General features: G+C 41.9%; 5 protein-coding genes and 1 long non-coding RNA gene across 15 annotated transcripts in view; 4 read left to right on the top strand and 2 right to left on the bottom strand.

Moving 5' to 3' along the window:
- The window catches only part of bbc3 (BCL2 binding component 3), an 11,580-nt gene extending 3,366 nt beyond the window's left edge, over positions 1–8,214 (bottom strand). Inside the window, exons 1-3 of the mRNA XM_026193326.2 lie at positions 7,867–8,214; positions 6,299–6,692; positions 937–1,142 (exon numbers count right to left, since the gene is read on the bottom strand). Coding sequence (XP_026049111.1) covers positions 937–1,142; positions 6,299–6,692; positions 7,867–7,938 — 672 coding nt within the window. The 5' untranslated portion in view covers positions 7,939–8,214. The remainder of the gene's footprint in view (positions 1–936; positions 1,143–6,298; positions 6,693–7,866) is intronic.
- A 19,716-nt stretch (positions 8,215–27,930) lies between these two features.
- Positions 27,931–62,598, top strand: ccdc9 (coiled-coil domain containing 9). 5 transcript variants are annotated; one of them, XM_080288572.1, is made up of 16 exons: positions 27,931–28,088; positions 28,698–28,750; positions 29,455–29,559; positions 30,656–30,790; positions 33,532–33,963; positions 34,716–34,799; positions 35,251–35,412; positions 35,520–35,701; positions 36,519–36,577; positions 37,100–37,144; positions 39,474–39,594; positions 39,851–40,013; positions 40,257–40,779; positions 41,920–42,084; positions 43,612–43,767; positions 58,748–62,598. In XM_080288572.1, the coding sequence occupies exons 2-16, from the start codon at positions 28,748–28,750 to the stop codon at positions 58,750–58,752; spliced, it is 2,340 nt and encodes a 779-aa protein (XP_080144698.1). In that variant the 5' UTR covers positions 27,931–28,088; positions 28,698–28,747; the 3' UTR covers positions 58,753–62,598. The 5 variants fall into 5 exon arrangements, with proteins under 5 accessions (XP_080144698.1, XP_080144697.1, XP_026048080.2 ...); XM_080288571.1 differs by having other exon boundaries at positions 27,932–28,088; positions 35,248–35,412; positions 43,615–43,767; XM_026192295.2 differs by having other exon boundaries at positions 27,932–28,088; positions 35,248–35,412.
- A 1,371-nt stretch (positions 62,599–63,969) lies between these two features.
- LOC113036288 (putative transmembrane protein INAFM1) lies at positions 63,970–66,658 on the top strand. Its single transcript, XM_026192520.2, has one exon. The coding sequence runs from the start codon at positions 64,223–64,225 to the stop codon at positions 64,505–64,507; it is 285 nt and encodes a 94-aa protein (XP_026048305.1). The 5' UTR covers positions 63,970–64,222; the 3' UTR covers positions 64,508–66,658.
- Positions 66,659–73,866: 7,208 nt separating this feature from the next.
- Positions 73,867–85,531, bottom strand: LOC113035897 (uncharacterized). Of its 2 annotated transcripts, none has more exons than XR_013901247.1 (3): positions 84,593–85,531; positions 81,664–81,769; positions 73,867–80,875 (listed from the first exon to the last, which is right to left on the bottom strand). It is a non-coding gene; the product is annotated as an uncharacterized LOC113035897 (long non-coding RNA). The 2 variants fall into 2 exon arrangements; XR_013901248.1 differs by having other exon boundaries at positions 81,664–81,711.
- pak4 (p21 protein (Cdc42/Rac)-activated kinase 4) lies at positions 77,341–125,688 on the top strand. Of its 5 annotated transcripts, XM_026191757.2 has the most exons (12): positions 77,371–77,525; positions 95,257–95,311; positions 104,197–104,424; positions 104,605–104,810; positions 106,064–106,268; positions 106,829–107,062; positions 107,288–107,746; positions 108,642–108,775; positions 110,279–110,405; positions 116,433–116,558; positions 116,645–116,779; positions 117,950–125,688. In XM_026191757.2, the coding sequence occupies exons 3-12, from the start codon at positions 104,224–104,226 to the stop codon at positions 118,103–118,105; spliced, it is 1,983 nt and encodes a 660-aa protein (XP_026047542.1). In that variant the 5' UTR covers positions 77,371–77,525; positions 95,257–95,311; positions 104,197–104,223; the 3' UTR covers positions 118,106–125,688. The 5 variants fall into 5 exon arrangements, with proteins under 5 accessions (XP_026047538.1, XP_026047542.1, XP_080144700.1 ...); XM_026191753.2 differs by lacking the exon at positions 95,257–95,311 and having other exon boundaries at positions 77,341–77,525; XM_080288574.1 differs by lacking the exons at positions 77,371–77,525; positions 95,257–95,311 and adding an exon at positions 87,151–87,316.
- Positions 125,689–129,101: 3,413 nt separating this feature from the next.
- LOC113036764 (sushi domain-containing protein 6) lies at positions 129,102–142,172 on the top strand. The gene is made up of 5 exons (XM_026193231.2): positions 129,102–129,259; positions 133,852–133,958; positions 137,200–137,394; positions 140,069–140,201; positions 140,655–142,172. Exons 2-5 carry the CDS (start codon positions 133,865–133,867, stop codon positions 140,992–140,994), a joined length of 762 nt encoding a protein of 253 aa, XP_026049016.1. The 5' UTR covers positions 129,102–129,259; positions 133,852–133,864; the 3' UTR covers positions 140,995–142,172.
- Positions 142,173–143,844: the final 1,672 nt, after the last annotated feature.

Raw genomic sequence — 143,844 nt, 5'->3', positions numbered from 1 at the left:
GTAATGTGTAATGTGTATGTGTTAGTCCCCGTAGGGAAATTACTCCTCTGCATTAAACCCATTCACCCAGTGAAGCAGTGGGCAGCGCCCGGCGTACCTCAGGGTAGCCATTCAGTGGAGTTGAACCCCCAACCTTCCGATCATGGTGCAACCACTCTACCTACTGAGCTATCCCTGCCCCCCTAACTTCAACTAACAGTGGCATTTAGTGCACACATAAAGCAACTTCTTATGGAGCAGCTGTTGCCTAGGCTACCATCTAACGTACCTGCCACACCCTCATGTATCAACAGTATCCTTTGCTACAACTGCTTCCCTCGCCTCACTCGCTTCAAAAGGTGAGAAAAGTTTAACTATGGCCTCGCAGCATTCATTATTTTACACCTGCTCCCTTGTAGTTGCTGAAACTCCGTCACTACAGAGTCTTTGGGCACCAGGTTGCTCTAAGTCACTTCCTGTGTGGATGCTCCTTCATGGCAAAAATGTATTGAAACAACTAAGGGCTTTTACTTTTAAAATCTGACATGATCTGCTAACAGCGACTAACTTTGGGTCCTTCCCTGCTGCCCAGATAGAAAACAGATAACTAATGAACAGGAGCAAACAATGAATAAAAGATGGAGATAGGAGCGCACACAGTTGTAATTGATCCACTCGTTCGCACTCACAAATATCGATCTCTCTTCGCTCTCATGCACACGTGCAATTACTCATTGAACTCACATCCACTTATAAACCTGATAACAATGAAAGAGCAGGGCGGGGGAAAGAATCGATGTAACTGCGCTGCTTTCAAGGACTAGAAAGCACTTCGCACTTACGTCACCATCAACTCCACACTGAAAAAAAAACCCCATTGCAGTCGCCAAAACAGCTCAGCGACTTTAGGGTTAAAGGTTAAAACTGAGCCCAGTTATTTCCCGTCACCCTCCTTACCGCTCTGCGGAGGAGCGTGACGTTCAGCTCATCTCCAATTGTCCTCAGCTGGTTCGCCACCCTCCTGATCTCCTGCTCCTGCACTGCTTCTCCCCCAGGAGCTCTGCGGCGAGGCGAAGCCCAGGATGGCCGCTCATTTCGGGGCAACATGTTAGACTGAGGTCGCAGCCGGCTGGAGGGCTGCTGGAGCTCCTGTCTGCTCGAGTCTGCAGAAGAAAAGAAAACTGCATATAAGAATTTATTTTTACCTTCCCCATGAACTCCATCTGCCTCTCAAGTGAGAAGAAATGTTCACGTGTGAACGGCCAGAAGCTCCTGCAGAGTTTCTGATTATCATCAATTGATTGTCAACAAGCAGCATACATTAATGGCCTCCTTGTGCAGACAGGTTAAGTCAGAGGGGATGTGTGCCCACACAGACACTGAACTCCTCCACAGAGGAAAACCGGATTAAAAATTACATACAGGGGAATCATAATAATTTAAATTTTATGCATTTCAGTGGGAAAAGAGGCCGAGGAGGTGGATTTTCTTGACCTCCGAGAGTAAATCAGGCTAAAAAGAAATGTTTCGTTTTCTCACACAGACCGACAAACATACAAATTTCTTAAGGAGGAGGCTGATGGAGTGACTTATCTTCCTCTTCATGGAACTTGGGAGAGTAATCTCTTAATCTGCTTAATAAGTCTGGCATAGAGAGCTTTTGTGTGTTTGTTGTGTTTACAGAATGATTTTTGTTTTGTTTTCTTGGACAAGCAGATACCTGAGCCTCCAGTCTGATTCCTCCGTCGTGACAATCCAAACTAAAATCAGACCTGAATCTGTTTGAGATATTATGACTTTAAGAAAACTCGATATATATCATCTTATTCTTTTCATTTACATATCTGTACTTACTTTGTGCATTTTGGTTTAAGTGTTTCTTAAATCCTTTTTCATAGTGTGGAAAGCATCGTAACCGGATAAATACTTTAACTACCTCAGTCTTTTAATTTTGATGCAGATGAACTAATTAAAAGTTAATCATCTGCTGGCTTCGATTTTAGATTTCAGCCTCTTTAATTTGAATAACTCGTCTCTAAAAGCTGAACAGATGCCCTCTGTGATCTCCCTACGGCACACCTTTGGTTCCCCGGCTTGTTTTCTACTTTGTCCAATCACACAGCTTCTTTGAAACAACCCTGTCACCGGCACAACGCCGAGCGCCAGTGGCGCCCCCGGCAACCGCAGCATCCACTTTGCTAGGAGGATTATAACTTATCCTTTAAAGATGCAGGTGACTAGACAGAGAGAGACGGAGTGAGACGGCGAGAGAGAGAGAGAGAGGAAGAGAGAAAAGAGAGAGCGGCGAGGAGAAAAAAAAAAAAAAAAAAAAAAAAAAAAAAAAAACACAAACAGGAAAACCCTGGCTTGTTGCCAAGGTAACTCTGAGGCAGCACTCCTGGAGACATCTGCGTGTGATTGGAAGACAGCACAGGGGGCTGAGCTGTGATAGGATGACCTAGAGGAAAGGGGGCGGGTTTCTAGATGAACCTGTCCGTCTGATAGGCTGACGGGGTGACAAGGTGACAGAGAGACCCCCTTGACCAGTTAAGTGTGGGAGCCACTAGAGACAGAAGGGGTGGGTGAGGAGAAGAGGGGGTGGCATTAAAAACCTCAGACTAAACCTAAAGACACACCGACGGGGGAGGCAGAAGGCTTAATGGTGAGCTGGATAACTCTACCTACTTTAGTTCTGTTATTAATATTTCACTAATATCTATAAACTTGGGATGCAACAAGCCTCCAAAACCACCATTTCTAATGATCTTTAAGCAGTACAGCACTCATCAGGCTAATATGGCCATAACGTTATGGGAGGATGTCCCGTGACATGATACCGTGGACGTCTGTAATGCAGTGTCTTTACTTTCATAACACCCGTATAAGAAACAGATACCTGCAGATGAACCGAAACAGAGAAGAGCAAAACAGGGAACTGGGAACTATCTAGTTTACTGAATTTCCGCTGACTGCGCTGGAAGCTCTGAAACATTGTTTCCTTAACAAATACACAACCTAAGCAAATGCGCTGCACACGAGCCCGCGAATGACGTGACCGCAAAGGAGCGCATTGTACGGCAAAGCAAACTATCTCACCTTGATGACTCGCTGCGAGCTTTGGAGCAATTAACTAATGAGTAAACCATTTTAAGACTCGCGGCCACAAACTTTCCTAGACATCACCTGAAAGCATAAAAATCTGGCACATTGTCCGGTCTTTAACCTGTCAGCTTCCTGGTAAAAGATAAAGAAAAAAAATCTGTGTAATGTTTGATTGCGGTGATGTGTGAATAGCAGCTATTCAGGTGTCTCTCTCACCTAAAGTACTTCCTGCAGCGACAGAACATTTGAAGCGGACTACTTCCTGCTGTAAAGCATCCTGACCAGGAATCATCCAACGTTCATGTGTGAAAACAGTCTGACCCTCTGGTTTATTAAATAATTGGCTGACTGATGGTGGCTCAATAATTATTACAGCTTTACGACTAATTGATTAACTCGGTTTCTGTGCAGATAGCTGAATAATCAACTTACCCACTCACTGAATAACAAATCCACTTGCCCATTAACTGGCTTAGTGATTGACTCATAAGCCTGCTTAGCAAACTTTTAATCTGATAAACCGACTTTTGTAAAGCTGTTTTTTTAAAATAATAATAAAAAAAAACCTAACTGAATAAATCCCTGCAGCTTTGACTCTTTGGCCTCATTTCCTGCTGGTGACACACTGACAGGCTGACCTGACTCTGTGCTGCCGGGCTGAGCCTCTCATGAGGAGGAAACTGCAGATTGTTTCTTTATTGCAGGCGGGGACATGTCTCAACATGCCTGCATGCACAGCTGAACTACAGCTGAGAGAGGAGGAGGATGGTAAGATATTTGTTTACATTGCTACAGCCCTGTCACAACAGCATGGGTTAAAGTCAAACCTGCTGAGCCACTTCTGCAACCTCACCTGAATTCACCTTTCTGATAAATTTTCCTCCAGGATACAGACTCTTGGGCTTACTTCACCTGATTCCTGAATCGCCCGGAGAGGTAATTTTCTTTCTGAAGCGGAGGGCTGAATGTCTTAAACAGCCTCAGGCACAAATCAACATCTTATCACAGACACCTTATTCAGAGCGACAGCAGCACAATGAGCTTTCAGAGCCCTTTTTACTAATATTACAAAGTGGCAGTGACTCTAATGTCCCCTGGAATGAATCCGGCCTTGCGCCATAAACTCTGAGCAGTTTGAGGCGTCTGTGGCGCCTTGGGCAGCTTCTTGAAAGATCAGCATAAAGGCCAGCTGGCCTCAAGGTCACTCTGCCAAAGAGGGACCACATGTTGATCCCTGCGACAGCTGGAGCACATCTCATCTCTACCCTCCACCTGTCCCCACTCATCAGCGCTGCCCAAACAAACTCATGTCAAGTAAATAAAGCCACGGCTCCAGTAAACACATAACCAACCGATACTCTCCTGCTAACTGATAACGCTGGTGTTTACTTAAGGGTGGGGGTCTGGAAGGCAAACACTTGCGTGTGGTTGTGGCTGAGTCACATCTGATCACAACCGCTACTGCTCGTTGTGTATACATGCAGCTTGCTTCCTGCTGCAGCGGCTTTTAAAATCAGATTTGCTAAGGCTCACCTGACCAGCCGAGACAAACTGAGACAGATTCTGACATTTTGATCTGTTACACTGTAAGACAGAGACTTTTTCTTTTCTGGAATATGTTAAAAACTACCACAAATTAAAAGAAATAAAGCTTCAATTAAAGCTGCAAGTGTACTGCACAAGACAAAGTTTAGCTTCCCTGAGTTGTTGAACAAGAGTTGTTGTATTTGTGCTATATCCCTGACCAGTGGCGGCTCCTGAAAAAAATCTCAGGGGGGGCAATTTTTATGATAGACTAAAATGACCCATTTAATGAGTACATCAAACAACACAATTTTAATTTAAATTTAAAATGAACAACCATATTCTGGCCATTTGTATAGATTTGTAAAAATGAACAACCATATTCTGGCCATTTGTATAGATTTGTAAAAATGAACATTTTTTTTGAATGAATGAAAAATAACTATTGAAAACAACAACTGTAAACTGATTGGGGGGGTGGGCTAAATGCGTCCCCGCATTGCTAGCTCAAAAGCACCACAAAACTTAATACAATCGATGATTTTAGATAAAATATGACGGTTTTTATCTACCTCTTCGTTGTGCCTTCTTAAAGCAATCCGATGTCCATCATCTAGCTGCGCCGCTATGCTAGTTTTCCCTAGCACAGCTAGCTTTACACTGTTGTCCATATGAACTCGTGAGCTTTCATGTTTCTTGATTCGTTCGGAGAGGTGCTTTAAGTCGGTTTGTCCAGATTGTGTCCACGTCAAATCACACTTGTCACTTTTGAACAGTATGCACGGGAAACAAAAAAGTGCATTAGCTGTTCCACAGCCTGTCAGCCACGACTTGCGCTGGAACCAACTCCGACAAAAAGTCCTGTTGTATGCTTTTGACTTCTCCTTCGTTGCCTGGGTTAGTTGAATTTCGGGCTTGTCAGGTCCCAACTCTTTAACTTGCAGTTTTTCTGCCATTGTCCTTCTGGCAAAAGGGTAGGTTAGAAGCGATCTAACCGAATTTGGGGGAGGCTGTGCCTCAACCGTTAACAATACCGCTGCCATCGTCTCTCTCTGACCTTATAGCTCACTTAGGCTACTGACTGAGGTAAAATTCTAGAACAGCAAATCTTCGCGCGTTTTCTGCAGGGGCGCAATTTTAAGCGCCCCCAAACCATTTAATTCAGCGACGCTGATAGGTCAAATATTTATTATTTTCCCCTGGCAACCATTTAATGATAGGCTATTTCGCTGCATATCAAGGGCGCTTTGACGAGCGCCCCAGAAGAAGAAAAACACCGTTTGTTGGTTGAACTTTAATGAGTCAGCTGGTGAAAATGTTAAAATACGCCTGGCTGTATATGGGCACACACATAGTAAAACTATCATTGATGAATTTTTTAAAAATATATATTTTTACTCCTCCACATTTGGGGGGGCGGAGCCCGAGCGCCCCCTATGGGCCAGCCGCCACTGTCCCTGACAGAATGTGCCCCACATGGCTTCACACAAACATACTATGTTCCACATTTACTCTGTTGGAATCACTCTGGCTGTGGCTGAAAGGGTAATGATTAACACCGCACTCGGGCTTGGTGTTACATTAACCTTCTTTTCTGCCAGCCTGTCAAAACAAGTAGAACTACCCCACGTAGTTTTAATATTACACCATGCTACAACTCACTGTGTGCAAAACTGTAAATATTCAATATTACCTGAACGCTCTCCTGAGACGTCACCGGGTGCAGGTGCACCTCTGCACCTCAAATCCCTCCGGTTGGGAGGCGATGCTGCGGGTAACTGCTGGTGAACTCGGGGGTCGTCGTTGTCGTCTGGGTGGGAGTACGACAGCGGGTACGACACATAGAGAGCCTGCATGGGCTGCAGGTGATGGTGGTGATGGTGATAGTGGTGGATGTGTATGGCACCAGTGCTGGTCCCGGAGGAGGAGGGGGTGGTGGTCGTACTATTGAGCATCCCAGGCCAGGTGTGGAGGGGGCAAGGCAGCTCCACTCGGCAGGTGTTGTGACACGGAAGAGAGGAGTTTCCTCCAGCAGGGGTTTCTCCAGCGCTCTGTATGGTCTGTGCTCTGGCCATATCAGTTGTAGCCTAATTAAGGAAGACAGAAGTTTTAAAATTTTGTGTTAATTTTCAATTCAGTTGTGTTTTTACAGTTTAAAGTTTTAGTTCTGTTTTTATTGGTTTCAGCGTTGGTTTTGGTTTTTGTTATGGCTGCCATTCATCAGAAAGTATAACACACACCCCAGTCTCCATAAACACAGGCACTAAAGCTTAACTCAAAATTAAGACCTCTCCTATATATAGATTTTTTATTATTTTGCCCATTTTTATAAATATCCAAAGTTATTTTAGTTTTCATTGTTTTAAAAGGTTTTTACTGGTTTTTAGAGGTTACGTTGTTTTTAAAGGTGCAAATATACAAGACTGTGTAAATTAATTTATTATAACAACTAAAAATACGTCAGACAATAATCATTTTAGTTTGTTGAGCGCACAGAGGCAGCTGGACGGTGTAAAAACAAGTAAACTGAAGATTTAAAAAAAATAAAATAAAAAACCACAGATCTATTTTTAGCGCCTCTGATTTTTCCTCCGGTATATTCTGCTGTAGGCCGCTAGGAGGCACCAGCGGCTCCATTTTCGGAGCACGAGACCTGTGTTTGTAAACAAATCCGTGCCGCCCGTGCACGAGGAAGCGCGCTCGCGAACTCACACAGCGAAGAACAGGGACGCGCGCGCTGATTTAACGGCGGAACACTTCGATGTTCGCTGTCACCGAGCAGAAAGCGGGGCACGAACAAAACTCAACAAAACCGTTTATTTAATATTTTGTCGCCACAAATGCACCCAATGTTGTTCATTTCCGGACACAGAGTCAACACTGACAATTTAAAAATAAAATCCACGAGAGGAAAAAAACACAGAAACAAAAAAAACAGCGTTGACTTTACGAACCTGTCCGCACTACCGCGAAACAAAATTAGCTTATATTTATGTTTTTACCGCCACGTTGTTAGCTTTTCGTGCTCTGACATGTCGGGGCTTGTCTCTGTCAGAGCAACGCGAACATCAGCTCACTGCACAAGAAAATAAAACTCTGTGTAAAAATGCACTGTTTGAGTATAAAATCTGAAAGGAGCATGAAGTAAACGGGCTCGTTCAGGTGAAGTCTAAAGCGCACTCCTGATCCCCACAGCTGGGCAGATGATGCAACTTTGCGCTGCCAACTTCTGCAGAGAGAAATCCGGCGGAAAGCGCTTACTTGGTGGAGGTTTTCTGAAGATCCGCGGCGAGGCTGTCTGCAGGTCTGAACCTGACGGTAACAGGTGGCCATAAGACGGAATAAAAGCTGCCGAAAGAAACCGTGGATGCGCCGGTGAGAAGGCTCCGGAGATGTTTAAAGTCCGCCCGGAGGAAGCCGTGTCACTCCATCCCAGGTGTCCCGCTGTGAATGGAGTCGGTGAATTTTTTTAAATCTCTTTTTGTCTCGGGTTACGTCGTCAAAACAATAATATTGATGAAGATGAGGTGTAGCGGGACTACGTTCTGCCTGGCTTGCTGTCTGTCAGGGTTTTCCGTCTGAGCTGGTCCGTCTCGGCGTTTAAAACGCGATCGGTCAAACATCCGGTCTAGCCTTTCACAATAAACTCCACACAATACAACCAAAATAAACACATCTTTCTCTTTCGGCTTCTCCTGTCAGGGAGCTTACTTCCATCTCTGCATGTCTTTCTTCACTTCATCTTCAACATCTTTTGTCCAATATATCCACCATCCCTCCTCTGCAATTGTCTAAACCATCTCAGACACACAATATATCTGCTTTCCTTTTCCCAATCATAGTCCCTACATTTAATATCCCCCCTCTCACCTGTATAGTCCCAATCACCGCCTCCAAACACACACCTTCCCTCTTGGACACTGGTGTACAATCACCACTCAAATCTAATAGAAAGCCCCCTTATCTGTTTGCCAAATATGATATTTTAAAAAGATTTCCCATCTTTTCTGTGACAGAATTTTCCTATTTCAATCCAAGGATCTGTGAGTGTCATGCCTCTTTCGCATTCAGTAACTAAGTTAAGCAAAATTGGACTCTAAAACTTTCTAGTTGACTTGCATAAAAATAAAATCACTAAGATGTATTTTAACACTTATTTTAACAAATATCATTAATGATTCAAAAAAATTAATGTCTGTGTAAAAAAAACACATTAAAGCAAAAGTTAGTGCATATAATAGAAATCACCACATGTGGGCTCACTTTATGTGCAGACTGAGTCACCTATCCAATGATTTGTGCTTAATTTACTTTTGCGTTTGCATTGTTCTTGCTTTAGCTTTTATTTTGATGGGTTTGTCTAACTTCCGGTCCCTCCCTCCCTCTCCTCCTCCACAACAAGTGCAGACATGCTCCTTGACAGGATGCTGCTGTCTTTAACTCCACCGCTGTCCCCTCTGCCTGCCTTCTCTCTTTCTTTTACATTTTCTTTATATTTGACATTTTATCAAAAACTTTTAAATCCTCTTCAGCACGTCTCCATGGTTTTTTTTAACTCGCACATCAAACACTCCTTCATATTTAACAGTTAATGCCCTTCTTGTGCTCTGTTTTTCTTCCCTTCCCCCTTATCTTTAACTTTTTTCATGCCACAGCCCCACACAGCGATCAACAAAACACCCCCCACCTACACACACCTCCTTTCACTCACAACCCCCCCCCAGCTGGTTTCCCTCTAATTTCCTTCTCTTTTTCAGACACATCCTCAGCAGCTGTAAACAAACAGGCTGTCTTCCTGTTTGGAGTGGAGCTGAGTCAGCCTTTAGCATACAGTAGTGCTGCTAACAACACATTTATTGCATAATCAGTGTGTGTGTGACCAAGGCATTAGTGCTTCTGACTGTGGTGAGTTCAGGGTGCATGTGATTCATGCAAAAAAGGAACATATCTTCCGCACTGAGGTCACAACCCTGGGAATTCTGTTTGTTGCATGGGTTATCTGGCAGGCTAATCCGAGTTTAGATCCAGGAGCGTCACTGGTGCACCCATGGCTTTGTTCTGACTCAGCTCAACACCGTCAGCAATAAATTCCACCTTATCCATATCTGGATATGTCTTTGAAATGCAAAGCGAGTGTGTTGAAAGCTTCATTAAAAGTAATTTAATGGCATTCATCAGGAATTTCCTGCAGCTAAACACTAGAAATTATAATCCTGTATACTCGTGTTTCTCATACCTACAGTGCTTCCTTTATCTTGACAGATGTCTCAAATGTTTTAATGTTGTTAATTATAGTTTTCTACAAAATCAGCAAAAAAACCAACTGACATCACTTTTCATCGAAATCTTTATGCCATACTTGGCTGGTTTAGAAGGGATGTGTTGCCTGAAGCTGCACCTGCTTCTGAAAGCTACCAACTGTTCATCCACAGAGAGATCAGTAGGAGGGAGAGAGAGGGGGAGTATTTTGGTAAACGGGCTCCAAACATGGTCTAAAAATCCCTGGAAACAGCAAGTTTGTCCATGGCCTGCCTGTGTGCTCCGGTTACTTGTGTGTTAAACCTGCATGTACTTCAGGATATCTCTAAATCTGCTCTGTCAGCCATGGCTCGCTGCAGAACATTGACAGCATACAGAGATTAGAAGTGGAAACTTACAATGTCCCCTATCCTCGTGGCACAAATAGGCTAATTCCTATAAAAAATTATGAAAAGCTGAAGAAGAATTAGACTGAAACATTCTTCTGAATATTAACACGACTGAAGGTTCGCAGTTAAAGGTTATTATTCTTTTACTACCACATAGTTACCCGAGCTGAACCCTTCACCTCACAGCAATGCTCATATTTAACATATTGACATAAACCTGCAGTAAAGTTTAAAGTCACAACAACAACTCAGCTGTGCAAGCTTTTGTTCCCCCAAGTCTGAGAGCTCTGCATAACATTAGCATCCTAAATGACACCAGAAACTCCGTCATCTCGACCCCTGACCCTCAGATCATTGTTTTTTGGATGCACCCCTCAGCTGCAGGGCATGTGACAAGGGGGCTGCTCAGCTGAGCAGCGGGGTTGGAGGTTGGTTAATCGGCTGGAAATGGCAGCTCGAGTGAGGAACGCTTTCCAACTCTTCCAGCAGCAGATTGCTGCACATGCCTTTGTTTTGGTGCAGGGGGTGGGTCTCCTGTCAGGTACATGCCCGGGCGAACACCCTCTGCCAGCTTTGACACGGGCAGACTTTGCATGACATGTGGTCAACAGTTAGCTTGTAGGGGCGAGATAATGAATGGTAATCTGAGTCAAGACCATCAGGCTGCGTCTGTTACTGGTTTGATTATGAATACGATGAATTATTTTAAATATAATCAACTTTCTAATATTTGTCAGAAGAGTCTGAAATAACTGGATTATCACTGAAGGAGAATTTCCTTCAGCTTTGTCTCCCTCTTTGTTCTTCTTCTGTCGTCTTCGACCTTTCTTCTCAGGAGCAGCACATTCGGATGCACTTCTGCTTTCACCCATGCAAATTTTGTAGGAGTTTTACTGTCACACTCATAGCTTGATCACAAACAGGGTTATGAGTGGGGCTGAGGCCTGGATCACATTCAGGAAAACAGATGCTGTTTACAGACTTTCCATGTAGAAATTTATCCCGGTCATTGTTTTGGATTTTTATATTTAAACACTATGTTTGTTGTACACCTGTAGTGCATCTGAAAGCTGTGAACACACCTGTGTGGTTACTTTTCAAGGCAGTGTGATAAGCTGATTAGACTGAGTAAATCTAATCGAAATAAATGTATTTAAACATCCAGACGTTTGCACTTGTGTTTGTTCATGAATGCAAGTCCAATGTTTCCTCTTTTGTGGTCTCTACCAACTCTTGCGGATGATATCAGGCTCTGGCTGTTAAATGTTGTTGGTCTTTCTGTATAAGCAGGTCAACTATCAGAAAATAGTGCACTACTGTAGTTTTAATGGAATAACAGCCTCTCACTGCATAATATCCTCTGAGGTACTGCTGTTGTGTCCTTGACAGGGGGCTTGTGTCTTACATAAACTAGACTTGAGCCTCTGGTAAAGATTTTGTACCTTAACGCAGCATTTTATTTTTTATCCATTTATATATATGTGAAACCCATCTGCACATGTGCAGGAAGAAAAACAGCAGGTTTAAACTTAAATTCGTACTTGCCGTGAGGTGATATTGCTAACCTGTGCAGTTAAAAATCTTTCTGTTTTTTTTCCTCCTGATATCAAACCTTAAATTATAGAAGAAACGGTGCAAGCATGTTCCTTTAACAGCTCGAAAACAAAGACATACCTTTATGTTCCTTGGAAGGTTCACATAGTCACACTGAGGCCGAATAATTAGTCCCAGAAGGTTTGTGGAGATTATACCAGCTGGAAAATAGACTTTTACGACATTCCTGTTTCTAAAAGTACACAGCTGCATTTTAGACCCCTTTCTGCTTGAAGCTGCCTACTTTCTCCAAACATGAGGATGTTAGAGCAGTTAGAATAAAGGAAGTTGGAGGCAAATTGAAGGATAATGCTCTTCTGAGTCTTTATTGCCAGACCTTTGACTGATACATAACCTTTCTGATTCATAAAAAACGACTGGTTATAATATTGAGATTCCTGCAGCAGGAGAACAAGTGCAAACTGCACGGTTCAGACCCAATGCAGGGCTCCCCAAACACCTGCTGATGCCACCTGTGATCGAGTCACCTGCCAGGTTTTTGGTTCCAAACTGCATCACCAACCTTGTTTTCTGTCCTGCAAAGCATGACTCTGTGTTGGAGGTGTTATTCGCTGTAACCCGAGGGCACTGGTGCAACAGAGAGACGGTATGACGGCACCAGATCAGGTGTACGCACACACACTCTCTTCGCTCTCTCTGACAGGTAATCGATACCTCTGTAGCTGTGATAAGAATGTAAATGAGATCTATCACCTCGAGTCTCATCTCGTTCTTCAGTCCAACTGAAAACCTCAACCTCAACCTTCATAACGTTGCTGAATTTGATAAGGTTTCATCTAAGGGTTATGCAGCTGATGGATCTGACCTGAAAGTTAAGAGTTTAGCTTAAATGTGTTTATTTTGTTATGCAAGTGCCAAATTTAAATGTGCTTTGTGTTTTAGATTTTAATCAAGAAAACCTTTTTGTTTACCTTTCACCTGGATGCTTTTCAAATTTCATGTAAAACGCTTTGTTTTGTTGAAGTGAGCTGAACAAACAAATCTGCTTCTTTTTCATTGGTTGTACGTTTGTTAGGAGACGTGATGAGAGCCTTTAGACAGGTCAGAGGAATCCCCATTGTGTGTGTGTGTGTGTGAGTGTGTGCATGTGCGTGTGTGCGTGTGTGTGTGGCTGCTGTTTGTCCTGCAGTAACCAAAGCAGAAAGCCTCAGCTTTTGTCCCCACAGCTGAAAGCTGAGCCACTGTTTGGGTTGTTACAATGACATCATCGTTTTAACCCTCACCCACTCCGCCCTTCATCCCACACCTCCTCCTCTTTCCTGCATCCAGGGCTGAGTTTGCACTCGGACACAACATTGAAAGAAAGGACGTGTTTGTAAAATGTAAAAAGACTCGATAGTGATCTTATAGTGAATTATCGGTGAATTATAAGTAAAAGGACTATTTAGATTTAACAGAGAAAGTCATGTGACTGACACTTATTATGACAGCTTACTGTTAATAAATTTCATCCTGTAGGCAGCAGGAGGTCTGACTTAAATGTTTTGGCAATAATAATTGTTATGGTATGTTTCTAAAAAATATGTCACCCTGTTATTGACATCATCCACAGAAAAGGTCAGGAAATCACCGCCAGCATCAGAAAAGCCAGTCTGGGTATACTCATATACACATTCATCACAAACATGCACAAAATTTGATGGAAATTCATCCAAAGAGTCAGAAACACATCCATATATACTCAGCCATACCAACACATGAAGCAGGGATTAAACTCTCTGAGGTCATCCTTTCTTTCCTGATCTGCACTTCTTTCAGCCTATTTACTTTACTTTTCCTTAGTCATCCTTCAGCCCTTCCTATGTTTTCATTACCTCTGAGTCTGGGTGGCCAGTTGGCAACAAACTAATGTACTTGAACTTCAAGTGTTTCTTACACAGCATGAATGGAGAAACCCAAATGTAGGAGAAAAGCAGACAAGAAGAGTAAAAAGGTATTGAGTTTTTAATTTGAGACAGACATCCGTTAACACTCACATTCACACCTATGGGTAATTTAGAATCCCTGGTTAGCCAAAAAAAATAAAAATAAAATAAAAACATCCATCTACTTTCTGGCTTTACTTACGTAAGTTTTATTTACGTTTTTCAAAATAAAAAAATAAAAAATAAAAATCACAATAATGATGCAAAGGGCTCCAAAACCCACAAAAACTCCTGTACCAAATTTGATACTCTTGGAATTTCAAGGTGAACGTCTTAGTTATGCATCGTTATTTTAACTTTTAATTAATCCCCAGCTCCAAAATTAAAGTGATGAACAGATTAAATGTGCATATATGATTCTGCACAGTGACTACTTAAGTAGGCTCATTTCAACTTGTGCCAGCATGTTCTGTCAAGTCTGTGTGCAGCAGGGGTTAATGGTGGACCCAAAGTGCAGACTCACGGAGATGAAAATACACACTCAACACAGCTTTATTGCTAAACACGACAAAACAACTAAGCAGGATGGCGGCCAGCCCACACAGTGTTGCATGAGGGTGATCATGACACAGACCAAGGAAAACACACGGCTTAAATACACAGAGGAGCAATCAGGGAACGCGAGACAGAAGGGAAACACAGCTGGGAAAAATCAGACCTAACGAGACAAGGAAAGCAAAATTAGAAACACTGAAGTGAGACACGGACTTTCAAAGTAAAACTGGAAACATAACACAGAGACACGGACTAGACAAGGGGATACAGCTCTAACATATAAACCAAAAGACTAGAAATTATAAATAATGACAAAATCAAAGTTTAATAAAAATGCAAAACTCAAAACACTGGGTTAACGACCCAGGCACCCTAACAGGTTTAAATAATGCTTGAAATCATGGTATATTGTACATGTTTACTTCCGTTTTAATACCACAATCACTGTTAAAACTGTTAACCCTCATTCCTGATGTTCACCTGTCTGGCAATCACCCTTTCAAATGTTTATTTTGAGGCTCCCATTGCTAACTTTTGTAAATTTGATCAGTCAAATAATCTCAAAACAATCTCAAAATGTGGAATGATGCTGTGGTCCTGCTCACAGTACTTACAGAAGGTGCAGGTTTTGAATTTTCTGTTATTCAAAACCAGGTTCTTATCTCAGTCCCCCTTATACTGTCCTTTATTATCTTCTACTCCCTTCATCTCTTGTCTTCATTTAACAAATTAGCCCTCATTGCTGTGGTGACTATCAGCTAAAGAGCCAGCAGCAGCGGGAGAAGCAGGGACCTCATCAGGTGAGCTGCAGAAAGCTACCTGTTAACAGGTAAATGTAAAGCTATCTGAACGCACTGTGGCAGACCAGAGCTCGCTGTTATCAGATGTGAGTTGTAATGTTAGCAGAGTGTGGATGGCATGATAACGATGCTTTGTGCTGGGTGTTAGCAACTGTAGATAAAATGAAAAGAAGCTCTGCTGGACCTCACATTTAAAATCTATGCTGCCCTGTGAACAACTAATGATCCAGTGGGTTGTAGAACTCCTTTTGCATGATCCCACTTCAGGCGAGCTTTAGCTGAGGGACATCTAACGATACTTTGGTTTACAGAGGAGTCCACGATCGACTCAGTGACTGCAAAGTGCCCAGGTCCTGTGGCTGCAAAACAACCCAAATCATCACCCCTCCACCACTGTGCTGACAATTGGTATGAGATCTTTGTGCTGATGTGCTGTGTTTGTTTTTTCCAAACGGTGCATTATCTTCAAACATCTCCACTTTGGTCTCATCTGTTGCTGCCAGGCTGTCTCCTGGCAACCCTTCCAAACAAGCATTGCATGAGCATTGCATAGTCCGACCTTGGGGTGGATTTACTGGAACGTCTCCCCTGAGAAGATCGTGACATTAACACGCATCTGAATGCTCCAGAATGCAAACTGTCAAAACATCTGCTTTTACAGAGATGTTCACAGTTACTGATCACCAGTTAATCTTGATTATCAGCAGCCTAACTCCTATATATGGACCACATAAAGTTAATTCAATTTCACATGACTGTAAAACCTTAGAGAGGGATACGGTAAATGTCCTCTTCTGTCCCTGCAGCTACATTCTGCATAAATTGACCCATTATTGCAGATGACATGACATGATGACTGCTTAATGGTTCTGCCTCATGATGGAGCAAAACATTACCTGTTTGTCCAACGACTACCTTAACTCAGTCGACTCAGGTGCGACATCACTCGTGGCTCCACCATCAGACTGCTCGACAGCAGTCAGTAAAATTAGGAAGACAACATTACATCATTACAAGTATAATTAAAACAGACTCAAACTGAAAAGATTAGTTCTTAGTTTAGATTTGAAAACTGTGAGGCACATGAACCAGAGGGTGAGGCTGCCTCAGAGCTGCGACAGACCAATCAGCAGGAAGAGCCTGTCTGGTGTCTTAAAGTACTAACAGCTGCCAGTCAACCGCCCCAAGCATTCAGCGTGGGGTATAAAACTATAACCCGTCTAATAGAGCCTTAGTGGCAAGCCAATACAAGAACTTATAAGTGAATAAACAAATCATGAACTGTACAGGTAGCCAGTGTAACGATGCCAGCATGGGTGAAATGTTTCCATCCACTCGTCAGGAGTCTGTTTACAAGCAGCATTTTGGAGCGAGTGCATAAAAGGGATAAAAGTGCCTCGCCCAGTCTGATGTATAAAGAACTGCAGTAATCTAATCTGGAGGTGATAAAAGCATGAATCACCTTCTCAAGGTTATTTAAAAAAGCTAAAAGTGAAAAGCTTTTCTTTTTCCAAGCTAAACTCTGCAAATCCAATTTCAGAGAGTAAACCTGAGGTTCTTCACAATATGAAACCAGAGATCTGACAAATATCTCCCTCGGGATGAGTACTGCACCTGATACACCTGCGTACACATATATGTTTCATATTTCATACATATTTTGTCATTTTTGTACATTTTAGGATTAATATCAGGACCGAGTATAATATAAGTAAAATGGAAAAATGCATTTTGTAAAATTTAAATCTTACATTTTTAGGTTTATTGATTATAAAAGCCAAATAAACAGCATCTGATACATTTTGACAAGTTTCAGTCTGTATCTGTCTTTAGCGTGGTGGTGCACAGCATCTGACTTCAAACCTTCCTTTGTTCTCGAGGTCCACCTGTAGGTACAGATTTAAACCACATCTGTGAAAACAAGGATCCCTATTAAAGGTCCTACAGCAGTGTGTTAGAACTGCCACCGTGACAAGCTGTGGTACCATAAAGGTAGAATAAAGCACCTTATTTTCTCAAAGTGTGCACAATCAAATACCTCAAACTAAATCTGTGGCCACAATGAAATTTGTAACCTCTCTTAACATATTATTGTCTTCTTCTTCAGTTTGGTTTTGTTTGTTCAGATTAACAAAAAGCTCCATTAAGAACTTTTCCAGATTGCATCCATGCACAGTAAATCAGAAATATGTGTTTATGTGTCGAAACAACAGACACCCAGTGTTGTGCTTTAGGTTGTTTTTGTCCAGGGGCTGGTTTCACAAAGATACTTTAAACGGGTCTGCAGGCTTAAACCAGGCTTTGCTCATACATTCATCTAATGGAAGTTAGATTGTTTGCTACCAATGTTATGGAGAGAGTACTGAGGAGGGAAAGAGCTGTTAGAGACTGCAGTAACAGCAGGGAGGACATCGTCAGCCACTATCCAGAGGAATTCACAGAATTCATACAGGCTGAACAGGAAGTTTCCTGCACATTTTATTACCATCTTTGTCTCTTGACTGACCTTTCCAAGTAAAATCTCTTTATAACTGATGAATTTCTCCAAAAGAGAACCATTTTTATTCTTTTGGATCTAAATGGTGGGCTATTTTTTTTCTTTGAAAAATTTGTCTTCTGCGTTTAAGTAGATAATTGATGCAGGAGGACAGGCGGCTGCTCAGATCAGCTTTTGTCACGTCTATAAGTTTTTTCTGACGTCTGAATAACTGTGAAGTTGTAACTGGGCAAGAAGGAAACTGCTCCCGTGCACTGACATGTCAAACCACTGTTTGATTTTGACAAAGACACGCGTCGTTAGCAGTAGCGGTTTCTGCATTAACAGGTAGTGACACCTACCTGTTAATGTCGTTAGTTGCATTAACAGGTAGGTGTCACTGTGTCTGAAATGCTTGTTTAAAACAGGTGTTTTAAACATGGACATTTTTTACTTTGCATGTGTTGATAAGGGAGAGGATTCCTTGTAGATTGAGAGAAATACAACCCCTTTCAGCTGAGCAGCACGGTCTGATGCCAACATGGTGTAAGTTTACAGAGATTACAGAAGGAAACAAAGAAAACAATACAGAGAGAAAAAAAAGTGCTGCTGCGTATCAGGAAGAAATCTGAGAAATCTGACAGGTTTATGAAACAAGAGAGCAGGAGGGGGGTGTCAGGCTTCTGAAGAGCAACAGCATTACATCATCCGTTTCACCTCAAACAGAGTCGGACAGATGGACCTGGTGTGTGTGCATAAGCACGTAAATGTGTGCCTGCGAGTGTCAGCCAACCAAATCCTTGTTATAATAAGTCGAACCAACACAGTGTGGAGGAATGTGCATCTGCAGCACATCATGTCTGTTCACTCATGGATTTATTTCTCCCGAAGCAACGAGGCAGAATATGAGGTTGGGGGAGATTTGAAATCATTTAAATAATGACAGACTTAAATTCAGCAAGGTCCAAAAAAGGCATCAAAAATCCGTCGTATTTTCACGTAAACCTGGAAATAATCAAAACATTTAGAAGCTGAGAATTAAAAAAACAAAACAGGGACAGTATGAATGACAAAGAAATGCTCCTGCATTGTTTTCAGGTCAGAAATCAAATGTAGGTTGATTATTGCCACTCGCTGAGTTAATGTGTTTATACAGAAGGTCAGATTTCCTTCATTTGTATCCCGTCCACTGAAGCAGGTGTTGATTGTCTGGCTCATGGCAGGTCGTGTCAAGTCGAGCTTATTAATAGAGCGCAAAACAACAAATGTCAGTTAATGTGCTGTACAACTGTTAGGGAAACACCGCGAGGTTAAAAGCAGAAAATAGACACACATATGTACACACGGCAGACACATGTTAAATGTAATAATAAGAAACCCATTGTGGCATAGTTTTGAATCTTATTAATTTTGTTTCTTGTTTTGTTTCGCTTTATTTAGACTCAGACTTTGTTTTTGGTTTCAGATTATATTGTATATCCTCAGTTTCTTTGTAGTCCCGCTTCTCTTTCTGTCCCCATGGTTGTCTGGTTTTCCTATTTGGTTGCGTCAAGTTAGTCTTGTTTTCCCAGTCAGTCATGTCCCATTGTTTAACTTTTTGTCTGTGTCAGCTTCATGTGTCTAATTCCTGGTCTTGGTGTTTGTTACTCCCAGTCTTATTTTGATAGTATCTTGTCTCGTGTACATATGTTTGCATTTGGTTCCCCTCTCTCATTAGATTCTGTTTCACCAGGTGTGTCTGCTAGTGTCCTTTGTCAAGTCCTCTCTCTCGGTTGTGTGTTTTCCTGTTCTGTGGTTTTGCCTCTAGAGTGATAGTTTCCCCCACTTATTTTTTATTTTTACTTTCACTTCCACCCACTGGTTAGAGTTACACACCTAAGACTACTATGGCTAAAAGAAGCACAGCTCTTTCACAAACTGAGTGACCAATCATCCTCAGTTAGACCCTAACCCGGTGCATCAGGGCACGCACGCCAATGGACACCTTGCTTGTAAATTAGCCACACCCAGCGACTTTGGCAAAGCGGTACTAACTCATGCACTGGGGTGAAAACAGGTTGACGAACTACATGCAGCACTTCGCCCTAAAAAGCATTTCAAAAGACATTTATTATGCACGTATGAAAATTCTGCAATGCGTGTGCACAATTTCACAACATTAGAGCGTCATTAACAGAATAATCCAAAGTGCTGACGTTACCTCACACATCTGACACGGTGGTTAACTTCTACTGTATGCGTGCATCAGAGCAACCTGGTTGGCTAATGTATGACATGTATTTTGTTGGACTTTACCACAGTCTTTAGGGAGTCTGTTAAGGACTCTTTAAGTGCTCATTACATAATGTCCATGCTGAAAGTGAACACACTATCAGACTGCAATCTGTCACAAGACGGGCTGAGGTGTCTGTTGAACCAGGACTGACTTCCAAACTCACAGCTACAAGAGTTAATACTGACACACACACACACACACACACACACACACACACACACACACACACACACACACACCTGGTCATCGACATCAGCAAGTTTCAAGGATACACCAGAGTTCATCAGATTAGCACGCGAGCTGCTTGTGAAGCCCTCACGTCTCATAAAACCATGTTATCCCATCTGATCTGATAATGTTCCACAGAGCTCCATCTGATATCAGGCTGTTTGTGTTTCTCTGCGTTTTGGTGCACTTCTAAACAATGGAGAAGTACACTTCATTGGCAAGATGGAGCCGTGGCGGTGCAGGTGTCCAACTCCATCACTGTGGGTTTGATACACCACAGTCTCTCTGTCTCTTTCCAGTTCTTCTCCTTACGTTCACCCATCTGTTACTGCCAGAAATCTCAGATCAGCTGATAAACGCTGGCCTTTTTTTTTCCACCCTGAGAAGTCGTTTGGAGACACTGTTCTCGTTCTCTGACACCACATCCAGTAAGTAATCCATTCTTTCTCACACAAAGCTTTAACAGTTTTCTACATGAGGAACATTACGAAATAGATTTTTATTAAAAACTTGTCAAAAATTTTAACTTTAAACAAGATGTTCAAACTCTCAGTTCTTCTGACTTTAAAATCTGATGTTGAAATATAAATGAAACTATTATAAAATGGGTATATTAATGAGTATTTCGAGCCATCACCCCAGCTCACACCCAGCATAGAGTCCAGCATAGTAGTTGATAAACTGTTTGAGTCTAAGATCATTTTCATTTTCATCCCATCTCAGGATGTAATGCAGTATCAGTAACTTCCTTCCAAGCACTTTTAAACACACATCCTTATCAGTTTGTTTTTTTTATGTTGTAGCATGTTTTATTGTCATTTTTTTATTGTTTTTTTAATAGTTTGTGCATCATTTTCAGTGTTCTTGTAATTTGTATTTTGCATTTTTGGGAAAAACACAACTTTAACTTTGTCTTGTTTTGTTTTCAGTGCCTGGCCTACTGTTTGCATTTAGGTCCCTGTTTTTGTTTCTTTGTCAAAACCTTTTCAAAACAGCTATATCAATTACATTTGTACTATTATCATCATTATGGTGAACCAGTGTCAGGCTAATTTGAGATAGTAAAGACCTCTTGTGTCATTTTGAGGTCTTTTTGACAGGGTGAGGTTTCAGTGCAAAGAGAACGAGACAAATATTATGTTTAGTGTTGCATTGCTCTGAGGACAACTGCAGGCATTTTCTAAATTTCCCAGAGGAAAGTTAACGACGTCTCCCCGAACAAACTTCAGCAGTAACCTCTGCTTGAGTCACTGACATTGCCGTGTAAACCCCCGAGTGCCGGGTGTTTATATCAACACTAGAAACCGTCGTCACTTTCCTCTGTCCGTGATCAGAGCCTCGAGGGAGCTCGTGTTATCCCCGGGGAGGCTGTTGTTTGGCTCTCACAACAATGAGCTCATCGCTGACATCCCCCCTCCCCTCACTTGATCCATGCTCAAAGTGAAAGGGGATCCACGTCTCTGCACCGGGCCACCAGTTCAAAGATGGAGCACTTTTTAAGCTTAGATGGGTTGACACTGACCTATATGACAGGGAAATATAGCATAATGATTCCAGTTAATCAGCCAGGAACAATCAAGACTGTGTAGCATGTGTGAGCATGTGAGGTCTGATCTCCCCGGGTTATTTGGTAACACTATGGTAACACTTTAAAATACAAACAGCTGATACATGTAGATCTGAGCTATTAAAGTTTAAACTCATATTAGTTGCAATAATAAAATAATTGTCCTGACATCAGCAGACATAACACTTTCTATACTGAGTTATAGCTTAGCTATTCTTGTTTTGTAATAACACCAGCAAGCCTGTCCTCGGTCTCGGGGCCTCAGTGTTGTGAAGCATACACTTGTGTCAGGTGGGCAGGACCAGTAAAACAATTGCACAATAACCTATAATTCATAATTGCATAACAACCTGGAAAAAACACCTCCACCTTTTCCACTTCTGTTTAATGTAAAGAAGAAGTCTATTTTGAAAATGTTCACATCTAATGAGCAATATATTCATTAAACAGATGCTAAACAACAAGTTGAAATGGCTTTAAAATTTAAATTTCTGCAATATTTCCCCTTTTTTTTAACATTTAGTCAGTTTGCTGAAGGTACGAGGAAGCATTAGTGCCATGAAGCAAAGACAAGTGTCAGTATGATGTTATAGCAGGCCATAGAAAAATTGCTGTCAGTCACCTGGACCAGACAAAATTAGAGATTTGGATTTAACTCCTCTGATGATCTGATGACTTGCAGCACAATGTTTCATGGAGCAAAACACAGCACAAACACCAGAAATGGTGCCCTCCTTCTCTGCATGCGTTCAGCCTTTAAATAGCCATCCAGTGTGCCAGCTTTGGACCTTTTAACAGCTTTGGCATGAAACAGTGCAGCACAATTTCCTTTACTGCTCAAGCTGTGACATATGCTTTGGAACACTTCTAACTTAAACTTCCAACTTTAACCACAGTCTTTTCCCAAACCTCAACCAAGTATTTCTGGTGACTAAAGCGAGCCAAAGAGCTGGTAAAATACAGTAAAAATCCAGAGCAAACAAAACTAAAGAGTTCCCAGTCTTATGATTCACGCCGCCACCACTCGACCTGCCTGTTTATACCTTTTTAAAACAATCAGATACAATTTTACAGAAGCGATCCAAAACGTTTCCAGATCATCAGCTGTTTTCTGTTTCTGTCGCAACTTTCAGATAATCACAACGCTCATAAATGTTTTACCAAACAATTATTAACCAATTTGTAAACAGGTTTAATGATTTTATTGTAAAGTAGCCTCCAGATTAGATTATGTCACCTGTCAAACGACATATTTCCATACTGTATGTGCTGTCATGTGACATCATGTTACATAAAAATTGATTACACCACATCACATTGAGCTCTATCACAGGTTTGTCACAGCACATTATGTTCCATCATAACCATGATTATATAACCTGATGTTGTGTTACAGTCTCTGCTCCTCTGGGCACTTATTTATGTACCTAATGTGAAGTACTATCTAAATTAACTCCGTGGGCACTGGGTCATAAAAACTGTGCAGCGTCAGAAATTAGATATAATAAAAGCAGCTTAAAATCTTTTGTGACTTTAGTTTTGTTGGAAGGTTTTGTTGAGGCAGACTTCTTTGACTGCTCTCATAATATCTCATCTTACAGTCCACTAAGACCACTGATTCTTCTGGGGCTCTTATTGTGTAACTGATGCTGCTTGTCTGGTGTTTCCCTCCACCTGTCTCTTAGTTTGGCAGCAGGTCTCATCTGTATGTGTTCCAGGGATGGCTAGATACACTTGGTCTGGTTGCAAGATCTTATCAGGTGATTAACAAATCCTGTGTGGTCATTACTCACTCAGCCTTCTGCCTAACAACAGAGGAGCTGTTTGTTTTGACTTCATGCGCTGAAACTGGGCCACGGCAGGATACTCTGTCATATTTGTGCTCGCTAGACAGAGCGTGTGAGACGGCACATGCTTTAAACGTGTACTGCTCATATTAAATGATCTCTTTTCAAAATCCTTGAAAAATAAAGCACATAAACATGCCTGTGGTCTCCTGGGGAAACATTAAACGTAACCAACTCAGCCTTATCTCACCTGCGTTATTCTGCCCAGACTAACGAGACACAAAACAGTACGTCATCCGGGCTGGAGATCTCTGAATGTGCTTAGTCACTGTAAAGCTGGTTGATCCCATTACCTTGTGTATTATATCCAGTTGCATGCTACAGCAACTACATTGAAAATCCTGCTTTAAAAGCTCAACAAAATTTACAACATTAGAAAGGACAGTTAACCCCAAATTCAGATCCTCTGGATTTTTGCATCAGAAAATCCTAACCTTTGATAAACTGCAGGAGTGTCTCTTTAAGAAATTATGTAACTACAAAAAGTAAATAGATAAATAAATCCACAAAGCTTGTTTTGGGAAGCTTTATGGAGGAACTATTTTCTGTCTACTTTCTCCATCCACCAACCAAAACAAGGGTGCAGGTAGCCAACATCAGGGTCCTGACATCAGCTCATCAAAGGGTTAACTCTTTCATTCTCCTTCATATTCCCCACGGGTGAGAGGAAGAGCTTCTGTAGGGGTTGTCTACAGAAAAGAGTGTATTCCTGTTTAAACATTATTAATAGTTTTGGTAAATAGGTTCTTGTAGTTGGTGTCAACACATAAAATCATTAATGGGCAAAGTCAAAAAGTACTGTCCGGGTACATTCTGTAGAATTACAGGAAGTGAAAAAAACATTTCCCCGAGACTCCACATACACTTGCAGCTCCGCTGAGGGTGGATGGTATTAATGTTTACACCCTCATCACAGGTCCATGTGATGTTCTTTTGGTGGGTGTTGTTCATTATAAAGAAAACTGTTTTTACAAAAAGCTGTTTTTAAAGTAGCCTTGCAGTCACGGCTTCATGAATAAGAAGTGGCTGTTGAGTTATTTTTTCTTCAAGATATTTTTTTGGCACTTTGAGGACCACGAGATGATTTCATTCTATTATATTCAAGAGAAAAGCTGGCCCTTTTCTACAGCTGATATTTCCAAATGTGGGCAAAGCAGACCAAAATAAAACTATATGTTTAAATAGAGCTGTGGGAGAGAGGAAGAGGAGGTCAACTTGATTTTGGGGTGTACTGTCCCTTTAAGAGCTACACCTTTATCAGGACCTGTAAAGCAAATTTAAAAGGCAGATAAAGGGTGTCATTAATTTAATGTGCTTGCTGTCTGACATATTCTTGCTGATAACTGTTGTGAATGTGTGACACTGGGCTGAAACAAATACCAGATGTTTAAAAAATAAATAAATAAAAATAAAAGTGTAAAATATAAATCTTGTATCCTTTTTGTTTCACGTGATGTAATTCTATTCTCTAAGTGGTATTTGGAGATGATTAGAGTGACCATAAACTTGTGTTTTTATATTTAAAACTGCGTCTAAAATGTGTTTATTGTAGTTCTTTTAGCTCACTTCTTTTACTTTATTTTTCATATTCAGTTAAGCTTTTAGTTTTCTATTTTTTTACAACAGTAGTTTTGTTTGATATATCTGATTTTTCTGTGACGCAGAAAAATAAAGGAGATCTTATCTATTTCATCTAATTATATTTAAGAGAAATCTGAATCTGTGAAAAATAATTAGTAAGTAGAAAAAGAGTAAATGTGTAATCTTTTCTGTACAGCTGTGAGGAAAGAGCAGTGTTCAGGTCAGCTTATGCTTGAAGTAGGCAGTGCACTTTGTTCTCGGTTATTTTCCATGGATAGATCTCCTCAGGTTCAAGGTTTAATGACAAATTTTTGTGTGTTCAGGTCAGCTTACCGCTGGTTTATCAGGTCATGTTAGCTGGCTGGCTGCTGGTGCCATCTCATGGCCGGTTTATGAATTACATTTGCCAAAATTTAAGAAGGAATTACATATATATATTGTACTTTGGAGTATGGATCAACAACAGAGAATATATTTTAAGATTATTATTGGAAAAACTAAACTGATGGTCGAGTCAGGTTTGATATAACAGAAGATTAATTCATTATTGCCCACAGTAGTCATATGTGATGAGTAATTATAATGAGTAATTATTTACACATATTAGTAAGATTGATAGTTATGCTTAACAGACTATTCACTTTAATATATGGCTCAAAAATCTTTGATTGGTCCATTTATTTATTTATTTATTGTCTATAATATAATAGATACCAGAGATGGGCAGTAACGCATTACTGTAATCTGATTACTTTTTCAAGTAACGAGTAAAGGGATTACTATTGCAAAAACGGTAATTAGATTACCGTTACTTTCCCATAGGAACGCTGCGTTACTAAAACCGTGATTTTTTGCGAGAATGTCTCACGACAGTGACGTAAGCGAGTGCACCGTTAGTGACAACAGCTGTGTGCAGATCAACAATGGATCACATATCGATTGTGGGAGAGAGTATGAGCGTGCAGCGTTTAAAGCGTGGAAGTACTGACCTTACTTTGAGTTTGATTCCATAAAAAGTGACAAAAACATTAGCGTCCATCGTGCGTGGGAAGAAAACTTCTTTTTACAGCGAAAAAAACCCCTAAACTTCCGAGCAAGCACCGAGTGCCCAACGATGTAATGGGAAACTCACAGAGAAACTCACGGATTCTTCAACTGACCGCGGCACACCTGCACCAGAGTAAACCTCCGCCTACCCTTGTCCTGCTTTACAGGTGAAAATAGAGCAACAGGACCGCTGAGTCTTTGACTTTATTTATTTTCTGCTGTGTTTTACTTGCATCTATTTGAAAGAGTGAGTGTAAACACAAAAAATATTTTATTTTATGTGCTGGAATGTGTAGAAAAAAGGTTTAAATGGTAAACTCATTTATTCAATAATTCAATTTTTGCTTGATGCATAAAGTTAAAAGATTAAAACTGATAAAGCAAGTTAAAAAAAGAGACTTTTCCATTTGATTACATTTTGTATGATGGATTATGTAGAAAATGTAGAATTGGGCTGAAAGATCTATCGCTTTCTCACCTCTTCAGGTTGTAAATCGTGTTTTTAAAAAGTAACTAAGTAATTAATTACTTTTGAAAATAAGTAATCAGTAAAGTAACGGGATTACTTTTTTGGGGAAGTAATCAGTAATTAGTTACTGATTACTTTTTTCAAGTAACTTGGCCAACACTGATAGATACTAAAGGTTGCAGATTCCTGATATGCCTGGTTCAGAACGAACAATTAGATTATGGATCTAATTGTTTGTTCTGAACCAATACAACATAAGTATTGCACTTTTGGTTCTGAAGACCACCACCACAGTGGATTATGTGGGACTTACAGTCATTTTTAAATATAATTCTTCATTTTCGGAAGCTCAATAATAATAACTGGACTGTGACATAATTTTATTTTATGAAAAGCCTTTGCAGTGACCGCCTGATTGAAGTCTGGAATCTATGGACAAAATACCGTTTCCTCCATTTAGATGCTCTGCCAGGTGTTTTGTATCTAATAGCTGAAAAGCTGTTCTGTTGCGGTGACATCAGTGCCATGGAATCTATTTGCCTTAAAAAAGCCCTCTTGTGTTGCTTTTTGTCCACTTCAGAAATCATCACACAACCATTAAACACTGGTGACCTGCTTCACCTGGCAGCCATGTGTGCCCATGCTGTTTGATTGGCTCCATGTTTGACATATAATGTGGCCTGCTTCGGACCATGTTTCTCTCCTTCTCCATACTTTTGTCTTCTGCCTCCCTGGGAGTGTTCTCATCTTGGTTAGATGTTGTCAAATTGTTTTCCTTAGCCATGAAAATAAATCTGTGATCATGCACTTTTTCAGTCTTCTGTAGTCTTTTAGACCTTTTATTCATTTTTTAAATGTCTGATTGCTGATTTGGCCACTCCTACAGTTTTTGCTCCCTCTCTCTCTATGCTGAGAGTTTTTATTTATGTTATTGTTTTGTTGTTGTTGGTTTTTTTGTTTGTTTGTTTTTTTAGCTTAATGGCAGCCTTCCTCACTTACACTGCCATCTCTTCTTCTCTCACATTTAAAAATGCAGCGAAAAGCCATAAAATACAAGTTGAACTTCAGAATATTAGGTGTGCTTGAAATAATAATAAATGGACAGGTGTCACAAATTAATTTTCAGTCAATTGTCCAATTATCTTTAAGCCTCTAAAGTTGGGGGCTCTGTATAAAAAAATGTCTTGTTCCCAGACATTTTTTTTGTAAAGCCCGCTAAGCTAAAGCTGGAAGTCTGTACTTCAGTCACATCCTGATGGTTTGGTTTAAAATCCACTGTGGTGGTGCGCAGAGGCAGACTTTTCCAGCGAAAATCTGCTGGGATCGTTTTGAGCCGTCAGAAAGTGTACTGTCTCTTTAAGAACCGGGAGGCGGGATTTATTTGGCAGGAAGTTAGCCGCTGCTAACAGGAAGTGGAATAATGAGGACGGATTGAGGCGCAGGAATTGGCGAACAGCAGCGAGTTCAAACATTGGCCCTTATTGCCGTTGCAACAGTTCCCTCTGAAACAGGTAACGTGAACGGACTGTAACTTTAGTGCGTGTGAACGTTCATCCAGGTGTTCTTCTGCACGTCGTCTCTGTTTGCGGTGGTCTGTTTCCACGTCTCGTGGGCTCCTCGCGGCTTTGTATCGGCTCAGACAGCTCAGACATGGCTCAGTGTGCTTACATTACTGAACAGCATACCAGGGACAGACAAAAACACCAAACCAGTACTTTATTGCAGCTCAGGTGAGGCTGGATGTGCTAAAATAGCCTCAGGTATGTGTGCTGTGGTACTGTTCCTCGGGTGTCATATATACGTCTTGTCTGCAGCTCTGAGACTTTTACAGAAGCTTTTGAAATGGGTTTCATCACACACCTGGCTGTAAACTCACCTGCGATTACCTTCAATAGTGTAATCAATAGTGAGGAAGGGTGAAACAGCAGAAGGGAAAAGAGGGCGGTACCCAGTCACCGCTCAATTTCTGTTACTGTGTAATCTAGGGTTTCTATTCATCCTTCTTGTTCCTGTGCTCACGGGTTAACGCAAAGAAACTCACCTTACTGAAGGTGTAGTATCTGTATAGTGGAGGTAAAGAAACGGTAGGATGCTCCTCATCCTCCTAATCTTCTTTACAGGTGGAACAAGCAGCCAGCCACCAGTGTGTGAAGAAGAGCCGAAGGCAGCTATGGTGAGTAAAAACACTGCAGACAGTGTCTTGATCTTCTGTGTAGGTTACCCAAAACTTTCAGGAGGACCAAAGTCTGTCTAGAAGGAAGTCTAATCATCTCACAGCCACCCTGGTAACGGTTTCAGGCTCGTATTTTGGAGAGTCATTTCAATTGCTGTTATTTTTAAGGCTGTTCTTGGTTCCTAACACCCTATATTTAAATTAAATTAATCCGAAAAGTATGCAAAGTTGTTGCCTTCTGTCTGTTGTTAAACTTGGACACAGGGCGTTCATATTTGCATCTCCCGCCTCCCGGAGAAGTCACTAAATGTTTCCCTTACCTTTAAACTATCGTTTATCGTTACGACAGAAACAATTCATGAGCATTTAAAAACATAAAGTTGAATAATAAAGTGGTAACATGAGACAGAAGTACAACGACGAGACAAGTGTATAAAAGTATGTTCTGCTACTACTACTGCCATCTTTATTCTCGTTGATTTCAGTTTTGCGTTCTTTGAGCGCAATCTCTCGCTCTTTCTCTCTCATAGAATATTTGTATATGGGTGTCTTATTTCTTTCTCCTCTTTAATAAAAGCAAAACAATTATTTAATTAAGCTGGGACAGCTGATGTATCTTCATTGTGCTTAGTTTAGCGCTGCACATTAAAGTATTACAGGCCAAACCGGTCTTGTCACTTCTGCTTTCCTCCTCTTTGCTTCAGTCTTCAACGGTGGATCTCAAGACAAAGGAGGAGAAGGATGCAGAGCTGGACAAGCGAATTGAAGCTCTGAGGAAGAAGAATGAAGCTCTGATGAAGAGGTACCAGGTACGGAAAGATTTTACACGCTAAATGTATCTTTAATACTACCATCTTGATGTTGATAACTGTCCTCACCGAAGAATGATGACATCCCCAGAATGTCTCAAAACACAACGATTCACTTCTACATAAAAGCAGCTTGTTTTACCACATTAGTCAAAGATTATACTGCATACTTGAGACAAAAGCCAAGACAAATTAGGACTGTGGTTAAAAGATATTTCAACAACTTCTTTTTTTTCTTTTTTTTTACAAGTTTGCTTTAATGAACTCAAGCTTGAAATACCTTAAAATCTTAAGTGGCCTTTATAAACATTCAGTGGAGCCACTCATGCTGTGTGCGCCCCCAAAAGCCCTGTTTTGAATCAGGAAACCCTGAATAACTGTTTTTGTTTGTTTGTTTCAAACCATTTCTCTTCTGAATTTATTTATTCACGGCAAGCAGCCAACACTTTCAAGTTGAATTTGAACTCGCTGCGTTTTGATCTTATTTGCTGGGATGTTGAGGCGAGCTGATGTTTCAGGATTTACTGCTACTCGTTTCTATTTTTTAAGGAATTCTTCACTTCATGAAGCTGAATGAGCAACATGGTCTCATCAATAGATTTGGGAGCTGTTTAATAAGTTAAATAGTTGTCATATGTCTTATTTCATTAGACTTGTAGCCACTGAAATATGATGAGAAACGTTTAGAAAACCAAATTTTTCTTTTCAGGTCTCAGATAAGATACAACCACAGCTTCTCTTGAGCTTCACATGTACAGACTGAGAAATTTAAAAAAAAAAAGTGTCTGAAGGATGAAACACAATATCATCAGTTCAGAGCGATTAAAATAATTTTCTTTTTAATTGGAAAATAGACACTCTTTTCCCATAAACAAACAGTTTTTGGTTTTCCCGATATTAGTGGCTGTCCTATTCCCTTTGCGCATTGCATTGTGGGAGAAAAGTGTCCATCAGCTGCACACGGATGACTACTTGACTTAATCTTCTTACTTTTGTCGTATGAACACAGAACACACCCCAGACCTGTTTGTCTTTGGTGCGTTTCTTATTAAGCATTAGTCTCACTGGGCTCCTGCATTTATTTATTTTTTAACAGGAAATAGAGGAAGATAAGAAGAAAGCAGAGCAAGAGGGCATTGCGGTGACTACACCTCGTAAGCCCCGCCCCCACGAGCCAAAGACGGAGAAAGAAAACTTCACTGTCACAGTCGACCTTTCTAAAGCAACAGGGGTGAGAAATCAAGTCGAACTGAACATCCTTTGTGTGGTGGTGCCGGTTCAGATTATGTTGTACTTCCATCACTATCATTTATTCACTTAATTTATGAAGCATTTTTAACCTACAACAACAGGGCCGACCCAAGTGCTGTGCAGTCAAACCGAGTAAGAGATAAAAGCATCTGAAACAGGATATGTGCGTGAAGCATTTCAGACAGATAAAATGGAAAATAAAGGATTTTAAAATTAATCCGTAAACTGGAAGCCAGCAAAGAGAAGCGAGCTGCTTTCGCCCGCTCGCACTAGATAAAAATCAAAACAAAGTGTACTGGTGCAGATCTGGCGTCAGAACAGAAGTGTTGTGGGCAGGTGCCAGACTCTAACTGGGCCACATATGTGGGAACTTCAGTCACCATTGCACACAGCTATTTTTCTTTTTTATTGGATTTTCTGGGATTAAAAATGATTAAATATATATTTCACTTCTTTGACACAAAGTAGTGATGGGAGACGTTTATCTGTTTTTACAAATCGTGGCAGGGATTCCTACTGATTACAAATCTGTAAAGGTAATTGTCCTCTAACACTCTTCTGCTGGCACTTTGCTTTGAAAGACCTGAAGTACTAAGCCTAGGATGGCTGGAGGGAACAGTGAAGCAGCGGGCATAAAATTAGAGCACAGCACACACTAAAAATACCCAAAGTTACCCTGTGAGAGTTCATGAGATGAGTTTTCTCTTTAACGTGTTTATCCATTCATGCAGCTCTGCTGGGCAAAAATGGGATTTTAAAAAGGCATGTTGGGTAATTGTCTTGAAACAGAGCTGAGATGATTGTACCTGCTGTACTAACATAATGTTGTTAACTGCAGATGTTTGTGCAGAATGAACTTTAGCCAGCTCATTAAAGTACCCGACCATGCTGGAGAACTATCTGTGTAATCGGTTTATCCAGCTCTTTCTGCTCGGTATGCAGATCATCTGTTTGTTAGATCTATCCTTTTCTCCTGCAGACAAACAGGATTTAAGCGTGCCTTGTGAACACAAATTGGACAAATGCCGTGGACACATTTGTCTGAAAAGGAGAAAAAACATGGATTGCATATAATGGATGGATGTAGCCATAGCGACATTGACTCTGATTTTTCTGAAGCCTGCATTTTGGCTGCCAGGATGTTGGGGGGTTTGTTGTCTGTTTGTTTTTTGCTTGTTTTTACCCCAAAGGAGGACACCTTTGGGGTAAAAACAGTGCAGTTCTAAATGATCGGCTAAGCCTGCCAAGCTGATCATGCACCAGAAAAATGCCCAATAATTAGTAACAGAGTAATAATACTTGAATTGGCCTCATGGACACATGGACAGTGAACTATCCAGAGACTAGATTTCATACCGTTCTGCAAACATGTTTGCTTTTCCTGTAAAGGCTCATTTTAACACAGGGACTCACTTTAGGGTGCAGCCTCAAGTGGTCAGTAGAGGAACTGCAGGGAACTGGGAGCAATATGGCAAACCACAACAACATCATGATTCTTTTAGAGCTGCATTCATGGCCCATTGGTTAAAATCAGGGTTTTTAACGCTCTGTTTTTTGGCACAACCAGTCTCCCCCCCCCCCCCCCCCCCTCCATTAGTCGTTTAGTTTGCCACGTTTATAATTAGTCTCCTGTGGGCTAAAGAAGCTGGTAAGCAGATCCAGGGGGGATACAGGTGTAAGAGTGGAGTGAGCGCCTGCTGAGATCCAGATTGCCTCAGAAAAGACTACCGATCACTGCCGGCACCTAGATTTCAAACTGAAAAGGTCATAAGACAAAAGAAAGGCCTGGAGAACAGCAGGGGGCTGCCTGCTCCACACGAGCGCCTGTCTGACTGGTTAAAGGGTTGATCTGGGCCCATTAGTCTGTTGGACCTTTTCTGAAGAGGCCTTTGAAAACCTGATGAACGACGATGGCCTCTTTCTGTCTCATAACTCAGCCTCTCAGAGTTCATCATGTTGTAGCTCTTTGCATAATCCATAGCGCAGATTAGTCTTTAGTTCATGTGACATTCATTAGATTGACGAGTTTGTAACTGTAAGAGTTGAGCTGTTCCATTTCCTGGGTTGAAGATGATGTGTTGTTATAATCTTCACCCTGTTAGTCCCTTTATATCCTAAAAGTAATTGCATAATAATAATATAATGTATTATATTATGAATTACCATTATTACATAATATTAATAATGTAATAATGGTGTTTGAAGGCAATGAAGGTCATTCTCCTTCTTTTCCAATGAGCTGCTGTCAAGCTATCTAATTTAAAGTGTGAATAAAATACGGCTTTATCTGACTTCTTATGAGCTCTACTGCTGATAAGTACCTTTTTAACTCAGATTTTTTTGACAAAAATCTAAATGAAAAACTTCAATTTTACACCATAAATCAACCAAACCTTTATTTTCTTTTGCCATGCGCTGTAACTCTTCTAGCACCACAAAAAATCCAAAATGTATCCAAAACAGATTTTTCCCTCACTTATAATTTATTGGTAGCCAAATATAACTAATATGATCTATAAGTTGTTATTGATCCACATTATAACAGGCTAAAATGGACACTTAGGTGTTTTGATTAGTCAAAGAATCAGGAATAAGGATGGTGTTTTTAAACTACCACATATGTCATGTTGAGCCTCCTCCAGCAGCTGACTGAAATTGTAACTAAGGTGCTGTTAAAATCACTCCGTTCACAGTGAAAGTCTGTGTGTGTGCTGCTTACAGGAGAAGAGAGTTGTGAACGAATGGAGACCGGGAACTCCTCGCGGCCGGAAGACATCAGAGGAGAGCGACAGCCACAGAGGGCAGAGTGATGGCCGCAGCCCCCCCAGGAGGACCGGGTCTGGGCGAATGAGTCGGGGAGGTCAGAGAGGAGGAGGAGGTGGTGGAGGAGGTGGTGGTGGAGGAGGAGGAGGAGGAGGAGGTGGTGGTGGTGGTGGAGGACAAGTAGGACAAGGAGTAGGAGGTGGGGGCGGAGGTCGCCAAGACAGGAGAGACTGGGAACCGAGAACACCCAGAGATGGAGAGCCTGGTGAGGCAGGAGGCCATGGACGCAGAGGAGGAAGGAGAGGAGGAGGAAGAGGAGGAGGAGGAAGAGGAGGAGGGGGAGGAGGAGGAGGAGAAGGGACACCAGGAGGAATAGACAGGAAATCCAAGGTGGGTGAGGATGAACTGTTTGAGGGAGGTTTTCACACAGGATGCAGCTGCATGATGCACGATGCAAGACACTGAAGATAATACATTTAGAGTGTGACTGTGTGGTATACATGGTAGTGCGATTACTTGAAGTCATGTATCAATGAAGTCTCATGGGGCTTAGCTTAATTTATTAACTGTTAAAGTCCATTCAGAGGTATGAGAATATGTCACATTTGTTGTCATATATTAAAAAATTCATATTAAAGTGAAATAATAAACGAAAGATGACTATCTATAATCTATAAATGATCTATAAACCGAGCTAATCCATATCCAGTTGTGTGTCTTGTTTAAATTCGAGTGCACGACCTGTGAATGTTCAAAGCTGCTTCTGTTCTTGTGCTTTTAAGCACCGAATGTTGACTTTCAGTTTAAAACAGGAGCTGGGATGATTTCAGTGTGTAGAAAAAACATGATACAAAGAATTTACATGTGTATGTAACATCTACAAAAGTATTGCTGTAGCCACGGCACGTGCTCTAACTTTGGTCCCAGCCATTTTAATCTTTTAACACAGAAGTACTAAAACTGGGATTTTTGGGAAAATACTGCAGAAAATTTTTTATTTTGGCTCAAAAATCTGCTGCAGTTACCTCCTGGTGGAGGACTTTGTAACATGGACGATGCAGTCATTTTCCAGTATTGTTAAAACGGTTGTAACACTAACATCCTGTTCAATAATAACTCGAATGTCACAAACTTCCTGACAGGAATGGGAGGAGAAGAGACGACAGAACATTGAGAAGATGAATGAAGAAATGGAGAGGATAGCAGAGTATGAGAGAGGACAGCGGGTATGGAAGTCACTGGGGGTTTTTTTGGGTTTTTTTCAGCTGCCATGTGTCGTAGCGGGTTTGATTTCCAGAAATGGATTTTACAGACAAGGCTCTGAAAGACCAACATTATAATAAAACTTTTCTAACCACTTATTTTTATTGGAGTTTAATTTGCTTAATATAGCAGAGATGTGTGTAAATGCATAAATTGTTGTCCGGTGAGACAGCACAGATGGATTGTTATGACTGTACACACACCAGATGTGTTTTTTTTAATCCTCTTAAATTACTATAACATAAATTTCCCGTAAGATCAAGTGTTATGAAGCTAACCGTCTCTGCTTTGGTCTCACATTTAAATCGTGTGGTTCTTCTGTGCAGTATTTTTGTTTGTTTTGCTTTTTTAAAATCATTTAAAATCAGCGAGGAACTAGCCTGAGCTGAACAGAGTCGTTCCGTTTCACAGCAGGATGGAGACAAACCGACCCGTAACTTCCTGGATGACCCGAGACGTTCAGGTCCAGCCCCGGACACGGACCGCAAGGAGGGCAGCCGGAGACATGTACGAAACTGGGGGGGACTGGACTTTGACAATGTGAAGACAGGGTCTGAGCTGGAAAAAGAGTGGACCGTGAGTACTTCTTTAAAAATGGGTTTCGGGTGGTTCTGTTTATGAGCATTACCTTTGTCTTTATTTAAACTCCTGTGGCTGAATTATTTACTCTGACTTCTCTGCAGAGCCGGAGACCTGGTCCCAAAGGCTCTATGGATATGACGATGTCTATGACCGGCCGGGAAAGAGCAGAGTACCTGCGCTGGAAGAAGGAGCGTGAGCAGATAGATGAGGAGAGATTAGCACGCCATCGTAATGCCACAGGCCAGTGGAGACGAGAGTGGGACGCACAGAAGACGGACAACATGTAAGAGTCTTTCTTTTAAAAGTAAACTAAGATCCCGTAATTCAAACTGCAGAACAAAAAGATGCCAGGAAGTCTTAAGGCAGCCTCTGCACATCAATTCATCCATCGAGTCACTTTGATAGAGCATTGAGGGGGGCCTCCTTCTCCCCAGCCACCTCCTCGAGCTTATCGGAGGCCTCTGCAGAGCTCTTAGATGAAACTGTGGCAAAGAAATGGATCAAAAACCGTTCAGAGTCTGAGAGTCGGCACAGTATTGAAGTGGAAGATGCTAACAATCTCAAGAAGAGGTGACCAGAAACCTGACAGTGACTTTGATGGAGCTTCAGAAGTCATCTGCAGAGTTTAGAGACTGAGCCAGAGGGACGATCATCTCAGTAGGACTCCAGCAGAGCAGCTGGACAACCTGCTTGGACTTTATCAGATGGAATTGAAAGGAGATGCTTCTCAGTGGCAGGGGCGCAGTTCAAGGGAGAATAAATGCAGCAAAGTAGGATAGAGTGTAGTGAGCCACAGCATTCATGAGGCTTCAGGACCGGTCTGTGACTGTCTTTGGTTGGTCCCGCAAAAGTCCAGACTTAGAAACCCTCATTGAATATCTGTGTTGTGTAGTAGTAGTCTGTAGTGTCTGAAATAGTGCCGCTTATGTTGGGTTTACTAAAGCTCTGCTACAGAACTTTAGTGACTTTACAAAGATGGAGGGGGAGGAAGAGGTGAGCACGATGGAAGGCGTCTGCTGGGATAAAGATGGCGACAGACTGACGTGGCAGAGAGGGCGCTAACGTTTGATGTGTGTGTAACCCTGTGGCTGTTTTCACAGGTTCAAAGAGGACCCATATGCGGCCACTGAGGGTATCCCATCGGAGGGCGGCAGGAGAGGCAAGTACACACAGACGCACGCACACCCATCGCATGCTGTTGCACAACACAGCAGCTGACCCTCGATCCACCTCCATGCCACGGCTTCGCTCGTCTGACACGATGTCTCTCTGCTGTGTTGATGTATACACGTCAAACACCCCACTCTGTATGAGAGGCAACACAGTCGCCCTCCTGAGTAATTAAGCTCGTTATGTAAATGCTCGCCGTGTTTCCCCAGAGTCCAGATTAAGCTTGGAGTTAAGCCGCGGTCGTTCTGTTTGGAGGAGTCCGGATTTCCTTTATTGTGCTAACTGACTTTGACCAACCCGACCGAAGCTCCTGCATGTTTATTTTATTTTTCAAAGGACTGAAGACTTTATTTGACTAGGCAGAGATTTTAATGGTCTTTACTTAGTAGCAAGATAAACGATGTTTACAGAGTTGCAGTGAGTGTTTATGTCAAAACCTTATTTCACAGATAATGTTTTTGGTGTGTGTGTGGCAGACGTAGTGTAACGTGTTTGTGTGTCCTCTCTGCAGCGCGGGGGCATAACTCTCGTACAGAGCCTCGGGGCAGAGCCTCAGGTTAGACCACAGCATGGGCCTGAGTCTGAGTGTGTCTGTGTGAAGCAGCTGCACCCAAAACCAGCCTCACCCCTAACTCACATGCCCGACTCACCCTCATGATGGCGCAGCCCTTAATGGTGTTATTATGACAATCAGCTTAGTCCACTATTGATACCAGCGTTTAATTCCACTTCTTTTTAGCTCATGTTAAGACCCGGGGCCTGTAGCATTCATCTTTTTCTTATCAGGCTTCACTCCTTAAGACGAGGAAGAGCTGACTGTAGTTACAGCTGCAGTATGCAGGGTCCAGTTATGTGAACAGGTCGTTGAATACAGGCATTCCTGCAGAAAGGTCGAGGCTTAGGTGCCCTGTTTAAAGATTATAGGACTGTTATAGTTGTATGTCATCGTTCAATGAACGTTTAGAAGCAATACAGTTGGATCTTAAGGATCTTTCTGTTATTGATTCACCAAGGAAAGATTATTATTATTTTAAACTAAAGTCTCTCATACTGCCTGAAATGGAAAAGCACAGGATCCCCTTTGGGAATGTTATTTTTCCAGAGAACTGATTGGTCAGTACAGTAGTTACCGTGTCCCACCTCCTTAACCTGGAGTTAAACCTGAAGTAAACATGCTTCATGTTACAGGCCCCAGAAAGTCCAAACCAAAGGCAAACTGTCTTCATTCAAGGCACTGAAATTAGGAAACTTGTGTATAACTGTGAGAATTAAGCAACAGTAGCAAATCATGTTTTTAATTTTAAATGCAGGTTAATCTTGAGTCTTTGGAAATATCCAAATACTCTGAATCTGTCTCAATTAAACCTTCAGAGACCCTGATGTAAATTCTGACTGCTCTCATCTCTAAAATCACAGACGTTGTGACAGCTCGGAGAGGTTTGCCTTTGTGTGAGCAGCTCTAATCTTTCTGTGGCTGGAAACGCTTCAGATGCTGCCGCCTGCACACACAGCGACCTCAGGATGTCCACCAGTGTTTGTGGATGGTCCTCAGTTTTTGAGCCTTGGCTTTGGCTGCGTTCATGTCTTCACTGTGATTTATCCTTCAGTCCTCTTCAGTCTTGTCGCCTACATCCTTTGTCTCCTCACTGATCCCTTCTTTTCGTTTGTACTTGTATCTGTCTCTTTCTGACCTTTTAATGACATCCTCTCCTCTCTCCCTGTTGAGCTCTTATCCTCCTCCCTCGTCTGAGCTTTTGGTCTCTGACCTTCTCCTCGTGTCCTCTGCTCTTCTTCCCTCTCTGACTCTTTTTTTTTTTTTTTTTTCAAATTTCCACATTTCTTTTTTCTATTGAGGTCATTCCATAAAAAAATCAGCCACATCTTAAAAATAGGGAACATGTGACCACCCCAAAAATCAGCCTTTTTTCTTCTTTCCTTTGTCTTTTAATATGCAACACATTAAAAAATTTGCCTTTAAATTGACTTTGAACATCAGCATGTGTTAATGTGCCGCTGGCCAAAAAACAAGTTAAAGCATGTGGAAAGTCTCTTTTTTTGATACTTGGTTGATCTTCTAACTGTGATTCTTTGTGTCAAACCCGAGTCATCAGATTGGTCCCATGATGCTGATGCTGAAAGTTGGTCATAAAAAATGTTATAAAACAAACATTTTGGCTTCAGTTTGTGACACTGAAAACTCGATGTGGATTTCTCCTGAGACAAAATACTGGAAAAATTAATTTTTTCCTCCTTCATGTCTCCATTAGCTGCTCACCTAATCAACACCTTTCTTTCACCCTCTGTACAACATCTCTTTTTTCTTTCGCTCAAATTTCCAGTTGTAACTCTAAAGGAGTCCAAACGAGGTGGCTTTAAAATTTGGATGTTCTCAGTTTTACTCGTAGTATTTCCTCATCCCTCTTCTCGTCTTTATCTTAAAAATCTTTTCGTTCTCTCTTGATGCCATCAATAATAATCATAATACACATCTGGCGTCGTCCCAGAGCTCAGACGCACTCTGCAGCTGACCCAGCGGGACAGCTGCTGTCACGCAAGTTATGACGTTAACTCGCAGACCGCAGCGGAGGCGGAAGAATCGGTGGAGGCAGTTTTTATTGAAATGTTTTATTTTTAACATTATTAGATGGACTTTTACATGCCTGGATACTTTCCAACAGACAGCCAGTGGCATAAAGACATGTTAATGACACAACGTGTGCCCCCTCTCCGTTTTGAATTTTTATTTCTTACTTTAAAAAAAACACTCCTGTGCCTCACTTTTGAGCAGTGATGATGAACCATCCATCACCTGCTTTCTGCTTTTTTAGATTAAACATCACAGCAGTTCATAGTTTGATGTATACTCACCATCGATGTCTCCTTAGATGACAGTAAGCGACCTCCGAAAGCGCCGACATTTGGCGACTTCCTGTCCCAGGGCAGGACCCAGGGGCCGAGGGGCGACCGGAGCAGAGGGAGGGGCCGAGGACAGAAGCAGAGCTACAGGTAAAACTTTTCTCACCATCAGCTGACAGATCCATTTACTTGACTTTTTAATGTAATTCTTCATCACAAAGCTGTTCTGCAGTGAAGAAACTGAAGTCTGAAACACTAAAATGACTTTTAAACTAGTTGTAATGTTCCTCATTTTCCTTTATAATAAACATTTTAACAGCTCTTGTTGAGAATTGCGATGGTTTTCGGTGTATTTCTCACGCTAATGCGATGTCCACTGAACCTTTTATTCTGAAACTTTTCACAGCATGCATGACAACCGCTGGGAGGGAGAGAAGGAAGAGGAGGAGAAGGAGAAGGAGAAGGAGGAGAAAGAGGAGAAGGAAAAGGAGGACAAGACGAAGAAGGAAGAGAAGAGTAAAAAGAAAGATAAGGAAGAAGAGAAATCTAAACCTCCCACAGTACAGAAGGTAACGGGTGCATCTGGACTTCTATGAATAATAAAGTATCTGTCATGCTGAGCTTTACTTCAGAGAAATGGATCCTTTTTCTTTTTGTGAGGTGTGAATTTTTTTTAGTTTCTGAAATGGGACACGAGAGCCGGTTCCTTAAATGCTCCTGCCACTCCAATCAAACATCCAAATTAAAGCATTTGTTGCAGGATTTTAAATAAATAAATCGCTAACTCTTTCTTTGTTTCCATCTTTCCTTAGGTGGAGGAGAAGAATGGAGGAGGAGAGGATGATGATGAATGGGAGGATGCCAGTGACGATGGGGAATATGAGGAGGTGAGCGACTCGGAGCAAGACTCCAAAGGCGACGAGAAGAAGGACATCGGAAAGGAGAAGCAAGCAAAGAGCAAAGAGTCCTCCCCAAAAACTCCCAAACCTCGTTCTCGTCAGGCATCAGCAGGAAGCCCCAAAGATCAGCGGACTCCCAGGCCAAAGGTCCACATCCCGCCCCCAGCGGCCGCTCAGGAGTCCCCCGAGGGAGGCAAACCCCTCAGCCCCTTCTCCCCACTGGACGGCCACAAGCCAGTGTCAGACTGGGGAGAGGAGATGGAGTTGCTGTCACCCAGGAGCAGCATGGGAGGCGAGAGCCCGCCGAAACCCTCCAGCGTTGATTCCAGCCCCCCACAGAAGAAGGAAGAGGAGGAGGAGCAGCAGGAGGAAGAGATCAAGAGCCAAGCTGGCAGCTCTAGTGAAGCTGCCGAGTCACAGAGCGAGGAGCATGCAGGTAGAATAGTTACCCCACACTGAGACCATAACAGGGAATTATTGTAGCAATTTTCTGAAGCTGCTGCACATGTGCTATACCAGTGTTAACATCAAATAATATCCCAGGTGGCTTAAACTCAATAAATCTGATAAATAACGAGGATTTATCAGCTAATGATGCAATAACATTTTTTTGAAAACCATTTGTTAAAGTTAGCATTTGTGCAGGGCTATAAAGAGAAGAATCATTGATGCAATTTTACGTGTGTTAATGAGAAATCGCAGAGGAGCAATGTAGGATGAAGAGCTGTTAGCGGAGGAGAGAAACAGCACTCCAACAATCCTGAATGTAAAGCTTACGGAGCGTTTTGCATGTCCAGAAGGAGGCCCGGGACATGCTGGAGAGATCACATCTCTCGGCTGGTTTAGGAACTACTCCCTCTTCCTGGCCAGGAAGAGGGAGACAGCCTCTGGTTGACTATATAAGCGGCAGAAAATGAAGCATTTTTACTGTGTTCACAGAAGAGCCGTTGAGACACTTCAGTTAATGCAAATATTAACTTAGCGCGCTTAAACTGGGGGCTTGTAAAGCTTCAAATGCTGCAGAAGCGATTGACAACGTGTCTTTATTTCTTTGCTTCGGGCACCTTTTATGTTGTTCTGAAGGCTGAACTTTTACTTTTGTGTCAAGTTGGTGAACATTTCTCCCAGTAAGTCGGCAGAAGTGTCTCAACATAGGACTTTGTGCCCATTTAAGCTCTCTGTTCTCCTACAGGAAGCCCTGCAGCATGTCTCCCTCCTGCACAGGGAGGATGCTGCTGCACCTGTGACCCGTAGTGCTCAGCGTTTCTCAGAGACCTTTAGGGATGGTTACATAACTTTTTGTTATTTATGGAAAAAAAACGGCTCGTTAGAAATAATTGTGACATTAAGGAAGGTCACTTTCTGGTTTTAATCTGTTAAATGGACAGCCTTCATATTTTCCCTTTGTTTCTGTCAAAGATTCAGTCAGTGAGGGGAAAATATTCACACCTCTCTTATTTTCTTACCTTGTCTCTTCTGATTTCTCTTTTTCTACCTCCGCCCCAACACCTCTCTGTTCTCTCCTTTTTGTTTCCTCCCCTCATCTTCACCTCTTCTCTCCATCCTCTGTGCTCAGCCGTTGATGTTTCGTCTCCTCCGGAAAAAGCTGAAATCCAGGAGATCCAGGTGATGGTGTCAGAACCTGACTCGGCTCCTAAAGACTCACCTACTGCACTGCCATCTGACCCCGCCCCCTGTGAGGTGAAGGTGGACGAGGATACGCCTCCAGCCCCGTCACAAGGTAATAAAAAAAAATTAACCCCTCAACATAAAACGCACCAGGCTGTTTTCATCCACTGCACCCCGCACTTCTCTAGGACTCGCCCAACAGGCGTGTGTGAGAGTGTAATATCTGGACGCTGTATTAGGGCGTTAGCTGGACTTATAGGACCTCCTACATGTTCTGTCCACGCAGCCGCTTCACCAAAACTACACAGAGCTTTTCCGATGGTGTAAACACGTGTGAGAAATGACAGCTATGGAAAGTTGAGTCCTCTGTTGCAGGTGAGCCCAGACTGATTCAGAGGAGTTTGCAAACCTTCACCAGTCTGTATGAGAGTGACTGCAGCTGTCTGCAGACGGGTTTCCTCCTGTCAGCCGACCCGTGCAGTCACCTTTTGATTGAAGCTGGTCACCCAGAGGTTGAGGATGCAACATCAGTGCATCAACCAGGCTACAGTTTTTCCCAGGCACATAAAAGTTGCAGTCTTATGTTTATTCTAGTGTGACTGAGACAAAAACAAAGACGTGCACAAATTAAAATGACTGGTTATTTCTGCTGCTTTAATTTATCCTAAATGAAGAACCAGAACATTAGAACCAGATTTATTTATGGTTTTTTTCATTAATCTTTCATTAGTATTTAGCTTTGTGGATTTTCTCATTTAAATTCAGATTTCGTTGTTTCAAAATGTTTTTGCGGTTTATTTTTTACAAGTTTCTAGGATAATATAGAGCGACTGGAAAGACGAAGTCAATTATTAATAGTTCAGTCTTAATAAATGTCAAAGAAATGTCCTTCACATGCTGGGTGTATTGGTTTATTTTATTTAGTTAATACAACATATAATTTCAGTCATTTTACATGTTTTTTTCTAAAGCTTAGTTTCTATTATATTTAACTAAAAAGTACTTTCTTTAGAGAGTAGAAACATTACACGCTGACAGTCCTGTGGTATAGTGAGGATCAGCAAACCAGCAGCAGCTCTAATCCAGCTGCATCAGGAGGATTAATCCAGGTGCTTCTAATCTCCCGCTTGAACTAACCCAGCATCTGAAATCCTCCCGCGCCGCTTTGCAGTTCAGCTCATTTTGAGCTAAATTTTAACTGATGTTAATCTCGATTCAAGTAACGCCTCCAAAACCTGCAGAATTTTTGGGTTCTCACCCAACAACAGCTGATTAGATGCAAGCTGGGTCCTGCAGTTTATTTATCTCTAATTGACGAGACTCCACATGCTGTAAGGATTTAAAGGCTGAGTCGAGAGCACTACTGGGCAGGATTTTTACTTCATCATAGCTGCAGTTATTTTATCTTTCTTGTGACAATAAAATGGAGGAATTAATATTGTGGATGCAATGAAAGTATAGGAAACAGGAAACCGTGCACACATCAAAGGAGAACGTAGCACCACGCTGAATGACACTGTGTTGCTTTTTTCTCAAGTTGCTCTGCACATGAACATCTTTATTTCCCTCCAGATTGCCTTTGAGCATAAGCTTTTATTTCATTCTGAATCGAGCCTTGTTGCCTTTTTCTCTCCGACAGCAGACAAACCCGACTCCCCGCCCGCCCCCTCCGTCCTGGAAGCTGAACCGAGCTCGCCTGAACCTTCAGTAGAAAAAGAAGATGACGCGCCGCCTGCCGAGAGCGACGCTGCTCCGACAGCAGAAACGCAGCCGTCCTCAGAGCAGCCGTCCTCAGGTGCGGTCCTTATCACTGACTTTGAGACGGTGGCTTACTGTAAATCCCCTGCGCACCTCTAACGCCTCCTCACGCTGTGCTCCTGCTTCTTCTTTTTTTTGTGCTTTTTTTTTGTGATTGTGCTGGTTTTCATTTCCCTCATGGTGTGGCTCTCTCACTCTTTTTGTCTTCATTCCCTTATAAATAAATCATGACGGGAGCTGTTTGGTGGCCTGACAAACCCAAAGATAGCTTTAGACGCTGCTTTTTTTAAAAATCTGACCTGCAATGCTACCTCCTCCTTCCACCGATCAGGACCCACTTCCTGTTTTGAAACTCCTCCCGGCTGTCTTCCTGCTCCTCCTCTGATGGACTGAAACTTTTAACTCCACCTCCTTTGTTGGATGCACTCCCCGTGTGCTGTTCCTCCTCCTCTTCCTGTTCTTCTCCAGCATGTAAAACCTTTTGTTTTTGTTGTTTTTATGGCTGTAATGAAATTCCTGCTGCTTGATGCTCTGCCTGCATTACCAAACCTTTTACTCTGTCTCCTCCTCTTATTTTTTTGCATTGATGTGAGCTGTTAATCATATGATATGATCAGAGTGCATTTGCTGTCTTGCCTGTTTTGCAGTTACACTCATGGCATCTGTGGAACCAGATCATTTCAGTTAAAAACACATTTTATAAGCAATCTAATTCAAAACATTCAGACTCATAAGTATCCGTTAACGTGCTCCTCTACCCATCAGCAATCTCAGGAGGGAAATCTGAATAATTCAGGCCTCAGGCGCTGAGTTGTTGGTGAACGCTGGGAACAAATCTGGACTATAGATGGTGCACAAACTAAGAGGACATCTTGTATGTGAGCAGAGCCAAATGAGCTCCATTAAACTCTTTCAGGGTCTTCTTTGGGTAGTTTTTAGTGTAATAGCTTCGCCTGATCAGGTTTGCTCCGCGGTTTTATTTTAGACTAAAATATTGTGATAATTATTAGATTATTAGATGAATTATGTGCAAACATGCAGCTAAATCGTGCGTGCTTTGACTTTTTATGTGGTGCCTCTGAGAAAGATCCACGTTTAATGAATTAGTTAAATAGCTTCCACCTGTCATACACCATCAGGTCAGGGTTTTATCTTGATTCTTGCAGTACTGTAGACTCTGTGCTGATGCTCATTTGTCTGCAGCTACACATTTGTTTCTTAAGCGATCTCCAAGGGTCTGTTTAATCTCTGTAAATAGGCAAGGGGCAAGAGTTTTGTACCTTTCTTGTTTCCGTATACAATCCATTTGCAGTATGTTGGACAATAATATTTTGCAGCCTTTGGTCACGTGCAGGCAAACGTTCAGATATATTTTTATGTATTTGCATTTGTAAACGATGCTGAAATCTTGATATTTGCTTCAAAACTCGTGGAAATTGGTGTTTTTAAAATGCTTGAAGGATGAAGAAAACAGTGGGTGTATTGACAACTGAGCAGTAATATTATAAACCACAGACATGATATTTAAATCTGAGATGTCAGCAAAGGCAAAGATGATGATGTAAGAGGGGGAAAGTGGGGTAAAAAGTTTTTTTAAATCTTATTTTAGGGCAAAGTCATCGAACGTTTTAACCAGTTTTCATCTGATTGGTCAGGTGATTCTATACATGTGTTTTTGTTTTATTTTTTTAAGTCCAAGTGTTCCCTGGAGTTAAAGTTAGGTTAGATATTGCTCTGAAATGAAAGTCCCTGGGGGCGTTTTAATTTTGAAATGAATAAACAGCCACATTTGTATTCATTTACTTTTTAAAACATCTGCATAAGCCCAGAATTACACAATCCGTGCATCCATACAACAAAGTTCCCATCAGCCTTACTTATAATTTGTGTTTGGTCCTAATTAATCTCCATGAATATACATGAGACAAACTCAAGTATTCTGCTGATGGGTCATGTTTGAGATGGCACAGAGTAAATACTCCCAGTCTGGGATCCAATCAGCTATTTTCTGATGCCAATAAAACCTGATTAAAAAGCTGTTGTTATTAGTTTTTCTTTTTAATAATCTGCATCCATAAACCTGCCCGAGGACAGAAATGGAAATCTTTCCCCAGATATCAGCCGGCTGCACTGGAAGCCCAGAAAAATTGGCCACTAACTCCAGAGGCCCGATCATCAGACTATCTGGGTTCTCAGATTATATCCTAATTACCACATGCTTAGCAAGTCTAATCTGCCCAACACAGATTGGAAACTGGAGAGTCGGTGTGACTCTGGGGTGCAAATGTGGCTTTGAGCTCTGATGGTTCCTTTTTGCCATGAGTGTAGCTGAGTGCCTGCTTCAGAACTGGTTTCTGTTTATGTTGCTCATCTCTGTTTAAACCAGCAGTTCTCAGACTGTGAGGCCGACCTTTTAATTTACTAAAACTGAATCGTGGATCTCTTTTTTTTTTCTGGTGTTGGACGTTGAAGAAAAAAGAGAACAACTGGTTTAAACTTGTTTTTCTTTTGTATGTGTCTCTGAACAACACTGTGCTCCTTTATGCCCCTTTCCTTCATTCGTTGTGACACCCCTCATTACTGCTGGGGTTGATGGGAGCACTGAACTATAAGGCCAACCAGCCCTTACAGTGGGGCAAAAAAGTATTTAGTCAGCCACCGATTGTGCAAGTTCCCCCACTTAAAATGATGACAGAGGTCAGTAATTTGCACCAGAGGTACACTTCAACTGTGAGAGACAGAATGTGAAAAAAAAATCCATGAATTCACATGGTAGGATTTGTAAAGAATTTATTTGTAAATCAGGGTGGAAAATAAGTATTTGGTCACCTCAAACAAGGAAAATCTCTGGCTCTCACAGACCTGTAACGTCTTCTGTAAGAAGCTTTTCTGTCCCCCACTCGTTACCTGTATGAATGGCACCTGTTTGAACTCATCATCTGTATAAAAGACACCTGTCCACAGCCTCAAACAGTCAGACTCCAAACTCCGCCATGGCCAAGACCAAAGAGCTTTCGAAGGACACCAGGAAAAGTATTGTAGACCTGCACCAGACTGGGAAGAGTGAATCTACAATAGGCAAGCAGCTTGGTGTGAAAAAATCAACTGTGGGAGCAATCATCAGAAAATGGAAGACATACAAGACCACTGATAATCTCCCTCGATCTGGGGCTCCACGCAAGATCTCATCCCGTGGGGTCAAAATGATCATGAGAACGGTGAGCAAAGATCCCAGAACCACACGGGGGGACCTGGTGAATGACCTGCAGAGAGCTGGGACCAAAGTAACAAAGGTCACCATCAGTAACGCACTACAACGGCAGGGAATCACATCCCGCAGTGCCAGACGTGTTCCGCTGCTGAAGCCAGTGCATGTCCAGGCCCGTCTGAAGTTTGCCAGAGAGCACATGGATGATACAGCAGAGGATTGGGAGAATGTCATGTGGTCAGATGAAACCAAAGTAGAACTTTTTGGTATAAACTCAACTCGTCGTGTTTGGAGGAAGAAGAATACTGAGTTGCATCCCAAGAACACCATACCTACTGTGAAGCATGGGGGTGGAAACATCATGCTATGGGGCTGTTTTTCTGCCAAGGGGACAGGACGACTGATCCGTGTTAAGGACAGAATGAATGGGGCCATGTATCGTGAGATTTTGAGCCAAAACCTCCTTCCATCAGTGAGAACTTTGAAGATGAAACGAGGCTGGGTCTTCCAACATGACAATGATCCAAAACACACCGCCTGGGCAACAAAGGAGTGGCTCCGTAAGAAGCATTTGAAAGTCCTGGAGTGGCCTAGCCAGTCTCCAGACCTCAACCCCATAGAAAATCTGTGGCGGGAGTTGAAAGTCCGTGTTGCTCGGCGACAGCCCCAAAACATCACTGCTCTCGAGAAGATCTGCATGGAGGAATGGGCCAAAATACCAGCTACTGTGTGTGCAAACCTGGTAAAGACCTATAGTAAACGTTTGACCTCTGTTATTGCCAACAAAGGTTATGTTACAAAGTATTGAGTTGTATTTTTGTTATTGACCAAATACTTATTTTCCACCCTGATTTACGAATAAATTCTTTACAAATCCTACCATGTGGATTCATGGATTTTTTTTTTTCACATTCTGTCTCTCACAGTTGAAGTGTACCTCTGGTGCAAATTACTGACCTCTGTCATCATTTTAGGTGGGGGAACTTGCACAATCGGTGGCTGACTAAATACTTTTTTGCCCCACTGTATATAGGTGATAGCCCATAATATTACCGCTTCATGGTGCCGTGAGTCATGCACCGCTGGGAAGAGGAGTCACTCACCGTGGTCTGAATCAATGTTTTTCACATTTCCGTCCGTTCGTCTGTTTTTCTGCACGCTGTGGTTTAAAAGTGAGCTAAGTGGATAAACCACAGGCTGGAGGAAGTCCAGTCATTAGCACTCTCCCTGTACCCATTTATCATGTGACTGGGGTGTTATCACTTTGGCAAATGGCAAAGCTTTAAATAATAAATATTTCCTTTTCTCTGGAACTGTAATAATATGGAAACAGTTTGAAGTCAGCATGAGTTGGGCTTAAATTCAGATGGCGTGATAAAAGCTAGAAAGGCGATCTGTGGGCAGTTAATTGATTAATCTCATAAAGTAAAACCAGAGGAGAACCGAATAAAATGGTTCAAACTGAAGGAGGCCTGTTATGCTTTTCCTGCCGCATGTATCCTGATACGATCCGTTAATCTTAAAAATGGTCAAAGTTTCAAAAATTGAGTTGCTTTTTCAGGTGTCATGTGACACCATAGAAAGTATATGATCATGCTAGTCACAGAAGCTCCACCCATTTTTCTTATGCAGGCCGGCCAATCAGAAGAAAATTTCTTTAAAGGTGGTAGAAGCTAAACAGGTAAAATTAAAGCGCGAGTCATACTAAGTGTTAGAGCCAATCTGTAGAGAAATATTTTTGATACTGTTTCAGTTATTGTTACATGTTTAATTTTGTATGATATGTTGTTAGAGAATAAATGCTGCGTGTTTAATTTGTGTCGGGTAAGAAAACATTACAGCGCATGTGTTGTAGCAGGTTAGAGTGAGCCAGGACGGCAATGGAAGTGTGCGCTGTAGCAGCAAATAGTTTTTTGACCGTGACATCTTTTGTTTGTATGTACGAGTCAGAAATAAATCTGAACAGCTCACATTAAGAAGTGGAAGAATTATTTTTTCGAAGCTTGGGACAGAAATTCGCCACTACATAAAAGTCAAAAAACTAGCGAGTAACGGAGGAATGTTTTCCGCGGTGGAGCCACCGACTGAGACATAGAAAAGTCACCGGATCGTCGGCATAAGGACGCCTACATACAACAACACGGCGAACAGCTAAGTAAAAGGTGTTTTGTCAGATGCATCTTACCTGTGGAAGTAGCATAAAGGAGTTTGTGCAGTACACCACCCGACAGCTGTGCCGAAGAAAATCATTACGGCTTAGCGGTGTTATATGATTACAATGGCGGACGACATTAATGACAGTGTGGGTGTAGTTACGCGTGATGGCAGCCAGAGGGCGATGACAGACAAAGGTCTGGAGTTCAAACTGCATCAGCTCACAAAGGTGAGAAGAGGCAAATTAGGACAAGTGACAGCACAAGAAGATGAAACTGAGCGACTTTTGAGCCATGAAATTCTGCCGGCTGTAAATGATGTGAGAGAGGCACTGAAAGTTTACAAGAAGTTGTATGAAGAGTTTCAAGAATGCAATTATGCAGTGTTGCTGTGTATTAAAGATGAGGAGGAAAAGGAGGCTGACCAACAACTTTGGTTTCAGCCAATGTCAGAACGATGTTTGCAGTTCATTAATAGAGTTAATACATGGATTGAAATACAAACATGTGATCAAGAGATAACTCCCATGGACAGTGCATCCAGAGTGTCAAAAACATCTAGAGTGTCAAACAAGTCTAAAGTATCCAACACGTCAAGGGTGTCGACAGCATCGTCGGAGCGCGTCAAGGAAGAAGCTAACAGAGCAGCTCTGATGGCACGAGCAGCGTCTCTGAAAGAAAAACAGGCTCTAGAGTTAAAAGAAGCAGAAATTAAAGCTGCAAAGGAAAGACTGGAAATTGAAACAGCCATTGCAGTGTCTACTGCCAAAGTGAAAGTGTATGAGGAATGTGAAGGAGTTAAGTCTCAAGTGAGTGAAACCAGACTTACGGTAATGCCACGTCGTGACCTCCTGAAGATGAATAACGAAAATGGTCATGGCAACGTAAAACACACACCAGGGAAGCCAACAGAGATAGAGAGGTCTGCCTCTTGGAGGAATCCTGGTGATCCAAGTACTGCAGCAGGGGCCATGCCTAAGACACATAGAACTCCACTGCAGGGGCCGAGCCAACGCCAAGATGGTGTCTCACTTCAGGAGACCAGACCAAGTGAGCTTTATCAAGTTATGCAGAAACAGGCAGATATCACAGAGATGCTTGTAAAGAACCAACAGCTGGCTCGGTTACCACAAAGGGATGTGCCAGTGTTCCACGGAGATCCTTTGGAATACAGGTCGTTTATGAGGGCATTCATGCACGCTATTGACACCAGAGCTGATAGCAATTCAGACAAGCTATATTTTCTGGAGCAGTATACTCGAGGCGAGCCTCGTGATCTTGTGAGGAGTTGTCAGCATATGCCTGAACATCGGGGGTATGAAAGGGCTTTGCAGCTGCTTCAAGATAAATATGGAAATGAGTTACAGATTGCTGGCACGCTAATTGAGAAGGCATCGAAGTGGCCACAAATTAAGGCTGAAGATGGAAAGGCGTTGAGCGCATTCTCTGTATTCCTGGTGAGCTGTCGTAATGCTATGGAGGATGTGGACTATATGGAAGAGATGGACAACCCTGCAACTATGAGGGTCATCATTTCCAAGTTGCCATTTAAAATAAGAGAGCGCTGGAGAGTCCATGCATATGATATCCAGGAGCGGCGCTGCAACAGAGCAAGATTCACAGAGCTGGTGGCCTTCGTTGAACGCCAAGCAAAGATCATGTCCGACCCACTCTTTGGCGATCTTGAAACAGCAGTGTCAGACAAGGTTATAAAAAAGCCACAGCAAGGAAATAAGTTGAAGAAAGACATTAGACATGGGAGCAGCTTTGCTATCAAGGTTAACCAAGGTTCAGAAATGGACAAAAGAAGCAGAGTTAGTAAGAACCAGAGTGACCTTTCACTCAACTGCGCCTTCACAAGACCTTGCATGTTCTGTGGGAAACTTCATACACTGCAAGAGTGTTACAAGATTAGAGAGGAGACTCATAAGGATAGAGTGGACTACTTGAAGAAAAACGGACTTTGCTTTGGATGCCTGCTAAAGGGTCACATGAGCAGAGATTGCAAAAAGAAGATGGTGTGCGAGGTTTGTTCACTCAAGCATCCAAGTTTGTTGCACTTCTCAAGTTATGAGGAAGAGAAGCCTCCCGATGAGGTCAATATGGGTAGCACTGCTAAAGGCCCAGCAGGGTTGTCTGAAGAAAAGGAGACAAGTGCCTGTACTGGGGCTGGAGGCAGCTGCGTGCTTGCCATTGTACCTGTAAGGGTGAAGTCCTGCAAGAGTGACAAGGCTGTGGAGGTTTACGCTTTCATTGACCCAGGTAGCTCTGCATCGTTCTGCACCAAAGCCTTGGCAAGGCAGCTGAAGGTGCAAGGCAGACGAACCGAGCTAACGTTGAGGACCATTAATTCCAAAAGTCGAGAGGAGAGTTATGTGCTCACAGAATTGGAAGTCAGCAGTCTGGCAGACAACAACTTTATCGCACTGTCAAAGGTCTTCACACAGAAAAGTATTCCTGTTTCCAGAGAGAACATCCCACTCCAGAAAGAGGTTGACAAGTGGCCGTACCTACGCGAAGTGAGGTTGCCTCATATTGAGGCTGAAGTGGAGCTTCTCATTGGAACTAAAGAATACACCATATTGGAGCCATGGAAGGTGATCCCAAGTGAGGACAATGGTCCATATGCCGTAAAGACAGCACTTGGATGGATTCTGAATGGACCACTCAGAGAAACGGATGCTGCAGCCAATGATGTACAACCATGTGCTATTGTGAACAGAATAGCCATTGACAACGTGGAACAACTGCTTGTACGACAGTATAACCACGACTTTCCAGAGCGTCACTGTGATGATAAAGCAGGAATGTCTCAAGAGGACCACCACTTTATGGAGTTTGTGTCAAGCTCTACTCGTCTCACTGATGGACACTATTCCATAAGTCTTCCTACGAAGAAGTCGTGCGTTCAGATGCCGAACAATCGAAGTGCAGTGTTACAGCGTGCACTGAGCCTTCAGCGCAAGCTGAAGAGGAATCCTGCACTCCATGAAGAATACACTGCCTTCATGAGTGACATGTTGAGCAAGGGATATGCCGTTGAGGTTCCAACTACACAGTTAAACCGCAAGGATGGAAAACAGTGGTATATTCCCCACCATGGGGTATACCATCCACAAAAAAAGAAGCTGAGGGTGGTCTTTGACTGCGCTGCCAGCTACCAAGGAGTTTCACTGAATAGTGAACTTCTACAAGGGCCAGATTTAACAAACTCATTGATCGGAGTGCTGACACGGTTCAGGCAAGAGTCTATAGCCTTTACAGCAGATATTGAAGCAATGTACCATCAGGTGTGTGTCCCGGATGACGATGCTGACCTGCAGCGCTTTCTGTGGTGGCCAGCAGGGGACCTCAATCGAGACATTGCTGAGTACAGGATGATGGTGCATATCTTCGGTGCGACTTCTTCTCCCAGTTGTGCCAACTATGCACTGCGAAGAACAGCAGAGGAGAACCGCAGCAAATCATCACCTGAAGCTGTAAGCACAGTTCTGGAAAATTTTTATGTTGACGACTGCTTGAAGTCTGTTGCCACGGAAACTCAAGGTATGGAGTTATACACAGACCTCACTGAATTGTGTTCTGGTGGAGGATTTCACCTAACGAAATGGACAAGCAACAGTCGTGCCTTGCTCTCATTCATCCCTGAGCATGAGAGAGCCAAAGATGTCAGAGACCTGAACTTGAACCATGACCTGCTGCCTATGGAACGTGCTTTAGGAGTTCTATGGTGCCCTGAGTCTGACGCATTCAAGTTCAGGATTAACATCAAAGAAAGACCTGTGACGAGACGTGGAATACTTTCCGTCACCAGCTCCATCTACGACCCACTGGGATTCCTTTCCCCAGGAACTCTCCCTGCAAAAATGATCTTGCAGCAGTTATGCAGGGAGGGTCTTGCTTGGGATGATGAGATCCCAGAACAGCTCAGTCATAAGTGGAACAAGTGGTTACAAGAGCTGTGCCAGCTGTCAGAGGTAACCGTACCCAGGTGTGTGAGACCATTGGACTTCGGTCCTGTCGCAACAGCACAGCTCCACCATTTTTCTGATGGGAGCGAAAGTGGATATGGAACAGCATCATACTTGAGGATGACCAGCAATGACGGACGGGTTCACTGTACGTTAATGATGGGAAAATCCCGTGTGGCGCCCCTGAAGCAAACCACTATTCCACGAATAGAGTTGACTGCAGCTATGGTTGCTGCAAAGACAGACAAAATGTTAAGAACGGAGCTTCAGATGAATCTTCTTGAATCTACATTCTGGACTGACAGCACAACTGTGTTGAAGTATATTGAAAATGAAAACCTTCGCTTCAAGACATTCGTGGCCAATCGCGTTGCGGTCATTAGAGAGCTAACAAATCCCCAGCAGTGGAGGTACGTTGGTACAGCAATCAATCCAGCTGATTGTGTATCCAGAGGGCTTGCACCATCTAAGCTCATGAAGAATCTAAGCTGGTTCCACGGCCCAGCTTTCCTGAAAACCCCAGAAAGACAGTGGCCAGAAAGACCTGACAAGGAAAGGATTGATAAAGATGACAGCGAAGTGAGGCATGCAACCATGGTACATCTCACAAATGCAGCTGAGAATGTTCACACGTTGAACAAGCTGATCAATCACTATTCCAGCTGGCATCGAGTGAAGAGAGCTGTGGCATGGATGATCAAACTCAAAGACTTACTGCTACGACGATGTGAAAAAAGGAAAGAGACGTACGTTAAACAGAAAGAACAAGACAACGAATCAATGCAGACAACACTTACCCTGAAAGATCTGGTGCAAGCTGAGACAGAGATCATCAAGTTCTGTCAAAGTCAACAATTCCAAGAAGAGATCACCATGTTAAAGAAAGGCAAGTGTGTGACAAAGACTAGTCACTTGAGGAAACTTGATCCCGTGATGCAGGACGGAGTTTTGAGAGTTGGTGGTCGCCTCGCAGCTGCTGGGATGCCAGAACATGTGAAGCACCCAGTCATTATCCCAAAGGGCTCACATATCACCACACTGATCTTGCAGGATATACATGAGAAGATTGGGCACTGTGGAAGACTGTATATGCTTTCACGGCTGCGACAGAAGTATTGGATTCCATCCGCTAACTCAGAAGTGAGGAAGTTTCTGTCAAGGTGCGTAATCTGCAGGAAAACTAGAGGCAAACCACTGGAACAGAAGATGGCAGATTTGCCAGAGGATAGGCTTCTACCTGATGAACCCCCCTTTTCTAATGTTGGGGTGGATTACTTTGGACCGTTTAATGTGAAGCATGGCCGTAGCACAGTAAAAAGGTATGGTGTGGTGTTTACCTGCCTTACAACAAGAGCAGTGCACATTGAAATTGCGCACACTTTGGACACTGATTCATGTCTGAACGCCATCAGACGCTTTGTGTGTAGAAGAGGTCAGGTATCTGTCATGCGTTCAGATAATGGCACCAACCTAGTTGCTGCTGAACGGGAGTTACGCGAAGCCATTCAAGAGTGGAATCAGTCAAAGATTCTAGATTGTCTCATGCAAAAGGGAATCCAGTGGGTATTTAACCCACCCGCTGGTTCTCACTTTGGAGGGATATGGGAAAGGCAGATCAGAACCGTGAGGAAGGTCCTGAGGTCTATACTGAAGGAACAGTTGGTCAATGATGAAGGTTTACTGACACTAATGTGTGAAGTGGAGTCAGTACTAAATGACAGACCGCTGACTACAGTAACAGATGATCCAACAGACCTGGAACCACTGACGCCTAACCACTTGCTACTAATGAAGAAAAAGCCGGGTTTGCCTCCTGGACTTTTCAGAAAGGAAGATTCATACTCCCGCCGCCGTTGGAAGCAAGTGCAATATCTTGCTGACTTGTTTTGGAAGAGGTGGGTGCGCGAGTATTTGCCTATGCTTCAAGAGCGTCAAAAGTGGACTCAGGTCAGAAGAAATGTAACTGTGGGGGACATTGTAATGGTGGTCGACGAGTCAGCGCCAAGAAGCTCGTGGATGTTGGGGAGAGTTCTTCGTGTCATTCCAGATGCTAAGGGTCTGGTGCGGCGTGTGATCATCAAGACAAAGACTAACACCTTAGAAAGACCCATTGACAAGCTATGCTTGATCTGTGAGAATGTCATGTAACTTGGAATGAGAAAATACAGTATATGTTCTGATCGGTTACAGGTTTTGTGAAAGATAATTTGAATGACCATGTGTGATACAGGAAGTGTTAATGTTATTTGGCTCTTTTGTAAGTGTTCGCTAATTGTCAGTCTTCACGCCCTCCAATTAGGGGGCTGGAAATGTTAGAGCCAATCTGTAGAGAAATATTTTTGATACTGTTTCAGTTATTGTTACATGTTTAATTTTGTATGATATGTTGTTAGAGAATAAATGCTGCGTGTTTAATTTGTGTCGGGTAAGAAAACATTACAGCGCATGTGTTGTAGCAGGTTAGAGTGAGCCAGGACGGCAATGGAAGTGTGCGCTGTAGCAGCAAATAGTTTTTTGACCGTGACATCTTTTGTTTGTATGTACGAGTCAGAAATAAATCTGAACAGCTCACATTAAGAAGTGGAAGAATTATTTTTTCGAAGCTTGGGACAGAAATTCGCCACTACACTAAGCTTCTTTATTAAAGTCCAGAAATAAACATGGAGCTGCAAATGAGAATAGTTCCACTTGATGGAACCAAGATACCAAGGCTTTAAAATAATAATAATATGTGAACACACATATTCAACAACTTTTAATTAATCTACTCTTAATGTATAAATTAGGTTGTTGCCGCAAAGGATGATAAAAACGGCGGCCATAAAAAACAAAAAACAAAGGTGAACTGAGGTTGTTTGGACTTTTGCTGGAGCAAATTTTGACTTTTATTCTTTTATTTTCATAATTTTCTTTTTTCAAGTGAAGATTTGTTGCTTTTCTCTGTCATTTAATACGAATAAACCATACGTTTTTGGCATTTACAACAATTTTGACATTTGAATTTGAATTCCTCGATTCTTTTAAAATTAAATCGAAATGATTAACACAGAATATTAGTTGATAACAGCTGCTTGTGTGTTATCTTTATCCAATTAGATCTGGGCCGTTTAAAAACAGACTCCAGTAAAATTTTTACCATTTGGACTGAGTACAGCAGTTTTAAAGGATCGCTGCTTTCCTTTTGTTCTGATATAAAAAATCCACAGTAGCTGCATTTACACCTCTGATGACTCATTCGTGATAAACGGCACAAGTCAGATGTGTGTGTGTGTGTGTGTTGGCGTTAGGGTGGAGATCAGGAAACCAGGGAAATTAGAGGCACAATTAAGCTTTTAAAGGCTTTTCAGAGGAAATGAGCTACAGCCTGCTGGACAGATGATAGGGCTGATACAGTGGAGTCCGTTTAAAGTCTGATTGAATTAAATCGTGTGATGTTTCTGAGGCTCCAGTGTGGAGAGGCTGAATTGCGTGAATCACTCAAGTATTGGCAAACGCCAACATTAAAACACAAAGATATTGTTGTAGCAATGTTTGCAGAACAAGTCACGGACACAACATTAAGAGGCTGTTTTGCACTCTTGGTAATGTTTATGGATTGTTGGAAAGAGTCACATGGCCGAGTGAAACCTCCTGTCTTCTAAAATTCTCCATCCTTTAAAACCTTTTTATCTGTTTTACCTTTTAATAACATTAATAGTCTAATGTCAGGAGGTTTTAAAGTTCTGAACCAAATGTGAAGAAACGACTGCTCTGACTTTATGGAAACATCGGTGTGTATTGTGTTGAAGAGATATCAACTGAAGTCGAGCTGTGTTTGAGCTGTACTTTTGTGCAGTGCCATCGTGCACCACAAGGTGACGCAGTAGGTCAGTGTAACCTTTTATTAAATTAAATTTTTAATATTTAAAGTTTAATAAAACCTCGTTAGGGAATGAAAAGATATATCAGAAGTTCAACCTGCAGCCTTCAAACCTCGCTGCTCATGAGAGGAAACTATAGCAAAAATAAATATTGGCTCTTTAGCTTGCAGATACTTTAGCTGCCTTTACGTTAGTACCAACTCGGATCGACTCGACTTGGATCGACTGGTTTTCCATTGCAATTGAGTACCTCCTAATATGCTTGGCCATTGTCATAGCAACGCGTCAAAGCGTCCCACAATGTAATTAATATGTGACGCGAATGCTACAGCAACGGTGGACGTCCAGGCAAGTATATACCTGCTGCTCAGTCTGGCTGTTCGTTTGACTCGGGGACCACGGCGTTGTTTTTTTTGTAGCCGTTGCCCGGTTTTAAAAGTGGCGGTTTTGATTTTCGTGAACGAGACGCTTTCATGACTCATCGAGCGACGCTGTTGACCAGACAATCAGTAGCATGCAGTCTGATGACGTCACATTTTAGCACCTGCTCGGATTGTTTGGAACCCGGGAGTAGGTACTAAATTGTACCAGGTGCTATGACCTAATGGAAAACCCTGAAAAGCGTGAACCATGGCGAGTCGTGCTGAGTAGGTACTAATGGAAAAGGGGCTTTTGTGTGGTTCAAAATTTGTGTTAGATGATATATGTTGATATCTTTAAAGCTAGTTTCCATTGTGACCACAACTTTATTGGCATCTGCAGCATGGAAGGTGTGGTGCAGGACAGTGGCGAGGTGTGTGGTGGGAGTGACAGGTGGGCAATCATTCTCTCCGAGCCCCTCTTTGTTTGCAGTGGCAATGGATAGGCTGACAGGTGGGAGCCTCTGCAGGGTATGATGTTTGCAGATGACTTTATGACAGTAGGGAGCAGGTGGCGGTATGCACAGGAGAGAAGAGGAATCAAAGTCAGAGGCAGGACAGAATAAATGTGTGCAGATGACAGTGAGACAGATGCAACGAGGAGAACACGTAGTGAAGGTAGGTTAGTTTAAATACCTGTGGTCAATCATCCACATCACAGGAGAGGTGAAAAAGAGTGCTGGCCAGGTGGAGTGGGTGGAGATGCTTTGGATATGTGCAGAGGAGGGATGGGAGCTGCCAGGCTGGAGGAAGAGCTCAGAGAAGACTAATGGCTGTAGTGAAGGAGGTCATGCAGAGGGTTGGTGTGACAGGAGGATGGTAGAGAGCGATGATCTGCTGTGGTGACCCTGAAAGAAGAGGAGCATGAACTCATGACAGGAATGAGAAACGAGGAGGAAAAAGAGGTTTTACCGACTGTGTGTCTGTGCGGTGACATCATTTCCCGAGTGGTCGTTCCTCCATGGCATCAGCTGGAAGCAACATGAAAAATGAACTCGCTCGATATTAAAATGTATTAAACTGCCTCTCAGATTTAATTACACATTAACTGAAAGCACCGGGACGCCGTTCCAGATCTTTCCAGGCTACTTTAACCCCTTCCCTTATCTTTCCATCTTAGAGGGAAAGTGCCACGCCGGGGACGTGAAATACAACTGCTGTTTGTGACTCGGGGATCAGGATGCGTTCTGATCTGCTCTGAGAGGCTTTCTGCAGCTGCGAGAGTTCATATTGATCACCAGCTTCTGTGCATGTGATAATTTCTCTCATTGAGCCGCAGAGTGGCTGAATGCGCTCGTGATGGCTGCAAATGTTCAGCCTTTATGGTAGTCTGAAGTGCGTTGGGTGAAAGGCACATTCTCTAGGCCACACACTTTTAAACATCCTCCTTTTGTTTGTATCAACAGACTGAAGCTGCAGCACGTCTGAGGATGGATGGATGGATGGATGGAGGAGTTGGAATCATCACACTACTCATCCGTGACCACTGCATATCTAAATTTGTTTTAAAAAACAGGAAAAAAATGACTTCATCCATGATGAGGAGGTGGAGGACGAGGAAGTGTGCATTGCCTCCACGGACCAACCTCTCCTTAGCGCTCTGAGCTGTGATCAAACACCCCCTCCCTTTGCTTCACCTCCCCTCTCTCTGTAGTACTGAGACATCAAAAGTAAAATGTCCATCAGTGTCTTGGTTTAAAAATGGCGACTTCTCTCTACAGACTCGTTGTCTCTGCTGCGAGAGAACATCTGTGTTCGTGTGAAAAAGTCATTCTAACACTGCCCTGAGAGCCTCACAGAGGTCGTTTCTGCCTCAGAGGTTCTGCTGAAGTTACAGACAGTAACCTGGATTACTTCACTGCCTGGATTACTTCACTGCATCCTTTTTGTCCAGCAGGCTCTCATCCCCATTGATCGCCCAGCCTGTATAAGGTCGACGTGGTCTCTCCGTTCAGGACCAGGAACCAGAATTTCTCCACGGGAAACAGACAATCATTAACTTCCAACTTCCCCAGTGATTGATTGATTGGATTCATCTTATTAGCCGATCGTCTGCAAAATGAGGCGATCGCCGTCCTGTTCTAACATAGTTACAGGAAACAAGAAAATGGTGATTGACACAGATATTGACCACGCTTAAACTGATATCCTGTAAGAGGATCTCAAGCACATTAATCAATGAAAAACAAATCTGCCTTTTCCTCAATTTTATTTTCTTGATGCTGTTGAAATTAAAAAGGCAGGATTACAGCTGCCAGACCCAGTTAATGTTGAGCTTTAAGCAGAGGTGACAGCTGTTTGCTAAGCTCGCTTCTTTCCGATCAGTTTCCGTCTTTTCCATCAGGTCACGCTGTAGTTTCACCGCTTCATTTTTTAAGGTGGCGGCACAGATGACGCAGATATAATTAAATTTTAATTGATGATGTGATTCTAATTCAGCTCAGATTCAAACTCTGCTGTTCATCGGCTCATTTTGTGTCGAACAATATCGAACGTAATAATATCATGTAATGAGTTATTGTTTGTAGTAGATGGTGGCAGTAAAACGGCGCCCTTTTTACTCCGAGGACAGCAACTGTTTAGGTGTCAGGCACACCGGCTCGATCTGAATGGTGACGGCTTTTTAACTACTGCACACATAGTTACACCATTTGGGCGAAATGTTGGCGTTTTCCATCCATCCGTCCGTTTTCTGCCACTTATCTGGGTTCGGGTCACAGGGGCAGCAGTCTGAGTAGACTTCCCTCATCCCGACCATCTTCTCCAACTCATCCATGTTGACACAGTCATTCCCAAGCCAGCCAGTAGATTTGATCAAGTTTTTATCACTAAATATAACTTTTAATCAACACTTAAGCAAAGATTTGTTCTTTGAACTGCACAGACTCGCTGTGCAACAACATAAACTGTGTCTTTGAATTATTGGGGAAGTGCAGCATGAAATTCAGACACTTTTCATAAAGATTAATTTATTATGTGGATTCATTTTTGATCAAATCTGAAAACACAAAAATATTGCTTCAGAATTCTGTGAAAATCACATTTTTGTGATATTTTTATCCTAAAGCTGAAGTTTGCTTGTCCTCAGAGGCAGCAGCCATCAGCAGTCTCTCTTCAGTCGTGTCACTATGTTGAGCCTAACACAGTGCATTTGATCTGATCTGAGTTACAAAGAGATTCACATATTTGCAACACAGGAATCCACCGACTGCATAGTTGCGGTGTTGGTGCAGGCGTAAAGCAGAGGGGTGTTTTAAAAGAAAGAAGAAAGAAAGAAAGAGTGTACATTATTGTACTTTATTGAGCCCCGTGGGGAAATTGCTCTCTGCATTTAACCCATTCACTCAGTGAAGCAGTGGACAGCCATTGGGCGCCCGGGGAGCAGTGTGTAGGGACGGTACCTTGCTCAGGGTTACCTCAGGGTAGCTGTTAAGGGGAATCGAACCCCCGACCTTCCGATCATGGGGCAACCACTCTACCTACTGAGCTATCCCTGCCCTGGCGCTGTGGCGGCACAGCATCGAGCCGCCACATCTTCATCTGCATTAAGCAGGAGTTTAGGGTTCTTTGTGCAAATCAGGAGCGTTCGCTCCAACAGGAAGTCTCTGGGAAGTTGTGGAAAATTGTGAAATTAACCCCTGTGAGTCTGTAATGAAGACAGATTCAGCAGGCATCGTCCTCCCAGACGACCCGCTGTGTTGATTTTGGTTTTAAACCAGGACTGTGGGAGAAAACCCACGCGAGATGTTCATCCCCGCAGGTCACACATCCCTTTTCTCTTTATCGTTCCATTGAAAGGCCATCGGTGAGTTTAAATATCAGGAGGTAAGGCGTGCAGTAGAGGGTTAAAGAAGAAACTCCCAACAAGTCCTCAAACCTCAGTTTCACCCATTTCTGAACTGCAGCACGTTTGACGTGTCCAGATTAAAATCAGTGAAACAGGTTTGTCCGCGTGTTCCTGACGTTTTCTTCCTTTTTAATCAGCTGCTGTTCACCTGCTTTACCTGAAAGAATCATGTGACCTACTCGGGTCTTCTCTTTATTTCAAATCTATCAAAATCAATTATGTACACAGAAAAAAAAGTCACTCCAGTTGATGATTTGATTATGTAATTCTCTCTGATGTTGCTTTACATTTAGGCGACTACACTTTCCCGGCCCTCTTAGGACTCGCTGCCTCCATCATATGAAGTTTGTTTTGTTTTTTGGGATTAAATGCAAATGTTTTAAACTGTCGTTTGTGAATGAAACTGTCTCTTTTTTTCTTTTTTCTTTTTTTGTTCTGATGGTTTATTTTGGAGTGAAACCGCTCTCTCATACCTCAGCGGGCCAAGAGCTTCAGAGTGAGTCTGTTTTCTCAGCTCGCATCAGCCGGAGCGTTGAAACTGTGGCGTTTAAACACACGTGGATGAGTGGGGATGCTTTGGTTTTTGTATTCTGTATCCAAGGAATAAAAGTGATGCCTCTGGGTTGAAAGAAAACTGCAGTATGTACAGTTTTATAAAAGGAATTGAAGTTTTTGTTCCAGCATTGAATGTCTGTGCGAAATGCAGCCTGTGATCTCTGAAGTTTCCTCATCTTCCTCTTCTCTCCGGTTTGAGCAGGGCGTGGTCGTGTGTGTTAGTCCGGTGTCCATCACAGTCCAGTCCTTTTATCGGCTGTTCAGCTTGCTGCATCCTAGCACGCATGTTTAGGTGAAGCCACTTTGATTGGTTCACCTCCTGAGCCCAGCAGGCAGCTGATATCTAATCAAGTTTTACTGTCCAGCGTTCTCGGTCTTCGCCCACCTGCTGATTCTCCTCCAGCAGCCTGTGCAGCAGGGGCGTCTCCGGGCAGGTTTTCTCCTTCTCCAGGACGACCGACAGGAAATCAGAATGATCAGAGACGCTGTAGGGAACTAATGGAGAGTAAGCTGCATGTTCCTCAGCTCAGGATCTGCTTTGGCAGAGGAGGTGATTGCCTCTTCCATACAAAATCTGAGTGTGACTCTGAGGGCAAGTTTCACCTCATTTCTCTGACCCCAAGTTCATCAAGTTTCTCTGAAAACACAAATGTAGAAGGCATACAAAGAGATGTAGCTTCTGTTTTTTTTATGTTATGAAAGACCTCGATGAGAAATGTCCACGTCAGAGAGGGAAGGAGCATCTAGACGCTTGTACAGCTTTTAAAAAATATATTCAATGAAATGAAAAGCAAACTTTTGCTTTATGTTTGTGTTTTATTCATTCAGCCAATAAATGTGTTCTCTCTCTCTGAAGTCTAACGTGTTTGTTCTCCACGTGAGGAAATGATTTAAAATGCTGGTAATATTTCCTACATAACAGAATCTGGATCACCGACACCGTCTCTGCTCCGTTTGTCCGCCACCAAGACGCGTGAATTCAGGTCCTGCTCGCAGACACAGTCCCGGACTGAGAAGCCGATCTGCGTCTGCACACACGAGCATCGCAGCTCCTGTTTGAACATTGTGACCTTGCTCGCTGCAGGACAGGAAGACAAACGGTTCCTCCTCATCCTCAGTTAACACTACATAACGGGGGCTAGTAATCCCCCCTCCTTCCGCTGCCTGTGACTCATCTGTGCAGAGAGGGTTTATTTATTTATTTTTATTTTATTTTGAGGTTTCTGATATCTCGGTGGGGTTTTTTTTACAGTCTCTGTACAGATTTGTTTTGGCTGGAGGAGAAAATCTGAGGCGGTGATGATTTGTGGATGGAGATGGCTCTGCGCCTTCTGCTGCGGGACGTTTCTCCCAAACTATGACCCAATCGTCAGGTGTTGCGTACTTTGAGCTCCTCCTCGTCCACAGTTTCGTAAAGACTGTCAGGAAAAACTCGGAAGGCCGCCGGAAACGTGGCAAAAATTCCTTCACAATAAGAGGATTTCTGTTTTCTTTTGGCCTTGAGAGTAACTGACGACAAAAGAGCATCTCAACATCTCGACTTCGAATGATTGTGATGTGTTGACCACACTGAAGGACGCAGAGATAAGACACCAGAGTTAGGTTAGGGTACCAAAGCTTACAAATAACTCAGCAGGGACTCCAGTACAGCCAGTAGTTTGGCTGTACTGGAGCAGTCCGTGCGCAAGTGTGCCATGAATGAAGGAAGAAGTAAGTCCTGTGTTAACTGGTGTGTTAGCTTCAGGTTGTTTATCTATTTACTTACAGTTTTTCAGACTTTGTTTCCATTTTAGAGCCGCTTCCTTTAATCCGTCACATTTATAATTTTGCTCTTCAAATCCGAGAGAAATTATTCCCACTTTTCCAAACTCAACATTTTTACTTCCCCAAAATTTGATTTTGTAGATCTGGAAACGCTACGTCCAGATTCAGCTGAACAGAATCTACTTTTGGGGATTTACTTACCTGGATGATTGAGCATGCATCAAGACTTTGTTTGGATATTTAATGTTCATTATTTTCTTCTCTGTTTTTGCCTGGGAGAAAAATATCTTTCAGTCGTTTTAAATTCAGCATGTAACTTTCTTCTAATTATTTTAGTTAGCAAAAATGTTTTTTCACATCTAGTTTTATTTTTAGTTCACTATAATAACCTTGATTCTCGAGCTATGTACGTTTATCACTCGTTTTACTTTGAAAAGACACGCCGGAAATGACTTCTTTAATTCAGAGCAGCTTACTAGCGGTCCCATCCAGCTGATAGCGGAGCAAACCTTCCTGAGTTCAGTTTGCCCTGTGCGCACGGAGAGCTCAGGGAGCTCCAGCATCCCGCGGAGACGCACCAGAGAACCTGAAGCGTCTGCGTCCTGATCCGGGCCCGGAGGAGCGCAGCGGGGCGGCAGCGTCTGCAGACTCCGATGAACGCACAACAGTCAGTTGGGGAGCAATCTTTGAGTAAGACTTCAGCGCTGATACCGAGATGAAGGCGGCCAGCAGACAGGGCAACATGACCGTGGAGAAGCTGAACGGGGACATGAACCGAAGGCCGAGCTACCCCGGAGAGCTGCGGGCCAAACACGCTAACATGTCAACTAAGATCTGGGTGAAAGTGGCGATGGCGATCGCCTATTTCCTCTGCGTGTCCGTGGCCGCGTTCATCCTGGTCATTTACTACGTGTTCTTCTGGACGCCGGGCAAAGCGGACAACATCACCGCGACACCGAACCAGAACCCGAACCAGAACGTGTGCCTGGCGAAGCCTTGATGACTTTTACAGCACGCACGCACGCATTAAATAAGTGACTGCACACACCTGACACAACGCTGCGGCGGCGGATGGATGGATGGATGGATGAGAGATGACGGCACACAGACAGACATGACTGCATCCAGAGTTTGGGATGCTGACTGAGGACCTGAGGGAGGACAGAGGGGGGCAGGTGCTGCCGGGATGCATCAGTGTTCCGCATGCAGGATGCAGGTGGAGAGGAGGAGGAGGGGGGGGGGTTTCTTTCCAGCTTCACCCCAACACCCAGTCCTGAGGGGGTTTATGGTTTTTTGTTTTTCATTTCACTGAACTCGTCTGTCCAATGAGAGAAAGCCTTAGGAACACACACCTGGCATCTTTTAGGGCTGCTTCCCTCTGATTTGTGGCTGTGTGCCTGTAAATGTTGGTTATTCTGAGAGTCATGCTTACATCCTTTAAATCATGGATGGATTAGGTGAAGCAGGACTCCTGGGTGCAGACATGTAAAAGGTCCCGCACTCCTCTGGGACTCCCCGTGAGGTGTCGCAGGTAAACGAGTGCTGCAGTTAAATTTCAGTAATCACTTCTCAGGCTGAGTCCTGACCACTGAGAGCAGATATCACACTACAAAATGACAGATTGAAGAAGGTCCTGCATCTGAATGCCGCATCCTCAGCAGAGGTCACATTATTTCTTTATCGAACGCTGTCTGCTGAAGCTTTTAATGTTCCAGGACCTGGTGATTTTTCTCTCTTATGTGACTCTTCATTGAATGTGTTTGAGTTTTAGGTGGATGACGGGAAAAACCCTCTGGGTTCTGAGAGCATACAGTATGTTGCATGCTTTCATTTCTTCCATCATATTCTAAGCAAAACAAATAACAGAAAAATTAAGTCTCTAGATCACTCGTTATGATGTGCAGCTAACCAGAAACAGGGATTCTTTTTCTGCTGCTCCTTCTATAAGTGAGATCACAGATGCTACTTCTTTAGATTACCCACCATACATTCAGACCATTCAGTCTGAGATTTCGGTGTCTTTTTCACACTTGTCCTAGCCTCTTAGTGTAAATCTAACCAATGTCTGTGCCCAGTTGGTCGCTCATTAGTCCATCCGTGCTTTAACTCTTTCACGTTCCTGTGAAAATTGGACCTCTCCTGCTCACTTCCAGCTCTGTATTTTACACTCTGGCAACCTGTTAGAGTAGCTTTGCATGATCAGCAGTTCAAAATAATCTTTATTTTTCCCACATGGCCTTGTTGAAGCCCCTCAGCTCATCAATTCTCTTCTAATTGGCTGCCCAATGCAAACAGCAGGTGGATGGGACCTGTACCTGAGAGCTCTCTCTCGCTCTCTATGACATCACAAAGAGCTGAGGGGGAAAAAACCGCCTGAACATGCACTGACCTCCTTATTTGAAACTTTGTCCGTGTTAAATATGAGCATCCAGCACTGGAACAGGAGATATATGCCAAAAAACCAGGAAAACCATAAGAGGTCCCCTTTGAAAATTCACTTTATACACCAATGCTCCACCTTATGGAAGCTTAGAAACCATGAGTGTGCCCTGATCCTTTAAACATCCTGGAGAACATCCCAGCAGACCCCTCAACCCCCGAAGCTGATCCCCGAGAAACCTCATTAGAAAACCCCACCAAAGAACTCTTAAACCCCCCACAAGAGTGCTTGAGCCCTAAACCCCAGCCTACAAACCCCTTCAGGAACCCCTGCAACTCCTCAAGGACCCTGCTCTGCACTAATGGAGACTTCTTTTTTTTCATGCCTATAGAGGACTTTCTGGTTTTTCTCTTTTTTCACAGCAGAATGCTGTTTTTATTCAGGTATCTAGAGGAACTTAAAGCGATACTGTACTGTAGCAGAAGTAGCCTAAATTGTGATCTTCGGTAGCTCGTAGCCGTACGAAATGCAAGGTGATCACTCTCAGTAGTTGCAGCAGTTTTACCTTTTTAGAGCCATCTTTGTTGTCTTGCACAGAATGACCGTTAATTCTCAATGCAGTGTCACGTTTGTACCTCTTCTTCTCGATGACACGTTTTGTTCACCTCACTTCCTTCTTCAGAATTTAGGCTAAATCTACTAGACTGTTTTATTAACAATGTAGCCTTGAGAATTTATTGTTATGATATGATAAACTATGCATTTATTCCAGTGTGGGTGTGTTGTCTTTCTGTCAGCAGTAGAGGAAAAACAGGCGACGGGGCGGGCAGCTTGGTGTCGTCCTGTGCTGAAATAACGCAGGGACATTTTACTGAAAAGGCCAAGCTGACGTCAGGGGAGTGCTGGCCTGCATCTGAAACAACACAGCCTCCACTTTCACTATAAATCAGAGCCGGTAGATACTCCAGATTACCTGGAAATAACACTTGTGTGAGGACATCTGGCCTCTTCAGTGTGAAAGCTGCTTGGCCCTCTCCTCACTGACCTTTCTCATGTTTATCTAAGTAGAGTGCTTTGGTAACCGAAGACTGTCGGTGGATGCTTCTCTGATGATTAAAAAGGTTGTCACAGAACAGGAGCAGGATGTAGTGACACGTCCTGTTTAATGTGCATCGTTTTTTTCTTTTTGGATAAACAGCATGTAGAGATCAGTAGGAGTAGGCCGTGCCGACATCAACCTGTGCTTTAACCTGTCAGACTTATAGACTGTATGTAAAAGTTGGATATAAACCACCGTGAGGTCATCCACCGATTTAGGATTCCATGTTTGGAAACCTAAAAATGTTATTTTTTCCTAACCATGTGCAGAAACAGAGATACCTGCTGATTATTTCTAAGCAACAGACTAAAATAAACTATTGACGTTCACTCACTTAAAGTGCAGCCCAAACTTCTTGCCTGGGCTGATTCACAGTCGACCATATACTTAGTCATATATTTGCATTAAAAATGCTCCATTAGGCATCAGCAGCACAAACACGGTGACGAAGTCCAGTTCAGTGACTGAGTGATTTAGTGAATGTGAGGCCCAACAGGACAGAGCAACTACAGCTCCCTGTTAATCAAAGTGGCCACACCCCTAATTTTAACCCTTAACAGTGTCCAGATAGAGGAGTTATAGAGTAATTCACCCACTGTACAGATGTTATGAGAGGCCAAAACTATTTGAACCAGACTATATGTATAATTGTTACCACTTTAAAGCCCGCCTCAAGTGGCCGTTAGAGGAACTGCATTTTTTTGCACCTCCGTGTTTTGCATTTTTATTATTTTTATTATATTCCCAGAGTTTGCAGAGTTGAAATGACTGCGTACCTTTCAGTTGGATGCTTTGCGGCGCAGGTGGCTCTTATTAATGCTGGAAATGTTCCCTCAGCGTTCTCTCCCACTATAACAGCTAGTAGAGTAGTAACAGCCAAAAAGATCACAGGTTGGATTTTCTATGGAAAACGAACTGTCCAGGAGTTAATGTACAGTAAGTGGACAGATTTTTCTGCCTAATAATGCCAAAATAATATTATTTATCACAGCTTTTCAAATAAAAATGGTTAAAATCGATATGGAGGAAAGCAGGAAGAGCACAGAGGAGATTTGTGGAAGCAGAGGATTGGCGTGACAGATGCTAAGAATAGATGTGGTGACCTCTAGAGCGAGCAGCCAGAAGGACAAGAAGAACTACCGAGCTATTATGCTGTGCTGTTTGAGATCACAGTGACTTCCAGCCATGATGCACCATTATGCACGCACATTAAAGAGAGATGGTTGCCATTCTAAAACATTAACATCTTTCTGCAGCTATTACCGTAAAATGTTAGTTATGACAGTTGTAAATCACATTTTACTGCAAAGCTGTAGAGAAACGGTGGCAAAGTTTTTAATGCTGAGGCAGCAGGATCAGTCAGGGTCGCAGCTCCTTTCCCTCCTCCTGTCACGTGCCCCTGAGAAACGGGACTGAACTGCAGGCTGCTGCTGCAGTGTGACTGCACAATGGGCTGCGCTTAAACACTAAAACTTTACTGAGCACCTAGCAGAGCCATCCTCTGAAACCATCAACCCCCTAAATAAAAGTAAAACTGCAATTAATGGGAGTCGCAGAGCTAGACTTTTTTTTTCTTTCGGGAAAATAATAAGCTCTGCTGTGTGGTGCAGACCGTTAGAGTTAGTTCTGGAGTCTTTTTCCAGTGTGATGAGCATCAGCAAACCTCTTTCTAACAAAAGCCTTTATTGGCTGATCAATAGTCCAAATAAACAAAATCACACGGTAGCACAAAGTAGAATCCGATGGAAACGCATATAATTCAGACAGGGATAAAGGCCAGTTGAAGGCAATCAGGGAACAGAAGAAGCACAAAGACAGGAATTAAAAACACAACACAGCAGAAAACCAACCTAAAATAACCTCAAGACAAATAACTGACAGCATGATAACAGAGACAGGAGAGGCACTGAAACGCTGACAGACTGGGACACAGTGGGCAAACTGGGGACTGCAGGACAAACCGAAAATATCAACAAAGTCAAAGCAGGAAATAAAAATCAATTAAGCGTGAAACCTGCACAGCTGTCATGGTGAACACATTCAGAGGACGTTTTTTTTTTTCTTTTTTCCTGCAACTGTGTGTCAATAAAAGCTAAAGTGTGACATTTTTCTGATGCTGCAAAGCATCCTTTTATATTTACGGTCTCACGCTGAATTATAATCAGCTGAAACACAGGATGGGCTCTCAGAACTAAAAAATGTCAGCGTGCGCTTCATCCCACCCATACAGCTCTTGTTAACCCGCGTTTTCCCCTGGATTAGGAATAAAAGAGAAACACATGAGGCCAATAAGCAGCTGTGCTCGAGCCAGCTCGCTCTCATCACCGTTTACGCACACACAAAATCTCATCAGAGTGGGCTCCAGGGAGTTTCCTCTATCTATTATTTGTAGCGGCTCAGGGCAGAGCGTGTGACAGTGCGCGGGTCGCCGTGCCTCCCTCGATCAATAATTAAATTAACAGCTGAGGTTGTCAGCGCTTGTTCCTTCTCACAAGCTGCAGACGAGCCTCGCATGACTCAGCAGAGCTCGCCATCCTGTCCGAACCGCAGCAGCAACAAGCAGCAAAGGCCGTGCTGCATGCAGCCTGAGCCAGCTGTTCGCACATCTGCATCAGCCTCTGGGTTCAGTGATTCCTCCCTTTCTCCTGTCGTCTTTGCTCTCCATGCTCCCGAAACAGCAGCCCACATGGAAAAATGTAAGAGTCGACATTCATCATTCATTTATGGCAGTTTTAATCCGCAGGAACTGTGCACTTCATAATATTCTCCAAAATAGACTCAAAGCAGTTGGCTGATCGGTTTCTGTCATCGTTCTTAAACTTTCTAAGTGCAGAAAAGGCCGTTTTAGGAAGTGAAACATGAGATAACAGAATAGTTTTCATCATTACACTGATAAACACATAGGTCAGCTATTTCACTTCAACAGTATTTCACAGGATACAGCAAACATCACATGTTTCATGTTATTTCTAAATCCGGAGCTTCTAACTACACTTTATTACCAAAAGTATTCACTCATCCATCCAAACCACTGACTTCAGGTGTTCCAACCACTCCCAGGGCCACAAGTGTATAAAATCAAGCACCGAGGCATGCAGACTGCTTCTACAAACATTTGAATGAGTTGCTCTCAGGAGCTCGGCGAATTCCACCGTGTGACTGTGAGAAGATCCCACTTGTGGAACAAGTTCAGTCGTGAACTTTCCTCACTACTAAATATTCCACAGTCAGCTGTTAGTGGTATGAATGCTGACGCTTCACTGGCTGATGAGCTGAACACGTTTTATGCTCGCTGCGCACATGGAGTGCACCAGTGAAGACAATGCATTCATCATCACAGAGCATGCCGTGAGGAAGACCTTCAGGAGGGTGAACACCAGGAGGGCAGCAGGACCAGATGCAATCCCTGGCCGGGTTCTGAGAGCCTGCGCTGACCAGCTAGCACCGGTGTTCACAGAGATCTTCAACCTCTCCCTGGCCCAAGCAGTGGTTCCTATGTGCTTCAAAGAGTCCATCATTGTCCCTGTCCCAATGCCACAATGATTACCGCCCAGTAGCACTGATTTCAATTGTGATGAAGTGTTTTGAAAGACTGATGAAAGATCACATTACTTCTTCACTTCCTGCCACCATTGACTCACTTCAGTTTGCTTACCGGACTAATCGTTCCAGAGACGACGCCATAGCTCACCTGCTCCACACATCCCTGAGTCACCTGGACACTGGCAGAGGGAGTTATGTTAGGATGCTGTTCGTGGACGTTCAGCGTTCAGCACAATAATTCAATCTAAGCTTTTCACCAAGTTGACGGATCTAGGACTCAGCTCATCACTGTGTCAGTGGATCCTCAACTTCCTCACAGATAGACCTCAATCAGTGAGGGTAGGAAAACAAGTCTCCCCCTCCATCTCACTCAGCACTGGAGTGCCTCAGGGCTGTGTTTTAAGCCCCCTGCTGTACTCACTGTACACTTATGACTGTGTAGCCACATCAGACATCACCTCCATTGTCAAGTTTGCTGACGACACTGCTGTTGTGGGCCTGATCTCCGACAACATCGAGACGGCCTACCTGGAGGAGATTAGGAACCTGGAGACCTGGTGCCAGGAGAATAACCTCCTCCTAAACATCAGCAACACTAAGGAGCTGATCGTGGACTTCACTACAAAGCAGGTGAGGAATTACAAGCTCCTCATCATCAGTGGCACGCCAGTGGAGAGAGTGGACAGTTTCCGATACCTGGGTGTCCACATCACTCGGGACCTGTCATGGTCCTGTCACATCAACCCTGGTTAAGAAAGCCCGTCAGCGTCTCTTCTTCCTCAGAAGACTTAGAGACTTCCATCTGCCACTGAGGGTGGTAAAGAACTTGGTGCAAGTCCAAAGCAAGGAAGATTATGATGGACCTCTCCCATCCCAACAATGGACTCTTCTGACTGTTGAGGTCTGGGAAGCACTTCTGCTCCCTTAAGACCAAAACAGAGAGAATGAGGAGGAGCTTCTTCCCCCAGGCTATTCGGGCCCTGAACCAGGTGTAGGACTGGACTCTCCCACACACATCACATCACCACACGCACTCTGGTTTTTCTTCTTGCACACTTCCTATAATATATTATTTCTTTTGACTAATAACATCTTGCGTAAACTGTTATTTGCACATTTTTATTGTAAATTTCTAAGTTGAAGCTGTAAATTTTTGTAGTAACCTGTAAATTTTTTCTGTAAATCTTACTGTAAACCTACTGTCATTTAATGGTCACAGCTACAAGCGTTTCACCTCATGTCATACTGTGTATGGTTGTGTGTGTGACAAATACAATTTGAGTTATTATAATACATTGGAAGCAACTGGGAATGACAGCAGCTCAGCCATGAAGTGGGAGGCCACAGAAAATTACAGAGTGGGGTCAGTGGATGCTGGGAGCGCATGGTCCGCAGAGGTCGCCGACTTTCTACAGAGTCAGTTGCTAACGAACTCCAAACTTCATGTGGCTTCAGATCAGCTCAAGAACAGTACATAGTCATGTGATGAGCAGCTGCATCCAAGCCTTACATCATATGCTGACTGCCACTGGACTCTAGAGCAGTAGAGACGGATTATGGTGTGGAGTCGTTTCTCAGGAGTTGGTTCCATACAACTTCATGCTCCCAGCTTTGTGGCAACAGACTGTGCACCAGTGCACCAAGCAAGGTCCATAAAGACATAGACAAGCGAGTTTGGTGTGGAAGAACTTGCCTGCAAAGTCCGGATCTCAACCTGATAGAAGGCTTTTGGATGAATTAGGGTGAATACTGACAGCCAGGCCTTCTCCTCCAGCATCAGTGTCATAAATACGCTTCTGGAAGAATGGTCAGAATTCCCATAAACACTTCTCAACCTTGTGGAAAGACTTCCCAGAAGTGTTAAAGTTGTTATAGCTGTAAATGGTATGCTGATATCATATGAAACCCTGTGGATTAATAATGGGATGTCACTGAAGCTCATACGCGTGTGTAGGCAAAACATTTAACAAATGCATCCTTCACAGTTTCAGTTGTGTTTTTTAATTGTGCTTCACTGGGGCATACTTTCTATTTATTTAAATATTTAGCAATATCACCTCAAAATATTTCATTAGTGTCAGAAATAAAATTTTCTGCTCTTTGTTTTGATATATATGCTGTGGGTACAGTATTGTGTTCATTCATCATTTCTTTATATTTTGCCTCCAAGTAGCCAGACTTTCTTGAGGAACAGATCTCCAGGCCAACAACAACAACAACAACACCAACAACAACAACAACATTTGAAAAGGTCTGAAGATGCTTTTTGAACTCAATACAAGGTTTGGAGTTTAAAGAAATATTTCAGGAGCATTCTGAATGTTTTATCTTTTGCAGTATTTATTTTGGATGTATGTGGATTAGCATTTTTTTGCCGAGTTTTTGTTCCTTGTTTGCTTTTAGTGCGTGTTTCATGCTACATTTTTCTTTTGATTGTTTCTTTTCTTACCTTGAAAAATCTTTTGAGCTTTTACACCATGACTATTTCTGTTTTACTGCACAGGCATTTTTCACAGTACAAATGACAACAATAAATGTCTGACTTTATGGTTTTGCATTTACAGTCTACAGGCAGCAAAACCTGGAATTTGTGACGTCTTATGAAACAGGCCAGACTACATTTTACATTTCACCTTTGTCCAATATATATTTGACCCCCTGTTAAAGTAATTAGATGCCCAGTGAACACTGGAAGGATTGATGATGAAGTCCTGCTTTGTACCATCCATTCAGGGCTTTCATTACCTCATAAGAGGATGTAAACCAGCGAGGCGGCTCGACAAACTGCTGACCTGTGGATTCATTTAAGAAAGCTGTTTGAGCAGCTTCACATTTTAATCACAGAGTCCAACCTGTAGTCCCTCAGATGTTGGTGCCTTTACTTTCCTCCACACTTCTTTAATGCAGTGAAACATGAGAAAACCATCTGTTCTCAGTTTATAAAACACAGCTGAGATCTGGTTAACTATATCTTTTCCCTAAGAGTTAGAAACCACAATGAGAGGAAAAGCAGGAATTTTAAAGGACAAATGTGATTTCGCTGTATAAAGGAAATTAGTAAATATAGATTTATCTATACATGCAGAAACAAAGCTGGAAAAGAGGAGCATGCTCAGCAAACACACACATTTCCCAGGACAAACAAAGCCTGTAAATAAGCTGGAGAGACACCAGAAAATGAGCAAAGTATTGATCCAAATCTGCAATGGGACACAAAAAAAGCTGCTACTTAAAATGTAACAAATTTGCTTCCACTGCAGAAATAAATGATCAAACTCTCGCTGAAAGAAACCTCTAGTTATATAAATTTCTGCTAAGGCTGCAAGTGAAGTTATAATCAGCTGATTGTCATTAGAGGTTAGCAGGTTAAGAGATTAATGTAGGTTTTTCCTCAACATATTAATACAGTAAGCAAGACTATCTAAATGGGAAGATGTTTCCACCGAGAGAAACTCTCAAAGGTGACCTTTCCTGCTCATTTCCAGCTCCGTGTGTTTAGGTTTCAGGGACATTTAATATGATCACCAACTACTGTAACAGTAAATATATGACAGAAAATAAGGGTGACGTGATAGTTTCATCTCCAGACAATGAAACCGGGAACAGAAGAGGTGTATGCACTTAGTATTGGCAGAAGAAATCTGGTAAATGCATCATATGAAAATTTGCTGTTCAATAATAAAACATTCACAGAAACGTACGTCTTTGAGAGTAAAATAAAACTTCACAGTTTAGTTCACAAATTTCATTATTATTTTTATCATTTCTGAAACTAATAATGACATGACTCTATTAGTGTGTGGGGAACAAAAAGAAAACTGTTCCCTCTCTCATCAGGCCTTTTTGAAAGCCCCTCCCCATGATGAGGACGCCACAGAGCAAAGCTTGACAGAGCAGTGTGTGCATTTGATCACTAGGGGTCAGTGTTGTGCAGATGAAACTGCAAAGAGACTGAGGTAATATCCTGGCTTTTACAGTGATGAGGGGAATGTGGTTAATGACGTAATGGTGTCGTTTACTTGTTTTTAAACAAGATTACAAATGTTTTTAAAAGTTGCAATTAATTCTCAATGTTAAGTAAAAATTTACATAATTATAGATTTACATTTTTCTTTAGTAGCTAAAGTTGAAAAGTGATACTGCAGAAAAATATGTTCATCCATCCATTCATTCATTCATTCATTCATTCATTCATTCATTCATTCTAATCCAGATCAGCCTGATGCTGGAGCCTGTCACAGGGTGAGAGGCGGAGTACACCCTGGACAGCTGGCCAGTCTATCACAGGACTATTATACATTATTTAATCATTTTTATTGAATTCTGCTTCACTGATGTTGCTGGTTGAGGTCAAGCTATCATAATGTAATTTACCCTGTTGTGTAGTTTAATCTGTAGCAGCACAGGAAATTCTGATGAGATCATCATATACATGGAAACTAATAACTTGCTGCTGAACCATGAGTTTACATGGTTCATGGAATATTTCACTCTTATCATATCAACTAAATAGACATGATTTTACGTGGAATCAAATATGATCAATCAGTATATACTAGAAAAGATCTGTAATTGACAGTATGTTGCATTTACATTTTCTGAAGTAAAACCATTAACTTTATGTTTGTATAGTCAAAAATGTTAGATTTTTTTTTATATATAAACCCAGTTACTAGTTTAACAAACTGGTTTATTTGCATAGTAAATCATTTTTTCACATTATGAATGGACTGAAAATACAAAATATTGCATAAATTACAAAGTAAAATTCAACAGTACTTTTCTCTTATTTTAATTGGATTAATTAGTTGGACAGTATTTGAACTTATTATTGGGTAACATTGTTGTTTATACAGATTTAAACATCTTTATTAAATATAAAAAGAAATCTGTAAAAACAGACATTTTTCATGTAACTTAAAAATATCTGTATTTTAATTTACATGATTTTATTTTTTTTAAATACAACAAAAAATTGATTATTATTGTACATTTCGGGGGATTAATTATTCTTTGATTAATACAAAGAGCTTTTTTTGTATCACAGATGTGATATAGAAGCTTAATTTGTTTTTTAAAAGTCTCTGTCTTCAGATGGCAACATAGCAAAATCAGGGCTTTCAGTGGCAGATTAATGAATATGGTTGTTTATACAGTTCTAATTCATCTTAATGCCAAACAGAGACACTTTCTCTGGGTCGTTCTCGCTGCACTGCAGTGCTGCTTGGCATCACTGGGGTGTTTTTTTCTGGACGGTAAGCATACTGTTGCAGTCCCCTTTAACAAACTCGTGAGCAGCTCTGAACCAGCTGTGATGGAAATGGTGAATTCACAGATCCCCAGAGTATGCAGATGTGTTATTCTGGGATAAGGTGAGGATGTTCTGTTTCAGACACAGCTTGTCTGGGCTGTTCTCACTGCAATGCGGTGCTGAAGCTCAGCAGAGAAAAACAGTTCTTCTTTGTGAATGTTTAGCAAACATTTGCTTTAGCTGCTCTAAATTACCCTGAACTATCCCTCTGTTGCCCTGAAGCTTCTTATGGATGATCACCTCCACCTGCAGACTGTCACATATCTGCACTCCTCACTGTGCAGCTAGCTCTCTCCTATCTCTCCGCCCACCTTCCTCGCTTTCCTCATCTCCTACAGCAGCAACAGCAGCAACAGCTGCAACGCGATGACTTGTCCCTGAACTTATACTGAGGAATGATGTCGCTCCAACTTTGCCTGGCACAGAAAGTCAAATTGCATCCAAGTATCTGTTCTCAAGGCTGTAGTCCCACCTATCCATCACCACCTCTGCATCACACAGGGCCCAATAGGAGCCTGGCGCTGTATCAGCAAGTTTTGTTCCCGTCTCTCCTGGTGAATCATCAACCAACCCCATTTGCCACAGTTTTATTTACTAAAGTTAAGATAAAACCTACCACATGAGCTCATAGTGAGGTTGTTTGTCCCTGTTATTGATTGAATTGTCTCTGTTTTATCAGAATTTACTGCATATTCTACATATTAATGCATGTACGTATGTGTGCCTGCATTGCTTGGACATGGTAGATTAAAAAAACAAAACAAAACAAAACTAGCCACCCCCCAAAAATATATTTGACAACATGGTAAAACTGGAATTTCTGTTTTTGGTGTGGGACCCCAGTATTTTTAGTGGCCCTCTATGAAAAAATTCTGGAGGTGCCTCTGCATGAGACTCCATCAGTCCCGCAAATATGACGATTGGCTACATTTGTAAAACAGACTGTTTTGTACCACTGTGTTTAGTCACTGTAACATTAAAACACACTCTACTGCCATGAGATCAATACATTTCTTCTAAAAATTGTATTTTTTTGTTTGTTTCTCTTGTTGTAACCTTACATTAACTCTCAAGATATAAACTTAGACAATTCTCTTATGGAAAGCATCTTGAAGTGGTTAGCAAAGGGGTTTACTGAAAGGTTCAAATTCCCAGGTTGGCTGAGACCTTTCTGGAGGTTTGGAGTTTAGATGTTCTCCCTGTGCCCTCGTGGGATCTCTTCTGTTACTCCAGCTTCCTCAAACAGTCCAAAGACATGCATGTTAGGTTAGCTGGTGATTTTAAAGCAGCTGGATGTAAGGTATATGGAGAGTGCAGAGCAAATCTTTGTCATGCCAAGAAGAAGCCATATGTGAACATATCATTGTGTTACAGCAGCGGGATAAAGAATAAAAATAGTGCAGTCTACCGGTGGGCGGTAATGTTTACCAACCACAAAGAAGAAAAAAAAAGCCGAAGAAGAGTCGTCTCCCGGTAGCCCGTCGCTAACTCGGTTTCCATGGAGATTGGTTTCAGTTTCCCGGATGTTCCAGTTTCCTCTGTTCAACATGGCGTCGGGAAAGTAAGACTTCGGCTAATATCACACAGTTTGCCCTGAAGTTAGTCCGCTCCCGCCCTTCTGATTTTTGGAGAGTTTCCAAGTACGTCGCGGGGTCGGCAGAAAAAGTTTTCCTGGGACATCCCTGGTGAGTATCCCCGCGTGGCTCTGACTTCGGTTACCGGACCGTGCTGTGGGTTAGCTTGTGGCGCGTCTCCGCTCCCCGCTGAGCCGCTAACGGAGGCTAGCGTTAGCTGCGCTCTGGTCGGTCCGGCCAGTCCGGGTGTGAGGATACCGGAGCAGCCTCCTTGAGTCTGCTCTCCTTGTGTTTGTGTGTTAGCTGATGAATCACTCAAAGCGTAGACTAAAGCGAATCGTGTCTGAGCTGTGGAAGAAAAATCTGAGGGCCACTTGTGAAAGTTGTTAAACAATTAAAATGTGAAGCTAACTTTAGGTTCAAACTGTCTTTCTTTGCTAAGATCTCATAAGCTCACAGGATGGCTCATTTGCACACCCAGGAGACAAACGGGTTCTGGTAACTCTGAGTCTGCTAGTCTGCTTTCCGATAAGTTCAGCTGGTTCCTGATAATCAGGATCACGGTGAACTTCCGTTTTCACCTGTGAAGGAGGACTGAGTTGTTTGTGTGGGCAGGCTAAAGCAGGAAAATAGGATATTAAGCTGCTCCCTCTCTCTCTCTCGTGCATGAATGAATTCTCCTTTTTAGTCTCTTTTTCCCCTCCCGCTTCTTTTCCTCTTGGCTGGCGGATGTCATGTTATGGATTGCATTTGTGTTGTGCTTCATGAGTGTGCAGTAAGAGGAAAGGGGGGTTTGTGTTTGTAAGGTCGTGCGGTTGGTGCTGGGCACACCATACATTCCTGGGATGCCAGAGAAGCTGTATGAAAGGGTCATTCCTCTCTCTCACATATGCACCATTCCCAAACAGCAGCGGGAGCATCTACATCATATATGGCAAAATATTCATCAGGAATATTCACGTGTTAAGTTGCGAGATGGGATGCAGCTGCAAGACAGCTGATATCCATCTACTAGTAAGTGAGATAAACAGTTAAGTTTATCTGCTGGAGAGTTCAAAGGCAGTGTAATGAAAAGGTGAAAGTCTTTTAAAAAGATGTTAGTGTTTATAGCACAGAAGTGGGAACAGATAACAAGAAAAGTACATTTAAATAAACTGTGGGTACATGAGGATAGGATTTAGGCCAAAGTCTTTTAACAGTATCAGCTCAGAATTTCACAATCAGTACAGCCATATTGAAAAGTTATATTTTTGTTAGATAGTAGCTAACTGACTAATATCTGTAATTACGACAACTACTACAACTATTGTAATTACAACTAATATCTAAATTACAGCCTCAACTGAATCTGAAAGAAACAAATGGCAAGTTTACTGGAAAAAATTGGACATGTGTGTGTTTTCTTTGAGTGATTGTTCATTGTGAACAAAAACACAGCATATGTGCTGAATATGAATCTAACAGTGTTGAGATAACATGGTTTTAAAATACCTTGTTAGGTCCCTGATAATTTTAAAATTATACAAACCAAAGCCCAAAGGGACAGGTGAAAGGAAGTAATTAGCTTTTCTAGCAGAAAATGTTTAAGTTGTGTTTACTTTTTCGGGTTTCCAGAACAGCTTTAATAAAAAGCATCTTCTTCTGTCTGCTGCTAGTTGTAGAAACATTGGAATTGTCTGCTCTGTGGTGAAAAACGAGGAGCCAACTGAGGTAATCAAACAGGTAAAACAGGCTGGCAGGTTAAACAGTCATCCTCACTGACATGATATGTGGACCAGATAAACCAAATCCACGCAGGTCATAGAAGCAGCAGACAATCAACAAGTGGAAAAATAAACGACTTTGTGTGGCAGACAAGGGGCATATAGAGAGTCTGTTGGGAAAGGAGCATAAAGTGTATGCTGCTGTTTGTTTTTTGTTTGTTTTTCCTTAAAGTAGGATATCAGTATTATACTTTATTATCATCCTGAAAGGAGGCTCCAGTTGGCTCTCCCTGCAGGGTAAAAGAGGGGGTTTTGTGGTACCCTGGAGGTTTCTCAAAAAGCCTTCATCCCAGTATAAATAATCAAAACTGGTCCCAAAAGATACCGCTTAGTGTTTATTCTGCTTGCTGGCAGGAAACTTATAATACTACCTGGCAGGATAAATACATTTAACAACACTTTTTTACTTAAATTTTACTACTTCATAATAATTTCCTTTGGCTAACACAACAATAAACTACAATGTCTGCGGGTAGAAGTCTGTTGGGAACCATTGCTGCATCCATCTCTCCTTCATTTCCTGCCTTCAGTGCCTGCTGGCACTATGTAACAGGGCCAAACCTAAGAGAGCCCTGCCAGTTTCAGTCACTGACTAGCAGTTTCACTGGCTGAAATGAAACCTGTTCCTGAATTTATTCCCAAGACCATATGATTTATCGAAGTGCTGTGACTCATTACTGATGATGATTGAAATGATGACACAGATCTTTGGGGGGACAAAACAAAACTAGAACTTTTGGCCTATGGGTTAGAAATGTGTCTGGAGAAGGAAGAATAAACCGACGTATAGTAAAGCATGATCATGGCTCAATGATGTCAGAGACTTCTTTGATTCCTCAGGTAATGCAAAAGCCTACAAAGTATAACAGGCAACATGTAGTAAGTAAAATATCAGAAATCCTGGAAGAAAATGTAATGCTGTCAGTGAGGAATCATTGATGGACCTTTCAGTAGTAGTACAGTGACCCAAGCATACCTCAGAATATTGGCTTTGGGTTTCAGAAGAGGATAGATAGTGTCTGTCTGAACCATTAATATGGAGAAGCTGTGGTGGGACTTGACTAAGGTAGTTAGAAAGAAGTGTACTTATAGTTACACACTTTGAGGTGCTGTTTTATGCAAAGTTTACTGGACAAAGCTAGACAAACTTCTTCCATAATAAAGGCCCATTTGGCAGCTATTTCAGTGTGCAATGTAGGCTTTGGTGATAAACCTGCTGGACATTGAATTTATGCCAACAAACCTAATACACAATGGGGCTAAAGAGTTTTTGCTTGTAACTGTATTTAGCAGTAAAGAAGAGGCATTCAAAAATATGTCTGATCACTCACTATATGCTACTTTTTTCAAATTCCTCTGCAGTTTCTGTATTTCCTTTGCTCATATTTATAATGCAAGCTGCAGTACCTAAAATCTACTGAGTCTGAAGGATTCACTCCAAGCAGATTTAAGAGTTTTTCTTGATTCCTGGCCAGTTTTTAGGTGAATCACAGCAGAGGAGTCGAGCCATAAAGGTGGAAATGATCAGAAATCACAGATGACTGTTGACAGATGTGTCCAGCAGGAGACAGAGCTGCTGGCAGGAGGGATGTTGTCATTGCTTTGATGCGAACTGACCAGAAGGGCCCGAATGCAGCTGCTGTTCAGGCTTCTTCTGTGAAGTCCAAACAGCTTTCACAGCGATGTACAAGGTGATGGCTGGAGGCAAAAGGGCAATAACAGGCAGGAGCATGAGGTGTGTGGGGGATTTGTTATTGAGTAAGAAAATGATGGTATTGGGGGGCAAAAAAAAATAAAGAAACAATTTTCTGGTGTGGTCTGAGTAAAGGGCAACAGGGTGTCTATTTCAAAAAAGAGATCAGAAAGTTGCAGCCACTATGTTTCCAGGTATGAAACTTTGAAGACATGACGGCTGTCTGGCACATTTGATTACATTTGACTAGTCTGCGATGCACGGTTTTCCTTTTTCACTTAGTTCTGATCTTGTGTGATGACTTGAGGTGGAAAAATGAACTTCTGAGCCTTTGAATAGTTGAATTGTAATCAATTCAAATTTTTAAAATGTAGGAAATTAATTTCCTTCATTTATAAATAACCGTGAAGTTCATTAGTCACCACCACCAACAGCGATTAAAGCCTCTACAACCCCACATTTTAGTTTGTAATATATAGAATAATGTGTTAATAAAAAACAACAGTTTTGACCTTTAGTCAACAGAGATAAAAAATAGGATACACTCCTCTTATCTTATAACTAATACTATGGCTCAAGCTCAAATTAGCAGAAGAAATGGTTGCCTAAATGTTTAATTGGGTTAAAATCTTTACCCGATGAAATGTACCATTATAGGCTGAGCTTTATAAGGCCATTGCGGAATATAGTAAGTGGAGTAAGTTCCCCCTGTGAAACCAGAAGCCTATGAGAGTGGGAGGTCTTGACTATTTAGAAGTTCTTTGTTTGTATCCACATGTGAAGTTGCAATTACCTCCATTTTCTTTCTGTCCTGTTTGTGTCGTTGCTTGTTGAGTTGATGCTGTAGTGGAAACATTAAAATCTGACTTTTCTCATGGGGCCTGATCGCACAGATAAAACTGTGTGTGAGAGAGGAATCAGAGTTTAGTGAGTAAAAAGAGGGAGAAAAGGGGGGGGGGGGGTGTTTGTGGAGAGGTGAGCTGCAGAGGTAACGGTAAAACAGATTTAGCTGCAGGCTAACAGCCAAAGATCTGCCCATACTGAGAAAAAAAACCCAAGACTTTAAAACAAGATCGTTTTAATTCATTAATTTCTCCTTTATAAGCTCTGTTTTTTTGCAAGTATATTTTATAGATCAGTGTTTAACAACCACATGTAAAATTTCTGAAACCAAGCTTGAAATCGTGACATCAAGCTGCCAAAAAAAGCTTTGGAACAAAAACCTACTTGTCTTACTTTTTCTCCCTAAACATAAGTTAATTTTTTATTAAAAATCTGCTCTGTGTATAGGGCTGCCACGATTAGTCGACTAGTCACGATTACGTCAACTATCAAAATCGTCGACGACTAATTTAATAGTCGACGCGTCGTTTGAAGCTTTGTAAGATCACAAAAGACGCAGGAATAAGTAGCAGGATTTAAGAGTGTAATAACGGACTGAAACAGAAGATGGCAGCACATATTTTTAAAAGCGCTCCGACGTTTTCAGAGACGTCTGTTACCCACTAGCTCGATAGCTAGCCGGGGGCAAGGCTCATTAGAGCCCGTGAGAACACCGGACTCCCGGCTAATCGTTTTCAAACCCACCGCCGTCTTTCGCTACTCAGGTTAAATATATATGAGTCACTTAGATAACTTAAAAATGTTATTGTTTGGCTTTTTTTTAGTATTTTATTTGTTCCTGAGTAAATCGGTTTGGCTGAGATTAAAGTTATAGTTTTTACACAGCTGAATAAACGTCAAGCAGACAGCTGATTATCAGAAGTGTGAGATCCTCGAGAATAGAGCAGGGCGAAATGGCCAAAAATATTTATCACGATATATATTTGAAAATTTGCGATAACGATATAACCGACGATATAATTGATGTGAGACAAAATACAACTCCACAACATTACTAGCGCAAAAAGACAACCTTCCATTTATTTTCACTTAAACAAGAAGCTGGTTTTTATGTACATTAAAGCTTTATAAAAATGTAACAGTGCAAATGCAAATTCCTTGCTGAAAGTTTAACCAAAAGGCATTTCCAGTAGAAATGGGCTGACATATCCTGAGCATAACCATGTATAATATCCACTGAAGTTAAAAAAAGGTGCTTTGCAACATTAAACTGCAGTGTGCAGTACGCATTTTTCAGACCATAAGGTGCACGGGATTATAAGGCACATTAAGCGAAACAAAGCAGTCAGATAAATCAAACTTTATTAAACTCCTTCTTGCTTCCTCCACTTCTGTACCATTGATTCATTAATGTTGAATTCTCTGGCAGCTGCTCTATTCCCATGTTGTTGCAGTATATTAATGACCAACCTCGTATTGTGGATGGATTATCTCAGTTGTTCTCCTGACTGAAGTTTGGTCCGTTTACAGCATCCTGCCATGCGATTGCATTTGTCTCTAACCATGAAGAACCTTCACGTTAACTTTTATAAGTGGAAAAGTGTTAGTGTTCGTCCTCCAGCTTCACTGTTTATGTTATGCTAACATAGCTTTGTCTCTAGCGATCACGTAGCACATCATTATATACCAGCTAGCCCAACTTCAGTAACCCTACAAACGTCACTGCTGTTTAGTTTCCTGTCTTCATTTATGTTGGAAGTGATAGCAGAGCTGTACGTTTGATTTTTTTCAGAAATCTCTCAGTCAGAACATGCAATATCATGCTTAGGTAACTAGCGAAACTAGCGAGCTAACTTCCGCTAGCTTCCTGCTAACTTCTAACTCCGTTAAATGTAATAACTTTTGTTTTCATGGATGCCTGGAAGTTAAACTTTATAGTTACACCTGGTAAAGCAGCAATGCTGATCGTTTTATTAAAGATGAAAGAATTTAGACAGTTTTTAACTCTTAAGTGATGCTGCAGTGTTGTTTGACCTGAAGATTACGGAGTTTAGGACCCAGATTACTCCCAGATTTAAGAGCATCTTAGTCCGACAAATATGACAATAACAACGGCCGCTTGCATGTTCTGCAAAAAAATGTGCTTTGTTGTGTATCTGACGGACAAACACCAAACCAGTTCCACATCACTGAAGTTGCACCATTTTTACAAACCAATTCTGGTTCATCTGTTTCACTCAACAATCGGCCATGTGCGTATGAAAACAAAGGCACTGCGCATGCGCGTTTTACTCATATTCTATCGCGATATTTCATTTTCCTATCGTTGCCTAACATTACACCGGTATTACCGTGAACGGTATAATATGGCCCAGCCCTACTCGAGAATATACTCCGGTGTCCTGTTATATTTTAGATAGCAAGGAGTTTATTAAACTTCACCGAAACAATCTGCAAATTTCATTAAAATGTAATAAACTATCATCTTGTCTTTATTTTTAGTTAGCACCTTAAACACTTAAAGCTGTAAGCTAATGATAGTCATATAAGAGCAGATGCTGCTGGTGCAATAAGGTGTACGTTTTACATCCAATGGATGATGATCTGATTAGTCGACTAATCGCAAAATTAATCGGTGACTAGTCGACTATCAAAATAATCGTTTGTGGCAGCCCTATCTGTGTAGGACTCGATTAGCTGTTTGTGGTGTGCTCCACATCCAACTTCAACCACCAAATGCAAATTATCATCTTTAAAAGTGGAAGATGTGGACATTATCAGTACATATGACAAGATTTAGGTGAAAAATCATGTTCAGGGGGTGGAAAAAAAGGAAGGGAAGATGAGGGATAGGGGAAAAACAGAAATGATACACTTACATCAGATATTGTGATTCTCACTGTAACAGGGAAAGAGGTCCAGGCTTATTGCATTAGAGGGGGGAAAATCCTCTGTGGAATGACTGAAGGAGCCAAGATCAACAGAGCCCTGTAAGTGCTCAGGAACAGAGGCAAGAACACACGAATAACATGAATAATAATAATTGTCATCATCATAATAACGCAAAAAAAAAAAATCAGTATTAAAAAAAAGGAGCTCATTTTTGACAGTTTTTGGTGTTCTGTGTCTGTGTCTGGAAAAATTGAAATACTTTACAGTGAGTTTGTTTTGCAATTGATATCATCATTTTATCTTTTACACTGAGTGAAGCTTGAAATCTGCATTCTTAGCCACAGTTGAAGACAAAATAGGACTTTAGAGCTTCTTATATCGAGTCTTTTAACGATGGTCAAGCAAAGCAAGTCAGTTTCAGCACCATGGGGCATCATTTTCTGACATTTTGTTGATTAAATTGAATTGAATCCCAGCATGCACTTACGTTTGCTCGCACAGTTGTCCTACTTTAAGCTGATAAGGCAAGCTTGCTCATATAGAGATTTTACAAACGATATCGATATTTGTGGATTTTGGCTGTTTTTTTTACCTGAGTTGTGCTGGTGTATGGCAGAAGTGCGAGGGCAGACACAAGGGAAAAGCAGATTTTTTTGTTTTTTGTTTTTTCACTTGCATAACTTTAGATACTTGGGTGTGTAACATGTTACCTTTGCCATATATGTGATGAAAAATAAGGATAAGCCTGTTAAATCCCATCAAGATGAGAAAACTACATTAGAAATTTAAAATTTGATCTTTTTTAATACAAAGGTTTGAGTTTTTCATAATCCCTTCAGTGGGATTTCTGAGGAAACCACTGAATGTAACTGGAATGCTTTTTTGGCATGGAAATGTCCAAGCTGTCCAAACGTATTAATGTGAGCCTTTGCTTGATTACGGACTACACAGTGGTAACTGCCTGTATTTTCACAGCTAGCGTTAGAAGGATATTTGCCAGCTTCTGATTGCAGTTTCTTACCTCTGCTGAGTTTGGCGGGCGGCTCTCTCCGGTAGACCGTAATTCTTGGATCAGATGAAAGCCGGCCTCGCTAAAGAAAGAGCAGACTGGCATGAAGTTTGGCTTCTTCAGCACACCATCATCTCATTGCCTCTGTTTTCCACAACATGTCGTCATTATGTAATGATGGTGCTGTTCTGAGTCACATGCTTTACACTATACCTCAATGTTTAACACAGCTCTAACACTGAAACAACGCTTTTGTTGATAGGACTGTAGCAAATTATGATGAGAGTAGTTGAAGCAGAACTATCGTGCTTGCTGAGTCTCAAAGAAAAACACAACATTCTTAAAAAACTTAAGAAGCCACTCCAGGTTGTCAGACTAGTTGTTAGTAAGCAGTGTTTTTGTGTGTGGCGATCTCTTATCTCTCAGCTAGTCCTGCAGCTTAAGTCAACAAACATCAGTGCTGTCTGTACTGCAGGTGCTCGATAGTTTGGGCTCTCAGGAGTTTGCAGCGTGGTTCAACCCTGCAGGCTCTTTGTCACGTCCTGCTGCAATTGGGGAGAAGAGTTAGTGTAAGGCCCTCTGCAACAAAGTTTTAGGCAGCTGGTACATAATCAGGATTGACCTGTTGGGGGACGACTACAAACATGAGCATGATTGGTGCAGTAAAGGCAATAAGTCGTTAACTTAATTTACATCATTCATTTAATTTTTCTGTTATTTCTGATAATTCGATAAACAAAAAATAATACTAATAAAATAATAGTAATAATGCATAAGTAAATAAAATGTCAACATAACTAGTGAAAAAATAATCTAATATTGATTGGTGATGATAAGTGTGGTTGGTTGTTTATTAGGATTACTCAAAAGGTTTGGATTAGTGTTTTTTGCTTGGAGGGTCTTGGCTGAACTGGATTAAGTTTCATAGTTGATCGGGATTCCGGAATTTTTTTAGTCTTCTTCACCACGATGAGATGAGGCTAAATTGGACATTTTGTGTCATATCTTCACAAATGCAGATGAGATGTGAATAGAGATCATCTTAATGTTAAAAAGAAAATACCACAGACTAATCCCGATCCAGCTATCCTTCTGAATCCAGAAGGATCCTGGATTCATTTTTTCTTTTCTTTTTTTTATCTGGTGGTCTTAATGAAAAATTTTCATGACGTTGGAACGAGGTTAAATTTTCCTAAACTAAGCTTCCATAAACCTCAGTACTTCTGCATTTGTCAGTATGTGCTTAATGAGCAAAGGTCCTTCAGGTGAGTTCACAGCCAAACTAGCTCGTGTTCACAGTGTGTGTGTGCTGGGAGCTAGCTGGTGTGCTCCATGTAGCGCTCTATCTCTTTATCATTGACCTTTCCACATTCCACAACCTGCCTCTGGAAGTCAGCCCTCATTGGCTGCCACACTGCATGCTTTGTTTGAAGTTGCCGTCGGGATTGGCAGGTTTGTATGTTCCTGGATCTGATACGTTGAGTGGACTAGTTCCTGCTGTATTTTTACTCTCTGAGGAATGTGCCTTATCCTTATGGAGGCTGACACTTTGTAGTCTGTTGGAAAGCTGATAAAGCGTTGGCTTCACAGCACTCTGAGAAACTCCTGATATAAACTGATCTTGTATTCTGATGGATAAATGGGTCATATTATTATGAACCAGCCAACGGACTATTGTCTTGATGCATGCTAAATCATCCAGGTAAGTAAATCCCAAAAGGTTGATTGTGTTGATCTGGACATAGTGTGTTCAGTGGGAGAAACGCTTCGTCACTCATCCAAGTGACTTCTTCAGTCTCAGCTGACTGCAGGTTTCCCTGTGATCAGTGGTTGTTGATCAATGGTCATGACAATTTGCATGTTAATGATCAAGGAACTGACCTCACAGCCCGTTGTTCCTTCAGTGGGCTAGTTTCAGTTACTGTGCAAATGTACTGTTTATAAGACTGGGGAAACCTGCAGTCAGCTGAGACTGAAGAAGTCACTTGGATGAGTGACGAAGCGTTTCTCCCACTGAACATGCTGCGTCCAGATCAACGGAATCAACCTTTTGGCAATTGAGTATTTATTAAACTACACACCTTATAATTTTATGATTTAATTGTTCTTAGCTCTGCACTGATACTACAGAATGCACAAAATAATCTACTTCCAAACTATCTAAATTAGAGTTACATTGTGAAGTCATGGAGGAAAAAACTGTTTAAAAAAGTAAACTGTGTACCTGTCAAGGGCATAAACCTGTAGAGTAGTTGTGACTAGAAACTCCAAAAACATATACATAAAAGAAATAACATGATAAACAATGAGGTGGGCCTCTCAGTGTTCATGACAAACTTGTCTTTATCTTTTTACTCTTTCAATGTCAAAGATTTGCCCATTTGTGTTCTCGCCCTGAAATCTGTTTATTTCCCTCTTTTGAAACTAAGCAACCATATCACAATTTTTCTATGAGCAGCTTTTAAACGTGTTTTTAAGCAGCGATGTTAACACAATACATTGGCAAGATTTTTGAGTCTAAGATAATGTGTTTCATCATGTAGTCTTGACATACTCGGCCTCCGCGAGTCCTCCATGTGTTGATGGTTCTGTTGACATTAGCAGGCAGACGTGGTATTTCATAGCAGGCTGGACAGCACTAATTTGAGCCGTACTGGCAGGTCCTGCCATGCCAGAGTGACTCATATTGTCATGTGACAACAAACAACAACAGAAAGACCTAAAAATGTTTCAGCCAGGAAATAGCTCATCATTCATCCTTTGTTTTAACTTTACTTGGTATTTCAGAGTAAATGAATCCATTTTAGGGCTCAAACATCATTCAAACTATAGATTTACAATAAACACAACTAATACCTTATTGATTAGTTGAGTAAATAAACAGATTAGTTGTGACTCCATGTGACTGTATGTTGTGTTGACACCAAACACAAGGCCAAGTTTTCACACAGCACATCTGCACACAGTAGCTTTGCAATGAGGCAGACTGAGGTGAACTTCAGCTTCATGTGATGTGAACATGGGCGAATCTGTTTGCCTGAGTTAAAAATATAATGCTAAAAAACGGTTAAAGGAACACTTGAACAATTTTAACCCTGAGGGCTGGACTCAAAATCCCACCAAAAGGATTGATGATTTTGGTTTCTTGGTGGCTGTTTTTTTTTTTTAATTGAATAGTTCATTCATCAAATCCAATCTGAGATTTAAACGTTTCCTTTTTTTTCACAAGTATAGTTCAGCTTTGAATATTTTACTTCATTTTGATTCTTTTTGAACCACTTTTGTGGGAAGATGGAGCTGTGTAGTTCAACCTCACTTTTAAATAGAGAGGATGAGAAAGGAGAGGGCCTGGAGAAAAGTAAGTGAAATTGTAGAACTTCATGATAAGGTCTTCAAATTATGTTACTGTAACTTGATTCCAGCTCTTCTTCGTCCCATTAGCTGTTAGGGGGTTTTATGATTTGATTTTATGGAGCCAAACAGTAGTTCATTTTAATCCATTATACTCAGAAAGGCTGGCAAAAGCAGGTAATACTCACTGACCAATGATTTGTGATTTTACAGGTCCTTAGCATAAAGATATGGCACACAAAGTATCCTCAATAGAAATCCTGTCATCCTTTCTGTCACACTTCAGGAATCTCCCGCCACAGGCATATCGTTACCTGTGCTGTCACATGATGTCACTCTGATTATGACAGCACTTGCCCAGTTTCAGCTCTAACCGGTATGACTGCGGTTAAAGGAATCCAGTAATAAAGGCAAACCAATTACCAACATTTAATCTATGGTTTCACTAATAAATACCACATAGTTTACTATTTGAAACTGTTGGTATTTTAAATGATGAACAATAAAGGTGGACAAAAGAAGATATTTGTTACAGATTAAACTTTGAAGTGTTTATGGGTAAAAAACAAAATACTTAAAGTTGGAAAAAAAATCCTCGATGTTTCAGTTCAGGGTTCCTTGAATGACAGGGCTTCTGCATCACGTGACAACTCAGGTAACAACACCTGTGACAGCAGATTCCGTGTGTGTGACAGGAAGGAAAGCGTGGGAGTGGAAGAAAAAAGGGACATTAACAGCTTTTATTTAAAAGCAGGCAGGACATAAAGTTGTGAATAGATTCGAGCTTACCCGTGCTAATCTCGCCCTCCCTCTCTCCGTCTCTCTCCCCGTGACGTCATGATACTGGGCCGGGTTTGCTGAAACCATAGGAATGCGACGCATTTTGAGTTTTTACGGCCGGGAGCTACAGCGTTCCTGTGTTTGTCTGTGTTTTCACGCTGGCGCTGAGTGTCTTCACTCGTGTCCACTTCGCTGTGTCTTTAAGTAAAGACACAGAGGCGCTCCGCGGAGCTGAGCTGGATTTCTCCGCGGAAGTAACTTTGCGGCTGCTGCAGGGATCCTCTCCGTGTGCTTTCCCTTCGTCCTCCGCTGCGTTTCCGACATGAGATCAGGTGGATAGTGTTTCCTGCTGGATAAACGGAGTACCTGTGCTTTAAAGTGAGTATCCTCCGCTATGAACGGCGTGTGAAATTTTACGTTTATCGCGTGGAAAGCCACTGAATAAGCGCGCAGCTCCTCGCTGGGTTGTTTGCGCTGGAAAGTTAATCCGAACAACGAAACTCTGTTGTTGAAATCTACCCGCGTGGATTAACTGTGAGTCAGGAAAAAAGCATAATAACTTTATTGTTTGCCTAGTGAGGAGGGGAGGGGGGCAGTGAGAAAGCAAGCAGCAAGGGATGATTCCCCCCCACACACACACCACCCGCTGCTCCCATTCAAACCTGTTGCTCACCGCTCATGTTTGCGGCTGTCAGGACAGCTGCTGGACCCCGCTGTCCCACTCATGTGTCTTTCTCTGCACAAGTGTTGGTGACACATGGAGATAAGAGGGGGAGGATGGCGATTCATTGTGAACCTGTGTTTGTGGTAAGAGTTGTGAGGAAGCTTGGTTTAGCGGGACCTGAACACAAAACGTGAGGTGCAAGTATAATTTTAGCACTGTTTTATTTTTATTTTTAAAAAAAATATTAGGCTCCTTCACAAGGGGTAAAATAATGAGTAATAAAACTGTAATTGTAATAAAATTTAGGTTGAAGGTTCAGGATAAGCAGTTTTTCCCACATGTAAACCATTTAGGCCTTCCACTGCAGGAAGCTCAGTGGGACTGTGATTTTTAAGGCTTTTTTTCAAGTGGGGGTTTATATTTAAGTTTAAAATGCTTCTTTCTCTATCACATAGCCAAAAATATCAGGGAAGTGCGGGATTTCTGGTGAGAAAGGTAACCCAGCTGCCTATGCATTTTTCAACTGGAATTATAATTTATTTATTTTCTTTCTTTCTTTTTAAAATTTGTCCAGGACTCAGAGCCTGATCTTACTTCTCTGAAAGAGAAGCATGAAAAGCCTTAATAATAGTTGTATTAACCTGTTTCAGTCATGGTCTCAGGGTTGTATGGAGTTTTGTGCATTTCAGCCACTTATTCTGCTTTCTGGAGGGCAAAAAGTGCTACAATAATAGGTGCATGTTCAACACCTCTGTTGGCCCCTGCGGTGATGCTGAAGTTTAGACTGTCGTATATAAACTCCGTGTTATGAACAGACTGACGCTGTGAGAGCAGTCAGGAGCTCCAAGGTCACAGAGTGTGCTGTGTCTCTGCACTGCATTTGTAAATCTGAGAAACTTTGGCAGAGAAGTACTGTCCTCTCTCTATCTGTGTGCGTGTGTGTGTGCAGTAGTGAGAGTACAGGCTATTAGTTATCAGCCCTGATTCTGCAGAAGAAAGCTAATGAAAGCACACCACAACAACAGTGACAACTACCAGCAAACAGCAGAGGTAATCAGAACCCTGCAGTTCGCTTTCTGGTGCTTCACTCTTTAAACCCCCCTCTGTTTTCCATCTCACTCCAGAGTTGTTACCTGTGTATTCAGCTTTGGTGATACAAGGCGTGAGAAATTTCCGCCTGACAAACATTCGGGTGAGTTTTTTGTTCTTGCCTGGCAACTCTGTACTCCACCATTTGCATTGGCAGGTTACCAGGTATCATTTAGAGATAATTTAATACCTCAGCCCTAGAAAATGTGCCTGGCTGTTAAATTTAAAGCGTTTATCAGTCATTGTGGCTTCATGTAAACATGAGAGTTCCTGTGCTTTAATTAAACATATTCCCACGGTCCAACAGCTTTAAGATAGGTCAGCAATATTTGAAGGGGCCTTCAAACTTGTGAAAACCAAATAAAAATGTACAGAACTGATCTGATATCTAATTATTTGTAAGTTTTTTTTTGTTTGAGGGGTTTTTTGTTATAGATTGAGGGACTTTTTTACTCCACATTAGCAAAACTGAATGGTCTTACTTGCAAATGTAACTTTCATATTTTCAGAATTTATTAACTGCGGCACTTTTTCCTTCTTTGGTAAAGCCAGCGAGATTGTGACATTGTTATACATCATTATATCTGAATTTCTGCTTATTTTTAAGTGTTTTATTAATGAAAATAGATATTAGTCTTTAGTTGGTGAAAATGACAATACTGGTTTCTTTGCAGGAAGGTCACTGACTAACAAGTTACTACATGGGGTGATGAACATCTGTGCTACTTGGCATAATAGTCTAATTTATAACGCTGCCTTAAAGATATAGTTTGACTTTCTGAAGTTTATCAACACCTGAGTGCTGTAAGTGCATCCTTAGAAAGTTAGCTATGTGAGGTATGCCTGAATGGAGAAAAACAATTAGCTTGGAGGGGAAAAAACTGTAATGCATGCAGAGCAGGTGTCCTTAACTAATTATGCCAATAAAATATAACATCCACTGGCGGGTGGCAGTGTTTTACCTGTAGTTCTGGTGATGTTTCCAGATATGTGTTGCTGGGTTGTTGTTGTTGTTGTTGTTTTTTTTTATACTTCTGTTTTCATCTCAGGGAGGCTTTGCATTTTCTTAAATAGAATGATGTGTTAATGATTTGACTGCTTAAATAATGATGGCATTACCTTGTTTCACTATCTTGTGGTGCAAATTGGTATTGCATCAAAGTGCAGCAAAGTGCTAGTGCGTGGTTGTACTTGATATCTGTTCTTGATATCTCCTCAAGTCATAGTGGCTGTTTCTTCACACCCTGTTGATAGCTTTAGTTAAATTTAGAGGGGAAAAGAATAATACTAATAAAAATTAACTTTATAGTATCTTTCCAACTGAAAATGGTACGAATGTTTCACATATAGGCAAAGAGTCGCTGCTACCTGATTTAAAAGGAAAATAGACATTTCTGTGTTATTTATGATGAAAAGAAATGCATTTTATACTCAGTAACTTCTTAAAAATCAAAGTCCTTGTGATTTTCCTTTGATCAGGAAGACTTGAACCTAAAATCTGTTTCAGGTGCTATTTAAGATTTTGCTTTATCTTAAATAACCACTGAAAAATCAGGCTTTTCATACTGCTCCATCATAAATGGACTGTGACTGCCATTTAGCCAACTGATGCTGTTTATAGAAAGAGAGAAGAAGAGAGACATTTGTAAGTTAAATAGAGCCACATCAAACGTATGTCTGCAGTACAATCAGAGGGATCATTCCTAACAAATCCCTCTGTGTACTGTATATTTGGATCTGGTGCCAGTTCAGAAGCAGCCTTTCATAGTGCGGTCCCCGTCATTACACCGCCTCTCGATGTCTCTCAGAGTGCAGACCACCCATAATGTACAATACGTGAAACAGGCCGGAGGACAGCAGCTTCGTCCAGAGCTCATCAGCCCGGCTCTGCCCCACTGACCAGACAGGCTTTCTCACGGTTCAGCCAGGCATACAGCAGAGGAGGTTAAATTAAGGAGGGGGAGGAGATGGAAAACGCTTAAAGGGAAAAGGAGAACAGGGAGATGGAGATATTGAAGGGAATTTTGGGAGCAGATTGAGAGCTAAATGGCGGGTGGTGGGGCGAGAGGATGGTGAGAGATGGATTTTTTTTTTTTGTTTGCAGTAGGAGGGAGGGGAAAATACAGGGGAGCTGTAACTACACTGATTGTTGTGTTTAGGGAGGGATGTGCTTGTTTTGCTCAGAGAGGACAAATTATAGATGTTTGAGGGGGTGATGCAGTGCAGTCCTGTCCCATTTTGCCTATTTGTGACAACCAAACAATCAAGAGCTCAACCAAGCAGGACACTTCCTGTCCAGCCCAGCTGTGCCAGCCACAGTCAGGTCCAGAAATACTGGGCCTGTGTAATTCCTAAACAGTTGATGCAGAAAGTCTGGACTTTGTTTTAAAGTCAACTGTGGTGGTGGACAAATATTTATGACCGCACCATGTGCTGCCTAGATGTTAGTTGTCCAGTTTATTTAATCCATTTGCACATGTGAGATTGTTTTGGAGTGATTCAGATCTCTGATCAAATAGGGCTGTGCGATTTGACCAAAATCTCATATCCCGATATAAGACATCGATAACGATATAAATCACAAAAATGTAACATTTTCTGTAAATTCTGTGAATCTCGGGCAGCTCCACTTGCGTGAAGTGTTTCCAGCTGGGCGTCGTGTAGCTGGAGTCGAATGTTTTAACTGATGCATGAAACGATGCATGCCGTTTTCTTTGTGAGTATTTATTACACGGCGTGCTGCGGGGAAAAGCCTGTTCCAACGTTTGAGTGTATGGTTTATTTTTTTAGCACCTGGGGCTCTTTTTGGCTTCTCATCTGTAAACACCCTTCATACTCTTTCACGTGATTCAGTTTATTTTGAAAAGTCTCAAAAGGATCTTGAACTTTATTGTGAAAGGTTTATGTGTAAACTAAACCAGCGGACACGCGATGGTTTTACCGTCGTTGTTGCTAACGACAACGCATAAAAACAGGCGCTTGTCTGTCAGTAGTGTGGTTATATTAAATATAAAAGAAAGAGAGAACTTTAAGAAATTAAAATAGCCACTACAGTGACCATCAAAACGATGAAAAAATATTGCCGTAAACGTTTATTTTGCGACGCCACGAAACAAGCGATAGCGTAAAATGAAACGATAGATGTTTTTATATCGTCATCCGATATATATCGTTATATCGAAAAGCTTGTTAGGCAGATTTTACTTGCATACAATGAAATTGCTTTTCAAACTAAGCTCAGTTAAAACTTTTACTCACTTCTGCAAAAAAACCCCGCTTGGCTGCTAAATTATGCAGAGCATTCAGTCACTTAGTTACGTTAACCTCTGGTTGAAGTTCATATCTGTTATATATTTTCTGTATTCTCTATTTCAACTTTTTTTTAAACAGTAAAAGCTAGAAGAGTGGTGTCTGGTTTGGTCTCCAAACACATTAATTTATGTGTTTGTTTTGAGATCAGTGGGCTTTTATAGGCCAAGATGTTAAAGAAATATGCAAAGAAAAATGCAACTTCAGCAAAATGTTTTTTTTACTAACAAGCATACTTATTTTTGTGCCAATAGTTTGAGACCTTTTATGAATAGTATAACAAAAATTTTTAATTGTCACTTATGACTTTGTCTTCCAGCATTCATGAAAAAAGGATAAACAGTCTTTTTTTTCATTAATTATATTTATGTTCTTGTTGTTGTTGTTATTTTGACCCCTTTCTTAAAGCTGAAACTTGCAGTTTAATTCAGATCGTGTCTCTGTGACAGGAGGAGATCCTTCCATCAACAAAATCTGTCAAGAGGAAGTTAAAGATTTCAAAAGGTGAAGATGAGGAACAATCTTTCATGGTTTCACCTTTGTCTTTGGAGTTTTCTCCTTTGGTCTGATTTTGGCAGCGCGTAGCTAAGGTGTTGGCAGGCTGTCAGCTGTCTGTCTTGTAATTTAGTTTAAGTTCAGATCCAGTCAAATCAGCTGTTCACTGATCATATATAACAGAAAGTGTGGGTTAAGGCAGTGAGCCTGTATCCCCTTACATAACAGTAGTAGTATTTTTCCATCAATTTTGGCTGTTTGATAAACAAAAATGTACCTGGTTATTCTTCAGGTTAGTGCACTTGAATGGACCGTTTTTAACACGCTCATTCTGTGTTGTGTGCTGGGATGAATGAGTTACTGACTCATCTCTGTTGTTATTTTGTCCTGACAGGCTTGTGCAGTTATCATCTCCTGATTGAACTGCATGCCTGGACTCACTTGTCCTTTCATGTAAACTTTGTCTTTGCGCCCACACACTTAGGTTTGTTCATGCAACAGTGAAGCAACCTGTGAGAGAAGAAGGTTTGCTCTCAAATCAAACGGGATCTCTGAGGTCAGAGCTCCATAATCTGTTTACTGTTTGCCACTCGGCCTTTGTTACTTATGAATCTTATCATTTCTTGGCTCTTGAAGGCCGCAGTAAAATCTTGTTTTTTACCCACAGCCATTTGGCTCAGAGCTCCGCATATTTCCAAATGCAAGAGAAAGAAAAAGCAGAGGATTTGAAAGCCGCAGGGCTCTTTGATTCAAGGCCAGACCGCCACAAATATGAGATGCTCAATGTCATTATCAGCCCTCACATGTGTTTTTTGTACTGATTTCCTGTATGTAACAGGCCCCTGTGCTTTGTTGTATATTACAACTTAATCAGTCAGATAACTGTTTGTATTTAAATGTAGGAGTATAAGGTTTGTGTTACTGTAGTGTAGTAATCCTCCTCAGTCTTTTGTCATAACTTTTTATCCTTCCTTTAGGCAGTGCTTTCTTTCAGTTCCTTTCAGTTCAGATGCATTGACTGACTGTTTTGGTGTCTCAGCCCAAACACTAATGATAGGCCTCTGTGGTGATTTATTCTCCTCTCCCTGTTGTCACCAGACTCATTATAACTGGAAAGAGGCATTTATCATCCATGTTGTAACTGTGCTGTTGCAAGTCAGCTGCGAGTCAGTTCTGCTAATGGGAATTAAATCCAGAGTTGGGAGCTGGGTGGGGATTCCAGGGAAAAAACTGAATATGTGTTCAAGTGTGAAGCTAAATTTTTTGATCTGGTCAAAAAAAGTCTGCATGCTTCAGCTTTGCTCACTAAACCTAAAGCAATAAGAGTGGCTGTTGTCACACATGACTTCCAGATGCTGTTGTTTGTTTTTTAGCATTATTAGCATTAGCACCAGTGTTAGCTTTCCCTGTCTGCTTGTGAAATGCTGACTTGTTGACTCTGTTTCTCGTATTTTAAGGTTCTGCAGTTCTTCATGTCGTGTTATTTGAACAGAGGCGAGCTCCCAAAAACTGTTACTCGGCCCCTCAAAAGTTTTGTGATCAGTATTCATGCGTAGTAGGTCTCACAGTTTTCAGTGTGGACAATAAGCTTCCGAGTAAAACAAACCACACAGCAACATATTAATGACAGCATTTGTCCATCAGGGACCCTCAACAGGAACTTTTATTGAGGACAGTTTAACCCTCATCCCACTTTCCTGTTCTGATGTGTTGATATTAGCCTAACCACAGCTCTGTAGTTAGCTAGTCCAACATCACTAACTCCTGAAGTGATCATTTTATTGGAGCTGAAGAAATTTGGACCATTTTGTATTTGTTTACTTTTAGGAACTGAATCAGCGTTTGGAAATGGTGATAGCGACAGACTTCTAATCTAATTCCTCCTGACCTTCTCCAGTCATTCATACAGAGACATAAACATAACAAGCGCTTCTTGTACAGATGTCACTAAAATTCGTAGAAGAGAATAAAAAAATAGGTTAATGACCTTTGAAAATGGATCTCCCTTTACAGTTTACATTTTTATAGTTGTCCTGTAACTTCAATGGTTGTTGATATAAGAGATGATGAAGGAAAAATACTTGAATTTAAAGCAAGGAAATATTGACTAAATATAGAAAAACTTAAATTATTTGATTATTTGTGAGATTTCACTGAGCACTGAAAATTATTTCATAGAAATACAGAACAGAGTTTAATTTAAATAATTTTTTTTTTTTACTTTTCTCTAAAGCTTGGTTCTTATTTACAGTATGAACTGGTAATGAGTCTGTATCTCTTTCTGTTTTCATCTTAGTTCATCTCTTTTCCAATGGAATCTGTCTTTGATAATCCTGTTTAGAAAACTGAGAGAACAGCTTTGCATATATAAATCACAGCTGATCTGTCTACCATTCATTTCATTAGATTTTTTATCCTATCAAGAGGAAATAGCCTTTTTCAGACACGTTCATATTACTGGAAATACTTGGTTTGTTTTAAGGGGAAGCTTCCTGGATAGAGTGCAAGGGAGGCAAAACACATGACGCTCGTTTACTAACCGTTCTCATATGCACCACATGTGAGGAGCTGTCGGCTTTAAGATCTGCTGCATCCCATCTGACTGTGTTGGGAATTCACCTACCTCAACCTCTCTTAAATAACTGCATACTTGTCATAGACTTGTGACTTAATAATAATGATAGTAATGGATTGCATTTATATAGCACTTTTCGGGGCCCTCAAAGCGCTTTACAATTCCACTATTCATTCACTCTCACATTCACACACTGGTGGAGGCAAGCTTGCTCGGAGTTCCCACTCAAATTCATTGAAGTTTATATTTGTCATGAGTTGCATACATGGCTTTTTGATGGTTGTAATCATCTCTTGTCTTTCATGTTTCTCTTGTTTCCTGCTTCACTTGTCTGACCTCTGGTAGCTAGTATCATGCTGTTCTTGACAGATATCCTAGAGGTTATTCTGCAGGTGTCGAAGGGAGGGGGAAACGGACAATAGTTTCCAGTTCCTTTATAGCTGTGCTTCCAGTCCAGATGATATATAATCTCTTCAGCAAGTTTGGGATTTACCTCAGGGTCTCTCCTAGTTAGACCTCCCCGGGACCTCGTTAGCTTGTTTCTTCTGACACAAAGGAGCAGTGTCTCTACTGCGAGCTCCTCACCCGATCTCTGAGGTAGAGCTGGGCGATAGAACGATAACGATATGTATCGCGATATAACTTTTACTCGATAGAGAAATTAAGCTATCGCGATAGACCTCGCCGCTCTTGTCCTCAAAAAAAAAAAAAAAAAAAAAAAGGTCAGCCAATCCAAATTAAGTAGCGCAGAGCCGAACCAATCACAGCCGCAGCGTCACGTCGCGTGACTTGTTACGTACAGCACAAGTGCCAAGCCGCACGTGTGTTTGTTTGGGAAGCAGCCAGCGGGTAATGGAGCCAGCGCGTAATGGAGGAAATGAGTGTGCCGACTAGAAAAATCAACCGAGCGTGACCGAAGAGAAAACAGATGATGGTTCCAGTGCCGGAGAGATTGTCGAACGGAAGAGCCAAAGAAGGTCCGTAGTGTGAAGGTATTTCGGCTATTTCAAGTCTGACAGAAAACAGAGTAGCGTGCACTGTAAATTGTGCCGAAAGCAAGTCTGGAAATACAATAAACTGGTGCATGCATCACACTGTGCGCCACGTTATTGTTTCGGTGAAATGAATTTCTACAATACTGTTACTGTTAATTCTACTCTCTGCAGTGTTTAAATGCTTACATATACACACAGTTACTGTCCCTCCACACATACGACTCGGTTCTGCTTCTATGCCCCAGCTTTGTTTACGTTTTCCCACCGAGGCTTCTAGACTTCTGATTGGCCAATATTTCTGCACGGTTAGGAATCTAGCGCCACCTGCTGCTTTGGCATGTTCATAGCAGCGTTTTCCTTCATTTCTCCCTTTGTGTGTGGACGGGATTATTTTTTAAAACGAAAACGGAAAATCTCCGTTTTCAAAAATACCCGTGTACGTGTGGACGTAGCCTCAGTCTCTGACTGGAAGCGCTAATTCGTCATTCGGCTTTTGTCAGACTAAAGTAACTGTTAAAACTGTTTGAAAAGCTAAGCTATACAACAAGGAGAGATTGAGAATTTCCTTTTAGTTCTCAGTTTATTTGATATTGACAAAAGTTAGTCAGTTTTGTCTGTTCTTCTGTAAAACAAACTAAGATTTATTTTTAGAATTAATATTTTGTTTCTAAGTGGAATTGACAATTTAGTCTGTTTCGTTTGTTCTATTTTGAAACTTAAACGCTTTAGCGGCTGCCTTTTGTGTAGTTTGCAATATTTGCCTTTATTTATCTGAAAAAGTCTCATGTTCCTTAAGTACATCTACCCTGTTGAACTTATTATGGGAAATAAATATTTAAATAAAAACAAGCTGCTGATTATTTCACATTTTACTTGTGAGCAACGGCACATTTAAATCTTACAAATATAGTTATTTGGCTCATATCGTGATAGATATCGTTATCGCCTGAAATGAAAAAAACATATCGTGATATGAAAAAATCTCATATCGCCCAGCTCTACTCTGAGGATTAACCCAGCAGACTCGTTTTTGGGTAACTAAATGGAGCTCATGACTTTTTCCAGTTGAAATGTGATACCAATACCTTGGTTTTGATTATCTGCTGGTACTGACTTCTGATCCAGTGTTAATGTTGAATTAATAAACTTTCTTCCTCACTAGGAGGAAGAGACTGTGAGTCTTTCCCTAGGGTGTAAGGAAGCATCAAGCTAAGGTTAAAATTTATTTTCGTAAGTAGGTAAAATAAAAGGTATTTATTAATAAAATATTGTAGTAACAACAGGACCAAGAGGAAGCTGCACCGGTTTCTCACACTCCATCTTCCCATCAGTTGTGAATATGATGCTGAGATACCTGAACCTCCTGTGTTTACAGCACCCGCTCATCCCTGGCACACAGGGAACCGTCAACAAGAAATAAATGTTCAATCAACTTAATGATTGAACATTTGAAGATCATGAGCATTTCTACTTTGATCCATCATTTAACATTTGCCTGCGCCATTCATCGGCTGCTTTCGCACATCTGGCAAATCGAGTGAGGTTTTAAGATTTGACTGGAATACTTTTTTTTTTTTTTAGTCCTTGGGTTTTCCTTTAGTTCTTGATTATTTCTATTTTCATTTTGTGTGCTCATTAAAATGCTTAGAGTACTTTGTAGGTAGGGCTGCTCGATTATGGCAAAAATGATAATCACGATTATTTTCACTGAAATTGAGATCACGATTATTTGACGATATTTATTTAACCCTTTAAGACCTACTATAGAACCAAGTCCACCAGAGCTTATATTATTTTTTTACATGCTGTAGTGCCATTTGTGGGAGCATTTCAAGTTGCTATACATCAATACAACTGTTATAGCCCATATTTTAATAATATGTATGCATTAAGTCCATAGTAATTACATAAATTGCAAAACAGTGCAATAAACTACAAAAAATATTGAAAATCGCTTTTGTTTTGTTTACATATATTTCTACTTGGAGAAATTTAAGAGGTTTATCCCTCAAAACTTTAAATACAATAAAGTTGCAAAAAATAGTTTACAACAACAGGAAATTTATTTTGAGTGTCTTCATAGTTTTATTTTGGAGATACACCAATTTTTATATACTGCAGGAAAAACAAAAAACAATCCTATGATGCAAATTTGCAAAGAAAACAGCAGGTGCATCATTTCACTGTGGGAAGTGTTACGAACAGCTGATAGGAACGGCAAAGCGTGTTTCTGGAATATTATGTTTTTGTTCCTGCAAGCGCTTTTTATGCAATTTTTGCAAAGCTATATGTGGAACGAAACCGTGACCGAGGACAAGCTGATGGCATAAGATGCAAGTACAGCTCCTCCGGTTTCATATGCAAAACAAATTATTGCACTAGCTTACACGGTTCAGGTTCTACAGGGATTTAACAATAGTTACGCAAAACGGAGCATGCAGCTCTGACCGGCTTTAAAGGGTTAACAATGACTTTAAAAAAATAATATAAAATAGTGTGCAACACCACTGAAGTTTTTTTTTTTAAACTCTCTTTTCAACCAACGGCAGTCACTCTCCAAATAACTTCTGCTTAGCTTTCCGAGCTTCCCTCGGGTCCTCTTAATCAGCGGTCTCCAACCTTTTTTGCGCCACGGACCGGTTTATGCCCGACAATATTTTCACGGACCGGCCTTTAAGGTGTCGCGGATAAATGAGGGAGGGGCTAATAATCGGCTCAGTCATTTTTAATGATCGTTGAAAGCCCAGATCGTAATCGTGATTAAAATTCGATTAATTGAGCAGCCCTATTTGTAGGTACAGTTAGTTTTTTCTTTGCCGACGTTGATCCTGATTTATTTTTCTGTACTGATGTCCTCTGTCTGTGCTGCGTCGTTGGCTCTGAACCTCTCATTTCTCAGTGTGTTTCTAGGCGGGTCTCACTTCACTTCAAACGCTCCTGCTGTGAAAGACTTTATTACCACAGCAGCCTGTGAGCTCAGCAACATGACTCATGCTCTGTTAACTTGTGACCCGCCCAGATCGCCCTCTGAATTGCCTCATCACGCCCTCTATCCCCCCCATCCTTACATCCCAGCATCTTTTTCATCACTTTGTTTTCGACTTTCTCCTGTTTTTTGTTCTTTTCATGAGCAAATGGAGCGAATGAGCACAGTATTTTGTAGAAAGCAGCTGTTTTTAACAAGCCAGCTGAGTCATTACATCCTCAGAATCCTTCTTGTGCAATGAAGCCGTGTAAGATTTTACTGTCCTACTATAAATATACTACAACTGAATTTTTTCTTAGTCATAGACTCTCGGAGTGGTGATGGTACACAAACCAGCCACACAATGATGGTTGTTGGATTGTTGTTGGATTCAGACTTTTCCCTATCACTTAAACTGTTCAACTAAACTAATAATGAACACGACTAATAATGAATAACCAGAACTGCAAAAGACAGTGAGGAGTAATGCCAGTGCTGAGAGGGACCCATCAGGCTCTACCTTCTGTCTTTATATGCAAGCAGAGGATCGCTTGCAGCAAATCACAACGACTGATGCTGAATGTTGTTCGCAGAAACAAAAATCACACAGAAGAAAATAAGATTTAGCCTTTTAGATTGTGATATTTGGAGTGGGTATAAAATTGATTTGGTTCAGCACATCTGTGTAGTTCAGAAAACATTTACTGTGATTTTAACATTTTTTGCACCGCTTCATTAAGTACATCAAAAAAAATCATCAGGTGATTTCGCTGAGGTGGGAACTTTTCAGATTTGACTTTTTTAAATATGTAATGAGCACGCCGCTCCACCTCACCTGTCAGTCACCTGCTTTACCTGATTCCCCTGCTTGACTACAGGGAGTGGCTCTTTTCATACTGGATCCAGACTGCTGTTTTCTAACATATGCTGGTTTTTGTTTCAGTCAACCACAACAGCAGGTGATTTTATTAAGGTCACTAGCTAAGTGTGGACATCTGTCAAACATGAGAAAACATCATTGTTGACTGCCAGTTTATTACATGGCTTTTTTTCCACTTGCACGATCTGTTGAGCCTCACGTGGGCCTGTGCTCATGTTGTCAAGTATCAGGGACACGTGGAGGCTTTTTCTGGGAGCAGGATGGCAGAACCCTCAGCTGAAGTAAAAAGCGAGTGTCAACCCTGAGTCGGGCCTCACAGTCCTTCCAACAAGTTAAATATCGAAAATATTAAAACCACTTCTTTATTTCGTCGTCTTATGGCCATCTAATATGAGTCCTCAAAGGAAAATGTTGCAGGATGAGATAAAGGGCGTTCTGAGACATCCTCCCACTTGCACACGGTGATAAGTTGAAATCACAATTATTTTTAAGTGATAAGTGCAGAATCGTGTATTTGTCTGTTTTATCTGGCAAAATGTGAGCTGTTAATGACTCACTACAGAGTATGTACGTGACACGCCGCGAGTGCTGCCAAAACTGGCCAAAAATCACATTTGATTAATGGTTAAAAAGAAACAGGATTTTGAATCATTTGACTCTCGATTAACGTCTGCGAGAGGCCAAAGCAGTACAACAAAAGATGACTCGATTAGTATGTTTGTTTCAGCCTAATCGTGTTTTTAAAAACGAATTGAGTCTGTCTCTCCAAAAACACACAAATTTACACTGACAAGCAAAGCAAAGATTTAAATACTTTTTTACGAATAAAAATATCTGCTAAGAAAAAAGCACGAGTGTTCTCAGAGTTGACTGAAAGTACTTTTGCTTTGTCTTAATAGTAACATTGGTAGGAAACACCCGGTTATCACCTGCAGATTTCTTGAAACTGTTTGATATTTGAGTTTACTTCTGCCGAGCTTGAAGCTCCAGCAATTCTTACTGTGTAGAACACCTTTATTTGACTGACCGGTTTCAGTTTGTGGACTTCATCAGGTTCATCATAAAACAGAGAGCCACATGGGGGAGAGAGAGAAGCGCTTTAAATATGATAAATGAAAAAAGAAAACTTAAAATAAACAAATGGTATAACTGAGTGTTTAAAGAACAGGTAAAACAGAACACATGATAAAAGGAGCTTAATCAAACATACGATGCAAATTAAACCCGAGGCATTTTAAAACCATGACAAGAAAATTGAGACTTTTAGAAAGTGATTCATTGAGAAGACTTCATCCACAGCCTCTAAAACCCTTAAATGAGATGTGACTTTCAAAGCTTGACAGCAGTTGTTTTTGAGCGTCGCTGCCTGTGAGCATGCATGTGTGTTTGACATATTTTACTTGGGAGTTTTACATTTGCATTTTCTCCTTACTGTTACTTTCTGTTAGCCTTCATCCCTTTCCACCTTCCTCCACACAGGTCTGATGCTCAGCCACAGCTGCCATCATGTTTGCCAAAAAGAAGAAGTCTCGTATCCAGATCTCAGCTCCGTCCAACTTTGAGCACCGTGTGCACACGGACTTTGACGAGCAGGAGCAGAAGTTTGTCGGGCTGCCGCGGCAATGGCAGTCACTCATCGAAGACACGGCGCAGAGGCCCAAACCCTTTATCGACGCGACCATCATCACTACTGTAGAACCGCGAAAGGTGAGCGAAAATCAGAGATTGAGTTTATCATACTGATTCTTTAGTGATAGACGATCTAAAATATTCTCGTGATTGTAGTTTTCAGTCATTTTTATACAAAAACAACACACGCTGCCAGCCCTGTAACCTGCTAACTTTACAGATTGTAATGCATCCTCCTTTTTTTTTTTAAATCTCCAGACCATCGTACGCGGCAGCAGGATGGGAACAGAGTCTCTAACATGGCTGCTGGATGAGTTCGACACCATGTCCGTGACTCGCTCCAACTCCCTGCGGCGAGGGAGTCCTCCAACACACCCTCGCAGGGACTCGAGCTCTTCAGGAGGAGGTGGAGGGCAGGAGAACGGAGATCCTCAACACAGACACTACTCAGACAGACAAGACAGGTGAGACGATGAACTACAGCTCCCCGTGGAGTGATAATCGTGCACATTTGCCTCGTTCCAGATTCCTCGGACGTTGGATGCCGGAACTGTTGAGTGCGAAAAAATGGAAAAGCAGGGTTTGTTTTGCTTCTTAGCAAGGTAGAGCAATTCGTCCATTGCTACCAATACAGCATAAAACAAAACACCACTGCAGCACGTTCATGGATGCATCCTAATCTCTGGACTATCCATAGCTTATTTAGTGAGTCACAAATGCACAACAGTGGCAGTACAGATTACAAGTTTTACATATTTTAATACTGTTTACGTTCACTGCCACCATTTTGGATTGTTAACTCGGGTTGATGAGGCTGAGATAAGGGCGTGTTTCAATTCTGACTTCCTCTGGAAGGCACCATTACTCCCTACACACCAAATGTTTTCAGGACCAGCTAAAAAAAGCTTACTCATGAGTATTGGATTACTTAAGTAGGAGTGAAGAAACTTAGTAAATTGTCATGAAATCTAAACTATACTGAAATGATATTGTGTACTTACCATAAATGTTCTTTTATATTTTAAGTAGTTTTTGTGTTAAGTTTCAGTTTTTGATTACTCTGTTTGTTTATCTTTTGTTTTGTTTTATTACGTGGCATTTTTTCAGGTTGTCAGCACAGTCATGTGGACATCCCAGTCTCAATAAACATCTGCAGCAAAGGAAAAAAAAAAAAGATATTGTCTGTGTTTTTTTATTTTGTGTTATTTTATTTTTGTATTTTATTTAAGTGCAAGATCTTCTTTCGGATAATTGCTTTTCCATCTTTGTTGGTGGGATAACTAAAATGTATACCACACCCCTTTATAGTTTTTTTCACTTAACTGAAATGACCTCCGTTTACAAAAAATAATTAAACAGAAAGAAAACTGTACGGTAAATGTCTTTGCTTTCGTTCTTCTTGACACAACCTGCCTAATGAGGCTTCAGTCCTTTTGTTCATTCAGATTTGGCATGTCAACATGACCGTGAGTCATCTGTCTTCACTGCAAGCTATGTTTATATCATAAAATCTATTTTGAACTGACAAACACCCTCTATAATAAACTGTAATAAGTAAAAATACTAAAACTCAACATTTTCAAACAGTAAAAACTCAACTGGAAACAACTTGAAAATAAATAAAATGCAAAATAAAAGAGAAATGCAAATTAATGAAATAATATAAAGTTATTATAAATCTGTTCTGTATTTACATTTGTGTCGATGTGATTTTCAGAGACCGACTCAGACAAGACCAGCAGAGCGGAGGTGACCCCGGCCACCAAGGTCAGCGCGGAGTCCGTCCTCCTCAGACAGATGAGGTGATCCAGGGCCGCCCCCAACAGCAGCCCCGGGGTCAAGAGCCCAACAGAGCCCAGAGGGACAGACAAGGCCCCCCTCCTCCCCCTCACAGAGACAGACGGCCTCGGGACAGAGACCAGGTAGATACCGAAGAACCTAGATTCACATTCACAGCTGTATTATTATTTTTAAGGCTGTTTGATGCTCAGTTCTTGCCCAGTTTTCTTCTGATTGACTCCCCCCTCACAAACAGAAGGCGTCATCACATTTATCCAAAATTAGGGGGAAAAATGTTGAAACTGAGTAATCTGAAGCCTTTTGCTTCACACTGATATCATGATTGGAAATTTGGGCATGTTTGACATGAACATTATAACAAAAGGTTGATTGTGGTTCAGTTTGACCCCTTGCTCCTTTAGCCCACATACTCTCGCAAAATAGTGATTCTTATAGAAGTTGCTTAGCCACAGAATTAAACGCTGTATGAATGTGTGTGAGTGGGTGAATGAGGCTTGTAGTACAAAGTGCTTTAAGTGCTCAGAGTAGAGAAGCACTATGTAAGTGCAATTCCATTCACCATTTATATTAAATATTACAGAAAATAAAAGCGTAACAGGCAGTACAAGCACCTCCTCTCTGTCGGTCTCTCCGTGAGTACTTCCCATTAATTTACTTTCTCTGGATTTTTCCCTCTCCTCAGGATCATGGGGCTCAGCGGGATCAGCCTGGTGACCACAGGCCAAAGTCCAGCTATGTGGCACGGGACAGCAGTCCTCAGTCTCCCAGAGACAAGAGGCCTCTCTCAGGACCCAACATACGCACCCCAAATCTGCCAATGTCTGAGGGAGTGATGAAAACTGCTCAACAAGCCACTCGGCCGTTTAACACATACCCGCGGACAGAGAGCGATGGCGGGCGCAGCCCCACTGGACAGGTAGGGGTGGGAACCCTCAGGGAACCAGTGATAAAATCACAGACGTGTCTAAACTGAGCCTGCTGGCAGATCTCCAGATCAGATTTAGCTGCTTTCTTTGTGACGGTTACCAAAGCTCCATAATAATCCTGACACTCGTGCACCTCACGAGATGTTGGAAGATGTTGTGACAGAAAAGCTTCATTTAGATTTAAGTTTGTGCTTAAGTTTGGCTCTCTTTTCCAGGTGGGTCGACACCATGAGTCCTCACCTCAGAACGGCCCCTCTAGCGGCTCCGTCCGAGGTTCCTCTGGCTCCAAACCCCCTATAAGCCACCCACACCCTCATCACTCTTCGCACCCCATCCTGGCCCCCGAGTCCTCCCAGCTCCCGCACACCCCTCACCCCAACGTTCCAGCCCCACGACCCCCTGTACCCTCTGGGCCCGCTGCATCGGGTGCTCCTCCTCAGGGCCGCTCACCACAGAGGGAACCCCAGAGAGTTTCCCATGAGCAGTTCAGGGCGGCACTGCAGATGGTGGTCGATCCGGGCGATCCGCGGACCTACTTGGATCACTACATTAAGATCGGTGAGGGCTCCACAGGGATTGTGTGTATCGCTACGATGAAAACCACAGGAAAACTGGTCGCCGTGAAGAAGATGGACCTGAGGAAACAACAGCGCAGAGAACTCCTCTTCAACGAGGTAAAAGATCTGTTTGGTAACTCAAAAAGGTCAGAGTTAACATGCCAGATTATGGCAAAAAGTACACAGAAGTAGGGAATGTAGAGCGTTTGGTTATTCCAGTTGGCTCGTTTCCTCTGCACTTTTTACTGCACTGATGGCCATTGCCTTAACCAGCTGTGAGGTCACTGATCTCTGGAGATCTGTAATTGATATACTTTTAAAAATTTACACAAGGCAGTGTATGAGGTTTTAGGTGGCTTTTATTTTGAAAAGGGTCCATGGTAAACGTACAAACCCAGAAAAGTTAGGACACTGTGTTAAATCTAAATAAAACCAAAATGCATCCTCAGTCAGATTCAATTATGTTTTTGTATATTTAAAATTTATGAAGTTTGATATGTTTTTAACACAATAAACAATCAAAATTTAACCCAGTTTAATCAGCACGGTAAAACATTGTCAATACAAATGTTGCGTTTGTATTTCAGAGGCATTCAGAAAGCTGGCTGAACCAGAGAGGAGACTAGATCTTTCTCTGTTCATACAGATCTGTTTTTTTTAATAGTCTCAAATCTAAAAATAATATTTGATGCTTTCCTGACACCAGCGCATTTTTCCAAACACAGATTTTTATGTTAATACATCAGAGTGGTAGGAAATGCGTGAAATCTCTCCCCACACTCGAGTCAAGATAAAACCAATACAGTAAGTAAGAAGTCGCCTTTAGACACATTTCAGCAGCCTGCGCTGCCGCCTGAAGCGTTGTGGGGTTCACGCTCCATCTCGTCTTCACCTCAGTTGCAGATTTCCGCCTTGGATTTTAAACACTGGACTCCCTTCATGAGTGACGAGGCAGGGCTTCAGTGCGATCAAAGTAATGTGATGATCCTTCCTCTCTGTGTGGTAACTGCAGGTGGTGATCATGCGGGACTATCACCATGAGAACGTGGTGGAGATGTATAACAGCTACCTGGTGGGGGATGAGCTCTGGGTCGTCATGGAGTTCATGGAGGGAGGAGCGCTCACTGACATCGTGACACACACAAGGTGAGAGAGAAACTTTATACATCAGTCATTTATGCAGCACCTCGCAGTATTAAATGGCTATAATAATAACAATAATAAGAGTAAAAATCCACCTGTCTATTCATTTTTCTAATCACTGAGCCATTTCAGGGTTTACTGAGTTCTCCCAGCTGCAATAGTGATATTAATTACCAATATATACACACACTAAACCTTAATTTATGCATATGCAGTGAATAAACATAGAGCCTATCTAAGTATCTGACACTGATGCAAGCATGTGTGCACATGTTGATCTCCATGTTTGCTGTATGACCAGTAGCGAGGCCGTTCAAGGCTTTATGAGTGATTTAATAAAGTCTCAAAATGAATACAAACTTTAGCTGTAAGGCGGTGAAGTAAAGCAAGAAAAAAGGTGATGTCAGCTAGTTTCTGTTAGCTTAGCTCCAGTGTTCAAGCTAATGAGGACTGAATGCTGGAATTTAAGGAGGAGAAAATTAGTTCCAATTTTTTTTACTGTATAGATTTGTTTTTTTGCAATGTTTGCTAGTTGAAAGAAACCAAAATACTTTAGGCACTGTACCCATTATATTCCTTTTTCATATGCTTTAGGCCATTTACGTCTGCCCCTTATTAAGCTGTTTGTTCACCAGATATGATTTCCGCCATAAGGGGGCGCTGTCTCCTATCTATTCAGCACAGAAACGTACTGCATTGCATCTATGTCATTTTACATTGTTTTCCACGCAACAGGAGTGAGAGTGTTTGGCAGACTGAATCATCTAAGTCTAAAACGCATAGGGGCTTTTTTTTCTATAAATGTCATGAAGTAAATTTGGATTGGTGTGATGGGAATATTTTGTCATGTCACGTAAATAATTTCTGTCCCTCTGAAAACATTTAGGTAATACATCATGATGGATGTGCTAGTTTCACCACCCTCATCTTGCTGTTTTTATATACATAAATGCTTAACGGTAAAAGACCGATAACCTGCATGAGCTAATGAAACAGTTCTAGGTCTTATTTACCAAAGTCACTGAAATCTTGCCCAGGCAGGTGGTTATTTTAGGCCTGGAGACTTGCAGTACACTGATAGAAATGATGACGATGAAGAGGAAGCCAATTTGCTCGTTAGTTTACAGAAGTAGGAACATTCAAATTTATTAACATATGACCAGAGAATAGTGAATAGGGTTTAAGCCCTGCTTGTGAAAATGCTAACAAACTGTGCTGATTGTTGTAGGTCAGAAAATGTGATGTTGTTTAAGTAAACAATGATTTGTTTGCTAATTTTGTCAATTTTCTTAAATTTAATCAGATAATTTAATTTCATGTTATTTGGAACTGACTGTGTTTTAGCTTTAATATCTTAAGTTTGTACTAAAAGAGGTCTTGAAGTCTTAAATTGCATTTGTGTTTACATGTAGACACCCTGTGTGATGCGTATTATTGTAGCTCAAGAACTTTTCACTCCTGACTGTGAACTGAATCACAAAAACTGGTGTCTCTATTCGTCTGCAGGATGAATGAGGAGCAGATCGCCACAGTGTGTCTGTCCGTCCTGAAGGCGTTGTCTGTCCTTCACACACAGGGTGTGATCCATAGAGACATAAAGAGCGACTCCATCCTCCTCACTCATGATGGACGGGTATGTACTACACTTCTGTAAGAATCAGTTTAAGTTCCTGTTTTGCAGCGTAACACTCAATAAAACTTCTCCGGAAGGAACAAGCGTTCAGATGTTGTCAACATTTTCCACAGAATTAATTTGTATTTCTCTGCCATTGCTCTGGCATGTGCATCTGTAAATGCAAAAAGACAAAGTCATAGTACTGCATACGCTTTGTGACAATAAATATCAGCGATAATCAGCTGACTTTCATGTCAGTTCCTCTCATGAAAAGAACTTTACGATGATAACCTCGCCCAGCTCTGCAGCCTCAGTGAGCGCCGCACATCAGCGTGTGAACTGGTTCTCCAAATGCTCTGGTTTCTGGTTAGAGCGACCCTCAGCTCACAGCGGATTTCCAGAGCAGAACAAAAACTGTCTTCTGAAGGAATGTGGGATTTGAGTCACTGAATAAGAGAGCAGCTAAATGCCACTTGGTCATCCTGCCGGTGGGGTCGCGATTGGCAATTGTTAGCTGGTTTGCAGGGACTCACCTTTCAAAATAATTTTGAGGAAATTAAAACCTAAACAACGAAGAACTGCTTTAAATTATGTACGAATGTCTGACATGTTTTTTCCATAGAACCGAACAGTTTTTTTTAAATGTTGGAGCAACACAAGAGAAACCCCAGCCAGCTGATCGGTCAAAGTTTCACAGGAAGGTGAATCATATAGTTCTGTTTTTAAAACAACGGCCTCACACTTGTGGTTTTATGTCAGACCACAACGTAGTTGCTGAGAAAGCACTTTTTTAGCAAAAGACTGTAACAGACCTTTTATCACCGAGCGTCTTCTATTAGTCATACGAAGAAGAGCACAAATATCATAAATCGCAATGTTGTGCATGTCTAAATATAGACTTGCACATGACCGTTGAAGTATCACCAAAGGAGATTCGTTTCCCCTCAGACCCTCGTATGCCTCGGCGGTGCTTGCAGAGGGCAGGAGAGCCCATCGATAGACAGAACTCGCTGATCTCCTGAGCGTTACTGGGGCTGGGACGGCTTGAATTAAAACTTGTCCTCCACTCGATTATGTGGGTCACAGTGACAGAGCCTTCTATGACAGGGGTGTTGTTTCTCTGGTCCTATGATCACTGAGCTCTCCACCCCCACCCTCAGTTCCCTTACTGGAGTTTGCACAGTGTTTTTTTTTTTTTTAATTTTTTATAATGTGGTGCACTTTCAGTTTAGCAAGTGTAACCCAGGTTTTTTTTTTTTTACTATTCAGAAAAGAGCTCACAGCTGCTGAATGTGCTTGTGTAAATGTGTCTGGTCAGTATGGGGCTGTACATAATGGGCAACTTGTGGGCTGCAGTTTTTTGGGGGGAGTTTTTTTGTTTACTCATTTGCATGTTGAGTGTCGGATTAATCTGTCACAGGAAACCATTTTAAACTAAATAAAACACGTTAAGCGTGAGACTGTCAATTGATGAGGTAGAGCTTTGTGGCTGGCTCACCTCTCCATAGGTCTCTTTAAGGATTAAGACTTTTAGGACTTTGGGCTTATGCTTGACGTTGAGGTGAAGGCGTTTGGTACTTACTCATGATGGTTAAACTTCATGATTAAGAGATGTGAAAAAGCCTTGATGTCAAAGCTAGCCAAATAAACATGCCCGCGTATGTACTGCACACGGAGTGGAGCAGGCAGCAGTCACTCAAACGGAGAAAAAGTGTTTTGGTAAAATATAAGAAAACATTCATCCAAATACTGTCAAACTTGTCACTGCCTTTAATCCAGCCTGCACCAGTATACCTGCCACGTTGAAAGTGTACTAGATATAGAGAAAGGGCAGAACAGTCAGATGTAGAGACATTCAGAGTAGAGATGAGCCTGAAATGTCAAATACGAGGAGTTTTCAAACACTTCAAACAAGGGAAGAGAAGAAATTTCAACCCAGGCCTGTGTTCATATCCATGTAAAACACTTTTATGTAATAATTTCATTCCCTTTAACAAAAAGGCTGTCTCTCCTTTCTTTTTATTCTTAGTTTTAATTTAAAAATTATTAATTATTAGCTAGTTATACAGTGAGCACAGTTGAAGTATGACTCTTTTCTATTTAAATGTGAGGGTGGGGGTTTCCCAGTAAACCATTACTTAAGCAGAATGCACTAACCACTAATATTAATAGCATTATCAGAGTTGTTTTCTGCTGTAGCGCATCACGCTGTCTGCTGTGAGAAAGGACTATGGAATGCGCCCGTAGTGGTGCAGCTTTATCCCTTCTAGTTAAATTTAGTCTCTTGAGGTGCACAAACTCTGCAGGATGCACTGCAGCCACTGACAAAACCAAGCCCACTTCTTGCATGAGTTAAAATAAAATGGCAGCTAGAAAAAGGAACCAGATGCCTCTTAACCACTACTGCATCTGAGACAGATGCCCAATCGCTTCCTGCCTGGTGACAAGCAAGTTTCTACTTTCTACAGAAAATGAAACCACAGTTAAACCAATAAAAAAAGGAACTCATCCTCTGGTGTGTCATAGTGTGCGCGCGCGCACACACACACACACACACACACACACACACACACACACACACACACACACACACACACAAACGAACTGTGCCTCTAAAACTGAAGAACTCTGCAGGTCTTGCTGACTTAATGTTTTAATATCACTGCTGCCAGAATTTTCTCACATAGGATAAGTTGATGTAACCGTGACGCTGAATGCGTTCTCACTGTGTGTGTTGTAGCTCTCTCATCACATCATGAAATCAAAATTCTGCAGAAATCCACACACATTTCTTCATAGAAGACAAGGCTCTATATTGTGTACGATGAAATGCCCAAAAATCAGTTCCTCATTAGAAAAGTTTTGTGCTGTTCCTGTAGAGAAGCGGCTGCCGTGTATTTCTGGCGTCGTTACACCTGCAGTTTCTCCTGGCATTGTGATCATCGTCGTTTGGTGGTTTTGTTTGTAATTCTGTTCACATCTCAGTTAATAGCTCATCAGCACAGAACAACCATTTGCCTTATTATACAGTAAATTATTAAACTGGAGCTCAGCAGTTTGCCACCTTTCCTTTTTTTCATAACCTCATAATCATCTTTGATCTGGATTCACACCCCTTTAGTCAGAAAGTGCAGATTCAGATCACGGATGCTAGGCTGTCTGTAACAGCTGTTAAAGCTGCAATCAAGACCACACGTTTCACTGTAACTCTTCAGCCCTGCAGGGCCGAGTTGGCCCACCACTTCTTAATTCACGTTTAATAATTAGAATAAATTCCAATGAGAGGAAGCCTGCTTATACAGTGTAGTGCGTATACATTATACACAGACGGAGGTCTTTGCTGAGCCTCTTCTGAGAGCGCACTTGCTGTGCAAGTCACACATTTGATGCTTCTGCATAAACCACTTTGCGCTTGATCACATCTGATGAATGCTTGTGGGTTGATGTCTTTATGAGCTGTGGTTTCGCCATCCCCTCGGCCTCCAGATCTATGCATGACCAAGTGTTTGTCTGCAGTGACACCAAAGCGCTTTGTCTACTCTGTCGTGAGACAGATAAAGCACCTGCCAGCTCTGTTTAATCTTCCTGTGAGACTCTGTGTCCACAGTTTGCTGCAGTAGTAATGAGTAAACGAGCGTTAACATGGCAGAAATGTTTCTATTGTAATGTCTCCAGTAGTGTTTTGGTAGCTCTAATGACCTTCAGATTGTTTCATTTATTTATTGTATGTTGTGTTGGCTACTTTTTCAAACACTGCAGATTCTACAAACACAAAGTGTTAGCTTATTATTATTATTATTATTATTATTTAAATTTCATCTTTGGAGGGAAAAGGGCTCTAAGGGAGGGATTATATTTGCTTACTGACACAGATGGACACCACAGATGAGTCATTCCTGTTCTCCTTTTTTCCAAGTAGACTTGGAGTCCATCTGTAGGGTTTGTGTTGGTTCGCTGTAGTTCTGTTGGAGAAGTCCTCATGGTCCCAAAATACTGGTGGGCACGCAGATGTTTGCTTGCAGCCTTGTGCTCAATGTCTGATGAGGAAATTTACATCACTTGAATGCAAAACTTTTAACACCCACACAAATCATCATCACCATCTGACAAATCTTATTAGTCTAAATACGGAATGCTGTTGAAACTCAACTATATAAAATACTCATCCATACAGCACTAAAACTGAAAGCACAACTTCCGTACATGTCTAAAGACTGCAAATGTATGAAGGGTGGCAGGTCCTCTAAATGATTTTCTACGAATATTTTTCTTTACCAGTGTAATAATAAACAGTATAAACCCCCCACAACCTTCTTAGAAGAAACAAGTTTAAGCGTATAACCAAAAATAAATAAATTCTCACCGTTTTATTGCCTGTAAACCAGCCTCATAGTTAAAAACATGGCTCAGGTTAACATGAGTCTAAAGTGGCATGTCTAAGGAGTACACTTCCCAGAATAAATTGTTTCCCCGTTGTAAGCAGAGGATGTCTTGCTCCATCCTAGCGATTAGCTATGCAGTCATTTTATTTCCAGTATCTGTATTAGTAGTTAAAGTTTCAGTAAATTAAAAAAATCAAGTCAGAGTGTCATCTGTTAGCACCCTGAATGAACCTAAACGGGTTACAATAAAACATGAAGCACTGACGTGCATGCAGGCTCTGGGGGAAGTAGCGGTCTGCTTATTTGAAAACCGTAGTTTGAAGTTCTCTGGGTGGTCTCGTTCTCTCACGGAGCGCTTCCTGTTGGCAGCTGTGGTGTTTTGGTGCTGGGCTGGGTTTTACTTGCTGCTTGTGGTTTGGCCTGGCAGGGGAAGCAGAATCAGCCAAGCAAGAAGCGTTTCTCGGCAGAGGGGCGAGAGTGTTCGTTGCATCTGAATGCACCTGCGTGCTGAGCGCTGCATTTGTGTGATGGTTTCATCCTCCTACGGTAAGGTCAGGCAGTGGGTTTTTGTTCTGGGTTGTGCTGTATCGTCTGCTGGAGCTCAGTGACCATCGTGTTCATGTTTGTGTATGGTGGTGTTCACACATGTGCAGTGTGAACCACTTCTCCTAACAGGCCGTTTCATTTCTCTTTGTGAGTAATCTGAACCCAGAAGCCAGCACTGTGGCAGACACTCAGCACAAGGCTTAGTGTCTGAGTGTGCAGCCATGCAAAAACGTTCTCAGAAAGAGGTGTGGATGGCAGCGATGCCTGACTGACATGAGGTCATGTGTGGTTCATCAGATAAACTGTGTGAATATTTATTTTTATGCGGCTGAAACAGTAAACCGATAACCATTCTGGCTCTGTTACCAGGAGTCTATTATCTAGTATCCAAGTGGTGTTTTACACAGAATCAGATTGTATATGTGTGCATCATGCAGGCAGGAAAGTACACCCACACTTATCTAAACAAATGAATGAATAATTGCACACACACACTTGGGGAACTTCAGATCAGCTGAGCTTAAAGTCACTTTCAAATTCAGTCCACTAACTCCACCATCTTAATCTGAAGGTAGCTGCAGTCTTAGCCTTTGGCGTCTATCTGACCCATAACTGAACCGTAAAAGATGTTTGTAACTTCCAGGTATGAAAGGTGCCCAGCTGGGATCACCTTGACTCTATAGAGGTTTTGGGGAAAACATGCCTCAGCTCTCTGTCTCTGTAAACTCTTATTTGTTAGTTTTTATTGAACTGAGTGAACATGAGGGATGAACCAGGGCATCATCACTGGCTCAGTATCATCCCTTCTTTGGTCAGATTGTGTGGAGAACATCAGACTTCATTCATCTTTTATATACAGCTTACACTCTGACTGTAGGGTGAGTGAATGATATCAAGTCACTAGGTGGGGAAACATGACACAGGAAGTGCTGGAACCAGCTGTTTAGCAACAACAGAGCGTTCAAGATAAGAGCTATGGGGACTGCCCACAAATGAGACTCAAAATGAGCACGAGCTGCTCGCTCAAGTAAAGTCTGTTTGAGAAAAGCTGTTTGATGTTAACAATAATGTTCCTGTTTCTTCTTGTCTTCTTCACCTCCTTCCTTTCCATCTGCAGGTGAAGCTGTCCGACTTTGGTTTCTGTGCACAGGTGTCTAAGGAAGTTCAGAGAAGGAAGTCTCTGGTTGGAACTCCATACTGGATGGCACCAGAGCTCATATCCAGATTACCTTACGGACCAGAGGTAACACTCTGGCTGTGTTGTCTGTCAGGATAAACCTGTATTTTTGTCTCCACCCCTCACTGGTGGTCTCTCCTCTCTGTGTCCAGGTGGATATCTGGTCTCTGGGTATCATGGTCATAGAGATGGTGGATGGGGAGCCACCGTACTTCAATGAGCCGCCACTCAAAGCCATGAAAATGATTCGAGACAACCTGCCACCCAAACTGAAGAATCTGCACAAGGTAGAGCAACAGAAGAAAGGGCAATAAGCTGAAAACACCAGAAATAAACCAGACAGATCAGCTTTTAATAAAACCAGCCTTTGTATGAAACACAGTTGAGTTGGCAGAATTTAGTGTTGCAGTTTCACCTTAGTGACAGAAACACAATCAAAAGCACAGAAATTTTAGTTTTATATGAAAGCAGAACTTCTGCTTCCACAAGAGGAAGAATGGAGTGGTGGTGTTTATGGCCACTGCTAACACAGGTGTGATTATAATTTGTCCTTATTTTAATGTTGCATGAGCGAAATGACATGCAAGGTGAAAGGAGTGTTCAGTAATCTGCAACTTTGATTTCTACTTTGTGTCATCAAGCAACAATGACAGAAGTTATCTGTGGCCTGGCTCAGGTCCTGGTGCTGATCCCACCTGAACTAAAGAGTCCCCAAAAGTTGCTTCTGTTCGTCTGGATGTAGCGTTTTCAGTGGGAGAAACGTTTCATCACTCATCCAAGTGACTTCTTCAGTCAGTCCAAGTTACTTGGATGAGTGATGAAACGTTTCTCCCACTGAAAACACGACTCACCAGATGAACAGAAGCAACTTCTGGAGATTGAGAATGCATCAAAACGAGCTAAAGAGTATCACATCCATCAGGGCAGTACGCTTTCAGATTAAAAGCAGTGTTCAAAGGGAGCTAAGACTCTCATTTCCTTCTCGATATTTTTAATTCTGGGCACTCCCAGAGTAACTCTACATGATTCACAATTCAAAATAATACTACTTTTATTTATTCTGGATCCCTCGGTGCACACGGTCTGAAAAAAGCTGCTTCTGTGCAGCTTCCATGTGCCTGAGATGACCGTATCAGGCATGTCTGCTCTCAGGGACATAAAAACAGTTTGAGACTGTTTTTGAACTAAAATATTTGAGTCTTTGGCTTGTAACAGTGTTTTTCCTGCCTTTGGGGCTTGTAACTTCATCAGCATCTAAACACAATCGGTAAACATTAAAGTACAAGCTTCAACTTTTATTCATGTTTTAACAAAACAAGTAAACTGTGAGTAACTAACCAATGTGGTTAAATGAAGCATCTGATTGGTTGTTAGATTAACAGCTGGATGTTTTGGCATCAAGCAATTAAAATCTTAACTCTAGCATCAGTAACACCTGGATGTCTCTTTTCTCCCAGGTCTCCCCTCTGCTCAAAAGCTTCCTGGACCGGATGTTAGTGCGAGACCCGGCTCAGAGGGCCACCGCCAGCGAGCTTCTCAAGCACCCGTTCCTGTCGAAGGGGGGGCCGCCGTCCTGCATCGTGCCTTTGATGCGGCAGAACAGGATGAAGTGAGATAATACGCGCCACTAAGACGCCTGGACTCTGGAGATGGTGTTACAGGATACTCCTGCACACACAGGAGTGACCCTCAGAGGTCACAGACAGGAGACGTGAAAACAGGGTGTGCAGGAGTATCCTCTGTGAGTCACTGAACTGCGAGAGTGAATTCCATAAAACAAACAGAGGCAATAAGGTGGAGTGTGTGTGTTTGTGTGTTTCATACATGTGTGTGTGAGCAGCAGAGGAGCCTCCTGTAAACACTTTTACCTGAAGAGCCTCAATTGGAAAGATTAAGAACTGTGGATCTTTTTTTCCTCCTATCTGTGGCCCTTACCTGGATTCGAGGTGTGAAGGTGAGGTTTTGCACACCAGTCTGATGCTTTGAAGGAGCCGAGAGCCCATTGGCTGATTTTTAACATCACTATTGGACAATCTGTAAGCCGATTTTCTTTCTTTCGTTTTTTTTTTTTTTCCTGCATTCGGAGACTGTCCTCATCACAGCCAGAACTTACTACTGAGAGAGGAAATCTTGTGGCTCCGACTTTATTCTGTAGCCTTAAAAACACTAATTTCCTGTCGTAAACAAGCAAACGTACACTAAGTGAAAAAGTAAACACTGGAGTCGTGGTTTCAGATGAATTTTCTTCTTCTTTTTCTCCTGAAGTACAATGAACATAGAGAGCTATATCACTTGTGATGTTATACTATCTGTTTTGTGATTGTTTTATTGTTGTTGTAAAGTGTTTCCTGGTTTATTTTAGAGTGAGATGTGGTGATTTTTTTCTTAAGCACTGTTGATGAGAGATAGAAGCTGCACTCCCAGTTTGATTTTGTTTTGTAGAGAAAGACCACATACAGCACACACAGCCCCTTAAACCTGGGTCTGAGTGTCTGAGTCACCCCCTGGGTTTGGTTGATTTTCACTCGTGTTTTTAGAACAGTAGGGTTTAAACACTCAACGCTCACTCGACAAACTAGAAAACGAGCCTGACTTGCTGCTCGTTGGCCCGTCACTGAGCTGTTTTTATTCTGTGGTCCTTTCATGTCTTTGTCCAAAGTTTCCAGCTGCTGACATTGTTCCTCTGCTCGTTTCGTGTTTGATTGCCACTTTGAGTCCACTCTGAAATAAGATAATACCAGGTCTCTGTCACGCAGAGGCTTTTATTTATAGGACGATGTTAACACTACTCCACCTCACAAACAGAAGTGTCAGCCATGATTAAGAAAAGCAGCTTCGTTGTCGATGAGCTGTGCTGCTCACGCTCCAGCGGAGAGTGTGTCTGTTGGAGATGTAACACTCGTGTGAAAATCTGCTTCCAGCTGCTAATAATGTAGAGATGTTTAAAAACTAAAGGAAGCACGAGACCTGAGGCACAGATCTACCCTTTAAGGGACAGGTTACCAAAATCAGGCTTGTTCATTTTTCCTCTGGACTGTTTTGCTACTTATGCATCTGGATCATTTTGGTGCGAGTTGTGCTGTTTTGGAGATATCAGCCTTTGCTTTAATATAATTCAACTAAATGGTTATTAAAGTGCTGCAGAGCTTGCCATCATTTTACCCGGTTACTCAAACGAACAGTTTGTTTCATGGGGGAACTGTTTTTTTTCCAGTGAATAGAAGCATGTGGCCTGCTATCGTTACAGCTCAGCCGAGAGGGAGGACATTAATGTTGTGGTGCAGCGTCTGTTTATTCAGCTCTTTGGCTGCACAGAGAGAGGAACTGTGCAAATTCAACCAGCACACATGCTTTGGAGTGTTTGCGGCCCTCTAAAAAGCCAACGGGGTTGGGTCAGATGCTGATTGGTTGATAATCTGACACAGCAAGAGAAGAGAACAGCAATAAAGTTCCTCGCAAAGAGGAAGAAATGCAACCAAAAGAAACTGACGAAAGTGGAAAGTTTTCATTCTTTTTAACACTCGGTTTAGCGACAGAGAAGAAAGAGAGAGGGTGTGTATTTTGACTTCTGTCACCTAAAAACAGTCAGCTGCTGGAGCAACAACAGCACAGAGTTTACCATATTTTTTGGCACCACTCCCTGGTAACAGTACAAGTTTCAATATGTAAATGTGGACCTGCAAGCTCTGCTGGTGCACGACCATTAGCCTCTCGACACGGGCCGCTTACGCTTCCTCCTGGAGAATGATACGCTTTCAGATGTGGTTTGGTTGAGAGAAAATAGTTCCTGCATGAAAATTCTTGGTTTTTGTATAAGGGCACTTTTGTTGAGCTTATCGTGCTTTCAGGACTATTTAGTTCCACAATTTTCTAAATCCATGTTCTCCAAACCTGCACAACTCGCACCAAAACAATCTAAATGGGTAAAGAGCTCTGATGGGTAGAAGAAGAATATGGAAATGTGATTTTTTTTTTCTTTTTTTTTTTCGGCCTGCCCTTCCTCTTTTAATTTTCTTGCAGCTCATAGAAATCATAACCGTTACCAAATGATGACGACTCAAGTCCCAAATTCCTCCTTAGGCGGCTGAAATCGACTGACAGTATCACAGTTTGGTAAAAATAAACTAAAACCTAAATATGAAAAAAAAAATCGAGATCTCTTTAGTTTCAGTGAAATATCAAAGTAACCCGAGGATTGGGCTGTCTACACAACCACATTACAGCAAACTGAAACATGAAGACCACTCAGGAAACTGATTTTAAATGAAGAATTTTTAAATAAATAAAGATATAAACTAATAAATGAAAACTACTTATAATAGTTCAGTTTGATTTATTTTTGGGGGGGGGGTATGCTTCTGCCCTGGCAATCCTAAGATCAGTAAACAGAAGTCATTCCATGAAAACTTCCGTTCTTCCCGCCTGACCTGCTCAGAATCAGCTGATTTTTCTTCATGTACAATAACTTTAGTATATTTCATGAAGCCGTGCATAATTTTGCCTTCATGCTGTGAAAGCTTTTTCGTCGCAGACCATCAAGAGTACAAAACTTTGCACTTTTAATGAAGAGCAAGCCTCTGTTAGGGGCTGTAACTCTGAAAGTATGAAGGTAAAATGTTGCACAGCTTCATTCCATAAACTGAAGTTGGTGTAAAAAAAAGCAGTCAGCTGATTCTGAGGGGGTCAGGCTGACATTTTCAGACTTAACTACCCATCTGAGATCTGTGCAGTGTGTGACTGTGAGCAGTCGTTCTTAGAACGATGGAAGGAAAGCTGCTTCTGCTGTGTTCCAGCGCCCTGCAGGGAGACGGAGATAAACAACCTGCAGACGCATTCCTATCTCGGCCTGTTTCCATTCCTTCTTTGTCTTCCAGTTCAGCCTCCACATCCGACCAGAACTCGGTCAGGTGGCTTTTTATAAACTGCCAACCCAGAATACTTCCAATCGATGGACACAGGGAAACATGTAGCACACTTACAGGTGCCTTCTGCTTTTTGGAAACACTCCTGGAGGTGTATGATTGGGTGGCCTTTAGCACATTTACTGTACTTGACATAAATGTATTGTTAACCATGCTGACGCAGCAGCTGTCTAACTGACATATTTGAAGCTTTGTACAAAGAGCAGCAGCACAGAGTAGAAGCACGTCGAAGCAGGAAGTAGGTTTTAGTTCAAGCTCATTGTTTCCTAACATTGTTTATCATTTCTGCAAAGCACAGCTAGCTGCGGTTTGAAGATGGTTAAAATGACACCCTCTTTTCCAGCTGCGCAGGACTGCTGGAGTATTTTGCAAGTCCAAAATAACACAGGGTGCAGTTCATCCTCCATCTGAGAAGAGCTGTTTTAGCTCCACCCCCTGTAACCCAACTAACTTCTGATTAAGAATAATTTTTTAACCAATCATTTCATTCACTATCCAGCTCAGTGTTCGAGGCTGTCCCACTTTAATAGGGTGAGAAACGGGGAACAGATGTGACAGTTTGGATGACTATTTGACTGCTCAGTGAAAAAATAGTTTTAAATTATTCACGCCTTCCCTTTTTTTTAGCGATAGACTGTATATAAAAGATGTCTGACTGTGCATAAACTGGATAATCGGCATCTGACTCTAAAAATGAAATCTTTACAAAAAAGACCTCTATACAGAGTAGCTGCCCCCTTTTGGACATTTAGAAGAACGCAGGTGTAAAGCTTTGTTTTTGACACTGGATTGCTTCTGTGGTTTTTATCAGATGTGACATCAGTGAGCCTTTATTCTGTTTGCCAATAACAACAATAAAAGAAGACAACCTGCTCCTGGTGTCCAGGCGGCAGACCAGTAGAGCCTCCGCACTGATGCTGACGTGTCCAACTCCTTAATGAGGTCCTCTAATCTTTAACAAACCCCAGCTTTAAAAAAAACAAACAAAAACAACAGCTTATACAACCCTGGTGATTTTCCTTTGGTTGGAGGCCAAAACGTGTTTGGAAGCAGCTGCTCGATATTTGAAACTTTGGCCTTGTTTTCAGGGATTTTTCCAGTCTTAAAACGAGCGTTTACGCACGTGAGAACATGTCAGCAGGGTCTGCGTTACCTTCACTGGTAGAAATGTGTGATTTCAGCTTACTTAAGACCATTTCATAAACAAAAACCGTACGCCTGTGTTAATGATACCCTGGTTTTCTTTGGCACAGGCTAAAACCTGGAATTTCTGCAGGTTTAACATCCACTGCCCTGACAGCACAGATGTGGTAGTATATAAGGAAAGCAGAACCGACCCTGCTTTCATGATGCAGGCTGAAGGATTTCTCAGTGAGAGCAGCATCACCCCGCACAGTTTCACGGTTTTTCTTCTGTGGTTACATTGAAGATGCAGACTCCGTTAGGCGGCACCTTAACCTCGGGGAAAAGCTTTCTTTCAGCCGCTTTAACCTCTGATCATATAATAATGTGTTGAATTTTTAGCTTCAGGCGCTCAGCACTGATGTGCCCATGCCTTCCTGCAGTTTTTCATAAAAGTGGAGGCGGAAAAAGAATAATTTCCACCCCATGAAAACGTGCGTTACGATATTTTCCATGCCCGGGTTTCAATCTGCATGTTTTTGTGCCACCACAGGATGAACGTAGGTTAATTGTAAACCTCGTCCCTGCCGCTCTTTTTTTTTTTTTTTTTTTTTTTTCCTTCCTCTTCAGAAGCATCCGCTCAGTTGAAACGTCTCGCAGGCGTTTTGTACTTTGTCTTCTTGGCAGCTTCCCAGGCTGTAAATTATCATCTGGATGTTCTGTGGTGAAAAGTGGAGCAGGCTGGTAATGAGTCACCGTGCGCAAAAGAGAAATGAAATGCCGGACTGGATGACAATCTTTATTTAGTGATTGAAACACTCTGAACTTCGCTGTTCTCTGTTTTGTGTATCGATCCCAGATCAGCCTCTAAATTCAGCTTTAAACTGCACGTTTTCACACTGATTAACACGAAGACTGGCCTCCTGCTAATGCCGCTGATTCTTGTTGGGTTTTTATTGGCTGTGTTTCCTGCTGAACTTTGTTAATCTGTTATAAGTTGCTGGTTAAAATGACTGGATCATACTGGGGGCACTGGAAAAGCAGAATAAGAGTCCAACTCTTAATTGTTTGTTTTGAAGCCACATCAGCCCCAACATTAAAACCACTTAAACCTCGTCCCTCATCCTGGGCAGCTCTGGTCTGTCTGGGCAGGAGGCTTTTTCTTCAGATAGCCAGTGGAAATAGAACCTTTTATACGATTTAGAGTAGGACTGCATGTCTGGCAGCAGTTCTTTGGGGTCTCTGTGGATCAGGCACCGGGCCGGCTCAGCTTTTAACACATCAGAAGGTCATGGGTTTAAACCCTGGCTGTTTGCTTGCTCTTCCAATGCCTCCTAGGGTTTCTCTGGAAGAACAGTGTAGGCTATCATCTTCCACATAGAGACAGGGGAGGACATCCAGGAGGCTTCCCCAGCAGGAGAGCCTCGTTCACCTGTTCAGCCAAAACCCATGACCAAGCGTGGATCCGCTGAACCACAAAAGCTGCACACGGTCGTAGCTTCTGCCCTCATTTCTCCTTCTCCTTAACTCCTCCAGTCTGTTTTTCTGTGTAAAATGTCTCACCTGCCTGTCCTCCACGCTTCATCGTGCCTTTCACACACTTTCATCAATGATAAAAAACTGAAAAACAATAGCAGCAGTCAGAATCGCTCTCGTTTCATGGATGAGTCGCTGCTCCACACGTGCACTCATTCCAGCGAGTGCAGGAGGCGACATCAGCATCAAACTGTATTGAAGAAGATTAAATGTAAATATTAATTTAAAAATATTGATTAAATGAATTGATGCAAGAACAAGATTCTCCCAACACTGAGAAACGTGTTTGTTTAACACAACCAAAAGAAATTCTTCAGCTCAACAAGAAGTCTGTGTCCAGCTGTGAGAGACGGCAGCTGTCGGGGAGCGCTGCCAGGAGCAGAACGTGTTCAGGTCACCTGTGAGAGGTTTGAATTTTGTGGCTCACTGACACCTTAACCTAGATTTGCTTTAGTTCGTGCTTTCCAGTTTAATCGGTCACTTCACTGCCCTCAAAACTGCGATGCACAGAGAAACTGGCACGCACGAGACCAACGGCTTCAGTCTCGTAATTTTTAACTTTGTTCTGCAAACGTTTCACGTGTTTTTCTTGCAGTAGAAACGTCTGGTTCGTGAGTCGAACAGAAACATGTCCACGATGAAGGTCTAATATGAAACATTGCAAGTAAATTAAATATGTTTTTGGATGTTAGTGCGCAGGAGTCTGTTCATAGCTGTTTTTAAGTTTTTCTTTCTGTTGTGTGTGGAGTTTTTGTTTTGTTTTTTTAATTGTCCCAAACAGCGGCCCTGATCCCGGGTCAGATCGAGTCCCTTTTAGTCTGGTGACAGTTTTTTGTCATGTTGTAAAGACGCTCTGTTTTTTGTATCACCCCCGTTTGATCAGCTGTCCTTTATCAATGTGAATCTTGTTCATCTGGTGTGCCAGATGTTGCTTAAGTAGCCGTAACTACGTGTCCGTGGACCAGATTGTACTGCTGTGTGTGCAGACACGTCGCAATTTCATGCCTTAACATTTACAGCCACTACTTGACAGACAACTAACTGACTCTGACGCTTGGACCGCTGGTGATGGGGGGAGAAAGACACTTCCATGATGCTTTATCCTCTTCTCATCTCACATATCTGAGGGGTCTTCATCATTTAAACATGCTTAAAATGACAGCTCTCACTGACATTCCTCACAGACATCTGATTGATTGATGGGGCCAGGGAAGAGGTCCGGTCCAAAAGGATTTTTTTTCAGGAAGCAGGGCTGCTAACTTTCAATTTTCCTACAGATCTGTCAGAGGCGTCCTGTGGATCATTTTGTTAACAGAGTTCAGGGTTCAGTGCCTTTCTTTGAGGCATCGTTTTTAAAAGTTTTCCTGCTTCTTGGGAAAACTCCTGCAGGACCTTCCTCTGGTTTCCACAGCGAACGAGTAACTGACTGGAATACAACAAACGGCCTGTTCAGATTTCCACTGACTTGTTGAATATCTGATTTTGTTGATGTGTTGTTTTGTCAGACATGCGAGCGACTACCTGCACCGTTTTTGTAAATGTCACTGGTGTTGTAAAAACATAGATTTTACTCTGCAAATTTTACTTTTTTGCAAATACAGTTTTTGTAAAAGATCCACAGAGTCTGTGTGTTTCTTATTTCCTTTCTTCGTGTGCCTGGTGTGTTTGAAATGTTGGTCGTGCATAAATGTGTTTACATGGTGGAAAACAAACACGACTCAAAGAGCTTGGCCCAGTTACAGATCAGAGGTTTTTACAGAGACACGGACCAGAATTCATTTTAAAGATGGCGTCTTCATGCTTTGGTATGTGGCTCAGTGCAGCTTAACCCTTCCTCTATGACAGCAGCTTGCGGCTCTTCTGGCCACGTCTGAGGTCTCGATGACCTAAATAAGCAAACATGACAGTAAAAAAGTTTTTGTTACATTCTCATTTCTAAACATATGTTACCTGAAAACTGAATTTGAAACATTTAAATTAGTGTGTCAAGCTGGCTCCTCATTCTCGTGCCTAACCTCTGTGGTGGCAGTTAAACAATAACAAACGTACGCGTCTGTTCCTGAGTCGTCCTTCACTCCACTTGAGTTTAAGATGCGAAGAGGAGTAGTTCAAAGGCCTGATAGGATCTCATTATCCTAACGCAGCTCTTCACTCTCAGACTCCAGGCTTAATTATAGGTTCATAGTTTGTAAACATATGTTACAAGTGGCCATGGCTGTGCAGAGATGTTTGAAGGGGCGGGTGCTCAAAGTTACAGGGACACATAGAACCAAGCTGAAGAACAACAACCCAGAATCACATCATACTACATCACTGTCTTCAGGTGGGGGACAATGTAAAGCAAACGTAGCCTATGTTTTACCTGATGGGTACAATGTTGCTGCTGATCGTGCTGGAGGGCAGGCCTGTGTTGATCTAGACATGATGTAGACATTAAAAAGTCCACAGGAGAGATGGTAGCTGATTAAACAGGTGTTAGGAGATAATAATGAAATGCAAAGATTGGTGACAGCGCTTGGAACCGTGATCCAGAATTCTTCCCTTATTATTTATTCGTAGTGCGATAATAATAAAGTAATAAGAATTAAAAAATAAAATCCTAAATATAAAAATGTATTTATTGACAAAATAATGTATTTATGATGTTGATTTGTTTGACTATCCACTCTGTGCAGGCAGAATGCTTATTAAATGTTTAAACTGTAGAGATGTAATAATTCTGCTGCTGTAAAATCAGCATTTTGAGATATTTGGGGCATTGGTTAATCGTAATCATGTGACTGATGCAAGCCAGATCCTTTTATTTAGCAAAAATGTGATTACTAGTTAAATGTTATTGTTGAAGGGCACAGGCAGGAGTCCACATGCACACACAAATTTAAAAAACAAAGTAAAAAAGGGAAAGGGGCTGGTGCCAAAGCCCCCTGCACGTGCCTGCAAGTGACTTTAGCTTGCAACTAAAGGGGAAGTCCACACAAGGAAGATATGCATTAACTGTTTTATTGACACGCGGTGGAAAGGATCAGTGAATCAGTGGTGACGTATATGAGCAGAAAGTCTGAAGTCCATCAGGCAGGAAGCGAGAAAAACCAGGTCAGCTCAGATACAAACACATCTGCTCCGCCCACAATTTAAGCAGTAACTGTAACGGAATACAGTTACTCATATTTTGTATTTTAAATATGTAACACCGGTACATGTATTCCGTTACTCCCCAACACTGTCCATAGCAGTGGTGTCAAACATAAGGTGCAGGGTTCACAATCAGTCCAACTAAGACTTCAATCCAAACAACTTCCTGTGAAAAGGGAGTTCTTCCTCCCTGCTGTCAAGTGTGGGATTTTCTCCTAGTATTTGAAAAGCAGTTTTATTTTCCTGATTTCTGCCTTCAGAGCTGCTGAGTGTGCCACAGTCACAGTCATCGGTTTATAAGCAGGAAGTTGTACATGGATGATATGCAATTAGTGCAGAGATGTTGCCACAGTGAGGCCAAAATCTGACACCTGATAAACTTCTTGTGAGTTTGCTGATGAGCTGATACAGCCACCAGAGGAAACCTTGATAAATAAAATAAAAAAATCACTTGTGCAGCATGCAGGGAGTCAGTGCCGTTTTATTTTTAGTATTTCCGTCAACTCGCCCCGCCGGCACAGTGTTCTGCGGCTCGTCGCTTTTACTGTCAACAGTGAGACTGAAGGGTGGGTTCCTCCAAACAATGACAGCTGTGTTTGTGGTCCCTGTGGGCGTGTGAACCTCAGACAGATGGGAAAGAAGAAGTGAGGGGTTTGCTTGTTTGTATGTTTAGATCTTGTGCTATATTCAAGATGAGTGTGCATCTGTGCCTGTTGGGATGGGTTACCTAAAACTTGGAACCAGGTTGTTTTTGAAATATGTAAAAAGAAAAACTGAATTTGGATACTTTTTATACTTGTTTTTCTTCCTGTATTCATTCTGCTCCTCTCTTCAGTTGAAATGTGGTTGTTCACACACACACATTTGTGTGCAAGAAAGTCCATTTTATAAAAAATGAGGCCTGAAAAATTAAGTTACTTTAACCTGCAGGGGGCGACTCCTCTGATTAGAGACAAGTTTCTGCTTTTGTAATCTGTGACCCCAGTAAACAGTTTCCTGGTGGGTTTACAACCTCAGTCATTAGCTTGAAGCCCTCCTTAGAGCAACCTGATGGTGGATTTGTAAAGTGTGGTCTAATTTGGTCATTAAAGAGCCCCGCTTTACCCGTGCAGGAGAAATCATGGCTAAACTGTCTGTTTCTGATCATCATGAAAACATCTGGTTTCAAATAAGTTCCAGCACTTCACCTGCGGTTTGCTTGTTTTGACCCTGCGCCCTTGTCTTACTAATGTTACTCACAGTTTCACTAATAGATGACTGTATGAGTGTTGATGTCACATAGTGGTTAGTGAAGCTCCGTCATAAAGACTCAATTTGAAAGTCATCGTTTCCATCTTGATGTTTTAAAACACTAGAAACAGGTCGATCTAACTAAATTCATGGGTATCTTGTGTAACATCACTACCATAACACCCATGATCTGTTGCCATCACTGACATGATTCCCAGGGTGTAGTAACACGGCTTTTGACTTACCTGACTATGAGCTGTAGTCTGCTTTGTGTTTAACAAACATGTTAAACAGGCTCAGCTCATTATAACTGCGAGCAGCTCAGCCCACTGCTTAATTAAATGTGCTTCCAGGAAGTCACTTCATCGGCTTTTCAGCTCATTTTAATGTTTCTTTGTATATGTTTATTTTTATTTTGGAACCGGCCACAGTTTCCTTTTCCTAATTGTGCTAAGAGGAACTAAAGCGTTAAAGGGTGTGTGTGTGTGTGTGTGTGTGTGTGTGTGTGTGTGTTTGTGGCTTAAAGAGAGCGTTTCCAGAATATGACGGCAGGCGCGCAGGTGGGCGGTGTTTGGAGGCAGCAGCAACCAATGGGAGGCCTATGTGTCGCTGTCAAACACAGCTGATCGATGAGTGAGGGGAGAACAGCCCAAAAGGTCCCACTTGTTGCTGTGCAGGAGCAGCGATCGTCAGCTGGTCGCGGAGGTCTGATCGACCCTCGGTTCGCGCCCTGAAACCGGTGAGGAAGCACACCAGGAGTCCTCGACAGCCCTGCAGCCGCTCCGGTGCACGATCACCCCGCCGTGCCTCGCTCTCAGCCCTCAGGTGAGCTTTTTTCATATTATTTTTGACATTTTCACTCCCTTCCGTTGCTCCATTCACACCGAGGAGGTGTCGGGCTTTGCGCTTACCTGCCCGGTGACGGCGGGATAACGCAGGTGTAAAGACGAACAGCGAGGACTTCCCACTGTGATCTGGTGTGTGGGTGTTTTTCTGATGTCGCTGGATCCACGCACAGCAAACATCGGCGGTCACAGCAGATCGCGCAGGGGCGCTCGGTTTCTGTAATTGAATTATTGTTGCGGTGACAGAAGAGCGGCTCCTTCACAAACGACCGAAGGGCCTAAAAATAACAGGTCCGTCATGCTGATGATGATGCGGTGGAACGGGGGAGATTTTTACATAACAAACAGTGTTTGTGCGCAGAAATCTGTAATCCGACAGGAGCTGTGCAGCTTTTAAGGACAGGCTTTTAGTTTCAAGGCTTTCCAGGAGTCCTTGAAGCCTCTTCAAGGGTTAATTTGAATGGGTTTAAGCTGTCAGGGCTCTGCACTGTAAGAGTGTAGGTCTACAGATGAAATATGACTTTAAGCACTTTCCTGCTTTTCTCTGCCACATTTCGTGAACATTGGAAATGATGCGAGCTTCAGATGTAGCAAAAAACGCCTTTGAGTAATGAGGTTATCACCCTCAAGCGCACTTGTGATGTTACCGATGTATTGTTTGGTTGTGAGGTGAGGAAAGTGCTCTTTGAGTCACGTTCATTAACACCAAGACCGTCAGATGTGGACTTGTGATGGGGGACGTACTTTTCAGTCAGTTTTATTTATATATTGCATTCATATTTATTTTTATGTGAGAGTATTTATGCTAAGGTTTTTTGCAGTCCGGCAGTAATGCGTTAATTTCTTTATGCTTGCGTGAACGAGGAGTCTTGACTCTTGAGGGACTGAGGAGGCAGGATGAAGGAAAACCAGTGTATGAGTTGTTCTGAGTTATTTTCTGCTTTCCTTTGTTTTTATGCTGCTTGTTGAATGATAAAAGAAGCAATCTGAAGGCGTAGCTGGGCCGATTTCCACATTATTCAACATTAATCAACTAAAAATCATAGCAAAATGAGAGAAAGTATGAGTCAAAACATGTTAATTGTAAAAACCTGAAGGAAGGATCTGGACTGTGGTGGATGAGCGAATATGAAAGTTCCTGTCAGATCTGGCTGATTGAGCGGTTAAATGAACCTGTAATATCAGACCAAAGCGGTTTTACTGCCATAATATTAGTGCGTGGCTAATTTCTGGCAGATTTTATGACCTTTAGTATCTTACATCTGACTCACTGAACAGGAAACACTTTATGGATAAAATCATTTCCACAAAGAGATCTGAGATCATCAGGAAGGATCTCCAGTGCTAATTTAGCTTTGAACTTTCACCACATTTTAGTCTCGATCTGCAGCTCCCTTAGCCGCGGCACACACGATTAGACCAGTAAAAAATATAGAGCGATACAACATACATGCAAAACACGACACACTGTAAAACCTGCATATGTATACATCTATTTATAAACATAATATAGAAACCAGGCAGCAATTCTGACGGTGCGTTTAAGCGCGAAATGATCCTGCTTTCCATGTTTTTCTCTATTAATTTATGTCTCAGTTAAGTGAAGCACACATGATATTCCTGTTTCCCTCCTGCACTGAGATGCGTTCGTGTGTCTCAAATAAATATTGGTGCACACGGGAGCAGCAGCTGCAGGGTGGCATGCTTGCTGCATCCCTGCCATCGGCTCAGTAATGCAGCATCAGCACTTCCACAGAGTGCTGCTGTGCATTGTGTACACAGAGGCCAGGTTTCTGTTTCTTTGTTTGTTGTTTCATCACTGATGGTTTTTTTTTCTTTCTTTTTTTTTTGTTGTTGTCTCAAAACATAAGTGAGGAATAATTTCCTACCGCATGGTCAGCTGAAAAGACGGATTTTGGAGCCTGACCCCAAACACAGGTTTAATCACATGCTATCTTATGATATCTGAGATGGAGCTCACATGTTGACTCTAACTTGTGGTTAAAAACTGGAGTCAGTTCTTAATTAAAAGCGGTAATAATCATACCCTGACATTAAGTGTTATATCCTCCATCTGCCTGCTCGTTTCTCACGTTCACACTGGAGCAAAAAGAGCAAAGTTCAGGCTTTCACAGGAGGACTCTTCTTCACGGCTACTCATCCACCAGGCTCTCAGATGTGGCTTAGCACCACCTTCTACAAACTACTGTTGATAACTTCCATAACTCACGCTTTTGTTTTCCCCCTTATCTTTACTGTCTGCGTCATGTTGTACGAGACCGCGAGGCTCCCTCAAGGTTGCAGTCCCCTTCTCACCTGTGCTCACGCCAGCTGCTTCCTCTGTTTGTGCCAAACAGCTCGATGTTGTGGCTGCAAACATGGGGGGGGAAAAAACATCAGGTCCTGTGCGCCAGAAAATATTTCCAAGAAAGAGCGAGCTAAACAAGAGCAAATGCTACTCTAATATGAGATAAAGAAGGTGAAATGTGTACACACAGGCGTGGCCACCCTGAGTTACGGTGAAATCATTTCACCTCAGTCATGAAGGGGAGGTGTAGGTGATGGGGGAGGACAGTCCAGCTCCAGGAACTATTTTCTCTGTGAAATTATTCTGCTTTGTCTTATTCTCACTGTGCAGCTGCATTTTTGTTGCACCTGCAGTGTGGAGTCACCTGTAGCATCTGCCAGTCATATCACCAGTCCTCAGCACCCAGACTGCACCGGCGCAGTCTGAAGTCGGCAGGAAATCTGACATTTAAGCCTCTCCAGAACGATTCTGATCGAGTCTGCGTTGATGCTTCACATCTTCAAACGCAAAGTTTGCCAAACCGAGCGAAGCCTGGCTGTCGTTTCAGGGCTTTGTAGCGAGACAGGAAGGCCTGATGAGGCTGGTTTTATTTTATCACTCTGTTGTCACGGCAGCCTTGTTGCCTCCAGGCTTTTTCTAACTTCACAAACATTACAGCACAAGTTCTAATATCACACAGATCCATGATGACTAAGATGCAGACCTCCCACACAGGTTGTGGTCACAGAAGATGGAGATGGTGTGAATGTGTGTGTGTGTGTGTGTTTCAGTGTGTTAATCTGTAGTGTGTGTGTGTGTGTGTGTGTGTGTGTGTGTGTGTGTGTGTGTGTGTGTGTGTGTGTGCGCATCTAAGCCTGGCTGGCTCGCTGAGGCAGTGGGTCCTCCCCCGGCTGCTCCAGAGATGACTGGCATCTCTGTCGACATGAAAGCACCGAACACAAATGAAAGAGGGCAAAGTACACCTACACGCACCTTTTCACACATGCTGCCATTTGGGCTCCGGCTCCGGCAGAGGTCTGGAACCAGTTTATCTCAGGAAGTGTGTGCGTGCAATGTTAGTGATTTGGAGATAAAGGTTTGGTTGCTGTGGCGATTGCTTTCGGTTTCGGCGTGAAGAAAGTTTTGTATCGGCGCCGTCAGACGGCGGCGGTGGTCGATATGGCCACTGTTGAAACCGTAAACAGTGGGAGGTGGTAGTTTCAGAATGGATCACCTGAAAGGTTGAAGTCAGGCCGTGCTGTCTTGGTTAAAGGTTTGATGGGAAGATGGTGAAATAAAGTAGGGTGTGTGTCTCTTTTAGAGTAGCTCTGCATGATTCTGAGTCCAAAATAATCTTTATTTGAACTGTACTGAGCATCAGTGCAGATCCTCAGTTCCTCCTCTGACTGAAACAAGCAGTCAAACTTTCTTCTGATTGGCTGTACCTCACAAACAGAAGGTCTGAAAAGCTGGTGGGCGAATTTTTATCTGATTATTTTTGCAGAAAACTTCTGCTCAGCCATCATCAGCAAAATCCACGTTTTACTGTTACTTTGCTGCATTTCCAGTAGAAGCAAATAAAAGTGTGTGACTGTTTGGCATTTTAACACAGAGCTGTGATATAACGTGTGGCTGACGCTGCTTTGTGACAAAGTGACAAACAGATGCTACACGATTATTCAGTTACTCCGTTGGCTCTCAAACCTCCTTCAGAGGCTGGAGAAACTCCCCAGTACTTCCAAACATTAGACAAAGATCCTGGTGGGTTATAATCTTAAACATCTTCATCATTGTTGCTTCTCTGCATTTTAAAAGCAGCTTTCTGAGTTAAATGTGGCTGAAAATGGCAGGTTTTATGCTGCAGACAGAGGGGAGGACGTGGGGCTTTAAATCTTATGTTTTGTGTTTAAAAATCAGAGCGAGGTTCTTTGTCGCTGCAGCTGCAGCTACTTGGTGAGCAGAGGGTGTGGTGGTGATCAGCAGCTGACAGGTGTGGATGAAGACAACAGCTGGCTCGCTCTGTAGGTGTTCTCTGAAAAATAAGGCGGACAGGCTGGTTCACAGCTGACAAAAGCAGGGTGAAGGTGTTTGCGTTCACAGCTGGGGTGTCGTTTTAATCAGAAAGGTTTTGGCAGGTGGGGGGACTTCTTCCTGGTGACCGTCCGTTACCCCCGTGTGTGTGTGTGTGTGTGTGTGTGTGTGTGTGTGTGAGTGAGAGTGTGAAGATGGCCGCTGGCATGTTTGTGTGTGCTTTCTCCTCCTCTGACTCTCTGTTGTGTCACCAGGAAGTCCGGTTTGATGTCGGCCTCAGTCCTCTCTCCATGGCCGTGTGGACCCGTCAGTCTGGTCTGTGGACTCTTCCTGCTGGCCTCCTCACCACTCCTCATTGCAGGTACGACCTCTGACCCCAACAGGGTCGCTTTTAAAACACACAGCAATCTCCACTCAACCTTTTTGAAAGAACTCAAGCAAAAACTCTGAGCTGATGGCAGAGAAATGACGCACACTTTGATTCAGTGTTTGAATATTAGAGAACTAACAAAGTGCTCATTCATCTCATCGTGGTGGTTTTACATTTTGGACTGAAAGAAGAAGTAGGGAAAAAGATTGCCAGTGTCAGCTCTGCCACTTCCTCTTAACCCCTTTATGACAGAAATTGCTCTCAGATGATCCAAAAGATACGAGGGGTGAAGAACCTAAACAGAAAGTGATTATTTCTGCCTGCTTCACACATCAGAGTTTAGTTTTCACAACTGTTATGAGTAGTGTGCATGCAGGCCAGTTCACTTTGCACATAAATGTTCATCTAAAGCAGTGGTGTCAAACATAAGGCCCAGGGACCAGAATTGGACATTGAAACATGTAATGACTTAACTTTTTTCAGATTTTTTTTTTTTTTTTTTGGCTTGTCCTACTGATAAACACCTCCCCCCCAACATTCATACTACACCAAAGTAATGAAGTGATGGATCAACATTTAAATGACAGAAAATTCCCATTATTTTTCTTTCAAAAGTCTTTTTATTAGACAAAGGTTCCAATACAATGTATACAATAACACAAAATGCTTCAGAATATTCCAAAATTTCAATCTTGTTCCCACCCCAACCCTTAAAACAACAAATAATTGGCAGCCTGCTGCCCAACTAAACAAAAAAACAAACAAAAAAACAAACAAAAGCAAAAAACAACAAACAAATTCCCATTATTTTTATTTGAATTAACAAAACTTTCAACTTTATAATTAAAAGCAATGAGAAACCAGAACTTTTGCACATTTCTTATGCTGAGATAAATGTGCAGTTAAACCACTTTACCGTGACCGAAAGGGAATTTTTACTGCCCACTTAAGATCAAAGTGGGTATGTGTGTGTGGCCTTTGATGTAAAGTGAGTTTGACATCCTTGATCTAAAGCGTGCTGATTGGTCAGTTTGATGACGGTGCTGTGATGTCCCTGAAATTCACAGACATGTAAATCTGTTGCCTCAATAAATTTGATTAAAAATATGGAAGAAGATGGGCCAGAGCTCCACCGAGCCCCATTTATTCTGGACTGTTTCAAAGCGCTCTATGAACCAGGGAGCCCTCAGCCTGACACATCATAATGCAGCTTTGTCAGGCGCCTCCTGTGTTTCCCCTTCATGCAAAAGGCATCATTGAGCGTCAGTTGTTCCAGCCGCAGCTCTATCGGTACCTGACAGGTCACAGTCCTGTTTTTGCAGGACTTTTTTTGTTTTGCCCAAAGACTGGGCTTGGTTTAAAGCTTGTCTCTTCACAACAGGAACCCTGGTATTTGAGAAATGACGAGTTGGGAGTTGCCGATTATTCTCACGAATGTCGTAAAACCCTGTGTCTTTGTATTGCTTCAATTCCCACAATCCTTCTGCAACCAAAGAGCTCCAAACACAGACGCATGGCGACCCCGGCTTGAGTTGCATAAGCGGTTAAATAAACTGATATAATCCTATTTTATTCAGCTCACCTTATGTGTACCAGCAGGAGTGAAACTGGAAACCACTTTTTAGTGAAAGTTTTTAAAAGATAACTTTATTTGGAAATTCAGATTTCCACCTGATCTTACCTGAAGAGAAATTTAATTAAAGTAATTTAGAGATTTATTAAAGCCACACAAACACTAAAAGATCAAAAAGTCACCCTTATTTTTTATTTTTTTTTTAATTCACTGAAAAGGCCACATAAAGCCTCTGCAGCAGTTTGGACTGAAACACACTTATATGACACCTTTACCATGACTGATTTTGAAACACTACATGAACTTTAGGCAGGATGTCTGCAGTTTCTCTTCAGGTCACTGTGTTCAGTCTGTTTTGGAGGTTTGAAACTAGCTGTCTGGCTCCTCCTGTCCTAATAAGAACCATCTTGTCACACTCTTTAGCTCGTATAGGAACCAGCTGCGTTTCGTAACGCTGCAGTGCAACTTTGTGGCTCAGATGCGTCTAAATATCTGTTTCTTTGATTTTTAGAAGGCGAGTGAAATCCCTTGAAAGTGTCTTACTTTATTCATTCAGGTGTCATTTTGCGCTCTCAGCTTCACACTTGCCCTACTCTCAGCACGTTAACGCTGAAGAGGTGGAGGAAACCATAATTCTGCAGACATACGTTTTTAAGGTGAAAGATGAAGAAATAGAGGAAGTTGGGAACACAGCTGGGTTTCTGGTAAAGCTGCCTGCTGTGGGCGAGTAAATAAAGATCATTAAAAAAAAACGGAACCACATCTCTGTGGAGCCTTTTAGCCACATATCAGCTCTTGTTTGCTGTAATAATATCCCCTCGCTGTGCTTTCATGTGGACACAGCTTGTGTTGCACTCTTCATCCATCACCCCTCACCATGAAACCTCGCCTGCATGCTTATCTTCTTCGAGTGTGTTGGAATAGCAACTTGCACTCCAGGCCGACTTATTGCCCTTTGGTTTCTTTTTTTTGTTTAGTTATTTAAAATCCAGACAAAGGATGCATGCAGGTCCTCTTTCATTATCCATAAATTCAGTGAACCACACAAGTGTTTGCACAATGACACATTTAAGAACAGTGCAAATACAAAGGGGGCAGAAAGCTGCAAAATCATTGGCTAGCACTGTGAAACCAAAGGACACTGTGGAAATAACTCTAAAGCAATGCAAGCCTACAGGAAATATAAAACCCCCCCTGAATATTTATGTAATGGGGGGGGGAAAAAACCCTCCTCAATCCAAACAGAGCTAAATCTCTCTTAGTTTCAGCTGATGGCAGCTGGTGGAAGGAAGGAGTGAGAAAAACACCTCCACAATGTTTATCCTGTTCTTTAAAGCCAAAAGCAAACAAACGCACATGGAGGAGTGCTGCAAAAATGGAGGAGGGCCGAGGGAGAACATAAACAATATCCAGCAACAGTGATGGATCCTGAACAAATGTCCAGGTCTAGGGCCACAGGACCGTAGTCTAACAATGGATGTCCAGAGCTTCCTCTCAGGACCCACCTCCTTCAGCTCTTCTGGAGCTGCACTGAGATGCTCCCAAGTGGCCATCTACTCTCAGCTGGATATGGCCGAATGTCTAACTTAGGAGGTGTCGAGGAGGTCTGGTGCTTGGAGAAACATGGCCCCTTCTCATCACTGTTTTGTTTTTCTGCAGGCAAAATGAACTGCACTCACCCTCTGGTGCCAGAATATGGAGGTTTTCGCTGCGATCCCTCCCCGTGCCAAGGCTTCCCTCACAAGACCACCATCCGCCTCTTCTGTGAATCAGGATACCAGATGAGGACCACACTGTCCAGGTGCCGCAACGGGAAGTGGGGTCCTCCCATATCTGCCTGCATCCCCATGAAAGGTGAGAGTTTGACGGCCTCCAGTCAGAGTTATAGCGTGTTGTGTTTTTGTTTGCGCTCCAGCAAAGTGATCAGGGCGTGGTGTTGATGTTTGTGTGTTTTGTTAAGTGCAAAGAGCAGTGGTACATTAAACTCACACTCTTAGATGTGTTTAATGGAGCTGATAAACCAGTTTGAGTTTCCATGCTTACGAGTTTTGCTCATGCATATTGTCAGCAGGTTGTTAGTTTCGATTCGAGCCATCCAATCGCCTCTGAGGCTTCTGGAGTTACTCCGTTTAGAAGTCGTATGATATGAAACTTTCCTTCTTTAATAATAAGATTTTCTTAGACAACTCTTAACATTTCCCAGCAGTAGCGAGCATCACAGCGTTGCTTAGAGATTATTACTTAAGTTTATAATCTACCTGTGACTCATCTCCCCGTCAGCCCAGCCAGTCTAAAGGCTGGTTAGTCATTTTAGTCACCGCTCATTTCTTGTTTTAAGCATTCAGGAAGTAGATGGCGTGTGTACCAAGTACTTGTCGACAGCATACAAATATGTGTTAATGCTAATTTCCGATATGAAGAAAGTAATATGAAGCTTCATCTAATTTCCATCTCATCATTAATACCAATGAGTATCAGCCACTGTTACATTTTTTCTTTTAATTTACAGCCGCTGACTTTATGGCACTATTGAAAATGATTAAGAAAACAAATTGTACTTGCGTGGCTTTTTAAAGTGTGCAGTACTCAAAGAGCTTGAGTCACATGAAATCAATACAGCATACCACGTGTTCAGCAAATTATGAACTCAAATTTCCCAGATTTTACAATATTTAAAACAGATAGCCGAGATCACGTGCCCCATACACCGCACAGTTTCAGAAACACTGGTTTCATGAGGAACTGGATGACAGCCTGATAACAACCCTGGACACAAGCACGGACTAGGACTCAGTAACCACTCCAGGAGTTAAAGCTAAACCAGCACTCTTGGTCAATGAAACACTGACAGCAGCATCACACGGCCGCAAGACTCAAAGTCTCAGCAGAATAAAAGAAAACTATGATCATAACACACTAAGTTAAGCATTAACAATCTAGTGAGACTGTGCATGTGCCACTGCAGATGTATCCCTTAAAAATAATTAAATAACACACTTGTGGATGACTGTGCTTCTCAATATTCACGAATAGGTAGTTATAACTAGACTAATATAAATGTATTAAATTCAACATCTTTTTAAAGATAATATTATAATGGAAAGCTCATAAAATGGAACCAACGAGCATAGATTTCTTTTAGAAAATGTACAGTATTTACATTATGTGTTAAGAGACATCTTAGTTTTGGCCACATGTTGGTGCCCCATACACCACACACTTACCAAAACACCCATTTCATTAACTTCTGAAACAACAACAAGGGGGGGGGAAACGAGTCTCTGTCGTAGTTTTCTGTTAATGTGTAAACTTTCATGTTTGTGGCTACATTATTGCTGGAAACCACATTATTCATTCACAAGAATCAACACCCACCAGCAGTGCCACTGAACTGTTGTACTCTTAGTCTCACAATGCCGCCAGTACTGCAGTGTGACCCGATATATTTACTCTTAGATTCTGCTGAAGTACACTTTTATTGGGCTTGTATTGAAACTTCAAATCTCTACTTCCTTTTCCTTTTTTTTAATTTATATTATTTCACATTTCAATGATGTGTGATTCTGCACAATGACTTTTATTTTAAGTACTTTTTAACTATATTTTGATGCTCAGAATCTTAACTTTACCGCAGTAAAGAGTCTGAATACACATTTCACTGCTTTGCTGAATAACTATGCAAAACAAAAGGACTTTTAGTTTTGTTTTTGTGCACAGGGCTGCGCATGAACCTGAAAATCATCCCCAATGTTTTCTACACTGACACAAAATGTAGATAATTCAGTACCGATGTAAGTTAAATGCATCAATTATGCAGAAACAGCAGACGCAGCAGCTTTATCGTCTTTATCTTATGACCTACTTAAGAGGTGAACACAGACACACTCTACAGAGGAAGTAGCAGCTTTACTTTCCTCAGACCAGTTCCAACTTCCTCTGTCGCCATTCAGTCGAATGTGCTGCAACAGGAAGTCAAAGTGCAGAAAGAGGAAGCGGGCAAAGCCACCATAATAACCATTAAACATTTCCTCTCTGATGCTGTCAGTCTCATGGAAAGCTGCTGCCGTGTTGTCACGGGCACAAACAAACCACACAGCTTGAAAATCTCTCCTCTCGCAAAGATCTTGAGATAGATAATTAATTTCTGCTCAGAGCTTCTACTCAGAACACACAACCTTTCCCAGGGTTATGCATTTAGGTTCAGTTTACCTGTCTTATTGTGGTGACAAAAACACCAAATGCACATCTGGCATTCAGGCACAATTTTGGAAATAATCAGATCTCCTCAAAGAACCTGGATTTTAGTTTTGGAAGCCTGTTCTGCTGAAAACAATCCTGTTAAGTTCAAACCTGCTGCAGAATGTTCTGGTGGCTCTGCTGCATATGCATGGTCTCATGCATAAATGCGACCACACCCAAAATGGCCCAAGATGTTCAGTGTGCACACACACAAAGTCAGGAAAAGGCAACAAAATGTGAAGGTTTTGGTATTTTCAGCATCTGTAATGTCTGTCTTTTTCTTCCTCAGGCAATCCTATCCCAAAACCCGACGACTCAATGCCCAGCATGGCCACGACTGCAGTGGGTGTGTCCATCTTCCTGCTCACCACCACCGCCTGCCTGGTCCTCAAGTCCCGGCTCTACCCCTGTCAATCACAAAGGTAAGAAGAAACGTCTATTGACTTTTTATCCATGTATTTGTTTCTGAGCACCTATTTTTACAGGTGTGACATCTTATGTGTATTTATATGCACATGATATAAATAAACTAATAGCTGTACAGGACAGACACCACTTCAAACACTCTGAGTGTTATCAGCCTATCAAAGCTGTTGCCACATGTTCTTATTATTATAATAAATAACTTCTTAATTAGGTCAACTCCACCTTGTAGTAAGGCAAGAGGGTTAGTAGTATCCATTCTGGTTACTGATAAATACTGATACTGAAATGTGTGTTAGCATCACGTGCTGCCTTGTCTGAGTGTGGGGAGCTGGAAACACAGGCTGAACTTTAGTTACTTTATATTCAGTGCTGTAGTTTCAGGTCAGAGGTCAGGAGCACTTCATTTGTCATCTGAGCATTAACCTCTTACTTTTCCTTCCTCCCTGCAGCCGTCGCTCCTCAGACCAGCTGGACCTGATGGTGGACGGGCTTCCAGTTTCCCTTCCCTCCTATGAGGAGGCGGTGTACGGCAGCTGGGGGCAGCGCATCCCTGCCTGCTCAGCTCCCGGGCCCACGCAGCTCCTCCTGGCTCAGGAGGCCCCGGGCTGTCAGCAGTCTTCCCCGAGCAGCCAGTCAGACGGCAGTCACTGCCCGCTCCTATCGGGCCAAAGCCCTGACAACCCTCCACCGCCTTACGAAGAGGTCCAGTCGCCACATGCCAGAGACAGGATGAATGACGGGGACGTCCTGCAGCTCCGCGTTGCACTTTCAGACGATAAGGACACATGATGACGGACGGAGAGACTCAGAAGTAGTTTATGATTTTGACAGGTGCAGTGTTCACTCTGCAGATAACTGCTCAAAAAACATAAAAACAGGGGCTCACGGCAGACTCCTGTACTGCCCGCACTTTTCCTGGTTGGCTCACCAGCATCAGGACCTATCACATGGTATTTTAGACGATAAGCTCTGATTGGCCAGTTGTTGGGTCAAAAAAGACCCGAATGAAGAGGACTGAAGTGCATTTATAGCTGAAACGTTGATTGTATAGTGTGTTTGTATAAACGTTGATTGTATAGCAAATGTATGTGACACAGGGAGGGGGTGTGTTGTGCGGTATCATCGCTGTCTTGTGAAATCCTGAGAGTGTGAAAACAGGAAGGCTTTTACCAGACAGCGGTGACATGAAGGTGTGTGTGTGTGTGTGTGTGTGTGTGTGTGTGTGTGTGTGTGTGTGTGTGTGTGTGTGTGTTTTCAGTGTGTTTCTGGAGACGTCGTCTACCTTTTCCCCTCAGTGACGGGGCTCATTAAGGCTTCGTTTGTGAAGTCAGTGGCGTGTTGTTTCTTTTCACTTCTGCATTTGTGTCTGAGACTTTTGCACAGTGTTTCTATTAAAGTCCAAACGGGCCGAGGCGCACGGGCTGCTGATTTAAAAGCACACACACTCGGGTCGTGGATGGTGATTTGGTTTTTTTTAAATAAAATGTTAATTTCATGTACAGCAAAGTGCTTGGAAACCAAATGTTCTCTCAAAGTGTTTCTGCTGTGTTCATTCAATGCTGATGGAGGAAAAACTATTTAATATTTAATCGCTTTCAATCTACAGTTATGAGTCGATTGGTTTACTAAATGAAATCAATATATTTAGTAAATCATTGGAGATTTATGTAGGCACTTTAAAAAAAAAAATCAATTTAAAATAAAATAAAAAGAAGATTTTAGGTGCAAATCTCTGAGATGACCCGGATGCCTTTGAGGATCATCTTCATGTCCTTACTGGGTTCCTCGAATGACTGACGCCTTCAGACCTTGAATGTATTTAATGTTTTTGTTTTGTGCAGACAGATCTGAACTAATATATATATATAAATATGTGTATATAAATTGTAATATTTACAAAATCATTATTTCTATATTGTGTTATTGCACAGAACTATATGATTAATAAATGTTGAAGTGTTTCTTTATTTGCACGTCTCCGTCTCATTTGTTGCTGTTGTAAACACAGCTGATATTTTGTGCAGCATTTGTCTTTAGCTGCTAGTTTTTACATAAATCTGAAAGTTTTCACACAACTGTTTGAGATGCTCTGCTAAAAACAGCAGGAACTCTTTAAGGGGTTGCAGGGTTTTAAATTCCTGGTGGTGAACTTTTTTTCTTCTTGCTGAACAGTTTTTCCTGGCTGGATGAACCTTTTACCCCTACATGCTGCAGGTTAGCCCACAACAACAGCTGTCAGCAGTAAAGTTGATGATTGTGTTCCCAGAAAGTGACTGAGAAACAGTGTAACTCAAGCACGGTGAAGAAACAGCACAGCGAGTTGTACTGTTTGAAGTTGTGAAAACAAATGACACAAAATCTGGTCTTTCCCTTTTAGGAGACTGCAGGTTAGCTGGCATGAGAACTTTGCCCATGATGCAACACAACAATCAGACATCTGATGTCACGTTGCACAGTCAAATCAGGTCAATTTGTTTACAAGGATGGTTAAAAGAAAAAGCTAGACATTGATCATGCACAGCTAATAAAACAATAAATGCATTAAAACATAAAAGTACTATGACCTAAAAAGTAAACAATACAAAACAAAGCAGTCTAGTTTAACCTGTTTTCTAGGCTTCCTGCTTGAAAATGACATCCCCAAAATGAATGGAGTATTTCTCTGCAATCACAAACTGTGTAAACAATCTTGGTATCAAAATAAAGCTTACACTTGTTCATCAGAGGTGTAAAAATTGCAGCAGATGTTACTGTGTCAAAGTTACTCAGGCTGGAACACAGAAAAAGTTTTTAGTGTAAAACCCTTTTAAAAAATACGCTTTAGATCTCATTTTAATCCAGAAATTCAGTAATCAACATATAAACATCATCTGTGCAAAGATTTGTGCTTCTAAAGTAAAACAGTGAAAAATTGCAGCACTTTTAATAAATAAATATTCAGACATTGTACAACAAGTCCAATCCTGACACACTCTGGACACCATATATGAGTAAAAGTTTTAGGTATTAAACAGCAGAGATTATTTAATTTCATTAACATGCCTAAAAATGCTTGTTTTTTGAATATTTTTGAAGAATTAACCACACATTCACAGACAATGGGCCCTTTCTGAGGGGTTGCCGCTTCCGGCTTCTTTTAGCCTCTTTTAGCGGATTGACACTTCTTTTTAACCGTTTGAGCCAATAGAATCATGGTAACGATGTCACTTCATCTAATCAGAAGTTGCAAAGCCAGACCCCACCTGGGCCCAATTTATGTCTGTAGCTAGGTCTAAAATGACGGAAGTGGCTCTGATGCGCTAGTTAGCCGCGGTAGCTGCTGATAATCAGGGTGCTATCGGCTACCTGCGAAAATAACGGAGGAAACTGGGAGGTAAGCCAATTTTGCGCTGCTACGCGTTTCTTCTTTTGCGGCTGGTTCAGTGACTTTTGGTCGGAGCGCGGTGAAACTTAGTGTTTGGAATCTGTGATAGCTCTCGAAGCTAACTAGCCTTTGTTTAGCCGGTTATATGAAGTCTGGAGAATTTCTGGTTTCGGTTTTGTTTGTTTACAGGATTTTTTCGCATTTACAAAACTGCTCTTTTAATCATTGCTTGTTTTCGCTGTGTTTGGTGGTTGTAGAAAGGTTTCTGTGAATAC

The sequence above is a fragment of the Astatotilapia calliptera genome, chromosome 14 (genome assembly GCF_964374335.1).
Source record: "Astatotilapia calliptera chromosome 14, fAstCal68.1, whole genome shotgun sequence".
Taxonomy (NCBI): domain Eukaryota; kingdom Metazoa; phylum Chordata; class Actinopteri; order Cichliformes; family Cichlidae; genus Astatotilapia; species Astatotilapia calliptera.
The sequence above is the reverse complement of the archived record's forward strand: the minus strand, read 5'-3'. Positions and strand labels throughout refer to the sequence as shown.

Excerpts from the sequence above, each read along its gene's own strand:
- LOC113036764 (XM_026193231.2), top strand. The coding sequence starts at position 133,865 with ATGTCGGCCTCAGTCCTCTCTCCATGGCCGTGTGGACCCGTCAGTCTG. Across the intron at positions 133,959-137,199 it reads CTCACCACTCCTCATTGCAG|GCAAAATGAACTGCACTCAC; the intron begins GTACGACCTCTG and ends GTTTTTCTGCAG. Across the intron at positions 137,395-140,068 it reads TGCCTGCATCCCCATGAAAG|GCAATCCTATCCCAAAACCC; the intron begins GTGAGAGTTTGA and ends TTTCTTCCTCAG.
- ccdc9 (XM_026192295.2), top strand. Across the intron at positions 30,791-33,531 it reads ACCTTTCTAAAGCAACAGGG|GAGAAGAGAGTTGTGAACGA; the intron begins GTGAGAAATCAA and ends TGCTGCTTACAG. Across the intron at positions 35,702-36,518 it reads GCACAGAAGACGGACAACAT|GTTCAAAGAGGACCCATATG; the intron begins GTAAGAGTCTTT and ends CTGTTTTCACAG.
- pak4 (XM_026191753.2), top strand. The coding sequence starts at position 104,224 with ATGTTTGCCAAAAAGAAGAAGTCTCGTATCCAGATCTCAGCTCCGTCC. Across the intron at positions 104,425-104,604 it reads CTACTGTAGAACCGCGAAAG|ACCATCGTACGCGGCAGCAG; the intron begins GTGAGCGAAAAT and ends TTAAATCTCCAG. Across the intron at positions 116,780-117,949 it reads AACTGAAGAATCTGCACAAG|GTCTCCCCTCTGCTCAAAAG; the intron begins GTAGAGCAACAG and ends CTTTTCTCCCAG.
- LOC113036288 (XM_026192520.2), top strand. The coding sequence starts at position 64,223 with ATGAAGGCGGCCAGCAGACAGGGCAACATGACCGTGGAGAAGCTGAAC.